General features: G+C 43.7%; 1 protein-coding gene across 3 annotated transcripts; it reads right to left on the bottom strand.

Moving 5' to 3' along the window:
- Positions 1-43,794: 43,794 nt before the first annotated feature.
- CNKSR1 (connector enhancer of kinase suppressor of Ras 1) lies at positions 43,795-124,831 on the bottom strand. Of its 3 annotated transcripts, XM_069756463.1 has the most exons (21): positions 124,711-124,811; positions 124,439-124,596; positions 115,741-115,943; positions 111,719-111,803; positions 106,126-106,167; positions 105,380-105,496; positions 99,289-99,348; positions 78,557-78,625; positions 77,886-78,476; positions 71,296-71,348; positions 68,949-69,064; positions 67,133-67,224; positions 66,182-66,212; positions 65,730-65,902; positions 63,259-63,338; positions 63,102-63,173; positions 61,730-61,803; positions 46,919-46,977; positions 46,595-46,808; positions 46,051-46,226; positions 43,795-45,456 (listed from the first exon to the last, which is right to left on the bottom strand). In XM_069756463.1, exons 1-21 carry the CDS (start codon positions 124,760-124,762, stop codon positions 45,256-45,258), a joined length of 2,718 nt encoding a protein of 905 aa, XP_069612564.1. In that variant the 5' UTR covers positions 124,763-124,811; the 3' UTR covers positions 43,795-45,255. The 3 variants fall into 3 exon arrangements, with proteins under 3 accessions (XP_069612564.1, XP_069612565.1, XP_069612566.1); XM_069756464.1 differs by lacking the exon at positions 115,741-115,943 and having other exon boundaries at positions 124,711-124,831; XM_069756465.1 differs by lacking the exons at positions 77,886-78,476; positions 78,557-78,625 and having other exon boundaries at positions 45,165-45,456.
- Positions 124,832-144,179: the final 19,348 nt, after the last annotated feature.

Here is a 144,179-nt window from a genome sequence, read left to right as displayed (position 1 = left end):
CAGATTATACGCACCACGAAGATCTATCTTAGTGAACCAACTAGCCCCCTTAATCCGAGCAAACAAGTCAGATAACAATGGCAAGGGATACTGAAATTTAACAGTGATCTTATTAAAAAGGCGGTAATCAATACACGGTCTCAGCGAACCATGTTTCTTAGCTACAAAGAAGAACCCTGCTCCCAGTGGTGATGACGATGGGCGAATATGTCCCTTCTCTAGGGATTCCTTCACATAACTGCGCATAGCGGCATGTTCGGGCACGGATAAATTAAATAATCGACCTTTAGGGAATTTACTACCAGGAATCAAATTGATAGCACAATCACAATCCCTATGCGGAGGTAGGGCATCGGACTTGGGCTCTTCAAATACATCCTGATAATCAGACAAGAACTCTGGGACCTCAGAAGGGGTGGATGACGAAATCGACAAAAATGGAACATCACCATGTACCCCCTGACAACCCCAGCTGGATACCGACATGGAATTCCAATCCAATACTGGATTATGGGTTTGTAGCCATGGCAACCCCAACACGACCACATCATGCAGATTATGCAACACCAGAAAGCGAATAACTTCCTGATGTGCAGGAGCCATGCACATGGTCAGCTGGGCCCAGTACTGAGGTTTATTCTTGGCCAAAGGTGTAGCATCAATTCCTCTCAATGGAATAGGACACCGCAAAGGCTCCAAGAAAAACCCACAACGTTTAGCATAATCCAAATCCATCAGATTTAGGGCAGCGCCTGAATCCACAAACGCCATGACAGAAAACGACGACAAAGAGCATATCAAGGTAATGGACAGAAGGAATTTGGACTGTACAGTACCAATGACGGCAGACCTAGCGGACCGCTTAGTGCGCTTAGGACAATCAGAAATAGCATGAGTGGAATCACCACAGTAGAAACATAGCCCATTCAGACGTCTGTATTCCTGCCGTTCCACTCTGGTCATAGTCCTATCGCACTGCATAGGCTCAGGTTTAACCTCAGGCAATACTGCCAAATGGTGCACAGATTTACGCTCGCGCAAGCGTCTACCGATCTGAATGGCTAAAGACAAAGACTCATTCAAACCAGCAGGCATAGGAAATCCCACCATGACATCCTTAAGAGCCTCAGAGAGACCCTTTCTGAACAAAGCTGCCAGCGCAGATTCATTCCACTGAGTGAGTACTGACCATTTCCTAAATTTCTGACAATATACTTCTATATCATCCTGACCCTGGCACAAAGCCAGCAAATTTTTCTCAGCCTGATCCACTGAATTAGGCTCATCGTACAGTAATCCGAGTGCCAGGAAAAACGCATCGACACTACTCAATGCAGGGTCTCCTGGCGCAAGAGAAAATGCCCGGTCTTGAGGGTCGCCGCGCAAAAAAGAAATAATAATCAAAACCTGTTGAATAGGATTACCAGAAGAATGAGGTTTCAAGGCCAGAAATAGCTTACAATTATTTTTGAAACTTGGAAACTTAGTTCTATCTCCAAAAAACAAATCAGGAATAGGAATTCTTGGTTCTAACATAGATTTCTGATCAATAGTATCTTGAATCTTTTGTACATTTATAACGAGATTATCCATTGAAGAGCACAGACCCTGAAAATCCATGTCCACACCTGTGTCCAGAAACACCCAAATGTCTAGGGGGAAAAAAAAAAAAAAAAGTGAACACAGAGCAGAGGAAAAAAAAAAAATGATGTCAGAACTTTTTCTTTCCCTCTATTGAGAATCATTAGTGGGCTCCTAGTACTGTTATGTCTGCTAATGAAAGGTGTAATGAAGGCAATCCAGAGACACAGTGTGCCTAGCGATCAGAGCGCACACAGTGATCTGACAAATACCCAAAAACAAAAGAACGAGCTCTGAGACGTGGAAACTCTGTAGACTGCACACCTGATCCTATCCTAAACACAACTAAAAGTGGCTGTGGATTGCGCCTAACCACTACCTATGCAACTCGGCACAGCCTAAGAAACTAGCTAGCCTGAAGATAGAAAAATAGGCCTGACTTGCCCCCAGAGAAATACCCCAAAGGAAAAGGCAGCCCCCCACATATAATGACTGTGAGTAAGATGAAAATACAAAACGTAGGGATGAAATAGATTCAGCAAAGTGGGGCCCGATATTCTTAGACAGAGCGAGGACAGTAAAGCGAACTTTGCAGTCTACAAAAAACCCTAAAGCAAAACCCACGCAAAGGGGGCAAAAAAGACCCACCGTGCCGGACTAACGGCACGGCGGTACACCCTTTGCGTCTCAGAGCTTCCAGCAAAACAAAAGACAAGCTGGACAGAAAAAAGGCAACAAAATAGCAAAAAAGCACTTAGCTATACAGAGCAGCAGGTCACAGGAACAATCAGGAGAAGCTCAGATCCAACACTGGAACATTGACTAGGAGCAAGGATAGCAGCATCAGGTGGAGTTAAGTAACGAAGCAGCTAATGAGCTCACCAGAACACCTGAGGAAGGAAGCTCAGAAGCTGCAGTACCACTTGTGACCACAGGAGTGAATTCAGCCACAGAATTCACAACACTTGTGTGCCACTCCTGAGCGTGCCATCTCTCTCACAAATAGTGGGCCATAGAAAGCCTATTTATTTTTTTTTTTTTGGTTTTATAAATTCTCCCTTACAAAAAAAAAGGGAGATTAATATTGGCCTTTGGGCTTGTGTGCCAGTCCTAAGCGTGCCATCTCTCTCTGTCTCTCAGATAGTGGGCCATAGAAAGCCTATTTATTATTTTTTTTATTGGGTTTATACATTTTCCCTGGAACAAAAAAAAAAAAGTGGGAGATAAATATTGGCCTCTGGGCTTGTGTGCCACTCCTGACTCCTGTGTGCGTCATCTCTCACTCAGTGGGCCATAGAAAGCCTTTTTTTGTTTTATTTGTTTTATAAATTCTCCCTGAAAAATCATTTTATTTTATTTGGTTTCTAAATTCTTCCTGAAAAAATCATTTTATTCTATTTTTTTTTTTTCCTAAAGTCTCCCTGAAAAAAAAAACAAAAAAAACAAATCAGTGGGAGATTAATATTGCCCTTTCTGCTTGTGTGCCAGTCTTGACTCCTGGGTGTGCCATCTCTCTCTCTCTCTCCAATTGTGGGCCATAGAAAGCCTATTATTTTTTTAGCTTGATTTGGGTTCCAAAATCTACCTGAAAAAATCACTACATCAATCAGTGGGAGATAAATATTGGCCTCTGGGCTTGTGTGCCACTCCTGACTCCTGTGTGCGTCATCTCTCACTCAGTGGGCCATAGAAAGCCTTTTTTTGTTTTATTTGTTTTCTAAATTCTCCCTGAAAAAATCATTTTATTTTATTTGGTTTCTAAATTCTTCCTGAAAAAATCATTTTATTCTATTTTTTTTTTTCCTAAAGTCTCCCTGAAAAAAAACAAAAAAAAACAAATCAGTGGGAGATTAATATTGCCCTTTCTGCTTGTGTGCCAGTCTTGACTCCTGGGTGTGCCATCTCTCTCTCTCGCTCCAATTGTGGGCCATAGAAAGCCTATTATTTTTTTAGCTTGATTTGGGTTCCAAAATCTACCTGAAAAAATCACTACATTAATCAGTGGGAGATAAATATTGGCCTCTGGGCTTGTGTGCCACTCCTGACTCCTGTGTGCGTCATCTCTCACTCAGTGGGCCATAGAAAGCCTTTTTTTGTTTTATTTGTTTTCTAAATTCTCCCTGAAAAAATCATTTTATTTTATTTGGTTTCTAAATTCTTCCTGAAAAAATCATTTTATTCAATTTTTTTTTTTCCTAAAGTCTCCCTGAAAAAAAAAAAAAAACAAAACAAATCAGTGGGAGATTAATATTGCCCTTTCTGCTTGTGTGCCAGTCTTGACTCCTGGGTGTGCCATCTCTCTCTCTCTCTCTCCAATTGTGGGCCATAGAAAGCCTATTATTTTTTTAGCTTGATTTGGGTTCCAAAATCTACCTGAAAAAATCACTACATCAATCAGTGGGAGATAAATATTGGCCTCTGGGCTTGTGTGCCACTCCTGACTCCTGTGTGCGTCATCTCTCACTCAGTGGGCCATAGAAAGCCTTTTTTTGTTTTATTTGTTTTCTAAATTCTCCCTGAAAAAATCATTTTATTTTATTTGGTTTCTAAATTCTTCCTGAAAAAATCATTTTATTCTATTTTTTTTTCCCTAAAGTCTCCCTGAAAAAAAAAACAAAAAAAAAACAAATCAGTGGGAGATTAATATTGCCCTTTCTGCTTGTGTGCCAGTCTTGACTCCTGGGTGTGCCATCTCTCTCTCTCTCTCTCTCTCCAATTGTGGGCCATAGAAAGCCTATTATTTTTTTTAGCTTGATTTGGGTTCCAAAATCTACCTGAAAAAATCACTACATCAATCAGTGGGAGATAAATATTGGCCTCTGGGCTTGTGTGCCACTCCTGACTCCTGTGTGCGTCATCTCTCACTCAGTGGGCCATAGAAAGCCTTTTTTTGTTTTATTTGTTTTCTAAATTCTCCCTGAAAAAATCATTTTATTTTCTTTGGTTTCTAAATTCTTCCTGAAAAAATCATTTTATTCTATTTTTTTTTTTCCTAAAGTCTCCCTGAAAAAAAAAAAAAAAATCAAATCAGTGGGAGATTAATATTTACATTTGTGCTTCAGTGACAGTCCTGCGTGTGTGGCATCTCTCTCATTTGTTGCCACCAACAACAGAGTGTGTAACATTGTGCCTGATTTTCGTTGTGGTCTCACTCACCTGTAAAGGGGTAGCTAAATCATACTGAAGTTATAGCTCACCGTGTAATTTGTGTGACAGCAACAAATACCGTTAGTTTGTTTACGTTTTTAAAACAATGAGGAAGTATGGTGGAAGAGGTCGTGGCCGGGGGCGTTCATTGTCAGCTGGTAATGAGGGTAGTGGTAGTGGTGGAGCATCAGCTGGTCGTGGGAAAAAAAATATTGCACCTAAGTCTGGAGCTGTGGAGCCAGGTTCGTCGTCTGGCTACACAAGGCCTCGAACGCTCCCTTTTCTGGGAGTAGGAAAACCGCTTTTAAAGCCGGAGCAGCAAGAGCAAGTTTTGGCTTATCTTGCTGACTCAGCCTCTAGCTCTTTTGCCTCCTCTCGTGAAACTGGTAAATGTCAAAGCAGCGCGTCGTTAGTGGATGTTCACGGTCAGGGACAAGTCGCTTCCTTGTCCTCTTCAGCAAAAACAACAACAGAGAAGAATGCAGCAGGCGACACAACGGGTTACTCCATGGAGCTCTTTACACATACCGTCCCTGGCTTAGAAAGTGAAGCAGTTAACAGTCCATGCCCATTACAAGTTGAATCTGACATGGAGTGCACTGATGCACAGCCAAAGCCAGACTACTATGCTGGTCCTTTGACTCAGACCACAACATTGCCCTCGCAGGGTGCTGATCAAGAATCAGACCCTGATGAGACTATGTTGCCCCATCACGAACGCTATACCACCGACCGACACGGTGACACAGACGAAGTTGCACACAAGCTACAAGAAGAGGTAATAGATGACCCAGTTCTTGACCCCGATTGGCAGCCATTGGGGGAACAGGGTGCAAGCGGCAGCAGTTCTGAAGCGGAGGAGGAGGGGCCGCAGCAGGCATCAACATCGCAACAGGTTCCATCTGCCGGGCCCGTATCTTGCCCAAAACGCGTGGCAAAGCTAAAACCTGTTGGAGGACAGCGTGGCCATCCGGTTAAAGCTCAGTCTGCAATGCCTGAAAAGGTATCCGATGCTAGAAAGAGTGCAGTCTGGCATTTTTTTAAACAACATCCAATTGATCAGCGCAAAGTCATCTGTCAAAAATGTTCAACTACCTTAAGCAGAGGACAGAATCTGAAAAGTCTCAATACAAGTTGCATGCATAGACATTTAACCACCATGCATTTGCAAGCCTGGACTAACTACCAAACGTCCCTTAAGGTTGTAGCACCCTCGGCCAATGAAGCTAGTCAGCAACGCAACATCCCTTCCGGCAGTGTAGGGCCACCATTTTCCGCACCACCTGCAGTATCTGTGCAGGTTTCTTTGCCAGGCCAAAGCCGTCAGGGTCAGGGAATCACCAGTTTCGTAGTAGGAAACACTGCATCTAGGGCACCGGTGGCAACAATACCATCTCCCACCGTCTCTCAGTCTGCCATGTCCACCGGCACCCCCACTAGTTCCACGATCTCCAGCTCTCCAGTCCAGCTCACCCTACATGAGACTATGGTTAGAAAAAGGAAGTACTTAGCCTCGCATCCGCGTACACAGGGTTTGAACGCACACATAGCTAGACTAATCTCGTTAGAGATGATGCCCTACCGGTTAGTTGAAAGCAAAGCTTTCAAAGCCCTGATGGACTACGCTGTACCACGCTACGAGCTACCCAGTCGACACTTTTTTTCCAGAAAAGCCATCCCAGCCCTCCACCAGCATGTTAAAGAGCGCATCGTCCATGCACTCAGGCAATCTGTGAGCACAAAGGTGCACCTGACAACAGATGCATGGACCAGTAGGCATGGCCAGGGACGTTACGTGTCCATCACGGCACACTGGGTAAATGTGGTGGATGCAGGGTCCACAGGGGACAGCAAGTTTGGGACAGTTCTGCCTAGCCCACGGTCTAGGAAACAATTGGCTGTAGCCGTTCGCACCCCCTCCTCCTCCTCTTCGTCCTCCTGCAGAAGCGAGAGCTCGTCCACAGACCGCAGTCGCACAACCACTCCATCCGCAGCTGCCACTGTTGCACACCAGGTCTCCCATTATGGGGCAGCTACTGGCAAACGTCAGCAGGCTGTATTGGCTATGAAGTGTTTGGGCGACAACAGACACACCGCGGAAGTTCTGTCCGAGTTCTTGCAGAAAGAAACGCAGTCGTGGCTGGGCACTGTAGATCTTGAGGCAGGCAAGGTAGTGAGTGATAACGGAAGGAATTTCATGGCTGCCATCTCCCTTTCCCAACTGAAACACATTCCTTGCCTGGCTCACACCTTAAACCTGGTGGTGCAGTGCTTCCTGAAAAGTTATCCGGGGTTATCCGACCTGCTCCTCAAAGTGCGTGGACTTTGCTCACATATCCGCCGTTCGCCCGTACACTCCAGCTGTATGCAGACCTATCAGCGTTCTTTGAACCTTCCCCAGCATCGCCTAATCATAGACGTTGCAACAAGGTGGAACTCAACACTGCACATGCTTCAGAGACTGTGTGAACAGAGGCGGGCTGTTATGTTTTTGTGGGAGGATACACATACACGGGCAGGCAGTAGGATGGCAGACATGGAGTTGTCAGGTGTGCAGTGGTCGAAGATTCAAGACATGTGTCAAGTCCTTCAGTGTTTTGAGGAATGCACACGGCTGGTTAGTGCAGACAACGCCATAATAAGCATGAGCATCCCCCTAATGCGTCTGCTGATGCAAAGTTTGACGCACATAAAGGATCAGGCGTCTGCAGCTGAGGAAGAGGAAAGCCTTGATGACAGTCAGCCATTGTCTGGCCAGGGCAGTGTACAGGACGAGGTAGCAGGCGAAGAGGAGGAGGAGGACGAGGAGGATGATGGGGATGATTATATTTTTAATGAGGAAGCTTTTCCGGGGCCACTGGAAATTGGTGGCGCGGCAAGGCCGGGTTCTGGTTTTTTGAGGGACACAAGTGACGTGGATTTGCCTGAAACTGCCCCTCAACCAAGCACAACCGCAGATTTGAGAACTGGAACTTTGGCCCACATGGCGGATTATGCCTTACGTATCCTCAAAAGGGACACACGCATAACTAAAATGATGAATGATGACGATTACTGGTTGGCCTGCCTCCTTGATCCTCGCTATAAAGGCAAATTGCAAAATATAATGCCACATGAGAACTTGGAACTAATATTAGCAACCAAACAATCAACTCTTGTTGACCGTTTGCTTCTGGCATTCCCTGCACACAGCGCCCGTGATCGTTCTCACACGAGCTGCAGGGGCCAGCAGACCAGAGGAGTTAGAGGGGCAGAAATCAGAAGTGGCGTTGGCCAGAGGGGTTTTCTGACCAGGTTGTGGAGTGATTTTGCTATGACCGCAGACAGGACAGGTACTGCAGCATCAATTCAAAGTGACAGGAGACAACATTTGTCCAGTATGGTTACAAACTATTTTTCATCCCTTATCGATGTTCTCCCTCAACCGTCATTCCCATTTGATTACTGGGCATCAAAATTAGACACCTGGCCAGAATTGGCAGAATATGCATTGCAGGAGCTTGCTTGCCCGGCAGCTAGTGTCCTATCAGAAAGAGTATTCAGTGCTGCAGGTTCAATACTAACAGAAAAAAGGACTCGTCTGGCTACCCAAAATGTAGATGATCTAACCTTCATTAAAATGAACCACAACTGGATTTCGAAATCTTTTGCCCCACCTTGCCCGGCTGACACCTAGCTTTCCTATGAAAAGGTCTTGCCTGTGGACTATTCTGAATGCCTTTTCCAATCTCGTAATTTTCTGCACCTGATTGTCCAGCATACGACATGTTTACACCTCACTAAATGCAGTTGTTCCATTTAACCACAATTTAATGAGAGCCTGAAGATCGAAGCTCAGGAAAGGCAACCTGGGGAACACCTTCGAGTGTAACAAACCCTCTCTCTACACCACGGAAGGGCTGATTCTTAGGAAGGAAGGCTGTCGGAAAGAAGCAGGGCGCGTCCGAGGGTGATTATATTCTTATTAGGTATATACTCACCCTCGGACGCGCCCTGCTTCTTTATTTGTAATGAATGTTTATTTGCAATGTGGTTTTGACTTACTCTATTTTTTTGGTAAATAATGATTTTATTATTTTCATTGTTTTGCATCTTCTTGGCAATAATATAAAGAAGACGCGACAGGACAACACTCGGTGGATGCCATATCTGTGTTTAAAATTGAAAAAACCTTTCAGTTAACTACTTGCAGGAGAAAGTTATTGTAGCTGGTGGCCATTTTTAGTACTGTACCAGATTTTTGTTGTATGTGTTTGTTTTTAATGTTAAAATGTCTGCATTTGATATCTCTCCAGTATTTTCTTTTTTATAAGCAAAATACTTATTTTTATATTTTCTGATGTTGGTTCCAGGGGTACACGGGCAGCAGTGGTGTGGTCAGTGGAGGCCTAGTGGAAGGAGTGACCGCAGACAGGCATCGAAGGCCTAAAATAATAACACATGGCTGTAGGCAATTTTAAACTGGTTCCAGGGGTACACGGGCAGCAGTGGTGTGGTCAGTGGAGGCCTAGTGGAAGGAGTGACCGCAGACAGGCATCGAAGGCCTAAAATAATAACACATGGCTGTAGGCAATTTTAAATTGGGCCTACAAATTGGGTATGGGGTGTAGAGAGATGGTGTGTTCCACTCCAAGGTGTTCCCCAGGTTGCCTTTCCTGAGCTTCGATCTTCCGGCTCTCGTTTAGTAGTTGTTGGAAACTACGCTGCATTAGGCCTACAAATTGGGTATGGGGTGTAGAGAGATGGTGTGTTCCACTGTAGAGAGATGGTGTGTTCCACTCCAAGGTGTTCCCCAGGTTTCCTCGCCAATGCTTCGATCATCATGCTCTCGTTTAGTAGTTGTTGGAAACTACGCTGCATTAGGCCTACAAATTGGGTATGGGGTGTAGAGAGATGGTGTGTTCCACTCCAAGGTGTTTTCCAGGTTGCCTTTCCTGAGCTTCGATCTTCCGGCTTTCGTTTAGTAGTTCTTGGAAACTACACTGCATTAGGCCTACAAATTGGGTATGGGGTGTAGAGAGATGGTGTGTTCCACTCCAAGGTGTTCCCCAGGTTTCCTCGCCAATGCTTCGATCTTCATGCTCTCGTTTAGTAGTTGTTGGAAACTACACTGCATTAGGCCTACAAATTGGGTATGGGGTGTAGAGAGATGGTGTGTTCCACTCCAAGGTGTTCTCCTGGTTGCCTTTCCTGAGCTTCGATCTTCCGGCTCTCGTTTAGTAGTTCTTGGAAACTACACTGCATTAGGCCTACAAATTGGGTATGGGGTGTAGAGAGATGGTGTGTTCCACTCCAAGGTGTTCCCCAGGTTTCCTCGCCAATGCTTCGATCTTCATGCTCTCGTTTAGTAGTTGTTGGAAACTACACTGCATTAGGCCTACAAATTGGGTATGGGGTGTAGAGAGATGGTGTGTTCCACTCCAAGGTGTTCTCCAGGTTGCCTTTCCTGAGCTTCGATCTTCCGGCTCTCGTTTAGTAGTTCTTGGAAACTACACTGCATTAGGCCTACAAATTGGGTATGGGGTGTAGAGAGATGGTGTGTTCCACTCCAAGGTGTTCCCCAGATTTCCTCGCCAATGCTTCGATCTTCATGCTCTCGTTTAGTAGTTGTTGGAAACTACACTGCATTAGGCCTACAAATTGGGTATGGGGTGTAGAGAGATGGTGTGTTCCACTCCAAGGTGTTCTCCAGGTTGCCTTTCCTGAGCTTCGATCTTCCGGCTCTCGTTTAGTAGTTCTTGGAAACTACACTGCATTAGGCCTACAAATTGGGTATGGGGTGTAGAGAGATGGTGTGTTCCACTCCAAGGTGTTCCCCAGGTTTCCTCGCCAATGCTTCGATCTTCATGCTCTTGTTTAGTAGTTGTTGGAAACTACACTGCATTAGGCCTACAAATTGGGTATGGGGTGTAGAGAGATGGTGTGTTCCACTCCAAGGTGTTCTCCAGGTTGCCTTTCCTGAGCTTCGATCTTCCGGCTCTCGTTTAGTAGTTCTTGGAAACTACACTGCATTAGGCCTACAAATTGGGTATGGGGTGTAGAGAGATGGTGTGTTCCACTCCAAGGTGTTCTCCAGGTTGCCTTTCCTGAACTTCTATCTTCAGGCTCTCATTAAATTGTGGTTAAACGGAACAACTGCATTTGGCGTACTAGTTGGTTTGGGGCCTACTATCGGTGTCTGCCACTCCTTGCTGTTCTCCTGGTTTCCTGTCCTGAAATTCCGTTTTCAGGCGCTCGTTAAGTAGTTGTTAATGTTAGACTGCATTTTGCCTACTAGTTGGGTTGGGGCCTACTATCGGTGTCTGCCACTCCTTGCTGTTCTCCTCCACTGAACAAAGCTGTGCCGCCTGTTTACTACGGTTGCCAATTTTGAACTGCATTTCGACTACTTACTGATTTGGGCCTACTCTCTGTGTCAGCCTCTCATTCCAGTTGTCATCCACTGCAATGCCCCCTGGTTATTCCTGTGTTACCAATTTTGAACTGCATTTAGCCAACTTTATTCTTTGGGCCTATATCTGTGTTTCCTCCTCATCCTGCCCATTGCCCAGCCAGTGATAGATGAGTCTGCTGGTACATTGACCCATAACGCAACATTCCCCGTGCACGCTACACAACAACATTGTGACCCTGCTGAAAGTCAGGTTGCTCTTCCCGCATACCATACCACCTTACACGGGGACAAAGAGGAAGGTGCAGATGAAAGTGCAGGTTCCTTCATCAGGTGGGGGGGAGGAATACTAGTTGGCGACGTCACTGGCACAGGGCCTCTCATAGTACGCAAAAGTGTTGCTGCCGGTGGGAGGCGCCCCCGCCGTGCAAACACACCGCTGTACTTTGAGGGGCCCTGTGCCAGTGCCAACGAGTGGGCCCCCCCTGCTTGCTCAGGTTCACAGCACTTGCAAAGTTGAAATACTTACCTCTCCCTGCTCCACTGCCGTGACGTGGTCCAGATTTCCTGGGCCCACTAATTACTTGAACCAGCCCTACCCACCACAACTTTAGCCAAATGACCCCCAATTTCAAATGCCTTCCAATTATTATAAGGTAAATTACGCTTGACAAGCTTCATTAAGAAGAATGGATGGTTTTGACATTAAAATGGGCACTCTAGGTGTTTTCCTGGCCCCCACTCACTGCCGACTATGCTGCCCCATTGACTTGCATTGGGTTTCGTGTTTCGGTCGATCCCGACTTTACGTCATAATCGGCCGATTTCACTCGACCCGACTTTTGAGATAGTCGGGTTTCACGAAACCCGGCTCGACTCTAAAAAGGTCAAGGTCGCTCAACTCTAGTGTGTACTCCTTTGGACTAGAACTCACTGCATGCAATCGTAACAAACAGCTTGTGGGCATCAGGTGCTCTGGCAGTAAAAGCGTGAAGCTGAATACATATCCAAGAACAAAGAAAACTGCGGCACTCACCCCGTTGTTGCTGTGTGAACGTGTTCTTTATTGAAACATGGCTTTCACCTGGACCCGTTGAAGCACACTCAGTGCAAAACGGCCGTCGTCCACGCTCCATCACCGCACCCTCCTGTAAAACCTGCTGCCTAGCTGGATGTATGATCTTCCGTAAAGCCATGTTTCAATAAAGAACACGTTCACACAGCAACAACGGGGTGAGTGCTGCAGTTTTCTTTGTTCTTGGATATGTATTCAGCTTCTTATAATAATGCCACTACCCATTTTGCCTCCTTTTTAATAATGACCCTCAGTGGCTCTTTATTTTAATAATGCATTGAGCAGGAATACACATAGATATCAAGGGCCCCCATAGCAAAAGTCCTATCATGGCACATAGGCAAAGTGACAGAAGGGCATGCCCCCAAACTTTTAAGAAACAGAGAGTTATATGAATTGTGGCACTTACACTGTTATTTTGACCCTACTGAAGCAGCTTGGTGCTCTTACCCACTAGTATACCCTTCTCATGACTCCTACACAGTATGATGTGCCCACACAAACTGATCTCCCCCATTCCTCCACCTACACAGTATGATGACCCTATAAACCTCCATAAAAAGCATGATGCCTCAAATAACTCAATTATATGGTCACCACAGCTTTCCAAATACAGTATGTGTTGCAGAGTGCGTCTTCTTGCAGTCACCGCTGTACTTAGGAAAGCTTCAATCAGCAAGATATCTTGAGTAAACAGTATTTACTTCATACTGGATAAACATGAGATACAATTCAGTGTCACACAGTCCGTGCACTGAAGACAACACATTCATGAAGAAAAGCAAAACCGAAAGTAAGAAAACAACCAACCACTGAGAGCTTCCCTCCCCACATTACAGCAAGTATATGACTTTACACACTATCGCCATCTGCTGTCAGGTTAGTATAAAGTCCTCCTTTCACTTATAAGTCCCAATCTGTTGCATATGCCAACACCCTTTCTCAACAGTAAGGAGTTATTCAATCAAACCCAACTTTTTTATTAGTCTCTGATGTTTATCAGCATTCAACGCCTTCGTGAAAATGTCTGCTGTCATTTCTTCAGTAGGACAGTACTCTAACTTCAAGACTCCTTGTTCCTGATGATCTCTCAAGAAATGATATTTCACATCAATATGCTTGGTTCTTGGATTGACTCTTTCCATCTGAGCAAGAACAAGACATCCTTGATTGTCCTCTTTCAGTTTTGTTGGTGCCAACTGTGGTTGTCCTAATTCTGTCAACAATTGTCTTAACCACAGTACTTCTTGACTCGCATGTGCTGCGGCAACATATTCTGCTTCTCTTGAAGATAGTGTCACAATTGACTGTTTCTTACTTGTCCAACTTATTGGTCCACCTGAGAGGAAAAAATATGTCCACTGGTAGATCTTCTGTCAGTTGGATCTCCAGCCCAATCTGCATCATCATATCCTGTTAAAATGCAATCATCGCTTGTGGGTAATTTCAGCTTAACATTGCTAGTTCCTTTCAAATAACGTATTACTCTCTTCACGGCATTCCAATCAGCTTTATTTGGTTTTGATACCTTTCTACTCAGGATTCCTACTGCTGCTGCGATGTCTGGTCTTGTAACGGTTGCTAGATACAGTAGTTTTCCTATTGCTGCTCTGTATTCTTCATTATTTGGTAGCATATTTTGTTCACTGTTCATCTCTTTGAGATAATTAGTTTCCATTGGAGACTTTACTGTTTTTGCATCTTTTAATCCAAATTTTTCTGTTATGTCTTGAATCATGTGATTTTGATTCAGTAGGAAACTTCCATCTTCTTCTCTTTCTACTTGTATTCCTAGATATTGTTTTACATTTCCCAAGTCTTTGATTTCGAAATGTCGCTTCAGGATTTTTAGAATGTTTTCATTATCCCTTTCTTGTTCAAAACAAATCAAAATGTCGTCTACATATATGAGTATGTAAATCCATCTATTAATCAGCCTTTTTGTGTATAAGCATGGATCAGCTTTGCTGCTTTGAAATTTTTCATTTGTAAGTACTTCTGTGATTTTGTCATTCCACGCTTTAGCTGCTTGCTTTAAACCATATATGCTTTTCTGTAGTTTACAAACTTTGTTTGGATTTCTTTCATCTTTGAATCCTGGAGGTTGTTCCATATAAATGTCTTCTGTTAAATCTCCATTCAGAAAAGCTGTCTTTACATCCAGTTGTCTCAGTTGCATCTGTTTCCTTGCTGCAACTGTAAGTAAAGTTCTTATTGTAGTGTGTTTGACAACTGGAGCAAATGTCTCATCATAGTCTTCTCCATATTTTTTAGAATACCCTTTAGCTACAAGTCTTGCTCGGTATCTTTCAGCTGTGCCATCTGTTTGGTATTTAACTTTAAAAATCCATTTACATCCTATGGTTTTTCTTCCTTCTGGTAAATCTGTTAGTGTCCATGTATTTGAATCTTGCATGGATTTAATTTCTGTTTCTGTTGCTTCTATCCATTTATTAGCTTCTTCCACTGGAAGTTTAGATATTTCCTCCCAAGAAGTAGGCTCATAGATTTTTCTTGTGCTTGTCTTGTATGAGAGACGTTTTGGTGGTTTTCCTTTGTTCTCTCTCATTGAACGTCTTGGTTCTGTGTCTGTTTGTAGTTGTGATTCTTCACTTTCAGTATTTTGTTCTTCATTAACTTCTACTTCTTTCTCATCAGATATTTCTTCAGTTGTGTCATTATTGGTTTTCTCATTTTTTGTTTCAACTGAAATCATAATGTCTTCATTTAAATCTTCAATGAATGTCACACTGTTACTCACCGTAACTCTGTCTGTTTTGGGATCTAGGATTCTGTATCCTTTGCAATTTTCACTATATCCAACAAATATTCCTTCCATGGATCTGTTTTGAAGTTTGGAACGTTTTTCTGTTGGAATGAATATGAAAACTTTACATCTAAAAACTTTTAAATGATTGACACTTGGTTTCATACCTTGCCACAGTTCATATGGAGTTTTCGTCAGTTTTCTGGAAAAAAGTTGGTTCTGTAGATAAGTAGCTGTCATTGCTGCCTCACCCCAATATTTCTCTGGTAGTTTGGAATCAGTCAGCATACATCTTATCATCTCTGTTAGAGTTCTGTTTTTCCTTTCTGCTACTCTATTTTGCTCAGGTGTGTATGGAACCGTTTTCTGGTGTTCTATCCCATTTTGTCTTAAGTAGTCTTCTATTCTGTGACTTGTAAATTCACCTCCATTATCACTTCTGATGACAATTGGCTTCCTTTGAAATTTGTTACTTGATCTTGTTACATAGTTTACAAGTTTATCAAAAACTTCACTTTTGTTTTTAATTAAGTATGTGACTGTGTATCTTGAGTAATTGTCTATAAAAGTCAACATGTATCTATTGCCTCCTGATGTAGTCACTTTCATGGGTCCACATACGTCAGTATGCACCAAATCAAGTGGTCTTTCGCTTTTCATCTCACTTTCTTTTGGAATAGATATCCTTGTGGCTTTGGATGTTATACAACAATCACATCTTATGGTAATTGAGCAATCTGATATCTTTAAATCTTTTGTCAATTCTTTTCTCTGTAGTTCCCTTATACTGTCAGGGTGTCTATGTCCTAGTCGTCTATGCCACATGTGAATACAGTTTTTGTGATCATGTGTACATACCTTCATCTGTTCCTTTGGTGTGTCAAAATAATATAATTGTTCATCTGCCTTGACTTTGGTTATCACCTTGTTTCCTGCAATAATTGCACACTCATTGTCTTTGAATTTCACTGTAAGTCCTTTTGCTGTTAAACGTTTCACAGATAATAATCCGCCTTCCAATTTTGGAACATACAACACATCTTGTACAAGTATCTTTGAATCTTGCCCGAACTTGTTTGAACAATTTAGCATACCTTGTCCGATACCTTCTGCGGTTATTTTGCTTCCATCTGCGAGATAAATGGCTTCTTTCTTATCTAAATCAAGATCAGTAAAGAAATTCTTGTCACTTGTCATATGACTCGTTGCTCCTGAATCAATAAACCAACCAAGTGATGATTTCTTGTCTGTTACTTTAAATGTGCCATTCCAATTATTCTCACATGAATCGGAAATTGTGTTTTTTACTTTCTCTGTATGCTTATTATGTTGTAATTTTTTGTTGTTCTGCTTTCCATATGGTACAGTCTTTCTTTAAATGACCTTTTTTTTTTACATCTGAAGCATTCTCTTGTCTCTTTATTATAGGGTTTTTGGAATTCTGTAGCTGTCCTTTTCAGTAGAAGAATCATTTCTTTGTTCTTTTCTTCTCTGATATTCATCTATTAGTCTTGTTTTCACAAAATCTAATGTAATGTCAGTTTCTGGTCTCGTCTCAAGGGCATTTATCAAGGCTATATATGAATCTGGTAAACTGCACAACAATATAGCTGCTACATGACTTTCTTTAATATCTTCACCAATAGATCTTAGCTGTGATATCACTTCCATCATTGAGAATATGTGCTTCTGCATATCGTCATTTGCACTCAATCTCATACTGTACAGCTTTCTTAATAAAAACAACTTGTGATTCAAGCTAGGTCTTTCATACAGTTTTCTTAATGCTTCCCACATTCCCTTAGCTGTTTCTTCATTTCTTATATGTATTAATTGAGCATCATCCACTAATAAGCTAATGGTGGCTCTAGCTTTTATATCCTTCTTATCCCATGTCTGATTATCTTGATCTGGTCTTGCTGTAACAATTACTTCCCATAGATCATCCTTAGATAACAACATCTCTACTTTGAATTTCCATAACTGATAATTTTCACTATTCAGTTTAGCTACTGTAAATTTCAGTTCTGTGTTACTCATCATCTTTATATAGTCTTACTTGTTTAGAGAGTTGTACTGAAGATATTCTCCTGTATGTCCTGTGAATTCTCTGCAATTATATCCAGCTCCTGGGATGCTGAATTCCTCTGTCACTCTGTATCTGGATTTATTTCCTTCTGTTTACAGAGCTTATCTGTGTGCTCCGTTATCTGGGCTATAAACCAGGATCCTTCTGCCCGAGCTTGTAGTGCAGACCTGTAGTGTCTGGGGTGCATGGAGTTATCTGGGGTGCCTGGGGTTATTTGGGGTGCCTGGGCCCATATCCTGTTGCAGAGTGCGTCTTCTTGCAGTCACCGCTGTACTTAGGAGAGCTTCAATCAGCAAGATATCTTGAGTAAACAGTATTTACTTCATACTGGATAAACATGAGATACAATTCAGTGTTACACAGTCCATGCACTGAAGACAACACATTCATGAAGAAAAGCAAAACCGAAAGTAAGAAAACCAACCACTGAGAGCTTCCCTCCCCACATTACAGCAAGTATATGACTTTACACACTATCGCCATCTGCTGTCTGGTTAGTATAAAGTCCTCCTTTCACTTATAAGTCCCAATCTGTTGCATATGCCAACAGTATGATGTCCACCACAGCCCCTCATAAAATGATGGACATCGTAGCCCAACACAATAAGATGGTCATCACAGCCCCCCCACCTACAGTATGTCCACCACAGTCATCCCACACAGTGAGATAGTCCCCCCCACAGCCACTCATATACTATAATGGTGGTCTCCCCACAGCCTCCCATGCAGTATAATGATCCACCACACCCCCTCCCCCACAAAAAAAACCTTTATACTCACTATATCCAGGCTCCATGTCTCAGTAACCTTCATTTTCTCATCTATTCTATAACAGAATGGGTGTGGGCTATGCAATGCAGTAACGTCATCATTGCACCACCCCTGTGTGGTGCTGTTTTCCAGCAGGACGCAGGTCGAATGTAGCTTTCATGCTGCTGGATTAAGTGATGGAGCAGGTCATCAGTGGCTCCGTGCTCCGCAACAGTTTTTAAACAGCACCAGTATCCCGAAGATCATCAATAAGGCTGGTTTCACACGTCTATTTATTTCCAGTATCGGAAAAACCGGTACCGGAGATATCCATGTCTGTGTAATACTTGCGGCACACGTGTGGAAAGCATGTGCCACCCGTGTGCTGCATCAGTACCATATGGATGGCTGCTGGGGAAGAAGTGCTACAGTAAACACTGTTCCCCGGCGGTTGCTGAAGACTGCTCTCCTCATTCTCCCCTGCTCTGCCGGCGATCGGCATGAGCAGAGGAAAATTTTAAGTTATATTAAAGTCAGAACAATGACAGCAGGTGGGGGCTTTTGGGATTCTCAACTCCAATCATCCGACACCTGCTGCCGCTAATAACAGTTACAGCAGGAGCAGATGATCGGGGTACTCCTCACTGACCACCTGCGATATAACAAAATAAATGAATGAAAAAGCTGGCGTGAGACCCCCCTATTTTCTTGAACCAAACAAGCAAAACTCACAGCTGGGGGCTGCAGCCGTCAGCAGTCAGCTTCAGCAAGGTTGGTTATCAAGAATAGAGGTGCTCCCCATGCTGTTTTTTAAATTAAATAATTTAAAAATGGCGTGGGGTCCCCCCATTTTTGACAACCATCCTTGCTGAAGCTCACAGCTGGGGGCAGGCTGGTAAGGGGCCATTGATAAATTCCCCCAAAACAGCAGCCCGCAGCTGCCCAGAAAAGGCACATCTATTAGATGTGCCAATTCTGGCGCTTTATCTTGCTCTTCCACTTGCCCTGTAGTGGTGGCAAGTGGGGTTCATATTTGGGGGGTTGATATCACCTTTGTATTGTCAGGTGACATCAAGCCCATGGCTTAGTAATGGAGAGGTGTCTACAAGACACCTCTCCATTACTAATCCTATAGTTATATGAAAATAAAGACACAGCCAGAATAAAGACCTTTAATTGAAAAAAATGACACGACTCCTTTATTAATCTCAATTAAATCATATTTACGACCTCGTCTAATTCCACCGAAGCCCTCGATCTCCTGTAATAAAAGTAAAATTAAAAAAAACAATATACCATACCTGTCGGTCATTCTGTCCCATGCTGTAATCCATGCCTGGGGGCTATACAAAGGATTTTTGTGGATATTGTCCACTCTGCTGAACAAATGGAAATCCGGACATAGTGATGAAAAGGAATTGTGGTTTTATTCAAAGCGTTTCGAAGTCTATACATGACTTCTTCCACATGTGTGTGGTATTTCCTGAGGAAGAAGTCATGCATCGATTTCAAAACGCGTTGAATAAAGTCACCTTTCCTTTTCATCAATACGTCCGGATTTCTATTTGTTCAGCAGCGCAGACAATATCCACAAAAATCCTTTGTATGGTTACTGATATGGTCAACCATTGACCTGTGGATCTGCGGCAGCTGACTTTTATATGCCCTATCAAAGGGGCACAAGGTGAGCAGTTTTCTGAGTAACAGATTCTGAAATTGTCAGATAAGACCCTATGTGCGCTTCTCTCCTATAGTTTCTATGTCTGGGGGCTAAATAGTTTTCAACCTGGACTGTGCCAAGATGCGACCGTCCAGGCTGAGAACCACTATATTCTGAAGAGACAAGTTGAGCATCACTCTACAGTCAGCATTCAGGCTGTAATAAGTTGATCCTGAAGAATGAATAAAAAAAAGTTGCAATGTGTTGCCACATTGTTCATTCCATGCCTAGACAACTCGGTGTGGAGCGCCCCCATGTCAGGGAAATGGAGTACTCAGCAGGGTTCTTGTCTTCTCTGCTCTTATCAGTACACATATGCTAGCCCAGACATGTTACCATTCAGTTTCTTTGGAGAGCAGCTGTGTGCTTCTACCCCCATGGCCTCTTCCGGCATCAAAAGAAAAAGATGCAGCTATTGCCCTTCTACTTGTGACAACAAGACGAGTATAACATGTTCTGGCTGTAAAACATTTCTATGCAAAATCATGTGTATTGTTTTTCATGCAAGAATCCGTAAATTTATATGATCATGTAAATATATTCACATTGTAATGTTTATTATCTTTAATTTTTTATCACAAAATGTTTGATTTGATTGTTTTGTTTTTTTTACAAAATATGTGTAGTTTTCTATTTTCGTTTTGCTCATTGGAGGGATCTGTTTTTTCAGAATAAAAAAAAAAAAAAAGATTTCTAGTTCATTTTTCTTTTTTTTTTTTTACTACCAAACATGTTCACTAACAGTCTAGTAAGCAAAAAGTATAAAAAAATGGAGTTTGTCTAAAATCAAGGTTTAATAAGCCGGGTCATAGTGACCCGGAACACTACAAGTGTTGAGCCTACCGCCTCAATGCATTAACCTAACGATCCCTGTGTGGCCTATTTATAAAAAAAAAAAAAAATCAGGTTCCTCGCATCATGTTCTCATACACTTTATGCAGTATTAGCCCTCTGTGTCTGTACTGTTACATACTTAGGCAATTAACTGGTTCATGCAGCTTTACATGAACACCCGAGCCTTACACTATGGCCGGACCGAATAACTAAAGCAATTGTTATCATCCACCTCTCGTGTCTCCCCTTTTCCTCATAGTTTGTAAGCTTGCGAGCAGGGCCCTCATTCCTCCTGGTATCTGTTTTGAACTGTATTTCTGTTATGCTGTAATGTCTATTGTCTGTACAAGTCCCCTCTATAATTTGTAAAGCGCTGCGGAATATGTTGGCGCTATATAAATAAAAATTATTATTATTATTATTATAGTAAATGCAAACAAAACAGCAGGGTTAATCCGATTATTTTGTCCCGCAGAAAACGTCATCATATCTTTATCTGTACAAGATGATCAGGCGCAAGTTTTTGTGAAACATCTAATGTTTTCATACCTTGTTCAAGGCAATGCACTATTAGAGAATTTTCATCAGCAGAGAGATCCTTTTTCTTTTCCGTATTGCTTGAAATCTGTGGCCTACTGAAAGGGACACTGTCACCTGAATTTGGAGGGAACAATCTTCAGCCATGGAGGCGGGGTTTTTGGGTGTTTGATTCACCCTTTCCTTACCCGCTGGCTGCATGCTGGCTGCAATATTGGATTGAAGTTCATTCTCTGCCTTGTGCAGGCATGTACTACAGAGGACAATCTTGCCTTGCGCAGGCGTGTACTATGGAGGACAGAGAATGAACTTTAATCCAATATTGCAGCCAGCATGCAGCCAGCGGGTAAGGAAAGGGGGAATCAAACACCCAAAAACCCCGCCTCCATGGCTGAAGATTGTTCCCTCCAAATTCAGGTGACAGTGTCCCTTTAAGAATGTAGAACATCCCTATTAATTAGTTTGCCAGGTAAGCCCTATTAAAGGAAAACTACCTATTATATTGAGATTGATTTCAATGATCCAAAGAGCTCTGAGACAATACCATCCATGAGTTTATTTGAATAACAAAAAAAAACCTTATATCTTTATACTTTTATTTCAATTTGCATAATAATTTGGAAACCAGTGTAGTTCAAATAATATTTTAAACCTTAATAAAAACTAGTAAAAAAGCAAATTATAAAATCCTATAAAACAACGAGTTGGTTCAAGTTTTTCAGTTCTGACCAGTGTCACTTTATGTGGCTATAACGTTGGAATAGTTTCATATTTCCCAGCAACTCAAACTTTTTTCAGGACGTGCTGTACTTTATGTTATTGGTAAGTTTAGATAGATAGATTTTAGATATTTTCATTAACTCAAATCCTGACAAAAATGTGAAAAATTTAAAATTTTCCAAACCGTCACATTTAGCGACGCTCCAGCGATATAGACAATGATCCGACCTAAACTAGATCGCTGCAGCGTCGCTGTTAGGTCGCTGTAGAGATGTCAAACACAGCAACTCCAGAACGATGCAGGAGCGATCCAGTGAAGTAATTATCGTTCTTGCTGGTTGTTAGCTCTGTGAAAAAACATTGCAGGCATCGTTGCTTTTGCTGTCAAACATGACAAATCACGCCGACCTGACGACCAAATAAAGTTCTGGACTTTCAGCTACGACCAGCGATGTCACAGCAGGATCCTGATCGCTGCTGCGTGTCAAACACAACGAGATCGCTATCCAGGACGCTGCAACCTCACGGATCGTTGTCGTTCTCGTTGTAAAGTTGCTCAGTGTGAAGGTACCTTTTACATTTTTTTCAGGATTTTCTGTGTAGCCTGTTAGAGCATACTGACAACACAGTTGCTTCACAGAACTTTATACCATTAGGTGGTAAAGAAAACAAAAACATTTTTACCACTAAAATGTTTTTAGCCCCTGATTTTACATTTTCACAAGTGTAAACAGGCAACAATGGCCCCAAAATATGTTATACAACTTTTCTTTAATGTGGCAATACCCCATATGTTGCTGTACAGTACGGTTTGGCCACCCAGTAAGGGTCAGTAGGAAAGGTGTAATATTTTACTTTTGTAGCGCAGATTTTCCCAAATTAGTTTGCAGAGCCCTCAAGTGGAAACAAAAAACAATAAAATATAACTTAATTGTTGGCATAAAAGCAACATCCAATAGCATATATCCTAAAAGGCGAGTTAGGTAGTCCAAGTCAAATATTCAAGTATTAATACCAGAGTACTATTTCAATACTCAGAAAAAAAACTAAGGGAGACAGAAACTTTGCCTCAGTATCCCTTCCTACCAGTAGAGGTTGGCACCCTAGGGGATTCATTATGGCGCCCCCTCCACCTAGGCTGTCCCTATAAATAGAGAACAATACAATAAAAGCATTTAGTAAAGATGACAGGTTGTCACTTATTTCAAGTGGAGTACCGCACCCGACACGTTTCCGCCCTTCCTGTTTTGCTAAGGAGTTCATCAGGGGATTAATAGATAAAGGGCAGAACTTCAAGCAGCTCCTGCCATGTGGACAGTATCTCTCCATTTAATATGGTTTACATCAATGTCTGATATTGATATGGCTGAGATTGCCCATTGATTGGCAATCCCCTATATGATTCTGCACCTATTAAGTGTAGCTATTTTTGGATTGATAATCTTGACAATTTTATATATGGCTCAGTGGAATACTCCCCATATATGGATGGGAGTGTCATATTAAGTATCTAACCTATTCCTGTTCCACTCATTGGGCTTAAGCTCTGAAGGTGTAATACTTAACACTCCACATAATATATATAGCTCATTCTATATATTGGCTTAGAGGAGAGTTCATCAAATATGGATACAATTGCTAATTCCATATAAGATATATTAGTGACCTCGCTGATTGCATTGCTTACATCTTCTTGATAGGATTCTCTCCATTGTGTAATGAGCACGTTTTCTCTCCAAAACTCTTATCTTTACACTCATACAATTCTCATTAAATGCCAATAGTGGCTTCTCCAGATATGGACATTGTAAGGCACTTAAAGGGACTCTGTCACCTGAATTTGGAGGGAACAATCTTCAGCCATAGAGGCGGGGTTTTCAGGTGTTTGATTCACCCTTTCCTTACCCGCCGGCTGCATGCTGGCTGCAATATTGGATTGAAGTTCATTCTCTGTCCATAGTACACGCCTGCTTTAAGCACTTTATTTGGGAGGTGGAGTTGGCTTTGGTGAGGCAAGCTCTTTTAGGGTCAGGTAGGGACAGCCTAACAAATCCCCTATTGTGCCAACCTCTACAGGTAGGAAGGGATACTGAGGCGAAGTTTCAGTCTCCCTTAGAATTTTTTCAGAGTATTGAAATAGTACTCTAGTATTAATACTAGAATATTTGAATTGGACTACCTTACTCGCCTTTTGGGATATCTATAATATAACGCTGGGAGCGTAACTCTGTCCGAAGCATTTATAGACTGCGCAAGCGCCGGCGCAGTCTGGGCCTCACAGAGTGATGCTCCCAGGAGATCGCGGTATGCGTAAACACTGAACGCACACCGCGATCTCCACCGGAGAGTCAGGGACCTCCAGGAGGGTAAGTATATTCACCTGTCCCCCGTTCCAGCGCTGCGTGCGGCTCAGTCTCCCGGGTCCTCTGCTGTGACGTTCCCAGTTCAGAGGGCGCGATGATGCGCTTAATGCGCGCAGCGCTGGAACGGGACAGACAGGTGAGTATAGCAAGTGCTGGGGGCCTGAGCTAGTGGTGACTCCAGCACCTGACCCCCACAGCGCACCGGTGTCCCCGCCTGCTCAGGCCCCCCAGCACTCGGCGCCCATGACAGAACAGGGGTGCAGGATGGGAGCAGCACATGACAGAACGGGCGCAGGATGGGAGCAGCACATGACAGAACGGGCGCAGGATGGTAGCAGCACATGACAGAACAGGGGCGCAGGATGGGAGCAGCACATGACAGAACAGGGGCGCAAGATGGGAGCATCACATGACAGAACGGGGGCGCAAGATGGGAGCATCACATGACAGAACGGGGGCACAGGATGGCAGCAGCACATGACAGAACGGGGGCGCAGGATGGCAGCAGCACATGACAGAACGGGCGCAGGATGGGAGCAGCACATGACAGAACGGGGGCGCAGGATGGGAGCAGCACATGACAGAACAGGGGCGCAAGATGGGAGCATCACATGACAGAACGGGGGCGCAAGATGGGAGCATCACATGACAGAACGGGGGTGCAGGATGGGAGCAGCACATGACAGAACGGGCGCAGGATGGGAGCAGCACATGACAGAACGGGCGCAGGATGGCAGCAGCACATGACAGAACAGGGGCGCAGGATGGGAGCAGCACATGACAGAACAGGGGCGCAAGATGGGAGCATCACATGACAGAACGGGGGCGCAAGATGGGAGCATCACATGACAGAACGGGGGCACAGGATGGCAGCAGCACATGACAGAACGGGGGCGCAGGATGGCAGCAGCACATGACAGAACGGGGGCGCACGATGGGAGCAGCACATGACAGAACAGGGGCGCAAGATGGGAGCATCACATGACAGAACGGGGGCGCAAGATGGGAGCATCACATGACAGAACGGGGGCACAGGATGGCAGCAGCACATGACAGAACGGGGGCGCAGGATGGCAGCAGCACATGACAGAACGGGGGCGCAAGATGGGAGCATCACATGACAGAACGGGGGTGCAGGATGGGAGCAGCACATGACAGAACGGGCGCAGGATGGGAGCAGCACATGACAGAACGGGCGCAGGATGGCAGCAGCACATGACAGAACAGGGGCGCAGGATGGGAGCAGCACATGACAGAACAGGGGCGCAAGATGGGAGCATCACATGACAGAACGGGGGCGCAAGATGGGAGCATCACATGACAGAACGGGGGCACAGGATGGCAGCAGCACATGACAGAACGGGGGCGCAGGATGGCAGCAGCACATGACAGAACGGGCGCAGGATGGGAGCAGCACATGACAGAACGGGGGCGCAGGATGGGAGCAGCACATGACAGAACAGGGGCGCAAGATGGGAGCATCACATGACAGAACGGGGGCGCAAGATGGGAGCATCACATGACAGAACGGGGGCACAGGATGGCAGCAGCACATGACAGAACGGGGGCGCAGGATGGCAGCAGCACATGACAGAACGGGCGCAGGATGGGAGCAGCACATGACAGAACGGGCGCAGGATGGGAGCAGCACATGACAGAATGGGGGCGCAGGATGGGAGCAGCACATGACAGAATGGGGGCGCAGGATGGGAGCAGCACATGACAGAATGGGGGTGCAAGATGGGTGCAGAACATGTCAGAATGGAGGCGCAGGATGGGTGCAACACATGACAGAATGGGGGCGCAAGATGGGTGCAGAACATGTCAGAATGGAGGCGCAGGATGGGTGCAGTACATGTCAGAATGGGGGCGCAGGATGGGAGCAGCACATGTCACAATGGGGGCGCAGGATGGGTGCAACACATGACAGAATGGGGGCGCAAGATGGGTGCAACACATGGCAGGATGGGGGTGCAGGATGGGTGCAGCACATGACAGGATGGGGATGCAGGATGGGAGCAGCAAATGTCAGAATGGGGGTGCAGGATGGGTGCAGCACGTGTCAGGATGGGGACGCAGGATGGAGCAGCTCATGACAGGATGGGGAAGCAGGATGGGAGCAGCACATACCAGGATGGAGACCATATACCAATATAGATGCTAGCCACCCGGGCGTAGAATGGGTTCAATAGCTAGTAACATATATAGATGTTAGATGCCAATAACTTTAAATTGTTGGCATAAAAGCAACATCCAATAACATATTGGATGTTGCTTTTATACCAACAATTTAAAGTTATATTTTAGGGTTTTTGTTTTCATTTGGGGGCTCTGCAAACTAATCTAGGAAAATCTGTGCTCTAAAAGTCAAATATTACTCCTTTCCTCCTGACTCTTACTGTTGGTACAGTGGGTAAAAAAGTATTTAGTCAGGCACCAATTGTGCAAGTTCTCCCACTTAAAAAGATGACAGATGCCTATAATTGACATCATAGGTAGACTACAACTATGAGAGTCAAAATTAGAAAACAAATCCAAAAAAAATCACCTTGTCTTACTTGGCAAGATTTATTTTGCAAATTATGGTGGAAAATAAGTATTTGATCACTTAAAAAAATGCAAGATTTCTGGCTCTCACAGACCTGTAACTTCTTCTTTAAGAGGCTCCTCTGTCCTCCACTCATTACTTGTAGTAATGGCACCTGTTTGAACTTATCAGTATAAAAGACACCTGTCCACAACCTCAAACAGTCACACTCCAAAAGACTGAATCTGCAATAGCCAAGCAGTTTGGTGTGATGAAATCAACTGTGGGAGCAATAATAAGAAAATGGAAGACCAACAAGACCACTGATAATCTCCCTCGATCTGGGGCTCCACGCAAGATCTCATTCCGTGGAGTCAAAATGATCACAAAAACAATGAGCAAAAACCCAGAACCACACAGGGGAACCCTAGTGAATGACCTGCCTGCATAGAGCTGGGACCACCATAACAAAGGCTACCATCAGTAACACACGACCAGTTGTGGTCTACCTATGATGTCAATTACAGGCATCGCTCATCTTTTTAAGTGGGAGAACTTGCACAATTAGTGGCTGGCTAAATACTTTTTTTACCCACTGTATATCCCCAATCTAGGCCCTCTATATCTTGTTTTTTCTCTGGAGCCCCCAAGTCACAGAACAACAGAAATTTCTGAGTGAAAGCACAAAAGCACACTATTCTGAGAATTCAACTGCAGGTGTAGTGATGATTTTGACTCCAGAAACAAGCAGCAATGGATGTTGCAGAGTGAAAATTGCAAATATGCAATATATTGCACCCAGCTGTGGATAAACGCCCCCCGTAAATTAAGTGGGCTCTCTCCACTACAGTACTGACAAACATGTGGAGAATAACTGCGGTTTATGCACACTGTGCGGCTCAGAAAGGAGGGAGTTATTTAGATTTGGGAGCGCAGATGTCAGTGAGTTTCTTTTTAGGGGATCCAGTTTGGCTTTTCCACAGCCTTTCTTACTAGTATCACAATCTCCCCTATATTTCCCATTATAAAATAACAGGCTGAGTGGGAGTTTGTTTTTAGGGGGTTGAGCTGAAGCTTTTATTGGTACACAATGGTTTTATTTGGGTTACATTTCGGCTAACAGCCAAGTGGGGGCTTGTTTTGAGGGTGAAAATATGTCATTTTCATGGATCCGATTACTAGGTTTACAGAAGACTTTTTGTTGGTGTTCTATTCAGCTGTATAATGAAAACCCATCATTTTTGCCTTATTTGAACTTATTCATTTTTTACAGTATTCACTGTAGGGGTTAGATATCGGGACAGTTTCATAGATCAAGTTGTTCCAGTCACAGAAATATTAAATATGCATATTTATTGGTGTAATATATTTGTGGGGTTTATATTTGTGTGTGGCTTTTTAACTTTTTTTTGTTAGATTTGTACACTTTTTTTTTTTTACTTAGTCTATTTGCACTGGCAGAACGCATGTTAGTCCCTGATTAATATTATTTGACGTTAAGTCCCCCTTACTATAATCGGCTTCATTTTTTCAATGCTGCACTCCTCCAACCAATTGTCTTTCCACTTGTCTTATATATGAGCAGCTAGAGTTCAGCATCCTTTTTGATTCCTACATTTCTTCCTGAATTTAATTCCTCTATGCTTTACTATAAGTTGCATGATACTTTAATACCGCATCACATGGTCTGCTAGAGCTATTACCATCTTTGCCTGCTGTAATGACACTGCGATTATTCTTCCCACTACATACTCTCCTATAAAATAACATACAATAAGTGTAAAGTACAGGGGCTGAACTGTGATACCCTACATTGCAGTAACAAAACAGACTTATTTTAAACACTAAAAGGTATGTAAAGCATACCCCAGTTTCAACTGAAAGTGAGCAGCATGTTTTGAATCTAATGTTTTCTGCTCCCCGGACACTGCGTCCATCATGACTGAAGTATATTTAATTATTATTCCTACATGCTTATCTAAGGCTGGGTTCACATTGCGTTAATGGCAATGCGCTGACAGCATCCGTTACACAGCACCACTAACGCTATGTAATGGATGCGTTAGCACACCCATTAACTGCCATTATGTAGCACATCGCTAATGCATGTCATAATCGGCATGCTTTAGTCTGTGACGGACCCTCGGACGCAGTCTGCAGCGTTTTCGGGTCCGTCACCGCTAGCACAGATAGAGCATCTGCGCTAGCGTGATCTTTTTCAGCTCTTGCGTTAACGCAGGTCGTTTAACGGATGCGTTGAACGGACTGCACGAACACAATGTGAACCTAGCCTAAGGCCGGCGTCACACTCGGCATAAGACAATACGATCCGTAAATTACGGCCGTAATACGCAAAAAGTCCCCAAAATAGTGGTCCGTATCTCCTCCGTAGGCAGGGTGTGTCAGCGTATTTTGCGCATGGCATCCTCCGTATGTAATCCGTATGGCATCCGTACTGCGAGATTTTCTCGCAGGCTTGCTAAACCGACATACGGACATACAATGGATCCATGTGCTCCCAAAAACATAAAAACATATGTACTATATACAGTTAGGTCCATATATATTTGGACAGAGACAACATTTTTCTAATTTTGGTTATAGACATTACCACAATGAATTTTAAATAAAACAATTCAGATGCAGTTGAAATTCAGACTTTCAGCTTTCATTTGAGGGTATCCACATTAAAATTGGATGAAGGGTTTAGGAGTTTTAGCTCCTTAACATGTGCAACCCTGTTGGTAAAGGGACCAAAAGTAATTGGACAGATTAAATAATTTTAAATAAAATGTTCATTTCTAGTACCTGGTTGAAAACCAATGACTGCCTGAAGTCTTGAACTCATGGACATCACCAGACGCTGTGTTTCCTCCTTTTTGATGCTCTTCCAGGCCTTCACTGTGGTGGTTTTCAGTTGCTGTATGTTTGTGGGCCTTTCTGTCTGAAGTTTAGTCTTTAACAAGTGAAATGCATGCTCAATTGGGTTGAGATCAGGTGACTGACTTGGCCATTCAAGAATATTCCACTTTTTTGCTTTAATAAACTCCTGGGTTGCTTTGGCTTCATCTTTTGGGTCATTGTCCATCTGTTGTATGAAATGACGACCAATCAGTTTGGCTGCATTTGGCTGGATCTGAGCACACAGTATGGCTCTGAATACCTCAGAATTCATTCGGCTGCTTCTGTCCTGTGTCACATCATCAATAAACACTAGTGACCCAGTGCCACTGGCAGCCATGCATGCCCAAGCCATCACACTGCCTCTGCCGTGTTTTACAGATGATGTGGTATGCTTTGGATCATGAGCTGTACCACACCTTCGCCATACTTTTCTCTTTCCATCATTCTGGTAGAGGTTGATCTTGGTTTCATCTGTCCAAAGAATGTTCTTCCAGAACTGTGCTGGCTTTTTTAGATGTTTTTTAGCAGAGTCCAGTCTAGCCTTTTTATTTTTGATGCTTATGAGTGGCTTACACCGTGCAGTGAACCCTCTGTATTTACTTTCATGCAGTCTTCCCTTTATGGTAGATTTGGATATTGATACGCCGACCTCCTGGAGTGTGTTGCTCACTTGGTTGGCTGTTGAGAAGGGGTTTCTCTTCACCATGGAGATTATTCTGTGACCATCCACCACTGTTGTCTTCCGTGGGCGCCCAGGTCTTTTTGCATTGATGAGTTCACCAGTGCTTTTTTTCTTTCTCAGGATGTACCAAACTGTAGATTTTGCCACTCCTAATATTGTAGCAATTTCTCGGATGGGTTTTTTCTGTTTTCGCAGCTTATGGATGGCTTCTTTCACCTGCATGGAGAGCTCCTTTGATTGCATGTTTACTTCACAGCAAAACCTTCCAAATGCAAGCACCACACCTCAAATCAACTCCAGGCCTTTTATCTGGTTAATTGGGATTGACATAACGAAGGGATTGCCCACACCTGTCCATGAAATAGCCTTGGAGTCAATTGTCCAATTACTTTTGGTCCCTTTAAAAACAGGGTGGCACATGTTAAGGAGCTGAAACTCCTAAACCCTTCATCCAATTTTAATGTGGATACCCACAAATGAAAGCTGAAAGTCTGATCTTCAACTGCATCTGAACTGTTTTGTTTAAAATTCATTTTGGTAATTTCTATAACCAAAATTAGAAAAATGTTGTCTCTGTCCAAATATATATGGACCTAACTGTATGTGTGTCATTGAGACATATATATATATATACAGTGGGGCAAAAAAGTATTTAGTCAGTCAGCAATAGTGCAAGTTCCACCACTTAAAAAGATGAGAGGCGTCTGTAATTTACATCATAGGTAGACCTCAACTATGGGAGACAAACTGAGAAAAAAAAATCCAGAAAATCACATTGTCTGTTTTTTTAACATTTTATTTGCATATTATGGTGGAAAATAAGTATTTGGTCAGAAACAAACAATCAAGATTTCTGGCTCTCACAGACCTGTAACTTCTTCTTTAAGAGTCTCCTCTTTCCTCCACTCATTACCTGTAGTAATGGCACCTGTTTAAACTTGTTATCAGTATAAAAAGACACCTGTGCACACCCTCAAACAGTCTGACTCCAAACTCCACTATGGTGAAGACCAAAGAGCTGTCAAAGGACACCAGAAACAAAATTGTAGCCCTGCACCAGGCAGGGAAGACTGAATCTGCAATAGCCAACCAGCTTGGAGTGAAGAAATCAACAGTGGGAGCAATAATTAGAAAATGGAAGACATACAAGACCACTGATAATCTCCCTCGATCTGGGGCTCCACGCAAAATCCCACCCCGTGGGGTCAGAATGATCACAAGAACGGTGAGCAAAAATCCCAGAACCACGCGGGGGGACCTAGTGAATGAACTGCAGAGAGCCGGGACCAATGTAACAAGGCCTACCATAAGTAACACACTACGCCACCATGGACTCAGATCCTGCAGTGCCAGACGTGTCCCACTGCTTAAGCCAGTACATGTCCGGGCCCATCTGAAATTTGCTATAGAGCATTTGGATGATCCAGAGGAGTTTTGGGAGAATGTCCTATGGTCTGATGAAACCAAACTGGAACTGTTTGGTAGAAACACAACTTGTCGTGTTTGGAGGAAAAAGAATACTGAGTTGCATCCATCAAACACCATACCTACTGTAAAGCATGGTGGTGGAAACATCATGCTTTGGGGCTGTTTCTCTGCAAAGGGGCCAGGACGACTGATCCGGGTACATGAAAGAATGAATGGGGCCATGTATCGTGAGATTTTGAGTGCAAACCTCCTTCCATCAGCAATGGCATTGAAGATGAAACGTGGCTGGGTCTTTCAACATGACAATGATCCAAAGCACACCGCCAGGGCAACGAAGGAGTGGCTTCGTAAGAAGCATTTCAAGGTCCTGGAGTGGCCTAGCCAGTCTCCAGATCTCAACCCTATAGAAAACCTTTGGAGGGAGTTGAAAGTCTGTGTTGCCAAGCGAAAAGCCAAAAACATCACTGCTCTAGAGGAGATCTGCATGGAGGAATGGGCCAACATACCAACAACAGTGTGTGGCAACCTTGTGAAGACTTACAGAAAACGTTTGACCTCTGTCATTGCCAACAAAGGATATATTACAAAGTATTGAGATGAAATTTTGTTTCTGACCAAATACTTATTTTCCACCATAATATGCAAATAAAATGTTAAAAAAACAATGTGATTTGCTGGATTTTTTTTTCTCAGTTTGTCTCCCATAGTTGAGGTCTACCAATGATGTAAATTACAGACGCCTCTCATCTTTTTAAGTGGTGGAACTTGCACTATTGCTGACTGACTAAATACTTTTTTGCCCCACTGTATATATATATATATATATATATATATATATATATACAGTGCCTACAAGTAGTATTCAACCCCCTGCAGATTTAGCAGGTTTACACATTTGGAATTAACTTGGCATTGTGACATTTGGACTGTAGATCAGCCTGGAAGTGTGAAATGCACTGCAGCAAAAAAGAATATTATGTCTTTATTTTTTTTTTTAATTGTGAAAAGTTTTTTCAGAGGGTCATTTATTATTCAACCCCTCAACCCACCAGAATTCTGTTTGGTTCCCCTAAAGTATTAAGAAGTAGTTCAGGCACAAAGAACAATGAGCTTCACATGTTTGGATTAATTATCTCTTTTTCCAGCCTTTTCTGACTATTTAAGACCCTCCCCAAACTTGTGAACAGCACTCATACATGGTCAACATGGGAAAGACAAAGGAGCATTCCAAGGCCATCACAGACAAGATCGTGGAGGGTCACAAGGCTGGCAAGGGGTACAAAACCTTTTCCAAGGAGTTGGGCCTACCTGTCTCCACTGTTGGGAGCATCATCCGGAAGTGGAAGGCTTAAGGAACTACTGTTAGCCTTCCACGGCCTGGACAGCCTTTGAAAGTTTCCTCCCGTGCCGAGGCCAGGCTTGTCCGAAGAGTCAAGGCTAACCCAAGGACAACAAGGAAGGAGCTCCGGGAAGATCTCATGGCAGTGGGGACATTGGTTTCAGTCAATACCATAAGTAACGTACTCCACCGCAATGGTCTCCGTTCCAGACGAGCCCGTAAGGTACCTTTACTTTCAAAGCGTCATGTCAAGGCTCGTCTACAGTTTGCTCATGATCACTTGGAGGACTCTGAGACTGACTGGTTCAAGGTTCTCTGGTCTGATGAGACCAAGATCAAGATCTTTGGTGCCAACCACACACGTGACGTTTGGAGACTGGATGGCACTGCATACGACCCCAAGAATACCATCCCTACAGTCAAGCATGGTGGTGGCAGCATCATGCTGTGGGGCTGTTTCTCAGCCAAGGGGCCTGGCCATCTGGTCCGCATCCATGGGAAGATGGATAGCACGGCCTACCTGGAGATTTTGGCCAAGAACATCCGCTCCTCCATCAAGGATCTTAAGATGGGTTGTCATTTCATCTGAAATTTCAACAAGACAACGACCCAAAGCACACAGCCAAGAAAACCAAGGCCTGGTTCAAGAGGCAAAAAATCAAGTGGTTGCAGTGGCCTAGTCAGTCTCCTGACCTTAACCCAATTGAAAACTTGTGGAAGGAGCTCAAGATTAAAGTCCACATGAGACACCCAAAGAACCTAGATAACTTGGAAAAGATCTGCATGGAGGAGTGGGCCAAGATAACTCCAGAGACCTGTGCTGGCCTGATCAGGTCTTATAAAAGACGATTATTAGCTGTAATTGCAAACAAAGGTTATTCCACAAAATATTAAACCTAGGGGTTGAATAATAATTGACCCACACTTTTATGTTTAAAATTTATAAAAATTTAACTGAGCAACAAAACTTTTTGGTTTGTAAGATTTATGCATCTGTTACTAAATCCTGCTCTTGTTTGAAGGCTCTAACTTATTTGCATCTTATTAAACCTGCTAAATCTGCAGGGGGTTGAATACTACTTGTAGGCACTGTATATATATATATATAATATGTGTGTATGTATGTGTGTGTGTATGTGTGTGTGTATATCTGTGTGTATGTGTATGTATGTATGTGTGTGTGTGTGAGTGTGTTTATATATATATATATATATATATATATACTAGCTATTGAACCCGTTCTACGCCCGGGTGGCGAGCATTTATATTGGTATATGGTCTCCATCCTGGTATGTGCTGCTCCATCCTGCGTCCCCATCCTGTCATGTGCTGCTCCGTCCTGCGTCCCCATCCTGTCATGCGCTGCTCCATCCTGCGTCCCCATCCTGTCATGCGCTGCTCCATCCTGCGTCCCCATCCTGTCATGCGCTGCTCCATCCTGCGTCACCATCCTGTCATGTGCTGCTCCATCCTGCGTCCCCATCCTGTCATGCGCTGCTCCCATCCTGCGTCCTCATCCTGTCATGCGCTGCTCCCATCCTGCGTCCCCATCCTGTGATGCGCTGCTCCCATCCTGTGATGCGCTGCTCCCATCCTGCGTCCCCATCCTGTCATGTGCTGCTCCATCCTGCGTCCCCATCCTGTCATGTGCTGCTCCATCCTGCGTCCCCATCCTGTCATGCGCTGCTCCATCCTGCGTCCCCATCCTGTCATGTGCTGCTCCATCCTGCGTCCCCATCCTTATGTGCTGCTCCATCCTGCGTCCCCATCCTTATGTGCTGCTCCATCCTGCCTCTGACCCGCTCGGCGCAGAGTGCTGGGGGGCCTGAGCAGGCGGGGACACCGGCGCGCTGTGGGGGTCAGGTGCCGGTATCGCCGCCAGCTCTGGCCCCCCACCACTTACTATATTCACCTGTCCTCCATTCCAGCGCTGGGCGCCGCCATCTTCCCGGTCTCCTGGCTGTGACTGTTCAGTCAGAGGGCGGCGCCTGCGCGCATTAAGCGCGTCATCGCGCCCTCTGAACTGAAGGTCACAGGCCGAAGACCGGGAAGATGGTGGCGCCCAGCACTGGAACGGAGGACAGGTGAATATAGCCGATACTCACCCTCCTGGCGGTCCCTGCTTCTCTGTTGGAGATCGCGGTGTGCGTTCAGTGTGAACGCATACCGCGATCTCCCGGGAGCGTCACTCTGTGAGGCCCAGACTGCGCCGGCGCTTGCGCCAGCGCAGTCTATAAAGGCTTCGGACAGAGTGACGCTCCCAGCGTTATATTATAGATATATATATATCTCTATATATCAATATTTCATCCAGCGCGAGACAGCTTAAAAGCCGGTAATTCAATTGCCGGCTTTTGCTATCTTCTTCCTAAACCCGACATGATATGAAACATGGTTTACATACAGTAAACCAGCTCATATCCCCAATTTTTTGCATATTCCACACTACTGTTAGTAGTGTGTATGTGCAAAATTTGGGCTGTCTAGCTATTAAAGGGTTAAATGGCAGAAAAAATTGGCGTGGGCTCCCGCGCAATTTTTTTCCGCCATAATGGTAAAGCCAGTGACTGAGGGCAGATATTAATAGCCTGGAGAGGGTCCATGGTTATTGGCCCCCGCCACCCCAGAAAAGGCACATCTGTAAGATGCGCCTATTTTGGCACTTGGCCACTCTCTTCCCATTCCCGTGTAGCGGTGGGATATGGGGTAATGAAGGGTTAATGTCACCTTGCTATTGTAAGGTGACATTAATCCAGATTAATAATGGAGAGGCGTCAATTATGACACCTATCCATTATTAATCCAATAGCATGAAATGGTTAAAAAAAAACACACAATATTGCAAAGTATTTTAATGAAATAAACACACAGGTTGTTGTAATATTTTATTCCACTCTCAATCCACCTGAAGACCCTCGACCTGTAACAATTAAAAAATAATAAACCAACAATATCTCATACCTTCCGTCGATATTTCTCCCGATGTAAATCCATCTGTAGGGGTTAAATTATTAGGCATTTCCCCACGTCTAGTGTGTGCAAGACTTTCTCTTCACAGAGAGGGAGATCTCCTGAGATCTGAGAAACCGTGATGCCACCTTTGGAAGTTAGGCCGTGTCAATCTTAAGAATAACCCTATCCTTTAAGCTTTGTGTGAAGCGAGGGCTGGCTTGACAATGCCTGAATGTCACTGACCCTACGAACTCTTATGAGAACTACAAGAAGTGATGTTTTAAAGGTACAGATCCCAGTGAAGCCTCTGACGGGTTCAAAAGGAGGTTTGGATAGGGCTGTAAGGTCCAAGTTTAAATCCCAAGGAGGAGTAAACCGAGAGAGGATGGGTCTAGACCTGGCCAACGCTTTGATGAACCTGGATATCCCCCGATTCCCAGCCGGGTCGAAATTGTACAGGGCCTCTAAAGCCAAGACTTGAACTTTTAAAGTATTTCTGGCTAGCCCCTGTTCCAACCCCTTGTGCAGAAACTCTAAGACGGCTGTTACTGGAAACCTATATGGTCTTCTCCAGTCCTGGGAACATTCACAATATTATGGTTAATATTCTGAGAAGTTGCACCAGTGAAGTCTGGGTGGCCAGACTTTTGACCATTGCCACATATTAAGCCTCAGAGTACTGGCCCCCGACCACCTGCACCATATTTCCACGAGGAGGGGACTTGGAGAAGCGTCGTGTGCCTGTTCAAACTAGATTACCCAGTCATGCACCGTGGCGTCTGCTTGCGTCATAGGGGCGCGCTCATCCCACGCATGCGCACTAGCCTCCGGTCCTGGACTGCGGGAAGATCAAACCAATAATAGTTAGTACATGGATAATGGCAGAGCATTGGGATGTACGCACATTATTCATCCAGGAGATCACGTCTATTCCGAATCCTTAGATGTCTAAACCCCAAGTAAGGGTTGGATATTATTGAAACTAAGGAATATGCAGTCTGGCAGGTAACATCTCCTGACTTTACCAGAGTTGTGCTTCTCATCAGAAGCGCTGAAAGGGAAACGTGGATCATCACTCCTATTTTACTGATATTACACACATATACATATCCAAAAGTCAATCTTGTCAGTGATATTTATACACCCAGACAGCCATGGAGGGATTAACTATACTCTATGGCTAGAGAAAAACCGGTTTCTTTCCATCACAGAGGTAGATTATCTACTGTGAGGTGGTGGAACTATGGGTTCTCAATTGTAAGGCCGGCGTCACACTCAGCGTATCAAAATACGGTCCGTAATTTACAGCCGTAATACGCAGAAAAGTCCCCAAAATAGTGGTCCGTATCTCCTCCGTAGGCAGGGTGTGTCAGCGTATTTTGCGCATGGCATCCTCCGTATGTAATCCGTATGGCATCCGTACTGCGAGATTTTCTCGCAGGCTTGCAAAACCGACATACGGACATACAATGGATCCATGTTCTCAAAAAAACATAAAAACATATATACTGTCTATAGCGTGGGAACTTTTCTGAATATTTTCCCAGCCTCGAGTTCATATGAGGACAACCAGCAGAGGGCGCATCACCGCGAATGAAGGTAACTACAGATCATTGACCTACTTTCCATTTATTCGCTGGGGTTTTACAGGCAGGAGCACAGCTGCATTATAGTAGAGCTCCTGCCTGTAAAAAAAATTAACCCCTTCAGATGGATTTACATCGTGGGACGTGACAGATCATCGGAAGGTATAAGATATTGTTTTTTTATTTTTCATTTGTTACAGAGCGAGGGTCTTCAAGTGGATTACCAGGATAATAAAATATTTCAACAACCTGTGTTTTTATTTCATTAGAAGACTTTGTAATAATGTGTGTGTGTTTTTTAACCGTTTCATACTATTGGATTAATAATGGATAGGTGTCATAATTGACGCCTCTCCATTATTAATCTGGCTTAATGTCACCTTACAATAGCAAGGTGACATTAACCCTTCATTACCCCATATCCCACCGCTACACGGGAATGGGAAGAGAGTGGCCAAGTGCCAGAATAGGCGCATCTTACAGATGTGCCTTTTCTTGGGTGGCGGGGGGCAGATGTTTTTAGCCAGGAGGGGGAGGCAATAACCATGGACCCTCTCCAGGCTATTAATATCTGCCCTCAGTCACTGGCTTTACTACTCTGGCGGAGAAAATAGCGCGGGAGCCCACGCCAATTTTTTCCACCATTTAACCCTTTAATTTAATAGCTAGACAGCCCAAATTTTGCATGCACATACACACTACTAACAGTAGTGTGGAATATGCAAAAAAAAAAAATGGTGATATGAGATGGTTTGCTGTATGTAAACCATGTCTCATATGTTGGGTTTAGGAAGGAGATTAAAGCTATCTAGCGCTGTATTAAATATTAATATATATACATATATGTGTCTCAAATATATATATATATATACAGTGGGGCAAAAAAGTATTTAGTCAGTCAGCAATAGTGCAAGTTCCACCACTTAAAAAGATGAGAGGCGTCTGTAATTTACATCATAGGTAGACCTCAACTATGGGAGACAAACTGAGAAAAAAAAATCCAGAAAATCACATTGTCTGTTTTTTTAACATTTTATTTGCATATTATGGTGGAAAATAAGTATTTGGTCAGAAACAAACAATCAAGATTTCTGGCTCTCACAGACCTGTAACTTCTTCTTTAAGAGTCTCCTCTTTCCTCCACTCATTACCTGTAGTAATGGCACCTGTTTAAACTTGTTATCAGTATAAAAAGACACCTGTGCACAGCCTCAAACAGTCTGACTCCAAACTCCACTATGGTGAAGACCAAAGAGCTGTCAAAGGACACCAGAAACAAAATTGTAGCCCTGCACCAGGCTGGGAAGACTGAATCTGCAATAGCCAACCAGCTTGGAGTGAAGAAATCAACAGTGGGAGCAATAACTAGAAAATGGAAGACATACAAGACCACTGATAATCTCCCTCGATCTGGGGCTCCACGCAAAATCCCACCCCGTGGGGTCAGAATGATCACAAGAACGGTGAGCAAAAATCCCAGAACCACGCGGGGGGACCTAGTGAATGAACTGCAGAGAGCTGGGACCAATGTAACAAGGCCTACCATAAGTAACACACTACGCCACCATGGACTCAGATCCTGCAGTGCCAGACGTGTCCCACTGCTTAAGCCAGTACATGTCCGGGCCCGTCTGAAGTTTGCTAGAGAGCATTTGGATGATCCAGAGGAGTTTTGGGAGAATGTCCTATGTTCTGATGAAACCAAACTGGAACTGTTTGGTAGAAACACAACTTGTCGTGTTTGGAGGAAAAAGAATACTGAGTTGCATCCATCAAACACCATACCTACTGTAAAGCATGGTGGTGGAAACATCATGCTTTGGGGCTGTTTCTCTGCAAAGGGGCCAGGATGACTGATCCGGGTACATGAAAGAATGAATGGGGCCATGTATCGTGAGATTTTGAGTGCAAACCTCCTTCCATCAGCAAGGGCATTGAAGATGAAACGTGGCTGGGTCTTTCAACATGACAATGATCCAAAGCACACCGCCAGGGCAACGAAGGAGTGGCTTCGTAAGAAGCATTTCAAGGTCCTGGAGTGGCCTAGCCAGTCTCCAGATCTCAACCCTATAGAAAACCTTTGGAGGGAGTTGAAAGTCCGTGTTGCCAAGCGAAAAGCCAAAAACATCACTGCTCTAGAGGAGATCTGCATGGAGGAATGGGCCAACATACCAACAACAGTGTGTGGCAACCTTGTGAAGACTTACAGAAAACGTTTGACCTCTGTCATTGCCAACAAAGGATATATTACAAAGTATTGAGATGAAATTTTGTTTCTGACCAAATACTTATTTTCCACCATAATATGCAAATAAAATGTTAAAAAAACAGACAATGTGATTTTCCGGATTTTGTTTTCTCAGTTTGTCTCCCATAGTTGAGGTCTACCTATGATGTAAATTACAGACGCCTCTCATCTTTTTAAGTGGTGGAACTTGCACTATTGCTGACTGACTAAATACTTTTTTGCCCCACTGTATATACCTATTCTATGTGTACACATTTATTCTACTGTAACCTGTCAGTGTGATTTTACTGTACACCGCACAGAATTGCCGGCTTTTCTCTCTAACACCGCTGCGTATTTCTCGCAAGTCACACTGCTGGTCTGTGTGTAATCCGTATTTTTCTGGCCCCCATAGACTTTCATTGGCGTATTTTTTGAGCAATACGGTGACAAACGCAGCATGCTGCGATTTTCTACAGACGTAGAAGACCGTATAATACGGATCAGTAAAATACGGCTGATAGGAGCTGGGGCATAGAGAATAATTGTACCGTATGCAATCCGTATTTTCAGCACCTCTCTTACGTCCGTAAAACATGGTAGTGTGACGCCGACCTTAGAGTCCTGGATAGTTTCATTTATCTTAGGAGCCCTAAGAGCAGACAGTATGGGATCCTCTGCCACCTGACAGTGCTGCTGATTCGCCACAAAGTACCAAAGGCAATGATGCTGTCCCTGTAACCATAACACAAAGGACTTGTGGGACAAGAATCTGTCTACTGGATGTTGATCAAGGAAACTAGCCTGATTGCCGTATGTGGAGTCAGGAAAGATTCTTTCCTTCCACCTCGTGGTATTTTCTGCTCCCAGGACAGCAGTATGTCCTTTTATAGGATGAACCAAAAGGTCGTATGTCACCTTTTAAAGCTAATTATGAAAGAGACCTGCCTTTAGCACTCAAGGTAGTAGCTCACTTAAGAGATCTGTTCTAAATGGAAGAACTGACAATTTACTAAGCCAATTCAAGCATAGCTGTTTGGCAAAACCCTGTTGTAAATAATGAAGCAAGAAAAGTTGGATATGGGTACAAAACCACTAGGACTCTATAACCAGAGTTGGGCCCAAGACAAAAATGTGAAGTGGTAGGCCGATAATACAATGTGCAGCCACGCAACAAGGCACAAGACAGAAGGTCTAAGCCAGAGGCGAAAAAAGGCACCAAGCCCAAAGTACTATGAAGCACAGAGGAACTATGACACACCAATGACACCCCCTGAGGCACAGGGGCACTGAAGCAATATGATGCAATAAGATGCGCTTAAGCACACATTTTGATGCATAGAGGCGCTATGAAGCTCTGATGCAATATGAAACAAAAAAGCACAATGAAGCACTATGATGCAATATGAAGCACTATGATGCAATATGATGCAACATGATCCATAAAGGCACTATTAAGCACTATGATGCAATACGATGCAATATGATGAATAGAGGCACTGTAAAGCACTATGATCCCATATGATGCAAGGAGGCACCATGATGCAATATGAAGCACTATAATACAACATGATGCACAGAGGCACTATGATGCAATATGATACAGAGGCACTCAATATGATGCATAGAGGCACTATGATACGATATGAAGCATAGAGGCACTTATAATGCAATATGATACATAGTGGAACTATGATGCCACATGATGCACAGAGGCACTCAATATGATGCAGAGGCACAATGTTGCAATATGAAGCACAGAGGCACCTAATATGATGCATAAAGGCACTATGATGCAACATGATGCACAGAGGCACTCAATATGATGCGTAGAGGCACAATGATGCAATTTGAAGCACCGAGGAACTGAATATGATGCATAGAGGCACTATGATGCAATATGACGCACAGAGGCACTCAATATGATGCATAGAGGCACTGTGTAGCAATAAAACACCAGAGGCACTCAATACGATGCATAGAGGCACTATGATGCACTCAATATAATGCATAGAGGTATTATGATGCAATATGATGCACAGCTGCACACAATATAAAGCATAGAGGCACTATGATGCAATATGATGCACAGAGGCACACAAGATCATGCATAGAGGCACTATGATGCAATATGATACACAGAGGCACGCAATGTAATGCATAGATGCAATATGATGCACAGAGGCACTCAATATAATGCATAGAGGTATTATGATGCAATATGATGCACAGCGGCACGCAATCTAATGCATAGAGGCACTATGATGCAATATAATGCACAGAGGCACCATATATAATGCAGAGGCACTATGATGAAATATGATGCAGAGAGGCACTCAATATAATGCATAAAGGCACTATGATGCAATATGAAACACAGAGCGCTCAATATGATGCCTAGAGCTACAGCCATGCTTGAAGATACCAAACAGGCCCACAGTTACAAGCAACAGAGCAATTTCTCAGAGATCCGGATAAGCCTCCACTCTGAATAGTATATCTCATTTGTCAGACTGACCCCACCTGAAGGAGCTAATTAATGAGCCACAGCTGAAGGGCAGTCTTCCTGGAGCTCCATTAACACCATGTGTCCTCCTAAGTCATAGAGTAGTTAAGTTGCAAAGAAAAGTGAAACATCTGTTTATCGAACCAAAAAGTCACTCTGAAGTCCAATCATAAGGGTCTGCGCAGATAAGACATGCAACTAACTGAAATCAAATAATGAGATGTAGCCTGGACTTATGGCCTTATTATAGCCTAGAGGTCCAAGGCCTAGCTGTGTATATGTGAAAACATTCATCGCACATGAGGCTCTAAGCACAGCTTTGGCACAAAGGCATGAGACCATCGACAGAACAATCCACCATGCACTTACCTGTGCTGGCTCCATATCTGCTAAAAAAACAGGGGGAGCTGGTAACGCCAAAAGCCCATCATAAAGGGAAGCGGCGTCCCATCAGGAATGCTGCATTGCTGTCAATGATTTTCTCTCTTGTGCACCACGAGATCCAGGAAACCAGCCTGTTGTCTGTTTCGTTCCGCACTTTCTACCGTGGAACGCAAGGCGACCTTATGCCCCAGTGTCGTCCTCTTCTCCATCGCCTCTCCTCGCACACCCTAAAAGCCCACTGACCCCAGCAGTGGCGCCTCAGGATACCGCGCCAGCCGAGACAGGGAACTCCCGCTGCCTGGATCGGTCTGGAAGCAGCGGTGGCTTGCCAGCTGGCGTCGGAGCCAAGTACCTCCACTTCGGGAGGAAGCGGCTCTACCCAGGAGCCTCGTCTGCTCACTGGTCTTTGCGTTCTCTGGAGAAGATTCTGGGAGAGGCAGCATGCGGCAATCCGCTTTTCTGCCACCTCTCCCCGCACACCCTAATGGCGCACTGACCCCTGCAGTGGCTCCTCAGGATACCACGCCAGCCGAGGCAGGGAACCCCCACTGCCTGGATCGGTCTGGCATCCCATGACTGTCCTCAGGTATGATGCTTGCATCGACTGTAGGTTCTCTATCAAGAACAGGAAACCAAGTGATGCGGGAGAGAGGTACAGCCTTTTTATCTGTAGGTTTCCTGTCCTTGATGGGTGGATCCCCTCTCTCTCCGTGGTGCCGTCATGGGGGACAGAGAAATAATTTTTAGTTTTTTTCATGCAATTGCTACGCTTGAACAAAAAAATATATTAAGATAAAAATATATATAAATTTTCTTTTAGTTAGCGAGTAGTGATGAGAGAGTGTACTCGTTGCTCGGGTTTCCCGAGGACACTCGGGTGACTTCCAAGTATTTGATAGTGCTCGGAGATTTAGTTTTCATCCTGACAGCTGAATGATTTACAGCTAGTAGCCAGGCTGAGTACATGTGGTTGCCTTGTTGCTAGGGAATCCCACACATGTAATCAAGCAGGCTAGTAGCTGTAAATCATTCAGCTGCCGTGATGAAAACTAAATCTCCGAGCAGTCATAAATACTCAGAGGTCACCCGAGTGTGCTCTGGAAAACCCAAGCAACGAGTACACTCGCTCATCACTATTAGCGAGTCAAAACCGGACACTCTGAATACTCCCGTAGATTATAGATGTATCGTATCTGCTATAATATTTGCAGTACACTACTTGTTGTAAAAAAGCCATTAGTATGCCCCCTTGTAAGTATTTTGGAACAAATGTAACATACAGATATAATGTGGCATAACATGCCCAAGTATTTATGGCTATTACACATATACCAATGTCTATTGAAAGAACAAAAATGCATATAAAACATGAATATATCCAAAATATCTATAATTACATGTTCAAACTTTCTTTGAAACTTTCCATTTCCCTGTACATCACCAGGCAATGCTGCTTTATGTAGAGGGAAGCACGATACTGGACAGCTCTGGACTCTCTAAAAGCTAAAATGACAAATTATTGTGCTATTTCTCTAATAAAAGTGGTCAAAGAATACAGAGGACACAGTTATGAGTCCAATGTCATTAAGGGAGTGTTCATTGTGTGTGCAGTTACACAGTAATCACCGCCGAGACTGGCAAGGAGAGAGAGACAGAGGCTATGCTCCCGTCATCAATACACCGGACTCACAAACCTACGTGCAAGCTTATTCTTTGATCACTCCCATTAGCCAAATTATAGCACAAAAAACTGTGCTTCGGAAATGGGAAACTGAAAATGTCCCCATTCTATACTGCCCTTACATAGGTGCTGCCCAGTCCAATGACAGATTAGCTATACTTTTGGCTACAATTAAAAATGTTAAAATATGTTCAAAATGAAAAACACTTGGCTTTACATTTACAGTAGATACAGCAGCTTGATATAATGTCATACTGTTATAAATAAAATTAGTTTGTGGTATATGCGTTATGCCTATGGCACGTCATTAGAGATAAAACTCCTGTAGTCCGGTGTATTCCAGTTATATCCATCCATCTTCTTTGGTAAAGTGCCTACTCTAGTAAAAGTGAATCATAAGATCTTTACATCTGAAAGAAGAGACGCAGTGCCAATATGGTCTGATGCACTGATTCATGGAGAGCAAATAAAGTCCGGACTGGTGGGCAGGATCTGCAAAAGCAAGATCCTGGTGGGCGGGATCTGCAAAGCAAGATCCTGGTAGTGCGGCATCTGCAAAGCAAGTTTCTGGTTGGGTGGCATCTGCAAAGCAAGATCCTGGTAGGGCGGCATCTGCAAAGCAAGATCCTGGTGGGCGGTGTCTGCAAAGCAAGATCCTGGTGGGAGGTATCTGCAAAGCAAGATCCTGGTGGGAGGTATCTGCAAAGCAAGATCCTGGTGGGCGGTATCTGCAAAGCAAGATCCTGGTGGGAGGTATCTGCAATGCAAGATCCTGGTGGGCGGTTTCTGCAAAGCAAGATCCTGGTGGGCGGTATCTGCAAAGCAAGATCCTGGTGGGCGGTATCTGCAAAGCAAGATCCTGGTGGGAGGTATCTGCAAAGCAAGATCCTGGTGGGCGGTATCTGCAAAGCAAGATCCTGGTGGCCAGAGCTGGATAAATGCAACAGTCCAACTAAAAATTATTATGGATAATCTTGATTAACAGAGAATGAATTTTAATATCACAAAAAAATGAACAGTCAAACATAGAGAATGTTTAGTATTGGTCGCTGTCGTACATAACGCTCAGTCACTTTCTTCACTTTCTCTGCCGTCCGGATTACTTTTATCACTCTTATTACCAGTAACCGCTCTCTGTGCCTGTGGACTCTGTCCAATTCTGCCATACAGATGTTCATGCTCAAACTTCCATTTCTGAAATGCAGCAGAGTTTAGGTCTGAATTCTCCAGGACTTGGTTAAGTGATTGTAACTCCAAAAGCTTTGCCTGCAAGACAGAAAATAATTAGAATGTAGAGTTCATTAGCAAATGTATAGTTTTAGGAGGCTGGCTAACCAGAGGCAGCTTTTTTTAAAGTGGATCCACAAGATGATTGTTATGAAGCAGCTCCTGCCACGCACAGCAAACAGTTGATCTTACCAGAATAACATGGTGGCCATTTACTATAGTTTTTCACATGAAGAAAAATTGGCATAGGAAATTTTACAGTTATTTTTTTATTACCATGTCAAATTTTTATTACAGACCCTCCAACTGGTACGTCACACAAGGACTAGATTACCAGTTGATGATGCTGGTGGCTGGTTAGCCAGGGACAGAATGTTCAGGTTATCCCTCCACTTATGTGGATCAGTTGCTGTAGTCATTTTTATCCAAGACTACTTGAAACTTTCAGGCACAAAATGTTGGTAGTACAATTGTTCTCTACTCCCTTTAGGCCAAAATTCTATTTTATTATTATTAACATTTTAATGTCATATACTTTGTATATTGGGGCATACTAGAAACAAACCTGTTCTCAGATATATATACATGAACCTCTTCTAGTGAATATAGCAGATCATAGTATTCCTAACTCACCTTCAGTGTGCTTTGGAGAACACGTAGAGCGTGTGCTTTATGGTTTATATCTGGATTTTTGTTGCGGCGTATGAAGGATTTCCTGTACTCATCCCGTGTCATTGCAGTCTTCTTACCAATAAGAGATACACCTCCTTGTTTTAGGCACGTCATCATCACATGAAGATCATCTTCAGCTACAGGAATAGAGAAAGGTCTGGTCATATTTCTTTTTTTTAAAAACATTTTTACCCTTTTTTGCAAAATGCGGATTTAAAAAAATGATATAAATATAGAAAAACAGAGGTCCTTATGATCTAATGTTCTATAACTGTTGTAAAAGTTAGACCTGACATTTTTTATATTCTAAGGGTGTTTCGTTTAAAAGGGGTTGTCCGCTACGATGGTGTCCTAAAGATAGTTTATCGATATAGTAGTGGACAACCCATTGAATGATTGGCTGTGGTGGTCACATGCCCATGTGGACCAATCCAGTACCCAACACCCATTGCAAATAATTCTGCAAAAGATTTAAGTAAAAGCACAAAATAACACAGGACTTTACTGGATTTTGCTGCTTGTCCGCCGCCTTCTGCCCCTCCTTCACAAGGAATTACTGGCATTGGCTCAGGTATATTTTTGACAGGTGACTGTTTCAATGGTTGGGTATTACTGGATTTTGGAGACTGTCCCCCTTCATCACCTCCATCTTCACGAGCAGATATTAGCTTTGGTGGTGGAATATTCTTTGATGGCGACTGTATTAAGGGCTTCTTTACCTGTATATCAAGGGAAAAGGAGAATTTACTCAGAATGCAGTCAGAGATAGATTGCAGGAATTTGTCTGCAAAACTAGTTGTATAAAATTGAAAACTGGATGAAGTCTCACTATATCATGTGATCGGACTTGATGCTCATCATCTTCAGCTTCTGTCTCACTGTAACAGTCTAAAGAGAAGGATAATAAGTCACTACATACAATTACAAAATTGAAAACCAGGCACTATACTTTTAGTACATTCATTATTATATATATTATTGTAGAGATCACTTTCTTAACCATTTTCTATTTGTTGTTCCTGGAATATATACTGTATGCAAGCAAAAGAAAAAAAAATATCACCTTCACTGAAATCATCCTGTTCAGAAATGCAACAGTGGCCTTAGATGTACGTAGCATTGTCTTTTTCATTATAGAGCAGTACATCTGTGAATTCATGAGATCAATGAAATGTAGCTCCTTGACACCAGCAGAACTCATACAGCCCTTCAAAGACACTGCCACCACCATGTTTCACTGTAGGCACAATGCATTTAGAAAAAGTACGCATCTACCAAGAGCCGGGATTGATGGTAGCATCTTCTCTTTCAATATAGAGCAGCACATCTTTGAATTCATAATACCATCAATGAAATGTAGCTCCTCAACACCAAAAACATTCATACGGCCCCACTTAAGGGCACTGTCATAACCATGTTACACTGCAGGCACCAGGCAATTTTCTAAATGCTTTATGCCTACGGTGAAACAGAGGTGGCAATGTCAATATATTGGGCTGCATAGTGAAAGTAATTCAGTGGCCAAGTAGGTTTTCTGATCAAAACCCAACTGAAACACCCATGGGGAATTCTGAAGAGACAAGTTGAGCATCAATCTCCATCCAGCATCCAGGCTCTAGATGAGGAAGAAGATGTTGCAATATGTCGCCCACTTTTCATTCCATGCTTAGAAGTTTTTGACATAGGGTGTATTCATTTTTGCATCAACTAAAGCTGAAGAAGAATTTGCAACGATATGTATATTAACCTTCCTCTCAGGTTATGGGTTAAAAAATGTTTTATGAAACTCAGTCTTGTCAAAATTTTGAAAATTGATCTTGTATTCTGGCAGATATTTAATAAAATCTTACTTTTTAAAGGGGAGTACTCATTTATGCCAAGCACTATAAGAATTAGCTTAATGATCTCTTTGCCAACAGCTATACCTGGCTGAAAGTGTTGTCACCCCTGAAATTGTTCCAGAAAATGAAGTATTTATCCCAGAAAATTACTGAAATGTCACGTGTTTTGTTATACACATTTATTACCTTTAATGTATATTGGAACACACAAAAAAGCACACACAAATTCAGCTTAATATTTGGTTGCACGCACTTTGGAATAAATAACTGCAATCAATCGCTTCTAATAGCCAGCAACAACCTTCTTACACCTCAACTGAAATTTTGGACCGTTCTTTTGCAAACAGATCCAGGTCTCTCATATTTGAAGGGTGCCTTTTCCCAACAGTAATTTGAGACTGCTCGTCAAGTTTTCAATGGTATTTAGATTCAGACTCAGTGCCGGCCACTTCAGAAGTCCCCAGTGCTTTGTTTCCAACCATTTCTGTGTGCGGTCATTGCCTTGCTGAAAGACCCATGACGCAAACTCGACTTTCTGACACTGTGCACTACACATGATGCCTTGCACAGTGTCAAGGCACCCAGTGACAAAGGCAGCAAAACCATCCCAAAACATCTTTGAGCCTCCATCATATTTGACTGTAGTTAGGGTGTTTTCTTTGTATGCCTCATTCCATTCTCGGTAAAACAGAAATCAATTACATTTGAATTAAATTAAACACGGATGGTTGGCGCTAACACTGATGCACCCTCAGCCTGCCGGACAGCTTGAATTTCTTTGGAACTTGATTGAGCCTGATTATCCACCATCAGGACTTTCCTGCGTTGCAGCCTTTCATCAATTTTTCTTTGCAGTCCACGTCCAGGGGGATTAGCTACATTGCCATGGTTGTAACGTTCTTGATTATGTTGAGGACCGTGGACAAAGGAACATCAAGATCTCTGGAGATGGACTTGTAACCGTAACATTGTTTATATTTTTCAACAATTTTGGTTCTCAGTAGTTCAGACAGTTCTCTTCTCTCTGTTCTCCATGCTTAGTGTGACACAAAATGCAAAAGGCAGAGTCAACTTCTCCCCTTTTTACCTGGTTTCAGGTGTAATTTTCATATTAGCCATACCTGTTATTTGCCACAGGTGAGTTTGAACAAGCATTACATTCTTGAAACAAAGTTGCTTACCCCCATGTTGGGGGTTGTGTGTGAAATTATGTCCAACTTTACTTTTTTCCTCTTTTGAGTATTGTTCAAATACACACAAGTGAAACACATGCATAACAAAACGTGTAATTGCAAGAATTCTTGGGGAGAAATACTTCATTTTCTGGAACAATTTCAAGGGTGCCATGACTATCTCCAAACCCTCTTTTACAGATGTATGCTCTAACAGCTGAGACTATACATATTCTCAATGGGTAGAAAAAGAAAAAAAAAACAAAAGGATTAAGTGTAACCATTGTTTTAATTTTTCTTACATGAAGATTTTGAATTTTCTTGTGTTCAGAATCATATTGATCAAAATCTTACTTTTCAAGAGGGGGTGTACCCTTATGATTAGACACACACACACACACACACTTAATCTCAGACAAAAAAAAACTTCCACCGACTGGAGAGAAGAGATTAATTAGCAGATCATTGGAATAAGTCAATTACCATATATATGCGAGTAGAGGCCGACCAGAGTATATGCCGACCCCCCTAATTTTGCAACAAAAAACTGGGAAAACTTATTGACTCAAGTATAAGCCTAGGTTGGAAAATGCAGCAGCTACCGGTAAATGTCAAAAATAAAAATAGATACCAATAAAAGTAAAATTAATTGAGACATCAGTAGGTCCATCCACCTCTCGTGTCTCCCCTTTTCCTCATAGTTTGTAAGCTTGCGAGCAGGGCCCTCATTCCTCTTGGTATCTATTTTGAACTGTGATTTCTGTTATGCTGTAATGTCTATTGTCTGTATAACTCCCCTTTATAATTTGTAAAGTGCTGCGGAATATGTTGGCGCTATATAAATAAAATTATTATTACTACCGTATATACTCTAGTATAAGCCGAGATTTTCAGCCCAAATTTTTGGGCTGAAAGTGCCCCACTCGGCTTATACTCGAGTCACGGTAGCGGTGGGGTCGGCGGGTGAGGGGGTGAGGGCGCTAAGGTATACTTACCTAGTCCCAGCGATCCTCGCGCTGTCCCTGCCGTCCCACGGGCTTCTGTGCTGCAGCTTCTTCCCCTCTTCAGCGGTCACGTGAGACCGCTCATTAGAAAAATGAATAGGCGGCTCCACCTCCCATAGGGGCGGAGCCGCCTATTCATTTCTCTAATCAGCGGTGCCGGTGACCGCTGATAGAGAAAGAATCTGCGGCACCGAAGACAGCTGTGACAGGCAGAGGGAGCGCCAGGATCGCTGGGACTAGGTAAGTATGTAATATTCACCTGTGCGCGTTCCAGCCGCCGGGCGCCGCTCCATCTTCCCGGCGTCGCTCCGCTCTGACTGTTCAGGTCAGAGGGCGCGATGACGCATATAGTGTGCGCGGCGCCCTCTGCCTGATCAGTCAGAGCGGGGAGACGCCGGGACCGGACGCTGGGAGCTGCAAGCAGCGAGGTGAGTATGGCATTTTTTTTTTTTATTGCAGCAGCAGCGGCCATGGCACAGATTTATGTGGAGCATCTATGGGGATATATGAACGGTGCAGAGCACTGTATGGGGCACAGCTATGGGGAGATATAAACGCTGCAGAGCACTATATGGCACAGCCAAGGGGGAATATGAACAGTGCAGAGCACTGTATGGGACACAGCCAAGGGGGAATATGAACGGTGCAGAGCACTGTATGGGGCACAGCCAAGGGGGAATATGAACGGTGCAGAGCACTGTATGGGGCACAGCCAAGGGGGAATATGAACGGTGCAGAGCACTGTATGGGGCACAGCCAAGGGGGAATATGAACAGTGCAGAGCACTGTATTGGACACAGCCAAGGGGGAATATGAACAGTGCAGAGCACTATATGGCACAGCCAAGGGGGAATATGAACAGTGCAGAGCACTATATGGCACAGCTATGGGGCAGTATGAACAGTGCAGAGCACTATATGGCACAGCTATGGGGAAATAATGATCTATTTTTGTTTTTGAAATTCACCGGTACATGCTGCATTTCCACCCTAGGCTTATACTCGAGTCAATAGGTTTTCCCAGTTTTTTGTGGCAAAATTAGTGGGGTCGGCTTATACTCGGGTCGGCTTATACTCTAGTATATACGGTATATTATTATTAAGTGTTTTTGAATATCCATATTGAATCAGGAGCCCAATATAATGCTCCATACTGTTCATTATGGCCCCATAAGATGCTCCATATACAAATATGCCCCGTATAATGCTCCATGCAGTTCTTTATGGCCCCATATAATGCTCCATGCAGTTCTTTATGGCCCCATAGATGCCCCATATAATGCTCCATGCAGTTCTTTACGGCCCCATATAATGCTCCATGCAGTTCTTTATGGCCCCATAGATTCCCCATATAATTCTGCTCCTCAGCGTCCCTTCTCTCCGCAGTAACTGTTCAGGCAGAGGGCGGCGCGCACACTAATATGTCATCGCGCCCTCTGACCTGAACAGTCAGTGCAGAGGACGCAGAAGACGGAGCGTCGGTGGAACGCGGAAAGGTGAATATGAAATACTCACCTGCTCCCGGCGCTCCTGACTCGGTCCCTGCATGTCCCACGGTCTCCGGGCACGGCATCTTTTTCCTGTAGTGAGCGATCACATAGTACCGCTCATTACAGTAATGAATATGCAGCTCCACCCCTATGGGAGTGGAGTTCATATTCATTACCTTAATGAGCGGTACCAGTGACCGCTGAACAGGGGAAGAAGCTGCCGCGCCCGAAGACCGTGAGACATGCAGGGACCGCGTCAGGAGCGCTGGGAGCAGGTGAGTGTTTGACAGTCATCGCTCCCCCTCACCCGCCGACCAGGACTCGAGTATAAGCTGAGAAGGGCACTTTCAGCTCATTTTTTGGGGCTGAAAATCTCGGCTTATACTCGAGTATATACGGTACTCAATTATACCCTCTACAAATATATTACCAAAGCTAGGGTGAGACTCACACACGATTTATTTACTGCTATACATCATTTGTCTCGCCTTCACTTTAAGGTATAATTGAGTAATTGTCTTAATTCTACTGAACTGCTCAATAATATAGCCATTCTATATGGGCAGTCGAAGTGTCATTAACCCTTTTGTGTGCTGCCTTAGGACTCAAGAAAACGAAAATGTCAGGTACAGTACAGACCAAAAGTTTGGACACACCTTTTCATTTAAAGGTTTTTCTGTATTTTCATGACTATGAAAATTGTAAATTCACACTGAAGGCATCAAAACTATGAATTAACACATGTGGAATTATATACTTAACAAAAAAGTGTGAAACAACTAAAAATGTCTTATATTATAGGTTCTTCAAAGTAGCCACTTTTCGCTTTGATGACTGCTTTGCACACTCTTGGCATTCTCTTGATGAGCTTCAAGGGGTAGTCACCGGGAATGGTCTTCCAACAATCTTGAAGGAGTTCCCAGAAATGCTTAGCACTTGTTGGCCTTTTGCCTTCACTCTGCAGTCCAGCTCACCCCAAACCATCTCGATTGGGTTCAGGTCCGGTGACTGTGGAGGCCAGGTCATCTGGCGTAGCACCCCATGACTCGCCTTCGTGGTCAAATAGCCCTTACACAGCCTGGAGGTGTGTTTGGGGTCATTGTCCTGTTGAAAAATAAATGATGGTCCAACTAAACACAAACCGGATGGAATAGCATGCCGATGCAAGATGCTGTGGTAGTCATGCTGGTTTAGTATGCTTTCAATTTTGAATAAATCCCCAACAGTGTCACCAGCAAAGCACCCCCACACATCTTCCTCCATGCTTCATGGTGGGAACAAGGCATGTAGATTCCATCCGTTCACCTTTTCTGTGTCGCACAAAGACACGGTGATTGGAACCAAAGATCTCAAATTTGGACTCATCAGACCAAAGCACAGATTTCCACTGGTCTAATGTCCGATCCTTGTGTTCTTTAGCCCAAACAAGTCTCTTCTGCTTGTTGCCTGTCCTTAGCAGTGGTTTCCTAGCAGCTATTTTACCATGAAGGCCTGCTGCACAAAGTCTCCTCTTAACAGTTGCAGTGGAGATGTGTCTGCTGCTAGAACTCTGTGTGGCATTGACCTGGTCTCTAATCTGAGCTGCTGTTAACCTGCGATTTCTGAGGCTGGTGACTCGGATAAACTTATCCTCAGAAGCAGAGGTGACTCTTGGTCTTCCTTTCCTGGGGCGGTCCTCATGTGAGCCAGTTTCTTTGTAGTGCTTGATGGTTTTTGTCACTGCACTTGGGGACACTTTCAAAGTTTTCCCAATTTTTCGGACTGACTGATCTTCATTTCTTAAAGTAATGATGGCCACTCGTTTTTCTTTACTTAGCTGCTTTTTTCTTGCCATAATAGAAATTCTAACAAGTCTATTCAGTAGGACTATCAGCTGTGTATCCACCAGACTTCTGCACAACACAACTGATGGTCCCAACCCCATTTATAAGGCAAGAAATCCCACTTATTAAACCTGACAGGGCACACCTGTGAAGTGAAAACCATTTCCGGTGACTACCTCTTGAAGCTCATCAAGAGAATGCCAAGAGTGTGCAAAGCAGTCGTCAAAGCAAAAGGTGACTACTTTGAAGAACCTAGAATATAAGACATATTTTCATTTGTTTCACACTTTTTTGTTAATTATATAATTTCACATGTGTTAATTCAGTTTTGATGCCTTCAGTGTGAATTTACAATTTTTATAGTCATGAAAATACAGAAAAATCTTTAAATGAAGTGTGTCCAAACTTTAGGTCTGTACTGTACATTTTCCAGGATTTACATATTAGTGTGTGCATGTGTATTTATATACAGCTATGTATCTACACACACATAGTGTGTGCATGTATATTATATGTACTGTCCATTAGTTTGTGTATATAAATGCACATGCACACACAGGGAGTGTGTGTGTTTTAAAAATATATATCTGAAGATTGTGAGGTACATTTGTATTCAAGTCAATAAGTTGTAGGACCACCTTTTGCTGCCATTACAGCAGCAAGTCTTTTGTGGTAGGTCTCTACCAGCTTTGCAAATATAGGGGCTGAAATTTTTGCCAATTCTTCTTTGCAAACTATAGCTAGAGGCTCAGTGAGATTGGATGGAGACCATTCATGAACAGCAATTTTCAAGTCTGGGCCATTCAAAACACATGAATATGCTTTGATCTGAAACACTCCTTTGTAGCTCTCTCTAGAAGGTGAACATACGCTCCAGTTTCACATCTTTTGCAGCCTCTAACAGGTTTTTCTCCAGGATTGCCCTTTATTTAGCTCCATCCACCTTCCATATCCCTGGTGAAGAAAAGCATCCCCACACCATGATGCTGCCACCACCAAGTTGGACGGTGGGGACGGTGTTTTCAGGGTGGTGTGCAGCGTTCATTTTCTGCCAGAGATTTCTATTTAGCCTAACAAGTTCTACTTTTATCTCATCTGACCACAGCACCTTCTTCCACAAGCTAGCTGTGTACCCTAAATGGCTTTTTGCAAACTGCAAACGGGACTACATGTGGCTTACTTTAAAAAAAAAATGGCTTTCTTCTTGCCACTGTTCCATAAATAACAGATTTATGGAATATAAGACTAATGGTTGTCGTGTGGACAGATTCTCCCACCTGATCTGTGGATCTCTGCAACTCCTCCAGAGTGACCATGGACCTCTGGGCTGCTTCTCCAATTAGTGCTCTCCTTGCTTGGGATATCAGTTTAGGTGGACTGACATGTCTTGGTAGGTTTGCAGTTGTGTCCTTCTCCTTCCATTTGTGGATGAGGGATTGAAAAGTGGTCTGTGTGATGTTCACAGCTTGGGAAATTTTTTATTTAATTTTTAAGATAGCCTTGCTTTACTCTTCTCAACAACTTTATCCCTGACCTGTCTGGCATGTCCATTGGGTTTTCATTATATTGTTTGATCTCTAATGCTCTCAAACAACCCTCTGAGGCCTTCACAGAACAGCTGTAGTTATATTGAGAATAAAGTAGACACAGGTGGGCTCAATTTACTAATTATGTGACTTCCAGAGGCAATTGATCAATTGATCACTAACAATTTTATTTAAGGGTATAAAACTACAGTGGGCTGAATAGAAAAATAACAATTTTCAGATTTATATTTTTTAAATAATCAGATAACCAAACCATGTATCATTTCATTTACACTTCACAAATACTTGCTACTGTTTGTTGATATAGCAGATAGAATCCCAATGAAATACACTTAGGTTTGTGGAAGAAAATATGGAAAAGTACACAGAGAGACTGATTCTTTGTCAAGACACTGCATATCTATCTACCTATCTGTCTATCCAAGAAGAGCTGCTCCATTTTACAATTCCTGGTACACTGTAATGGAAATTTACTAAGATTGGTATTTTTCTCTCACACAGACTGTTAGAGATTTTCCAATGGCAGTTTAGATAATATTCTCCTGAATAAGCAAAGATGTTACAACTTTAGAGTAAGTGAAAGAATGGTAAACACCCTGTCCTCCCTAGGAGAGCTGCCCTGAGGTATCACAGGATAGGAAGCATGTAGACCTGTGAACCCTTACCCGGTTTTGACCTTAATGACCAGGCCAAATTTATAAAATCTGACCAGTATCACTATGTGATAATAACACTGGAACGCGTCAATGGATCCCTGTCATTAGACTGCCGTTTTGTGATATGATGTACCTCATGATAGTGATAGAATTTGATCAATATGATTTGCATAAATTTATGAAAATATCGAAAATTTTGCAATTTTCAAACTTTAAATTTTTATGTCCTTAAATCAAGTAGTTATACTACACAAAAATAGTTAATAAATAACATTTCTCACATGTTCTCTTACATCTGCATCATTATTGAAACATAAAACAATAAGGAAGTTAGAAGGGTTCAAAGATCAGCAACTTTTCATTTTTCCAACAAAATATATATATATATCTATTTTTTTTTTATTATTATTTTAATTTTTTTTTAGGGACATCATATTTGAAGTGTCTTGGGTGGGGGCTACATGACAGAAAATACCCAGAAGTGACAATATTCTAAACTGCACACCTTTGGTAAGCCAAACCAACAACTCAGATTCCTTAATTTCCCTGACTTCCGGCTCAACTCCAGCTCCACAGCACTGCCTCACTACTGAGCATGTACATAAAGTGCACCACAGATTTATCTAAACTAAAAGCAGAGATCCTTAGATCAGGAAGACAACAGACATATTTTTAGGACAGTTCATACCTTTCGCAAATTATTATGAAAATATTCACAGCTTGTCCTGCACTGAACCACTGTACCGAATTTATTATATACCGTATATACTCGAGTATAAGCCGACCCCCCCTAATTTTGCCACAAAAAACTGGGAAAACTTAATGACTCGAGTATAAGCCTAGGGTAGGAAATGCAGCAGCTACCGGTAAATGTCAAAAGTAAAAATAGATACCAATAAAAGTAAAATTAATTGAGACATCAGTAGGTTAAGTGTTTTTGAATATCCATATTGAATCAGGAGCCCCATATAATGCTCCATAAAGTTTATGATGGCCCGATAAGATGCTCCATATTAAAATATGCCCCATACAATCCTGCATAAAGGTTAATAATGGCCCCATAAGATGATCCATAGACACATTTGCCCAATATAATGGTGCACAAATGCTGATTATGGCCCCATAAGATGCTCCATAAAGATATTTGCCCCATATAGTGGTGCACAAACCTTAATTATGGCCCCATAAGATGCGCCATACAGACACTTGCCCCATATACCGTAATGCTCCACAAACGTTATTTATGGCCCCATACAGACACTTGCCCCATATAGTGCTGCACAAACGTTATGGCCCCATACAGACACTTGCCCCATATAGTGCTCCACGCAGCCAAGGCATTTGATTCTCACGAACGGCCTTTCCTATCTGCATGTTTACAGAGATATCGATTTGGTCCTAAATTTCAAAAGTGGATTGGCGCAATATATATGAAACCAAAATTCCGAATAATTATTAATAGCTCTATTTCTGAATCATTCTTCTTGAAAAGGGGGACTCGTCAGGGATGTCCTCTTTCTCCGGCCCTTTTTGCCCTTGCGATAGAAGCACTGGCAATATGCATGAGGTCCACTCCAGCTATCAGGGGCATTACAATAGCAGATCGCACGGATACTATTGGTCTATATGCGGATGATATGGTAATATTTATGGATGAAGTGGAGGAGACCCTAACACATGTGATCACCATTATAGAGGGATTTGGTAGGCCTTCTGGACTATATATCAACTGGGATAAGTCCGCCTTAATGCCTCTTGCCCATGTCTCATCAGATCATCTTGACGTGTTTTCCCCATTACCGGTCATCTCTAAATTTAAATACCTAGGAAAAATTATACCAAAATGGAGTAGACTTGATCTACAGTTTAATATTCTCCCGTTATTGGATTTCGTGAAACGCAAATTTGTTATATGGAGTAAATTACCATTGTCTGTCTCTGGCCGCATAAACCTGATTAAAATGATATTGCTCCCGAAGCTTAATTACTCCCTCCAACATAGTGCAGTATCGGTCCCTAGATCCTTTTTTTCCAAGTTTAAATTCGCTAGCTACGTCCTTTATATGGGGACAGGCTAGACCTAAACTTCAAATGTCTACTTTACATAGGTCTAAGCAAATGGGAGGGGCGGCGTTAACAGATTCTTTTTTATATAATTTAGCTCGACAACTTAGAGCTCTGGGAAAATGGATGCCTGGGGGCTGTCTACCAAATTCAGAGAGCCATCTGGCTCATGCCGCAAAGACTGATTGCCCGTTTGGTTTCTTGGAAGTAAACAGACCTTATATCCCTAGACTATCACCACTACTTCGGTTGGCGAGGTGGCGATAATGATGGCATTATAGCCGAAATGCCCTTATGTAATAATGAATACTTCCTGGGGCTATTGAATAACCCATCTGCTCAATTCTGGATATCACATGGAGTTTTGTCACTTAATGATCTTTATGAACGGGGTGCCTTAATGTCCTTTGACCAACTGCAACTTAGGTATGATATACCAAGGCCTCAATTTTTTCGCTATCTCCAGCTTAGATCGACGATTCAGTCACATGCTTGTAGCATAAACATGACGCAAGCAATATCTTCCTTCCCACTGATTGGGATCCTTAAATCACAGGGACCCCGTGGTCTCATCTCCACATTATATACTTCTATGTTATCCGTAGGTGCTGATTCTGTTCTATTGCCAGTCAGAGAAAAGTGGAAGGTCCTGGTGAGTGATCTTCAAGGTGAGGACTGGGAGGTGGATCTTGAATCCCCAACTAAGGTATCCCCATCAGCTAACAATAAAATGATACAAATGCATATATTACATCAATCATATCTAGCTCCGTTACGACTATTCAAAATCGGATGGTCTCAATCCTCAGAATGCTTCAGATGCCGTGCAGGGGAGGCAGATTTTATACACATGATATGGGAATGTCCAATTCTATCTTATTGGAATGAGGTAACTTCATTGTTGATCTCTCTTGTACATATTCCCGTTCCTCTGACTCCGTTAGTATGTTTATTTGGGGTATTAGAGGAAGAGATGTGGGGGCACCACGTTCAAATCTTCTTAAGAGAGACACTTTTCCTGGCAAGCAAATTAATAGCCTTAGGCTGGATGGGCTCTACACATCCATCTCTCAGGGCCTGGATAGAGCTGGTAAATTCAATCATACCATGCGAACGAACCTTATATCAGAATAGAGGTTGTTTAGAGAAATTTAATAAGATTTGGGATTTATGGAACTCGTTGTACCTTACTATGTCATCACGCGGTTAACGGCCTAGATCCAATATGTTAGAGCTGAAGGTGAAATGTGCGTTTTCACGCTGCACTTCAGTATTACTTTATTAATGTGATGGGGATTGTTTTGGCAGTTTGCTTTAGGCCGGCGTCACACTTGCGAGTTTTATGGACGTAAGAGCGCAGAAACTACGTCCGTAAAACTCGCAAAAAATACGGCACAATTATTCTCTATGCCCCTGCTCCTATCTGCCGTATTTTACTGATCAGTATTATACGGCTTTCTACGGCCGTACAAAATCGCAGCATGCTGCGTTTGTCACCGTACTGCGCAAGAAATACGCCAATGAAAGTCTATGGAAGCGTGAAAAATACGGATTACACACGGACAAGCAGTGTGACTTGCGAGAAACACGCAGCGGTGTTAGCGAGAAAAGCCGGTAATTCTGTGCGCTGTACAGTAAAATCACACTGACAGCTTCCAGTCCAATAGGTAGAATAAATGAGTACACATAGAATAGAGATATATATTATATAATATATATATATATATATACACATACATATATATATCAGTGAGACACATACATATATATATATATATATATGTGTATGTGTCTCACTGATATATATATATATGTGTATGTGTATGTGTATGTGTATATATGTGTATGTGTATATATATATATATATATATATATATATATATATATATATATATATATATATATATATATATATATATATATATATATATATATATATATATATATATATATTCCAGTGCTATATAGCTTGAAAGCCGGTAATTCAATTACCGGCTTTTTCTTTCTCCTTCCTAAACCCGACATGATTTGAGACATGGTTTACATACAGTAAACCATGTCTTCTCTCCATTTTTTTGCAGATTCCACACTACTAATGTCAGTAGTGTGTATCTGCAAAATTTGGCCGTTCTATCTACTAAATTAAAGGGTTAAAAGGTGGAAAAAATTGGCGTGGGCTCCCGCACAATTTTCTCCGCCAGAGTAGTAAAGCCAGTGACTGAGGGCAGATATTAATAGCCTGGAGAGGGTCCACGATTATTGGCCCCCCCCTGACTAAAAACATCTGCCCCCAGCCACCCCAGAAAAGGCACATCTGGAAGATGCGCCTATTCTGGCACTTGGCCACTCTCTTCCCACTCCCGTGTAGCGGTGGGATATGGGGTAATGAAGGGTTAATGCCACCTTGCTATTGTAAGGTGACATTAAGCCAAATTAATAATGGAGAGGCGTCAATTATGACACCTATCCATTATTAATCCAATACTAGGAAAGGGTTAAATAAAACACAAACACATTATTTAAAATTATTTTAATGAAATAAAAACAATGGTTGTTGGAGTATTTTATTCTACGCCCAATCCAGTCACTGAAGACCCTCGTTCTGTAAGAAAAAAAACATAATAAACCAACAATATCCTTACCCTCCGCAGATCTGTAACGTCCAACGATGTAAATCCATCTGAAGGGGTTAAAATATTTTGCAGCCACGAGCTTTGCTAATGCAATGATGCTCATGGCTGCAAAAACCCCGGAAAATGAAGGTAAAGTAGGTCAATGACCTATATTTAGCTTCATTTGCGGTGAGGCGCCCTCTGCTGGCTGTTTCTAGATCGTGGGAACTTTCCTAGAAAGCTCCCAGGCTCGAGTTCATATGAGGACAACCAGCAGAGGGCGCCCTCTTATGAACTCGAAAATTAATCCTTCAGTTGCTACAAAAGGAATGAATGCAAAGTGGAATGAAAAAATAATAATTTTACCTCTAAAATCTTGCTTTAGCCCCAAATTTCTTACTTTTGCAAGAGAAACTACTAAAAAGTGGACCCCCACAGTTTGCTACCCACTTCACATGTGGGGTATTGCCGCATTCAGTCAAAAAGTTCTATTTTGACAAAATGAAGGGCTCGGAACGGATTGCAGGCGACATGTCACATTTGCAGGTCCCCCAAGGCACCCAAACAGCAGACCTCACCCCCCCCCCCATTAAGGACCCCATTTTGAAAACTACATCCCTAAAGGATTTTATCCATAGTGAGGATTTTGAACTTTAGGTAGTCATATTGAATATGTCTCGTTTGCATCTGGTATGCACCAAGTATCGCGGGTGCTAAAGCAACATGTTTGAGACCCACTTCACATGTTTCGTGGCTGTTGGACACCCAAAATAAAAAAGTTTTATTTTTGGTTGTTTAACAGCGGTGAAACATGCAAAGTGGAGACTAAATTACCCATGATACTCTGTGCATACCCGAGCATCCCGATGCAAACTCTACTAGCGTGCACTTGTAATCAACACTAGTTGTCATATCGACCTAATCCCAACCCCAGCAATAAGTCCGACCTCAACAATAAGGCCAAGCCCATGCCCGAACCCAAACAATAAAGCACTAACCCTACAGGCGTCAGCCCTAACACCAACCACAAAGAATGAGAAAAAAAAATAACAAAAAGCTAAAAAATTAATCGGACTAAGGTAGGCCTTGTGGACATGTATATCATGTCAGAAGAGAGTGAAATGATTAATAGCAGACACCTATAGCAGACGCTTTTTTCTTAAGTGATCAGGGACTGGAAAATCTGGCCCTGATCGTGTTCTTCCGGGTCTCAGACGCCCCTGGTAGCTCAAACCCCAAAGATTTCTGGACTCTGGGGGGAGACTATAACCTTAATCCCGATCACCGTTTTAAAACGGCAATGAAGGAATAAGGTCCCTCAGCGGACGCCGTTTTAATGTGCATCAGTGACATTAAGGGGTTAAACGAAGTTTTTGTAATATTGCACTTCCCCCATCAATTATACACCACGATGTATATCAGAAACAAATACCTTCCTCTCGTGAATGGCTTGAACTTTGTGGAGCTTTATATTTCTGCAGTGTTTTTAAGAGAGACGTTAACCACCTGCAAATGAGAGAAAAGGGAAACCATAGAGAAAGATACTGGCAAGGGAGATTATTTTGTGATTAACGCACTTTTAAAAACCCTTGCACAGTTTACAAATTGAATTTAAAAAAATTGAACATTTTCAGTTTTCCATAGTGGTTCTGTGGGAAGCATTTATGCTGCAGTTGTGCACATGGTGGCAAGATTATGATCTGTAGAGCAGTATTCAGCCCACTCACACTTTTCCTCCATATTTAAAATGGTATTTTTCGGCCTATAAAGGTGCACTTTTTCCCCAAAAAATGTTGTGGGAAAATGGGGGTGCGTCTTATAGTTGGAATATACTTACAAATACTGTGGCGGCAGCAAGAGTCGGGCGATTCTGCGGCGGTCCTGGTCAGACGCTGCCACGCAATGCTCGCACTCCCTTCCCAGGCTGGAGCAGCAGGTGCGGCAGACTTGGCTTTTGTGAAAGCCCACAGGCCCCGCACATCCATTTCTGCAATGCAGTGGCCTCCGGGAAAATGGCCACTGGGGTCGGTGAATGCTCAGATTGAGATCTTGGCAGAACCAGTGTCACCTGCCCGCACTTGCCCACACCAGCCTGGGATGGGATTTCGCAGAGGCCACCGCACCTGCCTGGGACCATGCTCCACCAGCGCTGCCGATACCCCCGGTAAGCTATCTCTATCTCATTTTCACCATCATCTTGTTCATACTTCTATTAGTATATACCCCCTAAAACATATGGAATACCAAAGCTATTATTTAATTGCAATGTATACTATAAAAACCTGTATGTTTAGCAGTTGCCACGATATCCAGTAGGTAACAAATGCCATAGCATAATCCGTGGCATACATCACTGTCCACTGATGAAGGTAGGCATCTGAAAGCTCTAGTGAAGTCACTGCCTGCATCTAGACAATGCTGGAGCTCCTTGCGTAACTAAAGAAGATGACTTTTTTTTTTTACTTTTAAATTATTAATATTGCATTGTGTACAGTGAAATGTTGTCTTTACTTTTTTATTTTAACTACTTTGACTGGTAAAATACTTAGGTGGTGTGGTCACACATTGACATAAAAAGGGGCAACAACAGTAAAATCCCTTACACATGGGGAGGTGAACATTACCTCCCAAGACAAAACAATTATTTGCTAAATTAAAGTACTTAGGAATTTTTTTTGTAATGCCTTTCTTTTTTATATTTCCAGAGAACCCCTTCAAAGGTATGGTTTTCATAGTCAATACCAAGCTCACAGAAAAGAGCTTTAAAAACCAGGAATTTACAAGATATTGGTTGATGCACTCACATTTCCATGTCAGTCAGCTTGTCTGCGGCAAATACAAATTGCTTGTAAGTTGGGTGGGAGAGCTGAAATTCACTGGAAGAAACAAGAATATAAACCCCCTAAATTGGCTTTCAGTTATATTTTAAAGATGGCTTTCTAAAATTACTTTAATACTTACTACTTTTTTTTGGATTTTGCCTCCGGAGGTTTTTCCAAACTATATACAGAAATATTTAGCAGTCCCAAAGCCTTTTCCTCCTAGAAGACAAAGACCCCAAATAAAAACGGTTTATGTTTATACAAGATTTCTTTAACCCCTTCCACCTTCCTGACAAGGTTAGATTTTTCGATACTTCGGTATCACTTTATATATGGTAATACGTCTGGAATGCCACTACATATTTCTGTGAGCGAGTCTTTTTCATGACACATTGTACTTTATGTCTGTGGTAAAATTGTATCACTACAATTTGCATACATTTTAATTTATTTTATTTTAACATTTATAAACTTGTCATTGCAAATAATAGTTAATCAGTGGCGGTGCCAGGCGACATACCCCCACTGATCTTATACTGATGACCTATAGGGTATGTTCACACGTTCCTGATTTCCATCCTTTTTTTTTTTCAGGACTGAAACCGCAGCTCTTGGCAGAAAACGCAGGTCCTTTTTTTGGTCCTTTTTTTGTGCATTTTTGGTGCGTTTTTTGATGCGTTTTTTGATCCTTTTTTTTATGCAGTTTTCTATGCAGAGTCTGTGTGTTTTCTAGGAAGTTTTTTTAGGGTTAAAATGGCTGAAAATACCCTAACCCTAACCCTACCCCTAACCCTACCCATAACCTTAGGGGAAAAAAAAAAAAATTCTTAATTTTTTTTATTGTCCCTACCTATGGGGGCGACAAAGGGGGGGGGTGTCATTTACTATTTTTTTATTTTGATCACTGAGATATAACCTATCTCAGTGATCAAAATGCACTTTGGAACGATCTGCCGGCCGGCAGATTCGGCGGGCGCACTGCGCATGCGCCCGCCATTTTGCAAGATGGCGGCGCCCAGGGAGAAGACGGCCGGACGGACACCGGGAGGCCGGGTAAGTATAAGGGGGGGGAGATTAGGGCACGGGGGGGGGGGGCATCGGAGCACGGGGGGGGGCATCGGAGTACGGGGGGGAGCATCGGAGCATGGGGGGGTGGGATCGGGGCAGCCACACTCCGCCCACACACTTCCGCCCGCTTCCCCGCACTTCCTGCTGCAGCGGTTCGGCACCACAAACCGCAATAAAACCCGCAGATATATTTTTGATCTGCGGGTTTTACTGCGGGTTTGACCTCACAATGAAGGTCTATGGGTGCAGAACCGCTGCGGCTCCGAAAAAAGAAGTGACATGGTACTTCTTTTTTACCGCGGCTATTCAGCGCGGCTTTTTTTCCCGATTCCCGCATCATGTGCACAGTGGTTCCTGTTTTCCATAGGGTACAGTGTACTGTACCCTGCATGGAAAACAGCTGCGGAACCGCAGCGGCAAAAACGCTGCGGTTCCGCAGAAAAAAACGCACTGTGTGAACATGGCCTTACATGGATAGGTCATCAATATGGTGTGACCAGACAACCCCATTAAAGCAAAGCAGTCCTTGCCTTGGAGTGTATATAGGATTTCTTAGAATAGGGACTAGGTCACTAACTCACCTCAGTTATTGGACTGGTCTAACATGGCTGGGAGTCAGAAGATAGATTTTCTACAAGATCAACTAACATGGGAATAAATTGCCAGATTCATTAAGCTGTTTTTGGAAGAATTCTGGCATAAAACTTGAAATGTCGCAACATTTTTGTGCAACTCAGATGAGCAAAAATTATGACTAAGTTCTTACAAAGTTCAGTGTCAGTCAGTCATGAATTTCGAGGACGATCAGGTTGCACAGCCTTCAGAAGTGTCTTCTGAATTTCAGGCTCCGTGCTTGTTTGTGTGGAATTTTGATCTGGATGGAGGATCGTGCCATGTTTGATATCTCCTCTTGTGCAGGTTGTGCTGCACTCTCAGCGGCCAGTGTGTTATCAGGCAATGGCGCAAAGAAATCAGAAACAGATTGAGATGTTGTCTGTTGCAGTGAAAAGGGCTTGGGTGAATTTTCTGGGGGGACTTTACCCATATGGAAGACTGCATTGATTTGATTATTGCTGTTAGGCGATCCCTGCATGTGTTGTAGCTGACGAACAGCCATGAGACATGCAGCTGGTGGGACCCGAAGATACTATTCAAGCACGCCGAAGACACTTCATTAGCACCCGAGCGTGCTCGATAACACCTTATCCAATCACGTTCAATCATCACTACTAATTACCAAACAGTCACTGCTTCTGTGAATCCACAATCTCCATGACTCACTATTACATTAATTTTTAGGAACAAACCTCTTCACCGTAGCTTGGTTATTTTATTATATTAACACCTTACTGTTCTTAGTAGAATTACAATATATAGTTGGCTGGTTGTTATTGTATGTGATCAGCACAAAGGGACAAAGACAGAAAACACACCTGCACATAAAGGGCTTTCAAAACATCAAAATATCAGTTCTTCGAAAGGTCAATGAGTGACTAAAGCTACATAATTACAAAGTATTCATCTACTTAGTGCCGTGTATACCTGTGGTGAGCTGTACCAGTACAATCGATCTTTCTTAAGAACACACCAGCAACGTTTCCACTTTTGGGACATGAAGCCAACATTTTCTTTTCTCTGCCACAGCCATCCATCACAATCAGGGCTACCCAAGTCCTTGCAGGACACCCGCCTACGACTAAGCTTGGTTATAGTACCTAGGTTTTAAGAGGCACACATTCAAATAGTAATTATAGACATAAAGTAAGTATTCGACAAAGCAGTATTACTAATTCTATTACTTGGTACTTTACAAGACAAGCATTCTTCGGTTAAACAATTGGTTTTTACATTTATCCACACATTTTAGGACATCTTAAATATTTAGCAAACCAATATTTATAAATGATGTTCTGAATGATATTCACAGCTATTAACACATATTAAATTATGAATTTCCAATATATAGTGAGTGCCAGTGATAGTAATATATTCACCTTTCTGACTTTGTGGTAGTCCTCCTGGAACCTATGAATGAATACAACAAATTAATTGCAATGGAAATTGAAGGCATGCCCTTCATTCCAGAAGAATTAATTAAAAAGCAGCTATGTATACTGATCAAGGTATGCCTGTAAGGACTTTTCATTAACACAAGGGATGAGCAAATAGCTTCAGATAACTCCTTATCCGAATAGCTGCATCGGGAACCCTGATACCTGGAGCGCTCCCAATGATCAGCTGTTCGGCTCCGCAGTTGCATGTGTGAGTCACAACACATGCAGGGATGGCCTGTGTGTTGGCTTCTCCATGCATGTGTTGTTACTGTCACACAACTGTGACACATGCAGCTGCGGCGCTGAACAGCTGATTATCGGGAGCGCTCCTGGTATCCGGGTTCCCGCGTCAGCCATTCGGTAAGCACTATAGCTATTCGGATAAGGACTTATCCAAAGCTATTCCCTCATCCCTAATCAACACCTTTCCCCCCAGATTCATCATAATTCTTTCAGGATCTCAGCCCCAGGAGTGGCAGACACCAGCTACTAAGACCCCACACTTACCCAACACTAAGCCAGGTCTCACATCCTAGCAGAGCAGCCCTCATTTTGTCATTATCAAATATCTACTCCTTTATAAGGCCTCAATAGCTGTGAGAAAATTTAGTTGGGGAACTGTAGGGAATTTTTAAAGCAAGCATATTGCCACAGGTGTATCACAGAATTTTATACCATTGCACAGTTAAGAAAAAATTATTACACTTTTACCAGCAAAAAATAATTTTTAGCCCCAGATTTTAAATTTCCTTTTCATACATAGAGATCCTTTTCTTTTTTGCTTTGGTTTACTTCACTAGCATAATAGGTCTGATTCTCTCGCATGAGAGAATATACGGCTGTGTGAGGAAACCCTAATACATCATCCAAAGGTTTTGCATAGCTTGTTACCCTTTTATCAATGCTTGGTGATTTCTGCTGCTTCTTATCTGCTTCTTGACTTTTAGGACTTATTAATGTGGTCTGCAAATTCTTAATTGAATCTTAAAAAAAGGAAAAAAATAAAAAATGATTAAAGTTTGTTACCATGCCTGTTAAAAGACTAATTACTGGCAGTTGCTTAAAGGGAATGTGCCTTCAGAAAATTACCTATTGTTTAACCCCTTAGTGACCGAGCCAAATTTTTGAAATCTGACCAGTGTCACTTTATGTGGTAATAACTCTGCAACGCTTCAACAAATCCCAGTTATTTTGAGATTGTTTTTTCGTGACACATTATACTTTATAATAATGGTAAATTTTGTTCAACATTTTTTGTGTTTATTTATAAAAAATATCAAAAATTTGAGAAAAATGTTAAAAAATTAGCAATTTTCTAAATTTGAATGATTATCCCTTTAATCCAGATCCACAGCAAACCATTAATAAATAACATTTCCCACATGTCTGCTTTACATCAGGACCATTTGTAAAATATTATTTTATTTTGTTAGCAGTTTAGGAGGTTTAAAAATGTAGCAGCAATTTTTCATTTTTTCTAAGAAATTTACAAAATTTATTTTTTTAGGGACTTATCCATGTTTGAAGTGACTTTAGGGGTCCCATATATTGGGAAACCCACAAACGTGATACCATTTTAAAAACAGCACCCCCTGACATATCAAAAACTGCGGTCAGGTAGTTTATTAACCCTTCAGGTGCTTTCCAGGAATTAATGCAAAGTGGTATGACAGAAATGAAAATGTGTATTTTTACCACCTAAATGTCTCTAACTTCTAAACAGATTACTACAGCCGTCAGACTCTAAGGCCGCTATTTGGCCATGAATTGCCACGGCAAACATCAGGACCACACAATCATGATATGAGGGTACCAATTGGGACAAAGAAGAAGCCCCCACGCTCTGTTAAGCATTTATAATGATGTAGTCACTATTGACAGCAGCATCTAAGGGGTTAAACAGATTTAGATGGTGCAAATACTGATCGTGGCTGGTACAGCAAGTTGTCAGCTATAGTGTACAACTGACAGATGCTGGATTGTCACCTGTATGGGGAGGCTATTCTCTTATATCTCAGGTCAGTTAAAAGACGTATTGGCGGTCATTAAGGGGTTAAATCACGATTTTGTGTTACAATTTTTTTTTTTAAATTATAACTTTTTTCCCCCTAAGGGGTTGTCTACTACTCGAACGACCCCTTCTTGATCTGAATGTTTGCCTTCGTGAAAATAAAAATCTTTTATACTCCTCTCCAGCGCTGGCACTCACCTTCCATTGGCTCATGTATGGTTTTTATGACACATGAGCCTTGCGCCCAATCAGTGTTGGTGTCACTGTCCCCTGCACCCAATCAGTGCTGGCGCTCACTTCCTCTTGTTTATGTATATGTTGGAAGGAGGGGACAGCGACGCCAGCGCTGATTGGGTGCAGGGCTCACGTGTCATAACCATACGAGTGCCCCAGAACTGCGAGTGCCGACTCCGCAGGAACAGCGTCAGCATGGGAGGCTAGTACAAGTGTTTTTATTTTCACAGGAGAAAACTTTTAGATCGAAAAGGGTTGTCCTAGTAGTGGACAGCCTCTTTCATTTTGGCCATTTTTTTCTTAAAACAATCTTTACGTAATAGAGAAATCGTAGTTTTGCAATTTTCTTCCTGACCGTTTTTAGAAGACACTCATCAAGCAGCGGTACAGGAAAAGTCTACATCTTTCAAGAAACCATGATTTTATTTAGGACAATGCTCCATTACAAATGTCAGATCTCACCTTCTTGTCCTTGGATTTCGTCTTTATTAGAAACAGCTACATTTGCTGTATTGGAGAGATTACTTTCAGACACCGAAGACCTCAGGACTCCAGTAGAAAAAGGAACGGACAAAAGGCTAAAATAAGACAAATGGTAAAACAGATCATTTCTACACAAAAGGATACAATTAACACCCACAACAAATATGTTCTATAGAAACATGATCTGAAAGAAGCAAATAACAGACATTTACTTGAATAAAATTTGGGAATCTGTCAACATAAAAGCATAGGAGGTCTAGATGGATTATTTTATCCGGCTCTAGTATAGCACAATTTGAGCACACGTTAAGCCTCCCATATATTTAGATAGTTGGCAGCCAAATGATGATTTGGCCAATTAATGGGCTGACGGCTATCTCGCTTGACTGTCTCATACACAGATGCGCTTGCTCTGTAACCCGAACTGGTGTTCTCTATATCAGAGACTCACTACCAGACTCCTCTGGTGGCGGCTTATCTCCTGAGGAGAAAAAAAGGATCAGTAGTCTGAAATGGACAAGCAGGGCCTTATCTTCCCTAACATCATCTGTCTGGTCCCCTGTACAAAATAGACTCAACTGAGCCAGTCAATATTGGTAGGTTTAGCGGACATTCATTTAACATGAATGGGGGCCTATGCCCCCAAAATAACCACAAATAGAGATGTCCCAATCCCTCACTTGTCTTAATGCAAACAATTGAGGGACGCAGAAATGTACTTGTCTTCTATTTCATTACACTATGCTCAACGTGATGGGTAAGCAGGAGATTTCTGGCCAAATAGGATGGATATAATATATGATAAAATAAATTATTTATTAAACATATGAATGTGGATGGCACACCATAACCACTAAAGCATATAGGATAAGTGTTTGACTCATATGGTCCGACTGCTGAGACCCACACCTATGCCCAGAACAGTGCTCTGGAGGAAAGTGGACCTTGTGTCTATGTGATAATTATGGTGGGCCAAACCTTTTAAAAATGAGTCCAGGGTTATCATTTCTTTTACAGATCCATATCCTCTACTTCGATTAATGCAGTAAAATTCTAGAGGCCTGAAAGCTCCACTATGGAGCGCTTTCTCCAGATTTATACTGCTCTGACTGAAGTTGGCCCATGTGGTTTGATGGTCAACTGGGAATATAGGCAGGTATGATTTCTGCACAAGTTGGAAGATGCACTTAAAATGTTTGGCCACGCCAAGGGTGCACCGGGCACCTGTACCTGGTCATTTTATGCTGAAAATTCCCTTATCTACATAACATGTAACGTTACGTCATATGTCAGGTCCCTGCCTATTGATGCAGGCTCACACACCGAGCACGATCATCATTACCTGCAAATGATGGCTGAATTTATCTGATTTTAACAGCCACGAACGGAGCAATGCTCCGCTCGCGGCTGTTAACCTGTTAAATCCTGCTGCGAATAGCATTTAAAAAGCGCTGACAGAAGGTTGCATTATTCAACTCTCTCATCAGAGCTCCCGTGAGCTGATGACCCCGTTCTGGTCATCAAGATCCTCCTGTGAAAGCCTGGCGTTCATAGGAGAGTGTGATTTTCTCTATACATAGCAGTGCTTTAGCCCCATTAAAAAAAAATAATACACATTTGGCATCGCTGCATTCATAAAAGACCAATCAAAATATAAAAGAAATTAATCAGATTAGTAAACTGCATAACGAACAAAAAAAAAAAACAAAAAAAAAATACCAGTATTAAATTTTTTTGGGCAACCACAGCATTGCTATAAAATGCAATGGGAGGCAATCCAAACATCTCAGCTAGCACATCGTCACGAATTTCGGAAAATGGTGACGAAAATAATGCTTTTTCACCACCTGGAGAATTATATTGCCATGCCAGTTTTACCTTATAGCGAACATAGTAAATTTAAAAAATGTGAAATTGCACTTTTATTGCAATTTCAGTGCACTTGCAATTTTTTTTACCCATTTGCCAGTACACTATGAGGAAGAATGTATGGCGCCATTCAAATGTACAACTCATTCCACTAAAAAGAAGCCCTCACATGGCTATATTAACGGGAAAATAAAGTCATGGCATGAAGGGGTTAAAGAAGCATGCCCACAATAAGGTATATGTGCGGTAATGTGAGAAAATGAACTGAGCGCTGCTGGAAACCAGGGAAGACTGTGATTGATGAACATACAAGCACACTAACACTACATTACATTCACAATAACACAGGTTTAGGGAACACTATTTAATGAGAGTGATTCTTAGGTGCTGTACACAGTAAAGGGAATCAGAAGGAAATTAACATCTGGCAAGTTGTCTTTATGTTCATTTATGTTACCTGACTGCAGATTTTGAGCTAGAGTAAGACCCACTCCTTGGACGAGAGACATCCTGGAAGAAAAAAAAAACATTGTAAAAAAAAATGTAAAAGCACAAATTTTAGTAAAAGAAAGTTCTAATTATGCCTGCTTCACATGATGAGTGTACTGTGGTATTGGTGACCTCAGGGAACACCATGTTATGGGGATTTATTTTGCCATTCTGCTGTATGTTCTCATCCCACCAAAAGAACCAGTGTTAAATGCCAGTGTCAACTTATGGCATGGATTCCTCAAGGGAGTTTTCACTGGAATTCTGGCATGTTAATAAGCAAATGATGGAAAATTGGGAACTAAATTTTCAAACACCTCAACTTATTCAGTATTGAAGCGCAGAAATACTCACACTCACACTTGCCATGATAACAATGAGGTTATTACTGACTAATGCCTTACAGATGTGATTGACGGGAGACAAGTCCGCAAACCCTACAGGCCACTGTAGTAAGTTGTGTCCACCCAGACTGATCACAGTAATACCAGCAACATGCAGCTTAGTGTTGTATTGAAAAACGGGTCCTCGGATATTTCGGAGAAATTGTCATACCACTGGTTCCACAATTGATACATTTTGTACTGTGAGGGTATGTGCACACGTCAGGTTTTTTTCCTGACAAAATCCTGAGAATTCTGTCAGAAATTCACGTTTTTTTTTTGCGCAGATTTCTCGCGGGATTTGCGCGTTTTTGCGCTGATTTTTTGCGGATTTTTTGCTTTTTTTTTTCCTGAATGTCATTTTTGCTATGGAATCCGCAAAAAATCAGCAAAAAGAATGAGCATGTCCGTTCTTTTTGCGGAATGCGTTTTTTTTTGCGGAAAAAAACGCTAACATATGCACAAAAAAATGCGGAATGCATTCTAAAAGATAGGATGCATAATGTTAGCATTTTTTTACCGGATTTATAGCGTTTTTATAGCGAAATTCCGCAAAAAAAAAACGCTAAAAATCCGGACGTGTGCACATACCCTGAGTGAAACCGAACATCACGTATGAAACCTAAGGCGTCTTTGTCTACACAAACCATGAGAAGGCATTGACATGACAACGGGCTACAAGCCATACGTTCAAGAACAGGTGCCTCATTGACCTCTCTGCACCACTCTGAAAAGACCATCATGGTGAAGCAAGACTGCAATGGAGGTCTATCCTCTTCAGTGAGGAGTCCCGCTTTTGACTTGGATGCAATGATAACCATAGCTTTGTCCTGAGATCATGTTGGCAACACCAGAAAAAGGCATTCACGAGCGAATGTCACATTGGGCAGCTTCTTAATATTATGGTGCAGCATGTGTGGTAGAACGGCCCCTTTAGTCTTCATTCCAAATACAGCTCAGCGTTACATGGATTTGGTGGGGAATAAGTGGTAAGACCATTTTAATGAAGTTTCAGGCTGCATATTGCATGTGCTAGCGTGAGCAGCTTTCTGGCCTAGATGTGCTACAATGGCCTGCAGTGCATCTGGACTGGTCTATCACAGAGCACATCTGGGATGTCATTGGTCAGCAATTGCAAAGGGAGATGCCACAGTCGATCTTGAGGATTTGGGTGCCGAAGTGCATTCAGCATGGCAGAACATTAGCCAACCATTACCACCCTACCGTAATTTCATGCCGTGGCGTGTAAATGCATATACCGTATATACTTGAGTATAAGCCGAGATTTTCAGCCCACTTTTTTGGTCTGAAAGTCCCCCTCTCGGCTTATACTCGAGTCATACCCAGGGGTCGGCAGGGGAGGGGGAGGGGGAGCGGGGGCTGTCTAATTATACTTACCTACTCCTGGCGCGGTCCCTGCTTCTTCCAGCGCTGCAGCTTCTTCCTGTATTGAGCGGTCACATGGTACCGCTCATTACACTAATGAATATGCGGCTCCACCTCCCATAGAGGTGGATCCGCATATTCATTACTGTAATGAGAGGTAACGGTGACCGCTCACTACAGGAAGAAAATGCGGTGCCGGGGAAGAGACCTGCAGCGACGGCGCCAGGAACAGGCAAGTATGATGGGGGGCAGTGTGCGATATTCACCTGCTCCCCGTGCCACCAGCGGCGCCGCTGTGTCTTCCACAGTGACGCTCAGGTCAGAGGGCGCGGTGACGCGATTAGTGCGCGCCGCCCTCTTCCTGAACGTCAGCGCAGAGGATGGGAAGACACAGCGGCGGTCAGCGGTGGAACGGGAAAGGCGAGTATAGCAAGTGCTGGGGGCCTGAGAGGTGAGTATGTAATTTTTTTATTTTCGCAGCAACAGCATATGGGGCAAATATCTGTATGGAGCATCTTATGTGGCCATGTGCAGCATGATATGGGGGCAAATATCTATATGGGGCATCTTATGTGGCCATGTGCAGCATTATATGGGGGCATATATCTGTATGGGGCATCTGTATGGGGCCATGTGCAGCATTATATGGGGGCAAGTATCTGTATGGGGCATCTGTATGGGGCCAAGTGCAGCATGATATGGGGGCAAATATCTGTATGGGCATCTTATGTGGCCATGTGCAGCATGATATGGGGGCAACTATCTGTATGGGGCATCTTATGTGGCCATGTGCAGCATGATATGGGGCAAATATCTGTATGGGACCATGTGCAGCATGATATGGGGGCAAATATCTGTATGGGGCCATGTGCAGCATGATATGGGGGCAAATATCTGTATGGGGCATCTTATGTGGCCATGTGCAGCATGATATGGGGCAGTTATCTGTATGGAGCATCTTATGGGTCCATGTGCAGCATTATATGGGGCAAATATCTGTATGGAGCATCTTATGGGGCCATGATCAACATTTGTGCAGCATTATATGGGGCATATTTTAATATTGAGCATCTTATGGAGCCCATCATAAACTGTATGGAGCATTATATGGGGCTCCTGATTCAATATGGATATTCAAAAACACTTACCCTACTGATGTCACAATTAATTTTACTTTTATTGGTATCTATTTTTATTTTTGAAATTTACCGGTAGCTGCTGCATTTTCCACCCTAGGCTTATACTCGAGTCATTAAGTTTTCCAGTTTTTTGTGGCAAAATTAGGGGGGTCGGCTTTTACTCGGGTATATACGGTATTTCTGCCCATGGTGTTCATACTCAATTCTATTAAATCGAGTTCCATAATTCCATATTTGCTTCTCAGTATTGCAATATCAATGTTGAGGAGAATGTAAATTGTCTCTTTAGAGAGGAGAGGACTGGAACTCTTGGGCCACCTATTGGCACTAAGAATCCTTAAAGGGAACCTGTCACCCCGTTTTTTCAGTACGAGATAAAAATACTAATAAATAGGGCCTGAGCTGTGCGTTACTATAGTGTATTTTGTGTACCCTGATTCCCCACCTATGCTGCCGAAATAACTTACTAAAGTCGCCGTTTTCGCCTGTCAATCAGGCTGGTCAGGTCATATGGGTGTGGCGACATCGCTGTTTCTTCCCCCAGATCTTGCATATCTTTCCGTTGGTGGTGTAGTGGTTTGCGCATGCCCATCTTCTGAATCCACTGGGCAGGAGAAGAAAAAACGCGCGATCTGCGCTATTTCCCTGGTGATCTGTGGGGGCGGCTGTTATGATCCGGTGACCTTGGAGCAGCATGAGAACTTTCATTGGAGAAGGTGGTCACTATACTGACCGCAATCCTGAACTTAACACCGCAACTAGAAGTAGCCGTGGAGTGTACCGAACAACCTAGACACCTCGTCACAGCCAGAGGACTAAATACCCCTAAAGATGGAAATAGGAATACTATCTTGCCTCAGAGCAGATCCCCAAAGGATAGACAGCCCTCCACAAATATTGGCGGTGAGTCGGAGAGGAAAAAACATACACAGGCAGAAAAACTGGATTTAGCACAGGAGGCCACTCTAGCTAAATAGGACAGGATAGGACAGAGTTCTGTGCGGTCAGTATTAAAACCCTTCAAAAATATCCACAGCAGAATATACAAAAACTTCCTACATCTAACTTAAGATGTAGGAGCGTATATCTGCAACTCCAGCGAATCCTACAATCAGAGCAGGAATACAAACAAAAACAAGCACACAGCAGTGTGCCACAGACACAAAAAACCAAACACTTATCTTTGCTGAATTTGGCAGCTAGCAGGAGAAGCCAGAAAGTGATCCAACACTTCACAAGGAACATTGACAACTGGCAAGGGCTAATGAATCCTGCACACTTAAATATCCCAGTCAGAACAGCAATTAGCAGATACACCTGGCCAGGACTGTGACTCAGAGACAACTACATTCCCACCTACAACCACTGGAGGGAACCCAAGAGCAGAATTCACAACAGGCGGCCATCTTCCTGAGGCCGCGCGTGCGCATATGGAGTCCTCTGCTGCCCGAGGCTTCAGGAAAATGGCCGCGGGATGCCGCGCGTGCGCAGATGGAGATCGCTGCGGCCATTTTCCTGAAGCCGAGTTCGCATCTCGGCTTCAGGAAAATGGCCGCCGCGATCTCCATCTGCGCACGGGCGGCATCCCGTGGCCATTTTCCTGAAGCCCCGGGCAGCAGAGGACTCCATGTGCGCACGCGCGGCCTCAGGAAGATGGCCGCCCCCACAGATCACCAGGGAAATAGCGCAGATTGCACGTTTTTTCTTCTCCTGCCCAGTGGATTCAGAAGATGGGCATGCGCAAACCACTACGCCACCAACGGAAAGATATGCAAGATCTGGGGGAAGAAACAGCGATGTCACCACGCCCATCTGACCTGACCAGCCTGATTGACAGGCGAAAACGGCGACTTTGGTAAGTTATTTCGGCAGCATAGGTGGGGAATCAGGGTACATAAAATACACTATAGTAACGCACAGCTCAGGCCCTGTTTAACAGTATTTTTATCTCGTACTGAAAAAACGGGGTAACAGGTTCCCTTTAAAGTCAATATGAACCCTTTAGCGAACCATGCCAAAATGTTGAGGGCAATTAAACACAACTAAAAAGTGTCATAAATTACAGCAGAAATTTAGGACAGCACTTTAAAGAATTTACTACAGCAGTGCCTTTATCAAGACGGGCATATAAAATACCAGTCTTATTGAAACAGGACATTTATGATTATTTTACCATGTTAGGCGCTTTGTAATCTATATCGTAACCTTTACGATCCTCCTCCTGCACAGCTTTGGTCCAAAATAAGTGTGCTGATGGCAAAAAATGTGACCCAACCTTACTTAACCCCTTAAAGACCGCCAATACGACTTTAACTGACCTGAGATATAAGAGAATAGCTTCCACATACAGGAGACAATTCAGCAGCTGTCGGCTGTACACTATAGCTGACAACTTGCTGTATCAGCCACGATCAGTGTTTGCACCATCCAAATCTGTTTAACCCCTTAGATGCTGCTGTCAATAGTGACTACATCATTATAAATGGTTAACAGAGCGTGGGGGCTCCCTCTTTATCCAAATTGGTGCCCTCAGATCATGATTTTGGGGTCCTGATGTTTGCCATTGCAATTCATGACCAAATAGCGGCCTTAGAGTCTGATGGCTGTTGTAACCTGTTCAGAAGTTAGAGGCGTTTAGGTGGTAAAAATACATATTTTCATTTGTCATGCCACTTTGCATTAATTCCTGAAAAGCATCTGTAGGGTTAATAAACTACCTGACTGCAGTTTTCAAAATGTCAGGGGATGCGGTTTTTAAAATGGTATAACTTTTGGGGTTTCCCAATATATGGGACCCCTAAAGTCACTTCAAACACGGATATGTCCCTAAGAAAGTAAATTTTGCAAGTTTCCTTCAAAAAATGAAAAACTACTGCTACATTTTTAAAACTCCTAAAATGCTAACAAAATAAAAGAACATTTTACAAATGGTGCTGATGTAAAGCAGGCATGTGGGAAATGTTATTTATTAACGGTTTGCTATGGTATGACTTTCTGGATTAAAGAGATAATCATTCAAAGTGTGAAAATTGCAAATTTTTTAACATTTGTCTCAAATTTCTGATATTTTTTATAAATAAACACAAAACATATCGACCTAAATTTACCATTATCATAAAGTATAATGTGCCACGAAAAAACAATCTCAAAATCACTGACTGGGATTTGTTGTGAAGTGTTCCAGAGTTAATACCACATAAAGTGACACTGGTCAGATTTAAAAAAGTGTGGCTCCGTCACTAAGGGGTTAAACATAAATACAATTTATGTGCCTAGAACCAGGTAATAAGTGTATTTGAATATTTTTCTGTTTAGTTGACACAAACAGGAATAATAATGAGAGAGCCAGGGAACATGGCTGCTAAAACAAGTCATCATATCTATGACCATCTCTGTAGTGGTTGTAAAAAACAGATTTATCAAATTCTGAAAACTGCATCATACGGAGAGCTTGAGAAGTTAAAATGGTTTATTCCAATAACCATTTTCTCAGATTTCTCAAGTTGTTGACATGTAACATGATGAAAATCATAGAAACGGAGAACCTCCAGCCCCTGCGAACAATTAAGTCAAAAGCAATAGTGAGGGGTTTTGAGAAAGTCGGGTTAGGACAAGATATAGCCTACAAACAAAGTCCTAAATATACCAACCCTTAAATCTTGAGGATTCAGCTCTGGAGAAATTTGTGAAATTGGAGTCAGAGTTTTGGCATATATAGTTGAAGACATTGTATTCGGGAGGCTTAGTTCTTCAGAAGGAGGTTGAGAAGGCGCTGAATGGAAAATAATGTTTACTGGAAGTTTGCCATGTGATGAAGTCCCAGCACTTGGCCAGGTATTATGGGTCGGTGAGAAAGACTCACTAGACAGTTGTTGATTTTCTTCAGAAAAGTGTATATTGGAGGGTGAGGTCGTTTCCAAGTGTTCCAGAGATGAAGAAAGTTTAGCCTCAGATTGTAAAGAAGGTAATGGATTCCTCAAATGAATAGTGGGCACACTGTATGCTGGCAGAAGGCTTTTGTGTGCCAACAATGAGGCTGTGTGTCGTTTAGTTGGAGAGGTAGGTATATCAGTCAAAAGTGAAGAAGAACGTGTTGATGACGTGAGTGTTTTATGTACTTTCTTTTTGCTTGGAGATATGGGAGATTCAGACTGGAAGACAGTGACTTTCTTTAAAACAATCGCCACATAGTTTGGTCTTTCCTGTAATTTCCGCACGAGGTTCTTCTGCGTCCATCCAACCTAGGCAAGAACTACAAGTTAAAATTTGATCAGTAGTCCAGTCTGCATTTTCAAAACAATTTGGAAAGATTCCTACTTACCACCACCTGATCATTCACTTTAATAATTTCATCTCCTGGAAAGATCTGGCCACAACGCTGTGCTGGAGTCTGAATACCAAACAGACTTCATTATTTCAAAAGATCAAATTAAAATGAAAAGGGGTTATCCAACTGTAAAAAAATCTACAAATTGCATAAAAATAAAAAAAATACATGTATACAAGATATGTGAATGAAAAACGGGAGCTGGAGATCTTCAGCTCCCTGACAGCTACAATTATAGTTTGGGTTCGAAATTTGAAAGAACTTACTGTGTTAGCAAGTTACCAGTTAAGAATATGAAGGGGGCTGGCCAAATGTCTCATTTCAATTGGTAAGTTAGCCCAGTTTATGACTGACTGACTGGAGCGCTAGCTTCCCTTTCGAAAGGAGTCAGCCAGCCCTCTTAACACCTTAATGACAGTTAGTCTTTTAACTGAACGGAGATAGAGACTAGCATTCCCATACCGGTGACAATCCAGCAGCTGTGGGCTGTACACTATAGATGACAACTTGCTGCATCAGCCACGGTCAGCAATAGCATCGTCCATATCTGTTTAACCCCTTAGATGCTGCTGTCAACAATGACTATATCATAGAAATGTTTAAAAGAGTGTGGCTTCTCCCTCTTTATCCCCATCGGCACCCTGAGATAATGATTGTGTGGTCCTGATGTTTGCCATGGCAATTCACGAGCAAATAGCGGCCTTAGAGTCTGACGGCTGTAGTAACCTGTTCAAAAGTCAGCGACATTTAGGTGGTAAAAATGCACTTTTTTTTATTCCGGTCATGTCACTTTGCATTAATTCCTTAAAATCACCTGAAGGTTTAATTAACTATGTGATGACAAATTTTAATATGTCCAGGGGTGCGGTTTTTAAAATAGTATCACTTTGGGGGGGTTTCAAATATATAGGGCCCCTAAAGTCACTTCAAACCTGGATAGGTCCCTAAAAAAATGAATGTTGTAAATTTACATGAACAAAAAGTAAAATTTACTGCTACATTTTTAAACTTCCTAAAATGCTAACAAAATAAAATAACATTTTACAAATGGTGCTAATGTAAAGCAGGCATGTGGGAAATGTTATTTATTAATGTTTTGCTATGGTAGGACCATGTGGATTAAAGGGATAATCATTTAATGTTTGAAGATTGCTAATTTTTTACATTTTTTTTCAAATTTCTGATTTTATTATAAATAAATACAAAACATATCAAACTAAATTTACCATTATCGTAAAGTATAATGTGTCACGAAAAAAAAATTTCAAAATCACTGGAAGCGATACATATCAATCTCAAATAAGAAGGTGTCAGGAAAGGAAAATCGGGGGAGCCTTTCTAAAAACGTATAATAACTTGCTTATAATGTTATATCAAAATATATTTAAAGATTTCATTTCCAAATGGTCAACTTGCAAAATAGGAATAAACTATTAACTATAGTGAACAGAGGGAAAGAAAAAGTAAAGCAGTGCAGAAACAAAGAAAAGGTTCCCCCCAGATTGGTAAATACATTATATTACCCATTTTCTACTGACCAGGAAATGTTTAATCCCTTAGTGACCAAGCCAATTGACCATAAAGACCGGGCCAAATTATTTTTTTCTTTTTAAATCTGACCAGTTTCACTTTGTGTGTCAACTCTGGAACGCTTCAACGTATCTCTGCGATTCAGAGACTGTTTTTTTCTTGACACATTGTACTTTACATGTTAGTGGTAAATTTAGAGCAATATTCATGTTTATTCACGTGTTTATTCACGATAATATCAACATTTGGGTAAGAATTTTGAAAAACTCACAATTTTCAAGCTTTCAGTTTTTATACCCTTAAACCAGTCATGTTGTACAAAAGAATTAATAAATAACATTCCCATATGTCCACTTTACATTTGCATTATTTTTCAAACTTCATTTAATTTTGTTAGGATGTTAAAAAGTTGAGCAGCAATTTCTCATTTGTTCAAGACATAAACAAAACCTTGTTCTTTAGGGAACTATAGAGATTTAAACTGACTGTGCGGTGCTTATATATTGGAAACTCCCCAGAAGTGATACCATTTTAAAAACCGCACCCCTCAAATACTTCAAAACTGCTTTCAGGAACACTTTTTTAACCCTACAGGTGCTACACAGGAAATAATGCAAAGTAAAATAAAATAAAAAAACACACACACACATATATATATATATATATATATATATATATATATATATATATGTATGTATGTATGTATGTATGTATGTATGTATGTATGTATGTATGTATGTATGTATGTATGTATGTATGTATATATATATATATATATATATATATATATATATATATATATATATATTCCCTTTTACAAGGAATAGCACAGGAAAATGGACCCCACAGTTTCTCCGGAGCACGCCGACAACCCCCCCTTCCCCCCCCCCCCCATGTGGTCAGAAACCTCTGTTTGGATAAAAGGCAGGGTTCGGAAAGGGAAGGAGCACCATTTAAATTTTGTAACACAAATTTGGCTGAAGTAGATTGTGGGCACCATGTCGTATTTGCTGGGCCCCATAAGTGCCTAAACAACAGAACACTCACCCACCCATGTGACCCCATGTTGGAAACTACACATCTCAAGGATTTTATCCAGGAATATAGCAAGGATTTTGAACTTGCAGGTATTAAACAGAATTAGGTTGTCATATTGGAAAAAAAAAATCACTTAAATGTTGCTTAAGCCCCAAATGTTTCACTTTCTCAAGAGTTAACAAGAAAGAGTGGATCAAAGTTGTTTACCCACTTTCTTCTCAGCGTAGCAATATCCCACATGTAGTCAAAAAGTTCTGTTTGGACACACAGCAGGGCTAGGAACGGAAGAAGTGATATTTGGCATTCTAAATGTAAAATTTGTCTGGAATAGGTTTCAGACACTATGTTTCATTAGCAGAACCAATGAGGTATCAAAACTAGAGATGGGTGAACCAGAACAGTAAAGTTCGTCATCTGTACAGCACACCTACTGTTCAGACACAGACTTCACAAGGAAGTCTGTCACTGTTTGGGTTCGGCCACCCAAACACCGGGTGTTTGTCGCACTCATCTATTAGATTCGCCAATTTTGGCCCTTTGCATGGTTCTTCCCACTCTCCCTGTAGCAGTGGCAAGTGGGGAGCTCATACTTGTGGGGTTGATGTCACCTTTGTATTGCCTGGTGACATCAAGCCCACGGTTTAATAATGGATAGGCGTTTATAGGACGACTATCCATTACTAATCCTATAGATATATGGTAAATAAACACACAGCAAGTATAAAGTCCTTTATTTGAAATAAAACAAAACACACTTTCATTTTTATGTAAAAATAACAAACACAGTTATACTCACCTAAAGCCCTGTTGTGAATTCTGTGGCTGAATTCACTCCTGTGGTCACAAGTGGTACTGCAGCTTCTGAGCTTCCTCCCTCAGGTGTTCTGGTGAGCTCGTTGGCTGCTTTGTTATTTAACTCCACCTGATTCTGTCTTCCTTGCTCCTTGTCAATGTTCCAGTGTTGGACCTGAGCTTCTGGATCTTTCCTGTGGCCTGCTGCTCTGCTTAGATAAGTGTTTCTTTGCTTTTGTTGCTACTTTTTCTGTCCAGCTTGTCTATTCTCTTTTGCTGGAAGCTCTGAGACGCAAAGGGTGCACCGCCGTGCCGTTAGTTCGGCACGGTGGGTCTTTTTGCCCCCTTTGCGTGGTTTTTTGCTTTAGGGTTTTTTGTAGACTGCAAAGTTCTCTTTGCTATCCTCGCTCTATCTAGAATATCGGGCCTCACTTTGCTGAATCTATTTCATCCCTACGTTTGTCTTTTCATCTTGCTAACAGTCATTATATGTGGGGGGCTGCCTTTTCCTTTGGGGTATTTCTCTGAGGCAAGTCAGGCTTGTTTTTCTATCTTCAGGCTAGTCAGCTCCTCAGGCTGTGCCGAGTTGCATAGGTAGTGACAGGCGCAATCCACAGCTGCCTTTAGTTGTGTTTAGGATAGGTTCAGGTATTGCGGTCTACAGAGATTCCACGTCTCAGAGCTCGTTCTATTGTTTTTGGGTTATTATCAAATCACTGTATGTGCTCTGATTGCTGGCACACTGTGTCACTGGATTGCCTACATAACAAAGCCCATTCCACCAAAGCAGTCATCTTCTGTAATAAAAAAAAAACAAAACAATATCCCTCACCTATCAGTTGTTCTGTCCCACGCCGTATTCCATGACTGTGGGATAAATAGTTTTCAACCTGGACGGTGCCAAGATGCGACAGCCCAAGCCGAGTACCCAAGCCGAGTCATTCTTTGTGACTGCAGACTTCTGACAGCGTGCAGTGCGCCCTGTTAGAATTCAGAATTCTCTCGTTCTGGCGAATTATATACATGCGGTCACGTGCTGACTAGACATGTGTGGCCTCCGTCAATGAAAATGAACTGAGCGAGGCCGGGCAGGTCTAGTCAGAATGTGGTCAGAAGTATACAAATCGCATGTTTGTGTTGACATGACTGTCCACCGGCAAGGGAGAATTCTAAAAGTGTGCAGTGCATTAGTTGTGAGAATTTAGAAGCCTGCAATTGTCCGGATTCAGCTCTGCAGGTTCCAGTAGTCATCACATGGACACTTCACTCATATGCAACTTTCATACATATGGTCCTGTGACAACGAGCTTCTCTTCTGCTTCTCTCTGTTTTTCACTGATCATTGAGAGCATTAGGGAGAGGAGCTCGTGGGTACATGACCAAGTGTGCAAATCGCCTCGGGAAGGGGGCGTGCCAAAATGAATTCTTGCCCCGGGTGCCAGAAAATCTAGATACACCTTTGCCGGTATGCTACTGCGAGCAGTGATTACCGGGTCCGGTGGAGGGAGGTCTGTGCACAATGCAGCACAGGCAGTGAGGCAGGGACTGAGGGTGTGCACAGAGAGAGAATGGAGACCCGGAGACTGCCCGTCCCAGTCTACGCCGTAGCCTGGAGCCCTCATTATCATAGGAATATGTCAGTTAATTGTTTTTCTAAAGCTTTACAGTGTAGTTTTAGCTCAGAGAGGGATGGTTAGGAATGAACTAGCAAGGTGCAAGGACAGGTAGTGATGGCTACTTGCGGACATGTGCGGCACTTGCGGTTTTGCACTTGCGGTGAGACAAAAAAAACACTGCTAGCAGCGTTTTTTTCCATTGCTGCAAGTATTGCATTGCATTTGCCGGATCGCGGCAAAACCGCAAGTGCTGCACATGTCCGCAAGTCCCATAGGCAATGAATGAGGCCGAACGCAGTGTTGTAAGTGATCCATTAAGCGGAGGATGCAGAAAAACTGCTGGATCTGCTGCAAAAGGCTACTTTCACATCAGTGATTTTTGCCAGTGTCACTGCCGATAGTGTCATACTCACAAATTGGGGAGGCAGCAGCAAAAGTGCCTAGGGCAGCATAAACTCTAAATATGACCCTGACACTAGTCACTGATGCTGCGCTCGCAGCAGGTCAGTCACCAGTGGTTCTAAGCCTGGACAATCTCATCTTGGCACCGTCCAGGTTGAAAACTATTTATCCCAGAGTCATGGATTATGGCGTGGGATAGAACGACTGACAGGTGAGGGAAATTGTTTTTTTCTTTTTGCTTTACTACAGAAAACGAGGGCTTCGGTGGAATGGGCGTTAGGGGAGTACAACTGTGTTTGTTATTTTTAAATAAAAAAGTAAAAGTGTGTTTCATTTTATTTCAAATAAAAAAACTTTATTCTGGCTGTGTGCTTATTTACAATATAACTATAGGATTAGTAAAGGACAGGAGTCTTATAGACGCCTCTCCATTATTAATCCGTCGGCTTGATGTTACCAGACAACACAAAAGTGACATCAACCCCACAAATATGAACCCCACTTGCCACCGCTACAGGACATGTGGGAAGAGCCGAGCAAAGTGCCAAAATTGGCGCATCACAAGCTTTTGGGTTTTTTTTACATTTATTTAAATAATTAAAAATTACGGCGTCGGGGCCCATCTATTCTTGATAACCAGCCATGCTGAAGCTTACAGCTGAGGGTTTCAGCTCCCAGCTGTGAGTTTTGCCTGATTGGTTACCAAAACTACAGGAGAACCCACGGCTTTTAAAAAAACAAGTAAATAATTTATTTACAGCGCAAGAGCTGACTTATGAATACTCATGAATGCTCCTGCTCTTACTGTTATTAGCGGCAGCAGGTGTCGGATGATGGAAGCAGTAATCCCATCAGCTGACACCAGTGACCAGAAGTAAACTTTATACCTCCGATCACAGCTGTGCACTCACGCTGTCCTTTGGGGACTGTGACTGTCTGACCAGCAGTGATGATTTTATCGTCAATCAGAAGTGATGTCTGCCGCACTGTCATACACATGACAGCATGGCAAACACTGGATGTCCGGGCCCCCCATTCAAGGGAATGGGGTCCGGGTACTGTTCTGGTACCCAAACTATTTTTAACTGTTCGGCCAAACCCGACAAACCCGAACATCCAGGTGTCCATCCACCTCTTATCAAAACAGCAGAAACCCTACACAAGTGTCCCCATTTTGGAAACTAGACCCATCAAGGAATTCATCTAGGGGTGTGTCAAGCTTGTTGAACCCGTAGGTGCTTTACAGAATTTTCTAAAATGTGGATAAGAAAACAAAAAATTACAATCATTTTCCACTAAAATGATGTATTAGCCTAAAACTTGTAATTTTCACAATGGATAATAGGAGAAAACAACCCCGTAATTTATTACAAAATCTATCCACGTTTTTATTGGTAACATTTTCGGGCACGTGACTTTTTTTATCGCTTTTTATTCCGATTTTTGTGAGGCAGAATGACCAAAAACCAGCTATTCATGAATTTCTTTTTTTTTTTTTTGGGGGGGGGGGGGGTTCATACCATTCCCTGTTTGGTAAAACTGATAAAACAGTTTTATTGTTCGGGTCAGTACGATTACAGCGATATATCATTTATATCATTTTTTTTATGTTTTGGCGCTTTTAAGCGATAACTATTTTATAGAAAAAATTATTATTTTTGCATCGCTTTATTCTGAGGACTATAACTTTTTTATTTTTTCGCTGATCATGCTGTATGCTCGTTTTTTGAAGGAAAAAGATGACGTTTTCAGCGGTACCATGGTTATTTATATCCATCTTTTTCATCGCATGTTATTCCACTTTTTGTTCGGCGGTATGATAATAAAGCGTTGTTTTGCCTCTTTTTTTTTAACCGCGTTTTCACTGAAGGGGTTAACTAGCAGGACAGTTTTATAGGTCGGGTCGTTACGGACACGGCAATACCAAATATGCATACTTTTATTGGTTTTTTTTTATTATTATTTAAAGAAATGTATTTATGGGATTCACATGTGAATATTTTTTTTTTTACTTTACAACATTGCCCCGGGGGGGGAGGGGTGGGGGCATCATGCTATAGGGTCAGATCGCTGATCTGACACTTTGCTGTGCACTGACGTGCAGGGCTCCAGGCTTACAGGCGCTTGCTCTGAGCAGGCGTTGGTAAGCCACCTCCCTGCAGGACCCGGATGCAGCCCCTTGGCCATTTTGGATCCGGGGCCTGCAGGGAGGAGACGCTCGGTACAAGGTGAGCACATAGCCTTGTACCGAGGGTCTCAGGGAAGCCCGCAGGGAGCCCCCTCCCTGCGCGATGCTTCCCTATGCCGCCGGAACACTGCGATGATGTTTGATCGCAGTGTGCCGGGGGTTATTGTGCCAGGGGCGATCCGTGACCGCTCCTGGCACATAGTGCCGGATGTCAGTGGCGATACCAGATCTATATATTTTTTTTGTCACTTTTACCACAGGGTGAATGTGCAAAAAATAAAAACAATGACTGAATCGCTGGGTTTTGTTCACTCTGCGTCTGAAAAATCTGATTAAAAAGCAATCAATAAAGGTTATTTACCTCAAAATGATACCAAAGCAACCTCCAGTTCTTCATGTGAAAAATAAGCCCCATTCAGCTTTGTTTGCTTTGCCCCCCCCCCCCCCCCCCAATGTCTGGCCATTCACTTCAGACCCACAGCTCCTTATCTTACTGAGGGATGAATCACAACTCCTGACAGCTCCAGCTCCCATAATGCTAATGGTACACTGTTCCTCCTTTGTCTGCTATTCTACCTGTACTTTTCTCCTGCATTTTACTCCCCTCAGCCTTCAATCTAGGATCTGTTCTGCTGGAAGTAGTACTGCTTATGTTACCAGATCTGAGGGCTCCATGAATATGGCAGCAGAACACTCCCACTACTGTGAATTATGCAGCCCACAGAGGCGTGCCCAGTTCACAGCAGTGACAGTTCTATTACAATAGATGGAGTCAAGTCAGTCTATTATCTCCTATGACCATTGGGTGCCCTATTATGACACTGAAAGTGTTGTGCTGCTACTGTGAAAATAAGATGTCAGCCCCCAGTACCTTCTTTAAACTCATAACACGAAATATGTTTCAAATGCATTCAAAACTTGGTTATAACAGCATGTTATGCTACATTACATTGATTAATGATCTACAAACGCGGTACCTTCCCTTTAAAAAATTAAATAGATACGCTTTCCTAGAATGAAGGTACACCATCACAGATTATACAATATATATGTGTAATATTATGTATATTTATTACGCACACCTCACAAAAAGTTAGGGATGTTTGGCTTTCTGGTGAAATTTCATCATGATCCTAAAATGCACTCTAACCTTGTCAGGAGACCTCAATGTGAAATCTCTAAACTATACATGTCCCCGTGTTCAATGTTTCAGTACTTTTTGCACAACTTGTGCTTTTCTAGCAAGAAGCTTAATGGCAAAATTCACAGGTATTTGATTTATGAATTGGAAAATAAATTTTGAGGGTTTAATTAGAATTGGTATTAAAAAACAGTCCTCATCATGCTGTTCACATTTGGATAACATGAGACAGATGATCATCAGTACCTCGCCGTTGCGAGGCTTCAAGCAGGATGTTCTCAGATGAAGTGACCACTGAGCTTAATATGTCAGATTCTGTCATCAACAGGTTGCAACAGAGACACAGACTGGAAGAGTTCCAGAAAGGCAGAGAAGTGAATGTCCTTTCGCCACATCCCACACAGATGACAGCTTCATTGTGAACAATGCCCTTCGGAACCGGATGATGAATGCCACACAACTCCAGGTACATTTAAGGGATGGGATAAACAGCCAAGTGTCATGTCAGACAATTCAAAGCAGTTTACATCAGCATGGTCTGCGTCCTAGATGACCTGCAAGGGTGCCTGACCACACCATCATCACTGATGAAAATCGATTCAAGCGGAGCAGAAATGATGGCCGCTAAAGACAAGCCTCTACTACTTACAAACGTCGTTAATCCAGTTATTGTGCCTCTGCATGAACAACACTGGCCTAATTTCAAATTCATAAACAACAATGCTCAAGCTCATTGAGGTCACATCATTAGGGAATGTCTGCTGGAGACTGGGGTACATCAAATGAAGCAGCTTGCACTTTCTCCAAACCTGAATACCATAGAAAACCTATGGGATCAGTTGAGTCACTGTGTAGAGGTTCATAACTCTGTACCCCAAAAACTCAATGACCTGACGGCCGCCCTTCAAGAAGAGTGAGATGCCATGCCTCAGCAGACAATAACTTCACTAGTGAACAGCATGAGACGTCTGTTATGCCCATGCCTGCACCCGTACCTCCCACTCTCTCTGCACCCCAAACCCTGCCGGAGTCTCTGGCCTTCCTCCTGCTTCCTGGCGCACAGCCAGCACTTTCCCGGATGGTGCTGAATGCGCCCCCCCCCCCCCCGGTCTCTTAAAGAGACAGCGAGCATTTTTTTAAATATGCTATTAACCAATCATGTTATGCGGTGTTATTTCTGGCCCCTCTGCCATTGGGAGGGCGCCGGAGCAAAAAGTGATTCCTGTTTCTAATTTCCGGTTTAAGGTTCTGTTTGCCCTGAGCTCTGCTGCGCCTTGCCTGAGTCCTAGTTGTATACGACTAATATGTTTGTCTCCTCAGACCACTGGTGACTCCTTATTCAGAACCTGGAACGATACCTGCACTGCCTCTACTACTGCTACGCGGTCCAGCCGTTCTAACCCGGACCAAGGACCACGACAGTATTGCTGAGCCAGCTCCATCCCTTGCTTACGCTACCATCCCTCCTGGGGCATATATTTGCTTCTGAACGGGCTAAGGTGGGCTTCATTATGTCTCACCTCGCTGAAGAAGTTCTCGCCTGCCTAAACCCCTTATGTGAGAGAGGGGATCCTCTGGTTTATAACCGTCAGTCCTTTCTAGAATCCTTCCACAGGACCTTCGATGAACCCGGCCAAACCTCCTCGACCACTTCCACGTTTCTCTGGCTACGCCAGGAGAGCCTCACAGTGGCTCAGTATGCAGTACATTTCCGCACTCTCTCCTCAGAGTTATCCTGGAATGATGAGGCCTTGGTGGCTACCTTCTGGGAGGGTTTATCCGAGAGGATAAAAGATGAGCTGGCGGGTTGGGATACTCCTGCTACTCTGTATGACCTGATATCCTTGGCAACCCAGATTGATCTGCACTTTCAAGAGCGGACAAAGGAGTCTAAGCGGGAGAAGAAACCTTTTTGAATGGATCCCAAGTCCCCGAGCCTGTCGATGTTCCCGACCCCAGCTTCTTTTCCCGAGCCTATGCAAGTGGATCAAGCGAGCTTGGCCAGGCAGCGCCAGGAGGCGCGTTGCATGGAAAGGAAAATGTTTCTACTGCGGCAGTTCTGAGCATCAGATCCGCTCCTGCCCACTGAGGCCAGAAAACTCCAGAGCCTAGGATTGGTAGGAGAGGCCACGCTAGGTAAGGTTCATCTCTTGCCATCTCTGCAGATGACTGTTTCGTTGTCTTTCGGCACTGTAAAATTTTCAGAACTTTGTTACTTTGATTCTGGATCCACCGGGAATTTTATCCAACAAGAGGTTGTGAATCGCTATCAGAATCCAGTTCACCTTCTCCCTAATCCGCTACGAGTGACTTCCGTGGATGGCAAACCCTTGACCAAGCCCGTTCAGTTCCAGACTGTGCCAGTGGAACTCCGGGTAGGTCTAACGCATTCTGAAAGAATCTGCTTTTTTGGTTTTGTCCGGTTTGTCCCATCCTTTGCTTCTAGGTTTACCCTGGTCCATGAACCCGTTCTGAATTGGAGAACTGGAGAGGTCCTGCGCTACTGTTCTGATCATTGCATCACCTCCATTTGTCCAGTTGCTCCTTCTGTTCAACCAGCCGCCCTACCTGGGTTAACATCCGCTTACTAGGCCTTCGCTGATGTCTTCGGAAAAAAGGAGGCGGAGAGACTACCTCCGCACAGGTTGTATGAATGTTACATAGATCTGCTTCCCGGAACATCTGCCCCTCCTCGGCGAATCTATCCTCTTTCCCATGCAGAGACCCAGGCCATGTCAGAATATATCCAGGAGAATCTGACTAGAGGTTTTATCTGAAAATCATCTTCTCCAGAAGGGGTAGGATTTTTCTTCGTTAAGAAAAAGGATGGATCCTTATGGCCCTGCATCGTTTACAGGGAATTGAACCAGATCAAGGTAAAGAATAGATAACAGTTACCGCTTATTTCAGAGCTGTTTGATCGTCTCCAAGGGGCCAAGAGCTTCTCAAAACTTGATCTCAAAGGGGTCTTCAACATGATTCATATACGTGCAGGAGACGAGTTGAAAAACAGCCTTCAATACCCGAGATGGACACTATGAATACTTAGTAATGCCATTTGGTCTCAGTGATGCACCCGCGGTCTTTCAGTAGTTTGTGAACAACATTTTTAGAGATCGCATCTATTCATGTGTTGTTGTCTACCTGGATGACATCTTGATTTACTCTGAAGACATAACTACCCATCGGAAGCATGGCCGCCAGGTCCTATAAAGGCTCAGGGAGAACAGACTGTATGCTAAATTTGAAAAATGTGTGTTTGAGCAGTCCTCCCTACCTTTTTTCGGTTACATAGTTTTGTCTACTGGTCTAAAGATGGATCCTGAGAAACGATCTGCCATCCTCAAATAGCCTTGTCCGTCTGGTCTTAAAGCAATACAACAGTTCCTGGGATTTGCTAATTATTATAGTCAATTTATTCCACATTTTTCCACCCGGGTGGCTCCCATCTCAACCTTAACCCGGAAAGCCGTGAATCCCAGAAGATGGACCCCGAAGGCGAAGGATGCCTTTACTTCTTTGAAAGAAGCCTTCTGTTCCACTCCAGTTCTCCATCGACCAGACTCTGATACAATTTTTTCTCAAGGTAGATGCCTCCTCCATAGGGGCTGAAGCGGTACTCTCTCAGAAATCATCTACCGGTCGTATGGTTTCATGTGAATTTTTTCTCTAAGGTTTTTTCCACTTTCGAAAGAAATTATTCAGTTGGAGATCGGGAGTTGTTGGCGATCAAGTTGGCCTTGCAAGAATGGCGACATCTTCTCGAGGCAGCAGTTCACCAGGTTGTCATTTTCATTGATCATAAAAACCTTGCTTATCTCCAGCCTGCACAGAGGTTCAATCCCCACCAGGCCAGGTGGTCCTTGTTTTTTGGCTCAATTTAATTTTGTTCGTCAATTCCGTGCAGCAGACAAGAATGTCCAGGTCGATGCCCTTTCCAGAGCCTTCCTGCCACCCGACTTCAAGGAAGAACCTCAACATACCATTGAACCGTCCAGGTTTGTGCCAGTAGCCTCTGTCAATCTCACCCGGCCTCCTCCAGGTAAAAAAACTCTGGTGTCCACCTTGAACAGAAATCGTGTCCTTCGGTGGGGTCATTCTTCCAAATTGGGCGGTCATGCTGGTCATAAAAAGACTTTACAATTAATCTCCCGTTATTACTGGTGGTCATCCATGGGCAAAGATATCCTGGAGTAGGTTGCAGCCTGTCCATGTGCCCGTAACAAAACTGCTCCCTGGCAACACGTCGCGATGGACTTTATTACGGATCTCCCTATCTCTTCTAGCTGTACTACTATCTGGGTTGTGGTGGATCGTTTTTCAAAGATGGCTCACTTCGTTCCTCTGCCTGGGCTTCCGTCTGCTCCTGAGCTTGCTGAACACTTCATACAGACTCATTTTCTGCACGGCCAGGACTTCCACGGGTATGGTGCTGAGGGCGCGCACACTTCCAGTCTCTTAAAGAGACAGCGCGCATTTTTTAAAATATGTTGTTATTAACCAATCATGTTATGCTGTGTTATTTCTGGCCCCTCTGCCATTGGGAAGGCGCCGAAGCAACAAGTGATTCCTGTTGCTAATTTCCGGTTTAGTGTTCCGTTTGCTCTGAGCTCTGCTATGCCTTGCCTGAGTCTTCCTTGTATACGGCTAATACTGTTTGTCTCCTCAGACTACTGGTGACTCCTTATTCGGAACCTGGAACGACACCTGCACTGCCTCTACTACTGCTACCCGGTCCAGCTGTTCTACTAACCCAGAACTAGGACCACGACAGTATTGCCCGAGCCAGCTCAGTCCCTTGCTTACGCTACCAGTAATCCGACGACTATTACTCTATGTTATCCCTATGACTATTACTCTATGTTAACTTACACCTCCTCAATCACTAGAAAAGAAATCTAAAGCTAATCCAACTTTGGAGGTAATTAATCTCTCCAAGCATGTTCTGTCAGGACCACAAAAATAAGTGCTTAGCTTAGGTCTGACTTTTGTGCCAACTAACAGTTTTAATTATTTTACAGCTATGAAGGATGTGCAATTATTCCTACGTAAGGTGGTTCTGCGTAGGCTTCACAGTAGACCCATGGAACTTGATGATCTTAATGCAACAAGAGACCAAGAAGTTTTGTCCATACTCGAGGAGCTCGAGCGGGAAAGTATTCCCACTACTTCAGGTACATTCCCTACCTCTGTCGTTCCCAGGTCCACCGCTTTCCCCCCCTTGTCTTTGTACCCACAAGTGGAAATCTTTAACAAACTTGTTCTGGAAGATTTTAGAACTATCTCCGAAAAAAAGAAAAGAGATAATCTTACTTGGGTACAACGTAAGGCCCTTAAGGAATTAAAAGCTATGAGGGATATTGTGATTAAATCAGCAGACAAGGGGGGGAATGTGGTGCTCTGGCCGACAGATGTATGAGAGGGAATCGTTCCGACAATTGAAGGATAAGGAAGCGTATAGTATACTTCCTCAAAATCCTACCGTGAAATACACAACAATTTTGGAGGAAATCCTGGATAGGGCCTTTACACAGGGTATTATCCCAAAGAAAATCCGTGATGGTCTCAGCACAAGGAATCCGGTGGTCCCTACCTTCTATCTGTTGCCGAAGATCCACAAGGACCCTCTGGTTCCCCCGGGGCGTCCCATTGTCTCTGGCATTGGAGGGTTGTGTGATGCGACTTGTAAATTCATTGAATATTATCTTCACCCACTTGTGGAGACTCTGCCCTCCTATGTCAGAGACACAACGGACGTCCTGGGGAAAATAAATGGCCTCTCCCTCGAACCAGATATGCTGATGGCGGCGATCGATGTGGAATCGCTTTACACAAGTATAGGTCACGCTGATGGCCTGAGGGCTGTATCTTTCTTTCTGCACAGTAGCAATTTGGATGGTGATCTGTGTTCCCTGGTCCTGGAGCTCCTGGAATTTATACTGACGCACAATTATTTTACTTTTAAAGACCGTTTTTTTCTTCAACAGCGTGGCACTGCGATGGGCGCGGCCTGTGCGACCTCGTACGCTAATCTCTTTCTCGGCCTTTGGGAGAGGGAGATTTTCGGGGAGGGCGTACGGGCCGCCTCCCATGCGCAGTGCTGGTATCGTTATATAGACGATATTTTTGTTGTAAGGCAGGGCACCGAGCTTGGTTTTCGAGATCTCATCCAGGAGCTGAATTCAAATCCCTACAACATCAAACTAACGTATAAGACTGATGCAAAAGAAATTGACTTTTTGGATATTAAAATTCTGGTGGACAGTGTGGGCAATATTCAGAGTGATGTTTTCCGGAAGGTTACTTCGGTAAACTCACTCTTACATGCCACCTCAGCACACCTGTCCTCAACCATAAAAGCAGTTCCAATTGGTCAATTTCTAAGGATGAAAAGAATCTACTCCTCGGATGTTTTGTTTGAAGACCAGGCTCGGGACCTGTCCAGGAGATTCAGGGACCGGGGATACAGCAATAGGAGCATCAAAAACGGATACTCTCGTGCAAAAAGGGAACCACGAGATGGGCTACTGTGTAGAGTTCCACATAAGCCCAAGAGGGATCCACCCTTAAGGTTTATATCAACATACAATAACCAGTGGGATACCATGAGACAAGTGCTGCAGAAGCACTGGGCAGTACTTAGAACAGATCCCAGCCTAAAGCGTATTATTCCAGAACGACCGCTGCTGACGGCCAGACGAGGGAGAAATCTGAAAGATATACTTGTGAGAAGCCATTATGTAGCCACCCCCCAAATATTTTTGGGACATCAAAACAGAGGTGGGGTTGTTACCCTTGTGGATCTTGTTTGGCCTGCCGCAACATCGATTGGGCAGCATCTTTTACTTCAGCAGATGGGGGTAGGGACTACCGGATTGTGAACTACATATCCTGTAGCACCACATATGTGGTTTACTACGCTGTGTGCCCCTGCAAGCTCATTTACGTGGGACTTACCTCACGCGAGCTACGGATACGGACAAGGGAACATGTGAGGGACATCCAGGCTGCAAAAAATTGCACTGATCCATCTAACCTCAAGACTATCCCTGGACACTTCAGGCTGCGCCACAACTGTGACCCCACCGGTTTAAGGGTACGTGGCATAGATCGGGTACATTGTGGTACCCGTGATGGTGATCTCAAACGGGTTCTGGCGCGGCTTGAATGTCGATGGATAGTCTCTTTGGGTACCATGTTCCCCCATGGTCTGAATGAAAAGCTGTCTTTTGCCCCATTTCTGTAACTTCTTTCTTTGACACCCTCCCTGCTCTCTGCCTTCCTTTTTGGTTTTAATATAGTATGTTTTCAGTATATGTGTTTTATTCTTTTATTACCTATTTCACTTAGTGTCCTGTTTATCTGGTTGTCCTTGTTCTTGCCTGCATTAATCCAGTACTACAGCTGGCAACTACCGCATGGATACACTTGGATCCACCTTGGAGTTGATCCTGGAAAGATGAGGCCATAATCATATATGGAGGATGCGGGAATAACCACAAGCCCTTCTCTTACAACAAAGAACTGTTGATAACTAAGTTTTGTCTAAACAACTGATATTTGACACCTCCAGAACATGTGGATTCCCAGTGTATATGGTTGTTAATCAGGCTTCTGTATTGTTTGTATATTCGTTTATTATTTCTTACTTTTTATTTATTTCTTTTGGACCTTAAGTATGCATACACACTGTATTAAGCTTTCTACACCATGACTTGATGTCCATCCTCTGCCCTGGAATTATCTTCCTTTTGGTCATACTGTGCCGCTGAGCGCTCCCAGATACGCATGCGCCGTGTGATCCCGGCTCTGCCTGCGTCTCCAAAGTCATCCTTATGGCTGCGGTCCGGGCCAGTGACGTCACAGGAAGCATTTCCTTTGACCCGCACCGCAGACCGGATGTACGGACGTGTCGCACGGCGGCCTGGGTCCCGCCCCGCATGCGTTCGTGTGGGCTGACGCTCAGGGCACACATATAAGGCAGTGACATGTCTGGTGTATCCACACGGCCCCCCGAAGAAGCCCGCAATGCGAAACGCGCGTCGGGGCAGTGCGGATCCACGGCTGATAGCGGTATCATCTCCCCACATGGGTAAGCTCTAATCTGAACCGATTGCTGCTATATTTTTTTGCACTTCCTGCACTGGCACTTTTGTCTATAGTAAATAGATGGTATGCAATATGCAATTTTGGTTTGTGGTCAGCAGGTATCCGGAGTGTTTTTCTTCGGCCTGTTATATTAATGTGACCCCTGCCTTTTTGGTTCAATGTAACAGGTTTTCTGAGCCTATGCATTATAGTGGCTAGGTACTTTCTCAGACCTGTTTTTTAAGGGATGTTCCGCCTTATGTCACCGTGGATTCGGTCTTTTTTGCTCTTCCCTTTGGTATACTCGTCCAATTGTTCTGTGTATATTTAGTGTTTCTGAGTGTTGTACAGTATCTAATAAAATGAGTTTTTGATTGAAAAATGTTTTTTGCCATTTGTGGTTACTAGATCTCAGATTGTGTATGGTTCTGGTGTCCCTTTTTCTCATGTAGGATTTATATTTACTCTATGTTATCCCTGCCTGAATATCTGCACCGCTGGGCCAGCTTCCACATAACCGGGCTCTATCTGTATGTAGCACCTGCGTCCCCTGGGCATTCCATTCTGACCCTGTTCGAGAGGTTTTAGTACGGGTGTCTGGGGCTGGCATAGTTACGCCCCCTGCAGTTATCTCGGTTCGTGATCCTGTGGTTCCACAAAATTGCAATTAACGAATGTGCACTGCAAAACCTGTGCCTCCGCTTTCATTCGTTACAACATCATTGTCAAGCTTTAAGTGATGTTCAAGGTCACATAAGTTTTTGACATTGACATTTTTTGGGGGGGTATTCGCTCCACTGTTTGCTTTTGTTTCAATAAATAGTTTGAGATGAGGAAATAACCATTGCACATTTCTACTTAAGTGCCTTACTTTCATGTTCAAATGGTCTCTGCAAATTGAGATTCTGGTTTGGCTTTTATCCCAAGTCATGTGACAAGGCTCGTTAAAGGGTCGACATTGACTTTTAGAATTGCTAACGCCAATAGGTGGCTCTAGAGTTCTAGTGCTCTTCCTCTCTGAAGAGACAATTTGCGTATTTCCCGGAGGAGCATTGCGGCTTTAAGTCTCCTCATCGTGGCATGCTTAGCATGTCAATCTCCACAAGGAGAAATTATATTTCTTGGATACCACTTTCATGTTAAAAAAATATTCCTAACTTTTTGTGAGTAGTGTATATTACATATATTATAATACATATTTTACCCACACATATTTATATTATACAGTACTTACAGTAGATATTAGGGTGCCAAGGAAATGTGAACTTTTCAAATTGGTAAGTCTTACCCCTCAGATTTGTTCCTTTTGGCATAAGGATTCACCATCTATATATATATAATTGCCTAAGGGTTTTTCTGTCTGTCTGTCTGTCTGTCCTGGAAATCCCGCGTCTCTGATTGGTCGAGGCCGCCAGGCCTTCAGCAATCAGCGACGGTCACAGCGACGATGATGTCATAAAGGACGTAGACATCCCGCGTCTCTGATTGGTCGAGGCCGCCAGATCTCGACCAATCAGTAACGGGCACAGCGACGATGATGTCATAAAGGACGTAGAAATCCCACGTTTCTGATTCAGCGACGGGCACAGTATCGACGTAGATGTCACAATGGTTGCCATGGTGACGATGTCATAAAGGTTGCCTCGACCAATCAGCGACGGGCACAGTCTGCCACGAATTCTGGAATCATCATTGTCCATATACTACGGGGACATGCATATTCTAGAATACCCGATGCGTTAGAATCGGGCCACAATCTGGTATGTATGTATGTATGTATGTATGTATGTATGTATGTATGTATGTATGTATGTATGTATGTATATATATATATATATATATATATATATATATATATACACACACACGTATATATGGAGATAGGTATATCTATCGTTTATACTAGAGTATAAGCTGACCTCCCTAATTTTGCCACAAAAAACTGGGAAAACTTAATGACTCGAGTATAAGACTAGGGTGGAAAATGCAGCAGCTACTGGTAAGTGTCAAGAATAAAAATAGATACCAATACAAGTAAAATTAATTGAGACATCAGTAGAAGTGTTTTTGAATATCCATATTGAATCAGGAGCCCCATATAATGCTCCATACAGTTCATATAATGCTGCACAAAGGTTAATAATGGCCCCATAAAATGCTCCATAGACACATTTTGCCCCATACAGTACTGGATAAAGGTTAATAAGGGTCCCATAAGATGCTTCATAGATACATTTGCCCAATATAATACTGCACAAACGTGGCCCCATAAGATGCTCCATACAGACATTTGCCCCATACAATGCTGCACAAATGCTGATTATGGCCCCATAAGATGCTCCATAGAGATATTTGCCCCATATAATGCTGCACAAACGTTGATTATGGCCCCATAAGATACTCCATAAAGATATTTAACCCATATAGTGCTCCACAAATAATAATAATAATAATAATCTTTATTTTTATATAGCGCTAACATATTCCGCAGCGCTTTACATTTTTTCACACATTATCATCACTGTCCCCGATGGGGCTCACAATCTAAATTCCCTATCAGTATGTCTTTGGAATGTGGGAGGAAACCGGAGTGCCCGGAGGAAACCCACGCAAACACGGAGAGAACATACAAACTCTTTGCAGATGTTGTCCTTGGTGGGATTCGAACCCAGGACTCCAGCGCTGCAAGGCTGCAGTGCTAACCACTAAGCCACCGTGCCGCCCATGGTGATTATGGCCCCCATAAGATGCTCCATAAAGATATTTGCCCCATATAGTGCTCCACAAATGACGATTATGGCCCCATAAGATGCTCCATAAAGGTATTTGCCCCATATAGTGCTGCACAAATGGTGATTATGGCCCAATAAGATGCTCCATAAAGATATTTGCCCCATATAGTGCTCCACAAATGGTGATTATGGCCACATTAGATGCGCCATAGACACATTTGCCCCATATGCTATTGCTGCGATAAAAAAAAAAATGACATTCACCTCTCGTTGCTCAGGCCCCCGGAACTTGCAATATTCACCTCTCCTCGTGCCAACGCCGCTGTGTCTTCCGCGTCCTCTGCACTTACTGTTCAGGCAGAGGGCGGCGCGCACTAACCACGTCATCGCGCCCTCTGACCTGAGTGTCACTGCAGAGGATGCAGAAGATGGAGTGGCGACCGGAATGAGGACAGGTGATTATTGCGCAGTGCTCCCCCTCCCCATTGTACTCACCTGCTCTTGGCACGGTCCCTGCACATCCCTGGTTCTCCGGGCGCTGACCGCTTCTTCAAGGGTTGAGCAGTCACCGTTACCGCTCATTACAGTAATGAATATGCAGCTCCACCCTTATGGGGTGGTGACCGCTCAACGCTGGAAGAAGCTGTCCGAGAACCAGGGACTTGCAGGGACCGCGCCGGGAGCAATTGAGTATGTCACAGCCGCCGCTCCCCCGCTGACTCCCTGGGACAATGACTCGAGTATAAGCTGAGAGGGGCAATTTCAGCCTAAAAAAATGGGCTGAAAATCTCGGCTTATACTCGAGTATATATGGTATACATAGACACACACGCTGTGTATTGCAGTTGGAGTGCAATGCAATCTAACTGCTGCGGAAATACTTTTGATCCCTCTATTTTATTTTATTTACACATCCTGTTGCAATTAAAAACGTATCTTGTATGGGGTATCACATGTACCTTTATAGAAGTAAAAGAATAAAAGATAGTATTCAGCAAGGGAAGCTTTTGTCGTTAAAGATATTTTGTTATAAACCATGACATATTACTGTATGCTAATTAATGAAAAATATATGGCGGTAAAATATACAGAAAAAGCAAAGACAAACAAGTTGGCAGCAGACAACATTTAAAAAAATTTGAGAGCCTCTTAAAACGCAGTATAAAAAATAAGCATGCATAATTGAGGCATATACTGACCTCAGGTGCAATCCGGCAGACAAAATGCTGTCCAGAAGAAGTAGACTTAAATTCAATACCCTAAAAAATAAACATTACATGCCAGTAATTTAATAATTCAACTGAAAAAGGAGAAAGTTGCAAAATATGTAACATCCCATAACAAAACAAACATAAAAGAGGCCGCTCACACTGCTGTTCCCCTGATGTAATACTAAAGATAGGAGAGGTGCTTTGGTAAGAAGTGGCACTTATACAATTGTACACCCTGCTTTCCTGAATCACAAGGTATAGTAATCTCCAGGTCATAGCAGTGGACATGCCTACCATATACATACCACATGACCGTACAGATAAGCGAGGGGGTGGGGTGTGTCCATATGTAAAATCATCCTTAACCCCTTAATGACCCTGGGATTTTTCATTTTTCCGTGTTCGTTTTTCACTCCCCTCCTACCCAGAGCCATAACTTTTTTTATTTTTCCGTCAATTTGGCCATGTGAGGGCTTATTTTGTACTTTTGAACGACATCATTGATTTTAGCATGTCGTGTACTAGAAAACGGGAAAAAAATTCCAAGTGCGGTGAAATTGCAAAAAAAGTGCAATCCCACACTTGTTTTTTGTTTGGCTTTTTTGCTAAATGCTAAAACTGACCTGACATTGTGATTCTCCAGGTCAGTACGAGTTCATAGACACCTAACATGACTAGGTTATTTTTTTATGTAAGTGGTGAAAAAAAATTCCAAACTTTGCTAAAAAAAAATAAATAAAATAAATTGCGCCATTTTCCAATACTCGTAGCGTCTCCATTTTTCGTGATCTGGGGTCGGTTGAGGGCTTATTTTTTCCGTGCCAAGATGACTTTTTAATGATACCATTTTGGTGCAGATACGTTCTTTTGATCGCCCGGTATTGCATTTTAATGCAATGTCGCGGCGACCTAAAAAACGTAATTCTGGCGTTTCGAATTTTTTTCTCACTACGCCGTTTAGCGATCAGGTTAATGCTTTTTTTTAATTGATAGATCGGGCGATTCTGAGCGCGGCGATACCAAATATGTGTAGATTTGATTTTTTTTTTTTATTGATTTATTTTGATTGGGGCGAAAGGGGGGCGATTTAAACTTTTATATTTTTTTTATTTTTTTCACATTTTTTTTTAACTTTTTTTTTTTTTCTTTTGCCATGCTTCAATAGCCTCCATGGGAGGCTAGAAGCAGGCACAACTCGATCGCCTCTGCTACATAGCAGCGATCTGCTGATCGCTGCTATGTAGCAGAAATGGAGGTGTGCTGTGAGCGCCGACCACAGGGTGGCGCTCACAGCCACCGGTGATCAGTAACCATAGAGGTATCTAGGACCTCTATGGTTACCATCCTGATGCATCGCCGACCCCCGATCATGTGACGGGGGTCGGCGATGACGTCATTTCCGGCCGCCCGGCCGGAAGCGGTAGTTAAATGCCGCTGTCTGCGTTTGACAGCGGCATTTAACTAGGTAATAGGTGCGGGCAGATCGCGATTCTGCCCGCGCCTATTACGGGCACATGTCAGCTGTTCAAAACAGCTGACATGTCCCGGCTTTGATGGGGGCTCACCGCGGAGCCCTGCATCAAAGCAGGGGATCTGACCTCGGACGTACTATCCCGTCCGAGGTCAGAAAGGGGTTGAAACCCATCCTGCGTGATAATATAGGTGAATTTAATGAAAATGTATAATCCCTGTGGGTGGAGATAAGGGGAGGGGGAAAAAATAATAAATTACTGAAAGGGGTTTGTTATAAATCTCCAAAAATAATGGAAGCAATGGAGAATATTCTCGTAAAGCAAATAGATGAAGCTGCGACTCAAGCAGAAGTCATTATTATGGGGGACTTCAACTACCCTGAAATAGATTCAGGAACAGAAACCTGCAGTTCCAGCAAAGGTAATCGGTTTTTGACATCTATGAGAGACAATTACCTTTCACAACTGGTTCAGGACCCAACAAGAAGGGGGGCACTGCTAGACCTAATATTAAAGGGAACCTGTCACCCCGTTTTTTCAGTAGGAGATAAAAATACCGTTAAATAGGGCCTGAGCTGTGCTTTACAATAGGGTATTTTTTGTCCCCTGATTCCCTACCTATGCTGCCGAAATACCTTACAAAAGTGGCCTTTTTCGCCTGTCAATCAGGCTGGTCAGGTCGGATGGGCGTGGTCACAGCGTTGTTTCTCCCCCACATCTTGCTTATGTTCCCGTTGGTGGCGTAGTGCTTCTCGCATGCGCAAGTGCCGAATGCACTGCGCAGCTGTAGAAAAAGAGCGCGCTCGCCGCTATTCAGCGGTTTCTCGGTGGGCGCGGCCATCTTCCTGAGGCCGCGCGTGCGCAGATGGAGTCTCCTGCTTCCCGGGGCTTCAGGAAAATGGCCGCGGGATGCCGCGCGTGCGCAGATGGACATTGCGGCGGCCATTTTCCTGAAGCCGAGTTCGAATCTCGGCTTCAGGAAAATGGCCGCCGCGATGTCCATCTGCGCACGCGCGGCATCCCGCGGCCATTTTCCTGAAGCCCCAACGATTTTTGGAGCTGGTAAACAAAGGAGGGGATTCTACCCATGTGGTGATTGCTTGGCTTGTCGCAATCATATTAGGGCAACATCGTTCACCTCGGCCGATGAGAATTTAAAATCACGGATTACATCAGTTGTAGTACCACATTTGTGGTGTACATGGCCAAATGCTCATGTGGCCTGTCCTATGTGGGTCTTACCTCACGTGAACTAAGGGTCAGGACACATGAGCATATAAGAGACATTATGGGGGCCGGGAAGGTGGACGATGTTGCTACTCGAAAAACTATACCCCGCCATTTTAGGCTGCACCATGAATGTAACCCAAAAGACCTAAAGATCTTTGGTATTGATCACGTGAGAGGTGGGATTAGAGGGGGAGACTTGAAGCGCGCATTAGCGCAACTGGAATGTCGCTGGATAACAACTCTAGGCACTATGTCCCCACTAGGTTTAAATGAACAACTTAGTTTTGCATCTTTCCTGTAGCTGTATCTGGGTCAGATGTAGGTTCTCTGATCTTTCACGATTTTAATTGTGTGTTTTTATTTTTCCTTCTTTAGTATTGTCGTTTTATTGTTGCACCTTATCTATATATTCCTTGAGTGGTTATGGATCGCTTCGGTATCATGAAGTATCGTCAGTGGGACTTCGTATGGGAACCCTTTTATACGCAAGATTGGAAGGAAGCTGGGCATTCATCGATATGTTCACTAATCTCTTTATTGAGACATATTGGTTTTATATGTTTTATATGTTTATGTTTATTATGCTATCTTATCTTTTGGTGTTTATGTCTCCTTCTAGGTGTTTGATTGCTGTGGTCTTTTCTTGTTTTAGATTTTTATATTAATAATGAGTCACTGTTAAAGGAGAGTGTCTCCTCTATACTATCTTATATTGGTTATTATATTTCCCTGACCTTCAATCTGTCTGTGCTATATAGTTTTTTTCTGTGTAGCCAGATATGTAGGTCCGCCCCCTTTTTGGGCTCTATTATAGTGCACATTATCACTTTAGTCACGTCACTTCATCACATGACGCCCTCTAGTGAGCGTACTTATATGTAGCCGACACCTTACTTATACACTATTTTAGTTATACACATTATACATACTATTGGCTGCCCTGCCCTTTTCCAAAATGGCGGCCGCGGCGCGCGCGCATGCGCGGTGCGGCAGACTCCGGTACGCATCTCCTCCTGCCTCCAGGATGTGACGCGACGGGCTAGTGACGTCATGAGGGATTTCCCTCCGCCCGTCGCGTCGCAGGAAGAGCAGGATCTGATGCGGTATGCACGGGCCTGCATGTTACTGCGCATGCGCCGACGATGGCGCTGATTATTACACACAGGTGGTCCCCCTACATAAATAACCGCTCTAGCACACACATCTTCACAGCCCCCCGAGGAAGCCCAACGCGAAACGCGCGTCGGGGCTGCTGGCGACACACACTGGCACATGAATATGGGTAAGACTAGCGGTGTACCTTCCCTATTTGTTTACCGTTTAACCCTATATGGGATAGTAAGCATATGTAGATGATTATACAGATAGGGTTATAGTTACATATACCTTGGCACCTTATACTGCACTTAGCACTTTTTTGGTATATGCCACATTACGCCTAGCCTTAGGTTATCCGCTTGTTATACCCCTAGTGTTACCACAGTGTTAGTGTTTTCTGTACACGCATCATTTTCCGGACTTTGTACTGTTAGTCTGTATGTACTTTACATGTTTAATAAAATTACCATTCGTTGTTTTATACTTGTGTATGGGACTTTTTACTCCTTGGTTGTTGTAGGATTAGTATGAACCAGTTAACTGCCTAAGTATGTAGCAGTACAGACAGAGGGCTATTAACTGCATAAAGTGTATGAGAACATGATGCAAGGAACCTGATTATGGGTTGTTTTTTTTTTGAATGGGCCACAGGGATAGTTAGGTTAATGCGTTGAGGCGGTAGGCCAATCTGAACAAATGAGTTTTTAGGGCACGCTTAAAACTGTGAGGATTGGGGATTAATCGTATTAACCTAGGAAGTGCATTCCAAAGAAACGGCGCAGCACATGTAAAGTCTTGGAGACGGGAATGGGAGGTTCTGATTATTGAGGATGCTAACCTGAGGTCATTAGCGGAGCGGAGGGCATGGGTAGGGTGGTAGACTGAGACCAGGGAGGAGATGTAGGGTGGTGCTGAGCCATGGAGTGCTTTGTGGATGAGGGTAGTAGTTTTGTACTGGATTCTTGAGTGGATGGGTAACCAGTGTAATGACTGGCACAAGGTAGAGGCATCGGTGTAACGGTTGGTGAGGAATATAATCCTGGCAGCAGCATTCAGGACAGATTGGAGCGGGGAGAGTTTGGTAAGAGGGAGGCCGATTAGTAGAGAGTTACAATAGTCCAGACGAGAATGAATAAGTGAAACAGAAGAGTTTTTGCAGAGTCGAAAGTAAGAAAAGGGCGAATTCTAGAAATGCTTTTGAGATGCAGATAAGAAGAGCGAGCCAGTGATCGGATGTGGGGGGTGAATGAAAGCTCAGAATCAAGTATGACCCCAAGGCAGCGGGCATGTTGCTTTGGAGTAATGGTGGAAAAGCACACGGAGATGGCAATGTCAGGCAAAGGTAGGTTAATAGAGGGAGAAAACACGAGGAGTTCAGTTTTTGACAGGTTCAGTTTCAGATAGAGGGACAACATGATGTTAGAGATAGCGGTAACAATCACTGGTGTTTTCTAAAAAGATCGGCGTGATAACAGGAGAAGTGTATAATTGCGTGTCGTCAGCATAGAGATGGTACTGGAAACCAAATCTACTGATTGTTTGTCCAATAGGGGTAGTATACAAAGAGAAGAGGAGGGGGCCTAGGAATGATCCTTGAGGAACCCCAACAGTAAGGGGAAGGTGAGAGGAGGAGGAACCAGCAAAAGATACAGTGAAGGAGCGGTCGGAGAGATAGGAGGAGAACCAGGAGAGATTGGTGTCCTTGAGGCAGATGAGATGGATTTCAGCAATCAAGGTATCATTTTGTTCAGTATAACGGCGCCGACCTGACACTGTGTGTAGGTTACTGTGCACAATCCTGCTGACAAGTTCCCTTTAACAAAGTTCCTTTACTGTAGCTGTGCCTAAAATTGTAGCCATTCAAACACTATTACGGCCTCATTCAGGCATCGGTGCCTGTTCACGCAAGAGAAAAAGTAGTAGAAATAAATCAGTCCCTGGATAAAATTTTCATCAGTGTTTGGTCAGTGTCAGTTTTCACCACCATTGTTTATCAGTGATATGTATGTATGTATGTATGTATGTATGCATGCGTGCCAGTACATACGGCACAACTTGTTGGTGCTGCTAAGATAATGGATTGCTGCTGGATACATTTCAAATGGATGATTACTGGGCATGTGAACTCAGCCCAAGATCTCGTGACCAAAGCCTCTATCATGAGTGCAGAGTGAGCCAAGATAGGGACAGATACATGTAACCATTAGCAATAGAGAGGAGAAAAAAAGTAGAGTAATACAAATCTGGATTCAGCACATGTTATAAAACACTCCTCTCACCAGACTGCTAGAAGACTCGGGATAAATCTGCACCAGCTCTAGTGTTGCGGTCTGTCCAAGGAGGCTCTCTGGGCTGCAGTGTAGAATACTCCTACATATTCCACAGATATTGCCACACTGAAAAAGAATAGATCTATTAGAAATAACCAAACACAAAGGTGATGGGAGAGGGATCAGGACAGGAGATGCAGGGGAGGACAGACAGAAGAGGGCCCATGCTGTGCAAGAACAGTATGTGGGCAAATAATTCATCTTATTGCCCCCCTTTTTAGTGCTGCTTTGGAGGTAAAAAATAGGCCCCTTACCTCTTGGGCTCAGATGCAGTTGCACCAATGGTGTTGTCTCCTCTTTGAAGATGGGATGAGGAGTCTTGCAGAAACAGTGTGAAAGGTTTACAGACAGAAAGAGGCCATAAGGAATAACATGCAGCAGGGAAGTAGGCAAAGGGTACAGTATAAGTACCATAGAGGAAAGTTTACATACATGACAGTTTAAAAAACAGACTATTAATGGAGAGTGAGATCACTGGTAAACATTACTGTGAAACAGACAGGCACAGCTTGTGATGACAGCACATTATGCAATGGCAAGAGATCTCACATACTAAAATAAAGAGTCACCTCATGCAGCAGAGCTTTCATCTAGACATACGGGAAAGTAAGCTATACCCAATGTCAGATATCAGCAGACATCAGGATGTGTCCGCTCGAATAGTCAACAGCAAGGGGATCATGGTAGTCACTTACAATAGCTAGAACTCTGTTCTCCACCGGCAAATCTGACCAGTCCTGAAATAAAAGTAGTAAACTGGGTTATAAAGCAGCTCTCCCCCATCTTCCCCCTATTATCACACATGAGGTGAAATAAAAATCACTGGAATTACTGAAATATTAGATACATTATTTGGAGTTTAATTACTTCAAAAGGTGTTGGCTACTTTAAGGTGGTGTTAAGAACTGGGTTTTAAGAAATCAGCCATCCTTTCCTACTGGCACTCCTGTCCATAAGGTGGTCACAGATGGAAGGGTATGTGACCAGACTCCTCATTCAGCCCTTTAACCTGCGGTGGTACCAGACTTGTATAGTCCCATGTGCCCCCATCTACAGCCTTCTCATGGACAGGAGCGCTATCAGGTCCAGGCAGGTCCAAAGGCTAATAGAACAAAAAAGCAGCCTCAAAAATAAAATGGGACAAACCGTCAAACTGTACTGCATCTTAAAAACCTATTTCTTAACATGAGCAACATGAGCCATAAAAGGGGGCCAGCCCTAACTAAACTTTTAGCTTCAATTGTATAAATGAACCGTGAATATTTGTATATTGTTACATGAAATCAATGATGAGCCAAACATTAGCATCACAGTAAGCTCTTCATGTGACCACTAAGTCATTCTAAGACCCTCAATACCCAGTGGAGAACACACTTTACCTAGAGGTGTCCTGTCTCACCTGAATGTAAAGCACGGGGAGTATGGCCTCTGCTTCCAGCAGGCTGCTTCAGCTCCAAGATTATTTTTGCTGATGTTGTTTTGTGAAATTGGACACAGTTATAAAAATAAACTGCCCTCTCATGGCACTCAGGAGAGAGCATGCACGCATTGCTGGACCACGCAGGAAGGAGTGGGAGGAAATTCTTACAGAGAGCCCAAATGACACGTTACAATGGTTAATGAGGCATTTAGTACTATATGTAATCCCATCCATTATGTATATATGAACCATGAGATTAGGTACTCTACCCACCATACTCATTGTTTACACCTCGCCTATGGATATTGTTGTATTTGGTCAATTATGGTGACTAAATACCTACAATATTGGCCAAAGCCCAAGAGACCTGTGTGGAATGAGTGTAGGGAGGTGATCATAAATCAAAACTACTAACCCTACAATAATTACTACTTACATCACATCTCCATACATCAAGTACAGAAGTATAGCTTTATTAAAAAGCGGAGCAAAATCATATAAATACCATTAAAAAGGGGTGGAATTATAGTTTGAATGTGAAATTCAAAGTGTATATGTATATAAAATGTACAAGGCACTTGACAAAGCGACGGCGAAACGTGTGGCAAACAACCTGCTCTTGCCTATGTCCCGTACGTTTATTTACATATAATCCTATTGCATATACTTGAGACAATCAACCACAGGACTAGTGTGAAGGGGTCTCATTAATTCTTTACCTTTTCTGCTTGTAGATATGCATTATAAAGGTTTTCAACTACTTATTCATGCACTAAGCAGCATTCATACACTAAGCACCTTTTTGTCTCAACTATATAAGCTTTCATTCTATACTTTTGAGAGATACACACCTTATAGCATTTATCTGCATCATATTTCTGTAGAGGCGCAAGTCTCTCTAATATTTATATTAACATTTAATCCATTTTGAGAGGTAATCTATGCACTTTACACCCAGATTTTAGGTATTGATTTATCTCCTGCACCTTTTTTGATGTTGCTAGCAATTTTGTAAACCCAAGTACACGTAAGCATTTTTAGAACATTTTATATGTACACATGATTTCGGAAGTCATGTCTAGACTGATGCCATTCCATATTTACAGGTATTTATATGATCAGCTCCGCTTTTTAATTATATATTATATTGTGCATATTGTAGTTAATAAAGCTATACTTTTTTGACTTGATATATGGTGTATGTAGTCATTGTTATAGGTTCATAAATTACTGTGACTGTAAAATAAGTTTGTCTTTTCATTGTGCAAACATGGCTACATTCAATAGTGAAAACCAAAGTGTTCCAGGTTCAGTAATTGATAACTGGGTAACCATTACGCTGACCTTTTGTTTGGTCATAGAGGACCAGAGCAGGAACTATAACCACCAATTAGGCCGCTTGCAAAAAGATGAGAGCTGGGATCTGATTGGTCACTGTGAGCTTGCTCCAATAAACCTCCACACTGCAGAGGTCATCAGATTTCCACGAATGCGACAGCTCAGTATTGCTATTCCCCATTCAAATAATACAACCTTACACTAAGGGTCCATTTAAATGGAGAGTGGCAGTAAATGTCCACCGATGTGTAAATATGTAAAGATCAGCAGTCGTTTGTCGGTTTACACAGGCAGACGGTGCTAAACAATGTGCACTGAACAATTTCCAATAGATTGTTTTCGGGTTTACACAAGAATATGTGCTGCCAAGAACAATGATATTTAAGTCTGTATAAAAATCATTTCACCCGATGAATGAGCATTCATCGAGTGAGCGGCAGCCTGATGACACAAAGATTATAGTCAAATGAGCGTTTCTAGGAAGATTTGTTTCCAATAATCTTGCAGTGTAAATGCATCTTCATAATTTGTCTAAACAGCAAAAGTACAAAAAGAGGATTCAGAGATCCTCCAAAAATTAGAAAAAACAGCAAAACACGGCAGAGGTTCTTACCTGCCTAGGCCTTCAAACAAATGCACTAACAGGATGCAGTGGACCCATGTGGTAAAATAGAAACACAGGTGCAGCATAACCGATGACGCAGCCACTCACCAGCTACCAAACTAATGGAGGGGGCGGCTGCTTGGCACATAGCTGCACATAAAAACTTGTAAGTGGCGCTGTTCACACAATGGAGATGCACAGCATCCAGGCAGGCCTAGTAGTAACACCCTTCTATTAGATCAGGCGGGCTGTTTTTTCTAATCTTCATAATTTGGTAGTCTTGTATGGAAATCTGGTGTCTGGTGTTATATTAAGACGGCAAAATGATAATTCTAAACTGGAAAATAAAAGTTCTCTGGATATACTGTAAAAAACACCTTTCGATAACACTTATGGGAAAATGTTGCTTTGCTCGTTTGCCATTTTTACTCACATCAAGTGAAATGACTATGGAGGCAATAGCCGCTGTGAGATATGACCTCGGTATATACAAAAACGTCACATCGGCAGATACATGCCCACATAATCATGAAAAAAATGCCACACTGTGGAAACTTCTGGGGTATAATCAGTAGCGTAGCTACCGGGGGGATGGGGAGAGGCAGAGGGGGTGGTTGCCCAGGGCCCTGCGCTCTGGGGGGACCACCCGGCGCTACACTACTGTAACTATCGGCGTGCACAGGGTGCCCATACAGTTACACTCTGTGGCAGAGCAAGGACACACGACCTCCCTGCAATACCACCAGTGCCAGCAGTGGCCCCCACCTCCCCAGTTATCGCAAGTGTAACTGTGTCGGCTAGATGCCGATACAGCTGACCGCATTGATGAGAGAGGGAGCGTTACGCTCCTTCTCCCATCATTCCCCGTCAGTGTCTGACCTCACCGAAGCAGACACTGACAGCGGGCGCGATGATGTCACTACCCGGCGCCCGCGGTCTAGAGATGTGCATACACTCAGAACAGCAGAGGAACCAGGAGGAAAGGCGAGCACTTATTTATTGTTCTTATGGGGTGCATTATACTCTAGAGTCTGCATATGGGTGGGGGGGTGCATTATAATATAGACTGCCTACGTGGGGGGGTACATTATAATATAGACTGCCTACGTGGGGGGTGCATTATACTACAGAGTCTGCGTGTGTGCATGTTTGGGGGTGCATTATACAATATAGAGCCTGCCTATGGGGGGTACATTATACTAAATAGAGTCTGCCTATGGGAGGGGTGCATAATACAATAGAGAGTCTGCCTATGGGGAGTGCATTATACAGTATAAAGTCTGCCTATGGGGGTGGATTATACAATATAGAGTCTGCCTATGGGGGGGTGCATTTTACTATATAGAGTGCGTCCATGAAGAATGTATTATACTATAGAGGCCTATGAGGAGGCCTATGAGGAGTTCAGTAAACTATATGTAGGCATATGGGGAGTGCATTATACTATATTGAGAACTATCTGGTGTATTATACTATATGGAGGCTACCTAGGGGGCCATCATACAGTGTTGGAGACATTAAACAGTTTGGAGGCTACTAAGTGGTCAGTATACTGTGTGGGTGGTGGTACTATACAGCGAGGAGTCATACTGTGTAGAGGGGGGCTGTGCAGTGGGGAGACTCGGGACATTATTAAATGTAAAGTGGGCACTTATTGTTCTAGGGGAACTCAGGATACTGTGACTGTCAAAGGGGCACACAAAGGGCATTATTACTTTCTAGGTTTCTAGGGGGCAAAATGTGGGCACTGTTTTCTAAGGCACTTGCATACAACATTATTACAGGTATTATCTCACAAGATTAGAATATCATCAAAAAGTTAATTTTTTTCAGCTCTTCAATACAAAAAGTGAAACTCATTATATAGAGTCATTACAAACAGTGATCTATTTCACGTGTTTATCTCTGTTAACGTTGATGTTATGGCTTACAGCCAATGAAAAATCAAAAGTCATTATCACAGTAAATTAGAATAATTAAAGGGAACGTGTCACCTGAATTTGGCGGGACCAGTTTTTGGTCATATGGGCGGAGTTTTCGGGTGTTTGATTCACCCTTTCCTTACCTGCTGGCTGCATGCTGGCCGCAGTATTGGATTGAAGTGCATTCTTGCGCAGGCGTGTACTACGGAGGACATAGAATGAACTTCAATCCCATATTGCGGCCAGCATGCAGCCAGCGGGTAAGGAAAGGGTGAATCAAACACCCGAAAACTCCGCCCATATGACCAAAAACTGGTCCTACCAAATTCAGGTGACACGTTCCCTCTAACAAAAAACACCTGCAAAGGTTTCCTAAGTGTTTAAAAAGGTCCCTTAGTATTTCAGTAGGCTCCACAATCATGGGGTCATTACAACTCTATGTAATATAGGAGTTTCACTTTTTGTATTATAGAACTGAAATAAATTAACTTTTTGATGATATTCTAATTTTGTGAGAAGCACCTGTATCTTCTAGAGGTTTGTTTCACCATCTAGAGGGCACAGAGAACCACACAGCAGGTGCAGTAATAGGGTCACATAGAGCAGCAGCGGCTCAATATTGGGATATTAGCAGGATGAGGAGTTTGTGCAGGTTGGGAATAGATGGTGATGGGGCTTGAATATGAGAAGTGAAATGTGTCTTTGTTGTATTCTCTGCAGCAGAGTCCTAGCTGGAAGAAGTTGTCATGTCAGTCTGGGCCAGATGGAAAAGACAGGAAAAGTGAACGATTCCATCAGAAAGAACGTCAGGGGTAAAAAGTATTACATTTACAGATACATCTGTTCTTACTCTGGAAAGACCCTGGTGAAAGAATCGGCTCCTGCAAAGGTCACATCTTCAGGCTGATAACGGGACTATAGAAGTGATTTATTTGTGTCTCCTTAATAGGTGATCAAACATTGACTGAAAGGTGAAATATACAGAAAGTCTGCGCTGTACGTACCTTATGTAGCAGCTCTGCCAGCTCTACACACAGAGCAATAACGTCCCGACTAGCGGAGTAATCATTCAGGCGTGTGAACAGATACCTGGAGATGGAATTTATACAATTATACACAAAATATACAATACACTGTGTGCACAATTATTGGGCAATTGACCATATCATTTTTATACATATTTTCCAAAGCCACGTAGTATAAACCTGAATGCTTATTGGATGAAGCAGACCAGCTGATATGTTGTGTAATAAGGGAGGATGAGACCTAATGATATCACCACCCTTTATCAAGGTGTGCAGAATTATTAGGCAGCTTCTTTTCCTCAGCCAAAATGGCTCAAATAAGAAATGTAATTGAAAAAAAATAAAAAAAATTGTGACAAGTCTTAAGGTACCGTCACACATAGCAACGCTGCAGCGTTACCGACAACGATCCGGATCGCTGCAGCGTCGCTGTTTGGTCGCTGGAGAGCTGTCACACAGACAGCTCTCCAGCGACCAACGATCCCGAGGTCCCCGGTAACCAGGGTAAACATCGGGTAACTAAGCGCAGGGCCGCGCTTAGTAACCCGATGTTTACCCTGGTTACCATCCTAAAAGTAAAAAAACAAACGCTACATACTTACCTACCGCTGTCTGTCCTCGGCGCTCTGCTTCTCTGGTCTGGCTGTGAGCGCGGGGCAGCCGGAAAGCAGAGCGGTGACGTCACCGCTCTGCTTTCCGGCCGCTGTGCTCACAGCCAGACCAGAGAAGCAGAGCGCCGAGGACAGACAGCGGTAGGTAAGTATGTAGCGTTTGTTTTTTTACTTTTAGGATGGTAACCAGGGTAAACATCGGGTTACTAAGCGCGGCCCTGCGCTTAGTTACCCGATGTTTACCCTGGTTACCAGCGAAGACATCGCTGAATCGGTGTCACACACGCCGATTCAGCGATGTCTGCGGGGAGTCCAGCGACGAAACAAAGTTCTGGACTTTCTTCCCCGACCAGCGACAGCACAGCAGGGGCCTGATCGCTGCTGCCTGTCACACTGGACGATATCGCTAGCGAGGACGCTGCAACGTCACGGATCGCTAGCGATATCGTCTAGTGTGACGGTACCTTTATAGAGGGATGAAACACGCCTGAAATTGCGAAGATATTGGAGTGAGATAACAGTACAATCACAAGTTTTGTTGCAAATAGTCAGTGTCAGAAAAAACGCGATGAGAAAAAAAAAAAGACACATGAACTGCCAAAGATTTGAGAAGATTCAAACCTGAAGCAACAAGGAACCTGGTAACCTCCCGTGCTGTCATATTCCAGAACTGCAACCTCCCTGGAGTGCTCAGAAGTACAATATCGGACGTTATCTATCGATCTATCTGTACTTGTACACAAGATTGCTTTATTACTTCGAAAACTAGCTTTAAATTACATAGAGATTCCTGTACGTAACAGCTGATGTTAAAAAAGGATTGCATACTTAAGCTAACTGAGCAAACTAGGCAGACACTCGCCCTACTTTTCAGGGTCAACATCAAAATGATTCTTTTGCGTATAAAAATGTCTATGGCAACAGATACAAAACAAAAGTTACAGATCTTGGAAGAAAGAACAGAGGAAACGAAACGGTAAAACTAAAAATTGGCCTGGGCAAGAATGGGTTAAAAATGTTCTCAAATCTGTTTAAGGGCAATATTTTTAACCCACTCCTGCCCAAGCCAACTCCGGCGGACAGATAACTAGGCCCTGACCTAGCTGTTGGCTGTAGAATACAGCCATAACAACAATTAGTGGTAAGGGCGTAGCTCCTGTGCCCACAGTATTAGGGCAGTCTCACACGTCCAGATAATTCCGGTACCGGAATTATCCGTGTCCGTGTGCCGGTGCGTTTCTGTGGCACATCAGTGTGGCACGTGTGCCCACTGGGTACCACACACACCGTGCAGGAGACACCGCTAAAGTTTAGCGCTGTCCCCTGCATCTGGTGCTGAAGCCGCGATTCATATCTTCCCTGCAGCAGCGTTTTCTGTAGAGAAGATATGAATAATCGTGTTTAAAATAAAGATCCATGACCCCACCCCCCTCCTGTGCGCCTCCCCGCTGTTATTAAAATACTCACCCGGCTCCCTCGCTGGCTGGCCGCACCTTCTACTGTATGAGCGGTCACGTGGGGCCGCTCATTTACAGTAATGAATATGCGGCTCCACCCCTATGGGAGGTGGAGCCGCATATTCATGATTGTAATGGGCGGCCCCACGTGACCGCTCATACAGTAGAAGGTGCGGCCAGGACAGGAAGCAGCGCCAGCCAGCGAGGGAGCCGGGTGAGTATTAACAACAGCGGGGGGGGGAGGGGGCGCGGATCTTTATTTTAAACACGATTATTCATATCTTCTCTACAGCAAACGCTGCTGCAGGGAAGATATGAATCGCGGCTTCAGCACCAGTGGGGGGGGGGGGGGACAGCGCTTACAGTAGCGCTGTCTCCTGCAAGGCACACGGACTGCACATGGACAACGTCCATGTGCGGTACGTGTTTTGCACGGACCCATTGACTTTAATGGGTCCGTGTAATCCGTGCGCTCCCACGAACACTGACATGTCTCCGTGTTTGGTACACGGAGACACGGTCCACAAAAAAAATCAATGACATCTGCACAGATGCATTGATTTCACTGTGTCTACGTGTGTCAGTGACTCTGGTACGTGAGGAAACTGTCACCTCACGTACCGGAGCCACTGACGTGTGAAACCGGCCTTAGTGTGTAGTAAGAATTGAGTGGTTTACTCGAACACTACCACCGCAAAAGGAAGAATTATTAAGAAAATAAAAGAAGCTTCATAAGCAACAATAAAGAATAAAAAGCACTAGACTGTATACTTGTCCTGGATGTGCACAAAAAAAGGGGGGGAAAATCTAACTCACCAAGGCACTAGGTTTTTAGATTAAATTTAAAAAGTTTGTATCAATATAGGGCTATGTTCAGAGGAATTGAGTTCTGGTCCATATGTGCAACCAATGAAAACTGAAACTAATATAAATAAAGCACAAGGCGATAAAGAGTTAGTAGGTTGTCAATATCAAGCTGTGCTATAAATTTCTAGAGGAGAGGCCTAGTAAATCCTGGAAAGAATGCAGCGGAGCATTACAATCTGGCAGGTCATTTCAGTGACCTCTAGGACACAAGCCTGCTGGGCTCCATCGGTCTGGTAAAGTAGCTGGAGTTAGAATAAAATATTTTCAATTTGTAGAATTTCCACAATAAAAGTAACATTTCTTGTTACTCTAAAAAAGTAACCTACCTTTCAGTATGACAGAACACTACACAATAAAAAGGGGTTATCAGTGGTGAGAAAAAGTTTCAGATTTTGATATATGCCATTTCTGAACTTGTTTTTTCCCCATTTTATGCCACGCTCACCGTTAATCCAAAAATAAATGATTCCTAGAAGGTGGAGCGACGTCAACCAATGCCTCGTAGACTTCATAAAAGTTACGCCAGAAACTGGAGAAGTTATACTGGAGCTAGTAGAGACAGCTCAAGGTGACAAATCAATTAGTGTGCACTTAAAGGGAACCTGTCACCCCCCAGGGCCTATTAGGGTATGTGTCCACGTTCAGGAAATGCTGCGTGTTTGACGCTGCATAGAGACGCAGCGTCAAACACGCAGCGTCCAGATGTTACAGCATAGTGGAGGGGATTTAATGAAATCCTGTCTCCACTATGCGTGGTAACACGCACCCGGCGGCCCTGCGACTCCGGACATGCGGCGCATCTCAGCATGTCCGTATACCTTGCGGCAACGCTGCGCCGCCGCAAGGTATAACACAGTGCCCTATGTGTGGGGTGCGATGATTAAACTGAGGCGATGAAAACTATATCTACGAGCAATAACAAATACTCGGAGGTCACCCGAGCAACGAGTACACTCGCTCTTCACTAGTTAGCACGTCACATCACTTTCTAGTAGGTGGTAGACTGGATTCCCGGCTAAGCAGTGTTGCAGCCGATCATTCCTAGGATTCCTTAGATCCCAAATACCTGTTAAGCCAGGAGAAGAGGCCGCGTGCTGCAGATACAATGTCTATGATGCAGGCCAGCTGCTTCTGGGTGGGAGACCGCACCAGGGACTGGGAGACTGGGGAGGCCTTCCTGAGGCTGAGGATGTGCGAGCATAGCGACTGGGAGACGCGATACAGTTTATCGGTGAGAGACCTCAGAGTTTCACTGTGCAACTCATAGTGCTACAAAAGAAAGAAAAAAATAAGAACACTAAAGGGTGAAATTACAAATAAAAAAATATATAAAAATCACAGGCAACAGGAATAAATAAAATACACTAGTGTAGAATAATATATATTTATACATATATACATATACACACACACACACGAATGTTAAAATGGCCTTTTTCCTTTTAAAGAAAACACAGAAAAACCTTTCCAAAGCCACAATTTGTTTAAAACAAACAGCATTACTCCCCCTCCCTGGGTCTAGCACAGAGTGTCCTCCACTGCTCCTGGGGTCTGTTACCGAATAGCACTGCAGACAATCCGTGAGCTCAGCGGCTCTGCACGAGTTGATGTACGAGACACCAAAAGCTGCTGCACACACTGATTGGCTGCAGGGCTGCTGACATGTTGTCAGCGCTGCAGACAATAACAGACACTGGGCGTAGTGGAGACTCCGCGTCGGACCTGGGGACAATGAGTAAAACTCTTGGTTTAGAAAAAGAACTGTGACTTTGGAAATGGGATTTATGAAAGTGCAAAACCCCTGGAAATGTGAGTGCAGTCCTCGGTTTTCTGAGTTCAGATGAACGGCATTTCGGTGCACGTGTACAACCAATGCAAGTCTATGCGAGTGCAATAAGAAACAGGTTCAACCATTGCAAGAACCAAAAAACCAATCCCGGCCTGCACTAGTGTTGGCCATTATGAAAATGATAGGAAAAAAATCTGCATTTATTGTCAGGACGATGATCACCCTAATAATGAGATAATATTGGGAATCTGCGGCCGACACAACAGCTTATAAAGGGGCATGTACAGGAATATCAGGGGGCTGAAAACCTGCAGATGTGTCCCAGAGCAGAGGGTTTGTTACAGTGTTCTCCAGTCTGATACCTGCATTTATTGACACGAGTGAGTTTGGTGCTCTTGAAGGGTCAATCTCACATATGGAAGTTTTTTTACAATCAGATCTTGAAAATGATACAGAATAAAGAACAATGAAAATGTGGTTTCACTAAAGGGATTTTCCACTTTCAGGAATACAACGTACACTACCATTCAAAAGTTTAGGGTCCCCCCTTCCCCCCCCCCCCTACCTTCCTCACCTTTCCCTCCCCCCCCCTCAACTCCCCTCCCCTCCCCTCCCCTCCTTTTCTCCCTATTAAAGTTGAAAACCCAATAAAATATTTTGAAAGCAAAAGTTTAGGGTCACCCAGACAATGTTGTGTTTTCCATGAAAGCTCATACTTTTATTAATCAAACGAGTTGCCGAATGAATTTAAAATCTAGTCCAGACATTGACAAGGTTCAAAAAAAAGATTTTTATTTCAAATAATAATTTTCTCCTTTGCGTTAATCAAAGAATGCTCCCTTTGCAGCAATTACAGCATTGCAGACCTTTGGCATTCTAGCAGTTAATTTGCTGGGGTAATCTGGAGAAATTTCACCCCATGCTTCCAGAAGCCCCTCCCACAAGTTGGTTTGGCTTGATGGGCACTTCTTGCGTACCATACGGTCAAGCTGCTCCCACAACAACTCAATGGGGTTGAGATCTGGTGAATGCGCTGGCCACTCCATTACAGATAGAATACCAGCTGCCTGCTTCTTCGGCTAGGTTCACATTGCGTTAAAGCAGCCGGTTCAACACATACGTTAAACGGGCTGCGTTAACACAAGTGCCGACATGCCAGCGCAGATAGAGCTAGCAGATGCTCTCTGCGCTAGCGGTGACGGATCCGGAAACGCTGCAGCCCAGGTCCCAGGGTCCATCACTCAATGACGGCACATCGCTACTGCACGCCCATTTTGGGTGTGCGCTAGCGATGCACCCGAAATAGTGCTTAACCCCTTTAACTCCATTGCACGTTAATGACCAGGCCAATTTTTACAATTCTGACCACTGTCCCTTTATGAGGTTATAACTCTGGAACATTTCAACGGATCCCAGTGATTCTGACATTGTTTTCTCGTGACATATTGTACTTCATGATAGTGGTAAAATTTCTTTGATATTACCTGCGTTTATTTGTGAAAAAAACGGAAACTTGGCGAAAATTTTGACAATTTCACAATTTTCCAACTTTGAATTTTTATGCAATTAAATCACAGAGATATGTCACACAAAATACTTAATAAGTAACATTTCCCACATGTTTACTTTACATCAGCACAATTTTGGAACCAAAATATTTTTTTTGTTAGGGGGTTATAAGGGTTAAAACTTGACCAGCAATTTCTCATTTTTACAACACCATTTTTTTTTTAGGGACCACATCTCATTTGAAGTCATTTTGAGAGGTCTACATGATCGAAAATGCCCAAGTGTGACACCATTCTAAAAACTGCACCCCTCAAGGTGCTCAAAACCACATTCAGGAAGTTTATTAACCCTTCAGGCGTTTCACAGGAATTTTTGGAATGTTTAAATAAAAATGAACATTTAACTTTTTCACAAAAAATTTACTTCAGCTCCAATTTATTTTATTTTACCAAGGGTAACATGAGAAAATGGACCCCAAAAGTTGTTGTACAATTTGTCCTGTGTACGCAGATACCCCACATGTGGGGGTAAACCACTGTTTGGGCGCATGGGAGAGCTCGGAAGGGAAGGAGTGCCATTTGACTTTTCAATGCAAAATTGACTGGAATTGAGATGGGACACCATGTTACGTTTGGAGAGCCACTGATGTGCCTAAACATTGAAACCCCCCACAAATGACACCATTTTGGAAAGTAGACCCCCTAAGGAACTTATCTAGAGGTGTGGTGAGCACTTTGACCCACTAAAGGCTTCACAGAAGTTTATAATGCAGAACCGTAAAAATAAAAAATCATATTTTTTCACACAAATTATCTTTTCGCCCTCAATTTTTTATTTTCCCAAGGGTAAGAGAAGAAATTGGACCCAAAAAGTTGTTGTACAATTTGTCCTGAGTACGCTGATACCCCATATGTGGGGGTAAACCACTGTTTGGGCGCATGGGAGAGCTCGGAAGAGAAGGAGCGCCGTTTGACTTTTCAAGGCAAAATTGACAGGAATTGAGATGGGACGCCATGTTGCATTTGGAGAGCCACTGATGTGCCTAAACATTGAAACCCCCCACAAGTGACACCATTTTGGAAAGTAGACCCCCTAAGGAACTTATCTAGATGTGTGGTGAGCACTTTGACCCACTAAAGGCTTCACAGAAGTTTATAATGAAGAGCCGTAAAAATTAAAAAAAAAATTTTCCCACAAAAATTATTTTTTAGCCCCCAGTTTTGTATTTTCCTGAGGATAACAGGAGAAATTGGACCCTAAATATTGTTGTCCAATTTGTCCTGAGTACGCTGATACCCGATATGTGGGGGGAACCACCGTTTGAGCACATGGCAGAGCTCGGAAGGGAAGGAGCATCATTTGGAATGCAGACTTAGATGGATTGGTCTGCAGGCATCACATTGCGTTTGCAGAGCCCCTAATGTACCTAAACAGTAGAAACCCCCCACAAGTGACCCCATATTGGAAACTAGACCGCCCAAGGAACTTATCTAGATGTGTTGTGAGAACTTTGAGCCCCCAAGTGTTTCAGTACAGTTTATAACGCAGAGCCGTGCAAATAAAAAAATTTTTTTTTTTCCACAAAAATTATTTTTTGGCCCCCAGTTTTGTATTTTTCCAAGGGTAACAGGAGAAATTGGACGCTAAATATTGTTGTCCCATTTGTCCTGAGTACGCTGATACCACATATGTTGGGGTAAACCCCTGTTTGGGCACACGGGAGAGCTCGGAAGAGAAGGAGCACTGTTTTACTTTTTCAATGCAGAATTGGCTGGCATTGAGATTGGACGCCATGTCGCGTTTGGAGAGCCCCTGATGTGCCTGAACAGTGGAAACCCCCCAATTATAACTGAAACCCTAATCCAAACACACCCCTAACCCTAATCCCAACCCTATTCCGAACCATAAATGTAATCCAAACCCTAACCCTAACTTTAGCGCCAACCCTAACTGTAGCCTTAACCCTAGCCCCAAGCCTAACCCTAACGGGAAAATGGAAATGAATACATTTTTTTTTTTTCCCCCTAACTAAGGGGGTGATGAAGGGGGGTTTGATTTACTTTTATAGCGGGTTTTTTAGCGGATTTTTATGATAGGCAGCCGTCACACACTGAAAGACGCTTTTTATTGCAAAAAATATTTTTTGTGTTACCACATTTTGAGAGCTATAATTTTTCCATATTTGAGTCCACAATGTCATGTGAGGTCTTGTTTTTTTGCGGGACGAGTTGACGTTTTTATTGGTAACATTTTTGGTCACGTGACATTTTTTGATCGCTTTTTATTCCGATTTTTGTGAGGCAGAATGACCAAAAACCAGCTATTCATGAATTTCTTTTAGGGGAGGCGTTTATACCGTTCCGCGTTTGGTAAAATGGATAAAGCAGTTTTATTCTTCGGGTCAGTACGATTACAGCGATACCTCATTTATATCATTTTTTTTTTATGTTTTGGCGCTTTTATACGATGAAAACTATTTTATAGAAAAAATAATTATTTTTGCAGCGCTTTATTCTGAGGACTATAACTTTTTATTTTTTTGCTGATGATGCTGTATGGCGGCTTGTTTTTTGCGGGACAAGATGACGTTTTCAGCTGTACCATGGTTATTTATATCTGTCTTTTTGATCGCGTTATTCCACTTTTTGTTCGGCGGTATGATAATAAAGCGTTGTTTTTTGCCTTTTTTTTTTTCTTACGGTGTTTACTGAAGGGGTTAACTAGTGGGACAGTTTTATAGGTTGGGTCGTTACGGACGCAGCGATACTAAATATGTATACTTTTATTGTTTTTTTTATTTAGATAAAGAAATGTATTTATGGGAATAATATTTTTCTTTATTTAGGACTTTTTTATTTTTTTTTGTTAACACATGTGGAATTTTTTTTTTTACTATTTTACTTTGTCCCGGGGGGGGGGGGGGGGGGGGGGGAACATCACAGATTGCTGATCTGACAGTTTGCACAGCACTCTGTCAGATCAGCGATCTGACATACAGCAGTGCAGGCTTACCAAGCGCCTGCTCTGAGCAGGCACTTGGTAAGCCACCTCCCTCCCTGCAGGACCCGGATGCCGCGGCCATTTTGGATCCGGGCCTTGCTGCAGGGAGGAAGGTAAGAGACCCTTGCAGCAACACAATCACATCGCGTTGCTGCGGGGGTCTCAGGGAAGCCCGCCAGGGAGCCCCCTCCCTGCGCGATGCTTCCCTGCACCGCCGGCACACCGCGATCATGTTTGATCGCGGTGTGCCGGAGGTTAATGTGTCGGGAGCGGTCCGTGACCGCTCCTGGTACATAGTGCCGGATGTCAGCTGCGATAGGCACGGGGGGAGCGCGGCCGATCGCGCTGGACGTACTATTCTGTCCGTGGGAATTAAGGCCCACCCCACATAGATGGAATAGTACGTCCAATGACCGAAAGGGGTTAATGGCAGCGTTAACGGACTGCATTACACTGCGTTATGCCACAGTGTAACACAGTCCGTCTAACAGACTGCTTAAACGTAATGTGAACCCAGCCTTCCCTAAATAGCTCTTGCATAATTTGGAAGTGTGCTTTGGGTCCTTGTCCTGTTGTAGGATGAAATTGGCTCCAATCAAGCGCTGTCCACAGGGTATGGCATGGTGTTGCAAAATGGAGTGATAGCCTTCCTTATTCAAAATTCCTTTTACCTTGTACAAATTTCCCACTTTACCAGCCCCTATGCAACCCCAGACCATCACATTATCTCCACCATGCTTGGCAGATGGCGTCAGGCACTCTTCCAGCATCTTTTCCATTGTTCTGCGTCTCACAACTGTTCTTCTGTGTGATCCAAACACCTCAAACTTGGATTCGTCTGTCCATAACACTTTTTTCCAATCTTCCCCTATCCAATGTGTGTTCTTTTGCCCATATTAAGAAGACTCCTTTTATTAGCCAGTCTCAGATACGGCTTTTTCTTTGCCACTCTGCCCTGAAGGCCAGCATCCTGGAGTCGCCTCTTCACTGTAGACGTTGACAATGGTGTTTTGCGTGTACTATTTAATGAAGCTGCCAGTTGAGGACCTCTGAGGCGTTGATTTCTCAAACTAAAGACTCTAATGTACTTGTCTTGTTGCTCAGTTGTGCAGCGGGGCCTCCCACTTCTCTTTCTACTCTGGTTAGAGCCTGTATGTGCTCTCCTCTGAAGGGAGTAGTACACACCGTTGTAGGAAATCTTCAGTTTTTTGGCAATTTCTCGCAGGGAATAGCCTTCATTTCTAAGAACAAGAATATACTGTCGAGTTTCACATGAAAGTTCTTTTTTTCTGGCCATCTTGAGAGTTTAATGGAACCAACAAATGTAATGCTCCAGATTCTCAACTAGCTCAAAGGAAGGTCAGGTGTATAGGTTCTCTAATCAGCCAAACTGTTTTCAGCTGTGCTAACATACTGGCACAAGAGTTTTCAATGGTATTCTAACCATCCATTAGCCTTCTTACAGAGTTAGCAAACACAGAGTACCATAAGAACACTGGAGTGATGGTTGTTGGAAATGGGCCTGCAACGCCCCAGAGACCTGGTCGTTGCAGTATGGCACTCTGCCGCTAAGGGCGATACGTCTGATGGCACTAAGGAGTTCTCCTGACCAGGTATCACCAGAACACATTACACTTCACACTCCGGCCACTAGGGGGAGAAAAAGGCTTTATTTATTGGGCCACTCCTCACACTGGTAAGACTAGGGGCTGGGGAGGAAGTTAGTCAGAATCTGACTGGGTTGGAACCAGGCAACATCCCGTGGCAGGGGGTGTTGCAGGGAGAAGGCACAGGGGGGTCCCTGTCAGGCGTGGGAACCTGGCAGGTGCCTAGCGAACAGAACGGAACGGAACCGCGCCTGCACACCCTGCGGCGGTATCCAGGAGAGAGACACGAAGGGAAGGATATTGTGGAACAGTGTAAACGAGATCAAGCACAAAGGAGAGCCAGTAAGAGTCGTGCCGAGAGAGAGGCAACATCTTACTGAGGCGAGTAGTCAGTGGCCGGATCACCGTAGGAGTAACTGACTTCAGGCCTTACTTCAAATTCCACCGGACAGTTAATTATAGGTTGGCTGTCTACCTTACTACACCTACGAAGACATAGGGGGCAACGCGTGGAGAGGGGCGTCTCTAGGGTCCCGGAAGAGCTCCGAGCCCTCCCGTCAAACGGGTGGCGTCATAGCCATATCATACCTGGGGGAAGTTAGAAACTAGTAACATCTGGAACCAAAGAACGAGAGAGAGAGAGAGAAAGCTGTAGAGAACGAACGAACGAGAACAGCAGTTGTGAGGACTATTCCGAATGCTCAGCAGGGTAGGACTACAACACACAGGTGCTAGTGGTAGGCAACGATTTCCATCTGTGAAGGAAACCCTGGATGTGCCCATCGGACCGGCCGGTCTCTGATAGCCCTGTTAAACGTACTCTGGATAGAGGATCCTGAAGTCTTCAGTAAAGAGGTAAAGAGACTGCAACCCTGTGTCCTCGTTATTGCCTGCACCTCACACCATCACCATCCACCTTACTGGGAAGCCCTGGGGACATTCTTCACCTGTGGGAAGGTATACCATCCAGCTGCCATTCCATCACCCCAGCGGACCCCACAGCAGCGTCGGTCACCCTGACCGAACACCACAGGTGGCGTCACGAACCCCTGACTGCACCACCTTTATTGGACAGCACCACCTTCATTGGACGCCCCTTAGCAGGGTCGCGGACCGGGTCTAGCCACCGTGACAACCTCAGAGCTGAGGTAGAGAGGACCGGTACCGAGTAACCTGTGGCCCTGTGTCTGGGGGCGATCCAGGCCTCTATACACCTATGAAGATATTGCATTACAAACCAGACGTTTGCACCTAGAATAGTCACTTACCACATTAACAATGTATAGAGTGTATTTCTGAATCGTTTAATGTTGGCTTCATTGGAAAAAACTGCTTTTCTTTAAAAAATAAGGACATTTCTAAGTGACCCTAAACTTTTGAACGGTAGTGTCTATAACAATGTTTCCACCCCCACCTCCCACTGCTGTGCTGTGATTGGCTGCAGCGGTGACATCACATCGATAGCCCACATCACCACTGCAGCCAATAACGGAGCTCAGTATCTCCCGGCTGCATTCCCTGGACCTGGGGATGGGGGGGGGGAACACCTGGTTTTTATTTAAGGGCAGAGAGCGAAAATCCCCTTTAATTATTTCCATAGAGCAAGGAAAAAGAGCCGCCTGTGAATGTCATAGGCTCCCCGCGCTGTGATCCTGGGGGTCCCGTATAAGGAGGGCTAGACGACTTTGGGAACGGTGGGCTTCGAGTTTTAGCTGGAGACTAATGGCACTGCACCCCTCCATACAGAACGGCGCCCTCCCCCCACAATACTGCGTCTCCTGGAGAAGATCCCCCACAGCTGTCACCCCGATCTGCTGGCGGATATGTCCGCGGACCCTCGAGCATTATTACTGCCTTACCAGGGCGCACAGCTGCTCCACAGCTTCCAGAAATATCTCCTGGTGTCCAATGCTCCGGACTCCGAGGGCATCCAGGTGCTGAGGGGACAGGACCAGCAGGTTCTGCCCAGAGATACTCCAGCCCTGGAAGCAGTAATGCTGCACTGAGGGGTCCAGACCTGCGGATAGTACACATACTGCAGTGATCAGTCACCTCCCGCCCACCAGGGCTTTACCAGCCTCCAACACAAGCCATACCCTGTATACCCAGCGCCGCCACCTGCCGCACTCACCCTCCAAATAGCCACTGACGGTGTCCGGAGACCACGAAGAAATCAGTTCCATGCTATCGCCCCAACTTCCTGGCGGAGCTCCCTGCTGACGTCATGCAGGTGAGGTGGAGGCGGTGACCACGCCCCTTGGCTCTGACTGGAGCTGGCCCGGGACTATTTTCTGTTGTGGGACTAGTACAGTCCTGCTGCATTCCTGCGCAGCGGCAGCACATGCGGGAGCCCGTAGTGATGCTCTAGCTCCGATCTTTCATTCATTCCCTCTGTGTCCTGGGAAGATTGGAATAATAAACTGCTGTTTTATTTAAAATGTCTCATTTTACTGTTCATTTCTACCCACCAACCTCACCAATAAAGTAATGCAGAAAAAAATTATATAGAACAAAGTTACAAGGCACAGTCATGGGGCCACTGTGTGACTGACACGGTTATGGGGGCACTGAGTGGCATGGTTATGGGGGAACTGACTGGCTGACACGGTTATGGGGGCACTGAGTGACTGACACGGTTATGGGGGAACTGAGTGGCTGACACGGTTATGGGGGCACTGTGTGACTGACACGGTTATGGGGGCACTGAGTGGCTGACACGGTTATGGGGGTACTGTGTGACTGACACGGTTATGGGGGAACTGAGTGGCTGACACGGTTATGGGGGCACTGTGTGACTGACACGGTTATGGGGGCACTGAGTGGCTGAAACAGTTATGGGTCACTTAATGGCTGGCACAGGTATAGGGGTGCTGCGTGTCTGGCATGGTTATGGGGCACTGTGTGGCTGGAGTGGTTATAGGGGCACTCTGTGGCTGGCACGGTTATGGGGGACCTGTGTGGCTGGAACGGCTATGGCGGCACTGCATGGCTGGCACGGTTATGGGGGGGCACAGTGGCTGGCATGGTTATGGGGCACTGTGTGACTGGCACGGTTATGGGGGAACTGTTTGGCTGGCACAGATATGGGGTACTGTGTTGCTGGCAAAGATACTGGGACACTGGCTGCACAGATATGGGGCCAATATGTGGCTGGAACGATTATGGCGACAATGCATGACTGGCATGGTTATGGGACACTGTGTGGCTAGCATGGTTTTGGGGTACTTTGTGGCTGGAACGGTTATTGGGCACTGTGGCTGGCATGGTTATGGGGCACTGTGTGGCTGGCACAGATATGGGGAACTGTGCCTGGCACAGATATGGGGGCACTGCATGATTGGCATGGTTATGAGACACTGTGGTTGGAATGGTTATGGGACATTGTGTGGCTGGAACAGTTGCGGGGCATTGTGAGGCTGGCATGGTTATGAGGCACTGTGTGGCTGGCACAGATATGGGGGCACTGCATGACTGGCATGGTTATGGGAAATTGTGTGGATGGAACAGTTATAGGGTACTGTGTGGCTGACATGGTTATGGGGTACTGTGTGGCTGGCACGGTTATGGGGGACCTGTGTGGCTGGAACGGCTATGGCGGCACTGCATGGCTGGCACGGTTATGGGGGGCACAGTGGCTGGCATGGTTATGGGGCACTGTGTGACTGGCATAGATATGGGGTCACTGTGTAACTGGCACGGTTATGGGGGAACTGTTTGGCTGGCACAGATATGGGGTACTGTGTTGCTGGCAAAGATACTGGGACACTGGCTACACAGATATGGGGCCAATATGTGGCTGGAACGATTATGGCGACAATGTATGACTGGCATGGTTATGGGACACTGTGTGGCTAGCATGGTTTTGGGGTACTTTGTGGCTGGAACGGTTATTAGGCACTGTGGCTGGCATGGTTATGGGGCACTGTGTGGTTGGCACAGATATGGGGAACTGTGCCTGGCACAGATATGGGGGCACTGCATGATTGGCATGGTTATGAGACACTGTGGTTGGAATGGTTATGGGACATTGTGTGGCTGGAACAGTTGCGGGGCATTGTGAGGCTGGCATGGTTATGGGGCACTGTGTGGCTGGCACAGATATGGGGGCACTGCATGACTGGCATGGTTATGGGAAATTGTGTGGCTAGAACAGTTATAGGGTACTGTGTGGCTGACATGGTTATGGGGTACTGTGTGGCTGACATGGTTATGGGGTACTGTGTGGCTGGAACAGTTATGGGGTACTGTGTGGCTGACATGGTTATGGAGTACTGTGTGGCTGGAACGGTTATGGGGTACTGTGTGGCTGACATGGTTATGGGGTACTGTGCTGCTGGAACGGTTATGGGGTACTGTGTGGCTGACATGGTTATGGGGCACTGTGTGGCTGGAACAGTTATGGGGTACTGTGTGGCTGACATGGTTATGGGGTACTGTGTGGCTGGAACAGTCATGGGGCACTGTGTGACTGACATGGTTATGGGGCACTGTGTGGCTGGAACAGTTATGGGGTACTGTGTGGCTGACATGGTTATGGGGCATTGTGTGGCTGGAACAGTTATGGGGTACTGTGTGTTATGATCTGGTGGTTTTGGAACAACATGAGACAAGCTCTGAAGGAGGTGGTATCTGTACTGACCGCAAACCCTGAACCTAGCAGCGCAACTAAAAATAGCCGTGGGGGGTACCTGACGCTCCCTAGACCCCTCGGCACAGCCTAAGATCTAACTTCCCCTAAAGATGGAAACAGGAAACCTATCTTGCCTCAGAGAAAATCCCCAAAGGAAAGATAGCCCCCCACAAATATTGACGGTGACAAGAGGGGAAAATAACATACGCAGAAATGAAATCAGATTTTAGCATAGGAGGCCAGTCTAGCTTGATAGATAGGAGAGGAAAGGATACTGTGCAGTCAGTATAAAAACTACAAAACAATCCACACAGAGTTTACAAAATTTCCACACCTGACTAAAGGTGTGGAGGGTAAATCTGCTTCCCAGAGCTTCCAGCTAACAGAAATAATCCATACTGACAAGCTGGACAAATATAGAATGCACAGAACAATAGGTCCACAGCATGTAGACTGAAATGAGCAAAACCAGAACTTATCTTTGCAGAACTGGTCAGGAAACCAGGAGAATCCAAGCAGAGATGTGAATCCAGCCAGGAAACATTGACAAGTGGCACAGGCTGAAGAAATAGCCAGACTTAAATAGCTGAGCAGAAGAGACGATAAGTGGAGGCAGCTGATGACAGCTAACTCCAAGGAGCAGCCATACCACTAGAAATCACAAACCCAAGAGCAGAACTCACAAAAGTGCCACTTACAACCACAGGAGGGAGCCCAAGAGCGGAATTCACAACATTACCCCCCCCCCTTGAGGAGGGCTCGCCGAACCCTCACCAGAGCCCCCAGGCCGATCAGGACGAGCCAAGTGAAAAGCACAAACCAAATCGGTAGCATGGACGTCGGAGGCAACAACCCAAGAATTATCCTCCTGGCCATAACCCTTCCACTTGACAAGATACTAAAGCCTCCGCCTCGAAAAACGAGAATCCAAAATCTTCTCAACCTCATATTCCAATTCTCCCTCAACCAACACCGGGGCAGGAGGGTCAACCGAGGGAACAACGGACACCACATATCTCCGCAACAAAGATCTATGGAAAACATTATGAATGGCAAAAGAGGCAGGAAGAGCCAAACGAAAAGACACCGGATTAATAATTTCAGAAATTTTATGAGGACCAATAAACCGAGGCTTAAACTTAGGAGAAGAAACCTTCATAGGAACATGGCGAGAAGACAACCAAACCAAATCCCCCACACGAAGCCGGGGACCAACACGCCGACGGCGGTTAGCAAAACGTTGAGCCCTTTCCTGAGACAACGTCAAATTGTCCACCACATGAGTCCAAATCTGCTGCAGCCTGTCCACCACAGAATTAACACCAGGACAATCAGAAGGCTCAACCTGCCCAGAAGAAAAACGAGGATGAAAACCAAAATTACAAAAGAAAGGTGAAACCAAAGTAGCCGAACTAGCCCGATTATTAAGGGCAAACTCGGCCAACGGCAAGAAAGACACCCAATCATCCTGATCAGCAGACACAAAGCATCTCAAATAGGTCTCCAAGGTCTGATTAGTTCGCTCAGTTTGGCCATTAGTCTGAGGATGAAACGCCGAAGAAAAAGATAAATCAATGCCCATCCTAGCACAAAAGGCCTGCCAAAATCTAGAGACAAACTGAGAACCTCTGTCAGACACAATATTCTCCGGAATGCCATGCAAACAAACCACATGCTGAAAAAACAATGGAACCAGATCTGAGGAGGAAGGCAACTTAGGCAAAGGTACCAGATGGACCATTTTAGAGAACCGGTCACAAACAACCCAGATAACAGACATCTTCTGGGAAACAGAAAGATCCGAAATAAAATCCATGGAAATATGCGTCCAGGGCCTCTCAGGGACCGGCAAAGGCAAAAGCAACCCACTAGCGCGGGAACAGCAAGGCTTGGCCCGGGCGCAAGTCCCACAGGACTGCACAAAAGCACGCACATCACGAGACAAGGAAGGCCACCAAAAGGACCTAGCAACCAAATCTCTGGTACCAAAAATCCCAGGATGACCAGCCAACACTGAACAATGAACCTCAGAAATTACCTTACTTGTCCATCTATCAGGAACAAACAGCTTCCCCACTGGACAGCGGTCAGGCCTATCAGCCTGAAATTCCTGAAGCACCCGCCGCAAATCTGGGGAGATAGCAGAAAGAATCACCCCCTCCTTAAGAATGCCAACCAGCCCCAGGACTCCAGGAGAATCAGGCGAAAAACTCCTAGAGAGGGCATCAGCCTTAACATTCTTAGATCCCGGAAGATACGAGACCACAAAATCAAAATGGGAGAAAAACAGGGACCATCGAGCCTGTCTAGGATTCAGCCGCTTGGCTGACTCGAGGTAAATCAGATTCTTATGATCGGTCAGGACCACAACACGGTGTTTAGCTCCCTCAAGCCAATGTCGCCACTCCTCAAACGCCCACTTCATAGCCAACAACTCCCGATTGCCGACACCATAATTGCGTTCCACAGTCGAAAACTTTCTGGAAAAAAAAGCACACGGTTTCATCAAAGAACCATCAGACTCCCTCTGAGACAAAACGGCCCCTGCCCCAATCTCAGAAGCGTCGACCTCAACCTGAAAAGGAAGAGAAACATCCGGTTGACGCAACAAAGGGGCAAAAGTAAATCGGCGTTTAAGCTCCTGAAAGGCCTCAATAGCCTCAGAGGACCAATTCGTCACATCAGCGCCTTTCTTCGTCAAATCAGTAAGGGGCTTAACCACACTGGAAATGTTGGCAATGAAACGGTGATAGAAATTAGCAAAGCCCAAAAATTTTTGAAGACCCTTCACAGATGTGAGTTGGATCCAGTCATGAATAGCTTGGACCTTAACAGGATCCATTTCTTTAGACGAGGGAGAAAAAATAAAACCCAAAAAAGAAACCTTCTGAACTCCGAATAGGCACTTAGACCCATTCACAAATAAAGCATTATCACGAAGGATCTGGAACACCATCCTGACCTGCTTCACATGAGACTCCCAATCATTGGAAAAAATCAAAATATCATCCAAATATACGACCATGAATTTATCAAGATAATTGCGGAAAATATCATGCATGAAAGACTGGAACACAGATGGAGCATTAGAGAGCCCAAATGGCATCACAAGTTATTCAAAATGCCCTTCGGGCGTATTTTATGCAGTTTTCCATTCGTCACCCTGTTTAATACAAACAAGATTATATGCCCCTCGGAGGTCAATCTTAGTAAACCAACTAGCCCCCTTAATCTGAGCAAACAAATCAGTAAGCAAAGGCAAGGGGTATTGGAATTTGACCGTGATCTTATTAAGAAGACGATAATCAATACAGGGTCTCAAGGAGCCATCCTTCTTAGCAACAAAAAAGAAACCCGCTCCCAATGGTGACGAAGAGGGCCGAATATGCCCTTTCTCCAAAGACTCCTTAACATAGCTCCGCATGGCGGCATGCTCTGGCACAGACAGATTGAAAAGTCGGCCCTTAGGGAACTTACAACCAGGAATCAAGTTAATAGCACAATCACAGTCCCTATGTGGAGGAAGGGAACTGGACTTGGGCAAATCAAATACATCCTGGAAATCCGACAAAAACTCAGGAACCTCAGAAGAGGGGGAAGAGGAAATTGACATCAAAGGAACGTCACTATGTACTCCTCGACAACCCCAACTCGTCACCGACATAGTTTTCCAATCCAGCACCGGATTATGTTCCTGTAACCATGGAAATCCCAGTACAACAACATCATGCAGGTTATGCAACACCAGAAAACAGCAATCTTCCTGATGTGCAGGAGCCATGTACATAGTCATCTGTGTCCAGTACTGAGGTTTATCCTTGGCCAAGGGTGTAGCATCAATGCCCCTCAAAGGAATAGGGCTCTGCAAAGGCTGCAAGGAAAAACCACAGCGCCTGGCGAATTCTAAGTCCATTAAGTTCAGGGCAGCGCCTGAATCCACAAATGCCATGACAGAAAAGGACGACAATGAGCAAATCAGGGTCACAGATAAGAGAAATTTAGGCTGTATAGTACTAATGGTAACAGACCTAGCGACTCTCTTAGTACGCTTAGGGCAATCAGAGATAACATGAGCCGAATCACCACAGAAAAAACACAGCCTATTCTGACGTCTGAATTCCTGCCGTTCTATTCTAGTCAAAATCCTATCACTTTGCATAGGTTCAGGACTATGCTCAGAGGATACTGCCATATGGTGCACAGCTTTACGCTCGCGCAGAGGCCGATCAATCTGAATGGCTAGAGACATAGATTCACTCAAACCGGCAGGCGTAGGAAAGCCCACCATAACATCTTTAAGGGTTCCAGAAAGACCTTTTCTGAAAATAGCAGCCAGAGCCTCTTCATTCCATTTAGTGAGCACAGACCATTTTCTAAATTTCTGGCAGTATAACTCTGCCGCTTCCTGACCTTGACACAAGGCCAACAGGGTTTTTTCTGCATGATCCACAGAATTAGGTTCGGCATACAATAATCCGAGCGCTTGAAAAAATGCATCTACATTCAATAATGCTGGATCCCATGTTTCAAGAGAAAAAGCCGAGTCTTGAGGGTCACCACGCAGCAAGGATATGATGATTTTCACCTGCTGAATGGGATCACCAGAAGAACGGGGTTTCACAGCAAAAAACAATTTGCAGTTATTTTTAAAGTTCAAAAACTTGGATCTGTCCCCAAAAAACAAATCAGGAGTAGGAATTCTGAGCTCTAAAGCCGGAGTCTGGACAACATAGTCCTGGATACTCTGTACTCTTGCAGCAAGTTGATCCACACGAGAAAACAAACCCTGAACATCCATGCCAAAACATATATCCTGAACCACCCAGATATCAAGAGGAAAAAAAAAGACAAACCAAAGCACAGAAAAAAAAATAGTTCAGAACTTTCTTTTCCTTCTTTTGAGATACATTTAATTCATTTTGGGCCACTTGTACTGTTATGATCTGGTGTTTTTGGAACAACATGAGACAAGCTCTGAAGGAGGTGGTATCTGTACTGACCACAAACCCTGAACCTAGCAGAGCAACTAAAAATAGCCGTGGGGGGTACCTGACGCTCCCTAGACCCCTCGGCACAGCCTAAGATCTAACTTCCCCTAAAGATGGCTTGATAGATAGGACAGGAAAGGATACTGTGTGGTCAGTATAAAAACTACAAAACAATCCACACAGAGTTTACAAAATCTCCACACCTGTCTAAAGGTGTGGAGGGTAAATCTGCTTCCCAGATCTTCCAGCTAACAGAAATAATCCATACTGACAAGCTGGACAAATATAGAATGCACAGAACAATAAGTCCACAACATGTGGACTGAAATGAGCAAAGCCAGAACTTATCTTTGCAGAACTGGTCAGGAAACCAGGAGAATCCAAGCAGAGATGTGAATCCAGCCAGGAAACATTGACAAGTGGCACAGGCTGAAGAAATAGCCAGACTTAAATAGCTGAATAGAAGAGACGATAAGTGGAAGCAGCTGATGACAGCTAACTCCAAGGAGCAGCCATACCACTAGAAACCACAAGAGGGAGCCCAAGAGCAGAACTCACAAAAGTGCCACTTACAACCACCGGAGGGAGCCCAAGAGCGGAATTCACAACAACTGTGTGGCTGACATGGTTATGGGTACTTTGTGGCTGACATGGTTATGGGTACTGTATGGCTGGAACGGTTATGGGGTACTGTGTGGCTGGAACGGTTATGGGGTACTGTGTGGCTGACATGGTTATGGGGTACTGTGCTGCTGGACCGGTTATGGGGTACTGTGTGGCTGACATAGTTATGGGTTACTGTGTGGCTTGAACTGTTATGGGGCACTGTGGCTGGAATGATTATGGGGTACTGTGGCTGGAACGATTATGGGGCACTGTGTGGCTGGAACGGTTATGGGGCACTGCATGGCTGGCATGGTTATGAGACACTGTGTGGTTGGAGCGGTTATGGGGCACTGTGAGGCTGGAACGGTTATGGGGTACTGTGTGGCTGACATGGTTATGGGGTACTGTGCGGCTGACATGGTTACGGGGTACTGTGCAGCTAACATGGTTATGGGGTACTGTGAGGCTGGAACGGTTATGGGGTACTGTGAGGCTGGAACGGTTATGGGGCACTGTGTGGCTGGAACGGTTATGGGGCACTGTGGCTGGAACGATTATGGGGCACCGTGTGGCTGGAACGGTTATGGGGCACTGTGAGGCTGGAACAGTTATGGGGCACTGTGTGGCTGGAATGTTTATGGGGCACTGTGTGGCTGGCATGAAATGAGAGCAATGCATGGTTTGAGCTCAGGTTTGCCAAGTTTACGTTTTATTTTTTTCCCTAAAGCTTTTTCATAAATTCACAGAGAGCGAACTTTTTTATAGATATGTTAGAAAACTATACTAAACGCAGGGCCGGTTTTAGGCCAAGTGGGGCCCTAGGCAAAGTTTAAAATGGGGCCCCAAATGCTAACATATTGCACCATCACACAGAAGCATTTCAGTTGTATTTACATGCGCTAATCTCAGGCCGCTAAATGACTATGATCGAAAATATTGAAATCGTTCAACGCTTGTTTCCCGGCCTCTTTCCACCGTCTGAGAAAGAATGATTGGGACAGAATGATCACTAATAGATCACTAACAGATCACCATACAGTATCATGTAATCAGCAGCATATCTACAGATTACACTGGCGATGTGCTGCTGAGAACAATGATTTTTGTTCCTGCATAAAAAATCCAATCACTTGATGAATATGCAGCATTTTGCTTGTTTAGTATAATACACCCCATAGTCCTCCACATAGTATAATATGCACCACAGTCCTCCATATTGTAAAATGCACACCCCATAGTCCTCCATATAATATAATATGCCCCATAGTCCTCCATATAGTATAAAACACTCCTCATAGTCCTCCATATATTAAAATACACTCCTCAGTCCTCCACATAGTATAAATCCAAAGAAGAAGGGAAGTACAGGACCAAAAAGTAAAATTAGAAATATTTTATTCACAATAGATTAAAATCAAAGTTCAACAACATATATAAGGGGATCAAACAAGGCAGAGTGAGCTCCAGGCAACCCAGAATGTAATAAATAGTAACAATGTATTGCAAGATTCTAATGGTAAAGAAACCAAATAGTTTCAGTATATATTACATATAGATGAATCAGCAGGCGCTGGATTTGTAAAGAATAAGTTACACAATAATTACAAAAAATGCCTATAAAGTCAGGAAATGCCAATTACTAAAGTGCAAGTGCATAGACTCATTATATCAATACATAATTAAAGGAGATCAAGAAAAAGGCCAAAAATGACTTACAATAAAGTGCAAGTGCATTATAGCAATGTAAATGAAGGTACAAAAAAAGCTGTTGATTAGTGCCAGTGTAAATAGTAGAAAGGCAGTAGCACCATATAAAATACCTGCGTTGTGTAAGGGTTGCAAGGAGAAGAATGACCCCGACGCGCGTTTCGCACGTAGCTTCTTCCTGGGGGTCGTGGTAGTGATAGGGACAGGGTGCCAGCTTTTTAAATGTAGCGGTGGATATGGCGCTGGCGTCCATCAGACACAGAACAGGAAGTGGCGGGTCCAGCGTCCCACGTCATCAACTCCCGCCCACCTCCGACGCATCAGAGGAAGGGAGGGAGAAAACGACGCTGAGGGATGCGTTACCACGGCAACCCGGTCAGGTCGACAGGCGCAAGCGCACTCCGCTGAAGATACGGCAAGAAGACCGGTATGAATGCACAAGAATACTAGAAGGTAAAATAGCACTACGTAGAGCCAATGAGCGAATGTATGGTATGAAGGACAAGGGAATGTTGGACAAAAGGAATAAACAATAAGTGGAAAATAAGAAGGTATATGGAGAAAAGTAAATAGGGATAATATAAAATACATAGAAAATAAACAAACACTGTTTAAACCCGGTGATGAAATGTATTGTAGGGGACACAAGATGTGGGGAAAAATAAAGAAAATAATGGACAACTAAAAAGAAGGTATATAGAGAAGAGGAGACTCGGAGTGAAAAAGTATGTGTAAAAAAAGTTATATGAGGGAATGAAATTATAACTACCAAAGGTTAAACATGAATGGTCTCAATAATAAAGAAAGGAAAAAATATATATATTAATAAAATAAAAATATAAATATATATGTGAGGTGATATAAATATAAAATATCCAAGACAGCTAAAATAGTGTAAATACAAACATGTAATTTCAACATCTATATACATAATTGTCTAAGGGGTACTTCCGTCTGTCTGTCTGTCCTTCTGTCACGGTTATTCGTTCGCTGATTGGTCTCGGCAGCTGCCTGTCATGGCTGCCGCGACCAATCAGCGACGCGCACAGTCCGGAAGAAAATGGCCGCTCCTTACTCCCCGCACTGACTACCCGGCGCCCGCATACACCCCTCCGCTCGCCGCTCACACAGGGTTAATGGCCGCGGTAACGGACCGCGTTATGCCGCGGGTAACGCACTCCGTTATCGCTGCTATTAACCCTGTGTGACCAAGTTTTTTACTATTGACGCGGCCTATGCAGCGCCAATAGTAAAAACATCTAATGTTAAAAATAATTAAAAAAATAAAAAAGGATTATATACTCACCTACGCCGCCTTTCCCGCTCCTCGCGATACAACTGCCACGTTCCGTTGCCACAGATCGTCTGGCAGAAGGACCTGCCGTGACGTCACGGTCATGGTGACAGAACTACAAGGGGCCCTCGGATCGGAAGGTGAGTATGTTTATTTTTTATTTTTTCACCGGTGACATACGTGGCTAGGCAATATACTACGTCGCTCTGGGCAATATACTATGTGGCTCTGGGCAATATACTACGTGGCTGGGCAATATACTACGTGGCTGGGCAATATACTACATCACTGGGCAATATACTACGTGGCTGGGCAATATACTATGTGGCTGGGCAATATACTACGTGGCTGGGCAATATACTACGTCGCTGGGCAATATAATACGTCGCTGGGCAATATACTACGTCGCTGGGCAATATACTACGTGGCTGGGCAATATACTACGTGGCTGCGTGGACATGCATATTCTAGAATACCCGATGCGTCAGAATCGGGCCACCATCTAGTAATATAATATTTATAAAACATATACTGTATATATATAAATATATAGAGGAGTCCTCTTCTTCATGGTGAGTGAAATATAGATGTGCAACAACGCGGATAAAGTGTAGAAATACAGCGACCAATCACCAAACGTCAGAGCTGCATACCACATATTAAAGCTGAAAAAAGATGAAAGAAAATTATATACGGTACATACAGTTAAAAAACATGAAATTGTAAAAATACTGGGAAATGAAACCTACACACAAACTATAGGATAAATTAAATATATATATATATATATATATATATATATATATATATATAAGGATGATACTTGGGAGACAGTATCTCAAAGAAGCACCATCTAGTCCCAAAATATATCTAAAGAAAGGGAGCAAAACTCATGACTTCATTTAGTCCAATAGGTTGGAGCGAACCTATCCTAGAGATCCATTTGGTCTTGAGTCTTTGATAATACGGTCGATGCCAATTACTTTCAATAGGCTGGAGTCACAGTTATGAGCAGACTAAAATGGCGGGGTATTGGTTTAAGTGATGTCAAATCCTTGACGGACATGTTCTCTGGTACGTATCCTGAGTTGTCTAGTGGTCATGCCAATGTATGTCAAAGGGCAAGGACACAGGGCATAGTATATGACATGATCTGTTCCACACGTGATATTATGAGTGATTTGAAAAACCTTATTACCTTGTAAATTTTTGAAGTCTTTAGCCCTATCCATATTTGCACACGCCAGGCAGTTTTTGCAGGGAAAAAATCCCCATTTTAGTACATTGGATCCAAAGTGGTTGCCCGTGGTAATACCCCTATATTGACTGTGAACTAACATGTCCATCAAGCTCCGAGATCTCCTATATGTAATGGTTGGTGTTGTGGGCCAAGACTAGATCATTCATAATGATAGGCCAAAATTTTGAGAGAGCCTGTCTCATGGGTTTCCACTTTTCATTATACGTTGATGTAAATCTCACTGTGGTTGATGTTGATGAACGAGTTTTTGGTTTCAATAGGTCAGACTTCTGTTTATTACATGCTTTGGACCATTCTTGTAGGATTACCCGATTAGAGTATCCTCTCTGCACGAAGCGTTACACCAGTTCAGAAGATTGTGTTAGGAAAGATGATTTAGTTGAGCAAATTCTCCTTGTTCTCAGGAACTGACCAAATGGAATACTATCTTTTAGAGGCCTAGAATGTGACGAGGCAGCATGTAACACTCAGTTAACTGCTGTTTGTTTCCTGAACACTTCTGTATGCACAAATCCATCACCACCCATGTAAATTTTAGTATCCAGAAAATCAATACAAGTTTGGCTGTACTTACATGTCAATTTCATATTCAACATATTATTATTAAGGAGTTGGATGAATGAAATCAGATCGGTCTCAGAACCCTGCCAGATGACAAAAATGTCATCAATCAACCGCATCCATGTGCACACTTTCTCAATCAAAGGAATGGTATTGGTCAAAAAGATGGCGCATTCCCATGCACCCAGAAACAAATTCGCATACGAGGGCGCAAATGCAGCACCCATAGTAGTCCCCTGTAATTGGAGGTAAAGAGTTTCCTTGAAGATAAAAAAAATTGTGTGTGAGGGCATATTCTAACAATGTAAGGAGAAACTCAACTAAGTCATTATCATTAGTAGACACATGGAGGAAACTTCTGATTGCTTCAATACCGTCATTATGCCGGATTGATGTGTATAATGACTCGACGTCAAAGGTTACCAGCCACATGTCAATCTCAAGGGGTATATCTGTCAGTTTCCGAAGTACATCACTGGTGTCCTGAATCAACTAAATCTCTTAATTGATTTTGATAAGTTGCAGTGGGGTTAAATGATAGACGTTTATAGCAGTTGGAATCCCTCAACTGCCTTAGTGCTTCCTTCTCATACAATGAAGTAGGCCATAAAACAACATTTCCCCCTTTGTCAGCCGGTTTGATTACTATACTCTTAAGCGATTTCAATTCTTTGAGGGCTATTCTCTGTCGCCTTGTCAAATTATCATGAAGTATCCCAGTGGGGATACGGCGAAATTCATCAGCAACCAGCCGAACAAACAACTCAATCTCGGGATACAAACTGAGGGGTGGAAATTTTTTGGATTTAAAGACCACAAACTTACTCGTAGTAGAAGATGTCGAAGTCATATTGTCCAATTCATAATACACTCCTCATAGTGCTTAATATAGTATAATGCACCGCCATAGTCATCATCATCCATGTAGTACAATTCACTTCCCATAGTATAACGCACCCCATAGTTCTTCATATAATATAATGTATTCCCCATAGTCCTTGATACAGTATAATGCAGCCCACATATAGTATAATGCAGCCACCCCATAGAATGTAATGCAGCCCCCCTCATACATGTACAGTATAATATAGCCCCCTCACAGAGTATGATGCAATGACCCCTCATAGAATATAAATATAATATAGCCCCAAATAGAATATAATACAGCCCACCTCCCCATAGAATATAATGTAGCCACATCAAAGAGTATTGTAACAACTCTGCTGGCATCACGGCATGGCCTCTCATTTCTCACACTATCTTACCCACTGCTCCAGGTCATGTTGTGGTTTCTGTTTCTTGCCAGCTCCATATTCTGGGCCTCTGCTCTCTGCATGCATCCTGGCTGTGTGCATAGGGGGCGGCGCCTGAACTCTCTGGATCTTATAGGAATCAAGTGCACCTGTCTAATCAGTTCCTGACCAATTACCAAGAGGCCTCCTGTTGTGGGTTCTGTGGCAGGGCTCCCTCCTGTGGTCACGAGTGGTACTGCGGCTTCTGAGTTTCCTTCCTCAGGTGATGTGGTGAAGTCGTTAGGTGCTGCTCTATTTAACTCCACCTAGTGCTTTGATCCTGGCCTCCAGTCAATGTTCTAGTATAGGACTTGCTTCCTCCTGGATCGTTCCTGTGGCCTGCTGCTCTGCATAGCTAAGTTCCGCTTTTGTCATTTTTGTTTGCTGTTTTTTTCTGTCCAGCTTGCTTGTTTGTTTTTTTTCTTGCTTGCTGGTAGCTCTGGGACGCAGAGGGTGTACCTCCGTGCCGTTAGTTGGTACGGAGGGTCTTTTTGCCCCCTTTGCGTGGTTATTTGTAGGGTTTTGTGTTGACAGCAAAGTTACCTTTCCTATCCTCGCTCTTTTCAGAAAGTCGGGCCTCACTTTGCTGAATCTATTTCATCTCTACGTTTGTCTTTTCATCTTATCTCACAGTCATTATATGTGGGGGCTGCCTTTTCCTTTGGGGTATTTCTCTGAGGCAAGGTAGGCTTATTTTCTATCTTCAGGCTAGTTAGTTTTTCAGGCTGTGCCGAGTTGCATAGGGAGCGTTAGGCGCAATCCACGGCTGCTTCTAGTGTGGTTGGAGAGGATTTTGGATTGCGGTCAGCAGAGTTCCCACGTCTCAGAGCTAGTTAGGTGCTGCTCTATTTAACTCCACCTAGTGCTTTGATCCTGGCCTCCAGTCAATGTTCTAGTATTGGTCTTGCTTCCTCCTGGATCGTTCCTGTGGCCATCTGCTCTGCATAAGCTAAGTTTTGCTTGTGTTATTTTTGTTTTGCTATTTTTTCTGTCCAGCTTGCTTAATTGGTTTTTCTTGCTTGCTGGAAGCTCTGAGACGCAGAGGGAGCACCTCCGTACCGTTAGTCGGTGCGGAGGGTCTTTTTGCCCCTCTGCGTGGTTGTTTGTAGGGTTTTGTGTTGACCGCAAAGTTATCTTTCCTATCTTCGGTCTGTTCAGTAAGTTGGGCCTCACTTTGCTAAATTTATTTCATCTCTGCGTTTGTATTTTCATCTCTACTCACAGTCACTATATGTGGGGGGCTGCCTTTTCCTTTGGGGTATTTCTCTGAGGCAAGGTAGGCTTGTTTTTCTATCTTAGGCCTAGCTAGTTTCTCAGGCTGTGCCGAGTTGCATAGGGAGGGTTAGGCGCAATCCACGGCTGCTTCTAGTGTGGTTGGAGAGGATTTTGGATTGCGGTCAGCAGAGTTCCCACGTCTCAGAGCTAGTTAGGTGCTGCTCTATTTAACTCCACCTAGTGCTTTGATCCTGGCCTCCAGTCAATGTTCTAGTATTGGTCTTGCTTCCTCCTGGATCGTTCCTGTGGCCGTCTGCTCTGCATAAGCTAAGTTTTGCTTGTGTTATTTTTGTTTCGCTATTTTTTCTGTCCAGCTTGCTTAATTGGTTTTTCTTGCTTGCTGGAAGCTCTGAGACGCAGAGGGAGCACCTCCGTACCGTTAGTCGGTGCGGAGGGTCTTTTTGCCCCTCTGCGTGGTTGTTTGTAGTGTTTTGTGTTGACCGCAAAGTTATCTTTCCTATCTTCGGTCTGTTCAGTAAGTTGGGCCTCACTTTGCTAAATCTATTTCATCTCTGCGTTTGTATTTTCATCTCTACTCACAGTCATTATATGTGGGGGGCTGCCTTTTCCTTTGGGGTATTTCTCTGAGGCAAGGTAGGCTTGTTTTTCTATCTTAGGCCTAGCTAGTTTCTCAGGCTGTGCCGAGTTGCATAGGGAGCGTTAGGCGCAATCCACGGCTGCCTCTAGTGTGGTTGGATAGGATTAGGGATTGCGGTCAGCAGAGTTCCCACGTCTCAGAGCTCGTCCTATGTCTTTTGGTTATTGTCAGGTCACTTTCTGTGCTCTGAACTTCAAGGTCCATTGTGGTTCTGAATTACCTAATCATAACAGTACTGGAGGCCCAAAGTACTAATGCTTCTCAATAGAGGGAAAAAAGAAGTTCTGAGACCATTTTTTTTTCTTTGCACTGTGTTTTGCCTTTTTTTTCCCCTAGACATTTGGGTGGTTCAGGACACAGGTGTAGTGATGGACATTAAAGGTCTGTCTTCATGTGTGGATCATCTCACTGCAAGAGTACAAAATATTCAAGACTTTGTGGTTCAGAATTCTATGTTAGAACCAAGAATTCCTATTCCTGATTTGTTTTCTGGAGATAGAGCAAAATTTCTGAGTTTCAAAAATAATTGTAAACTGTTTCTGGCTTTGAAACCTCGCTCCTCTGGTGACCCAGTTCAACAAGTTAGGATCATTATTTCTTTATTACGTGGCGACCCTCAAGACTGGGCATTTTCCCTTGCGCCAGGAGATCCTGCATTATGTAATATTGATGCGTTTTTCCTGGCGCTCGGATTGCTGTACGATGAACCTAATTCGGTGGATCAGGCAGAGAAAAATTTGCTGGCTCTGTGTCAGGGTCAGGATGAGATAGAGATTTATTGTCAGAAGTTTAGAAAGTGGTCCGTGCTCACTCAATGGAATGAAGGTGCGCTGGCAGCTATTTTCAGAAAGGGTCTCTCTGAAGCCCTTAAGGATGTCATGGTGGGATTTCCCATGCCTGCTGGTCTGAATGAGTCTATGTCTTTGGCCATTCAGATCGGTCGACGCTTGCGTGAGCGTAAATCTGTGCACCATTTGGCGGTATTATCCGAGCATAAACCTGAGCCTATGCAGTGCGATAGGACTTTGACCAGAGTTGAACGGCAAGAACACAGACGTCAGAATGGGCTGTGTTTCTACTGTGGTGATTCCACTCATGCTATCTCCGATTGTCCTAAGTGCACTAAGCGGTTCGCTAGGTCTGCCACCATTGGTACGGTACAGTCTAAATTTCTTTTGTCCGTTACTTTGATCTGCTCTTTGTCATCTTATTCTGTCATGGCATTTGTGGATTCAGGCGCTGCCCTGAATTTGATGGACTTGGAGTTTGCCAGGCGTTGTGGGTTTTTCTTGGAGCCCTTGCAGTGTCCTATTCCATTGAGAGGAATTGATGCTACGCCTTTGGCCAAGAATAAGCCTCAGTACTGGACCCAGCTGACCATGTGCATGGCTCCTGCACATCAGGAGGATATTCGCTTTCTGGTGTTGCATAATCTGCATGATGTGGTCGTGTTGGGGTTGCCATGGCTACAAGTCCATAACCAAGTATTAGATTGGAAATCAATGTCTGTGTCCAGCTGGGGTTGTCAGGGGGTACATGGTGATGTCCCATTTCTGTCTATTTCGTCATCCACCCCTTCTGAGGTCCCAGAGTTCTTGTCTGATTACCGGGATGTATTTGATGAGCCCAAGTCCAATGCCCTACCTCCGCATAGGGATTGTGATTGTGCTATCGATTTGATTCCTGGTAGTAAGTTTCCTAAAGGTCGACTGTTTAATTTATCTGTACCTGAGCACGCCGCTTTGCGGAGTTACGTGAAGGAGTCCTTGGAGAAGGGTCATATTCGCCCGTCATCGTCGCCATTGGGAGCGGGGTTCTTTTTTGTGGCCAAGAAGGATGGTTCGCTGAGACCTTGTATAGATTACCGCCTTCTAAATAAAATCACGGTCAAATTTCAGTACCCCTTGCCGCTGCTATCTGATTTGTTTGCTCGGATCAAGGTGGCTAGTTGGTTCACCAAGATAGATCTTCGTGGTGTGTATAATCTTGTGCGTATTAAGCGGGGCGATGAATGGAAAACTGCATTTAATACGCCCGAGGGCCATTTTGAGTACCTAGTTATGCTATTCGGACTTGCCAATGCTCCATCGGTGTTTCAGTCCTTTATGCATGACATCTTCCGAGAGTACCTGGATAAATTCCTGATTGTATACTTGGATGATATTTTGGTCTTCTCGGATGATTGGGAGTCTCATGTGAAGCAGGTCAGAATGGTGTTCCAGGTCCTGCGTGCTAATTCTTTGTTTGTGAAGGGATTAAAGTGTCTCTTTGGTGTTCAGAAGGTTTCATTTTTGGGGTTCATTTTTTCCCCTTCTACTATCGAGATGGACCCTGTTAAGGTCCAGGCCATCTATGATTGGACTCAGCCGACATCTCTGAAGAGTCTGCAAAAGTTCCTGGGCTTTGCTAATTTTTATCGTCGCTTCATCTGTAATTTTTCTAGTATTCCTAAACCATTGACCGATTTGACCAAGAAGGGTGCTGATGTGGTCAATTGGTCTTCTGCTGCTGTGGAAGCTTTTCAAGAGTTAAAGCGTCGTTTTTCTTCTGCCCCTGTGTTGTGTCAGCCGGATGTTTCGCTTCCGTTCCAGGTCGAGGTTGATGCTTCTGAAATTGGAGCGGGGGCTGTTTTGTCGCAGAGAGGTTCTGATTGCTCGGTGATGAAACCATGCGCCTTCTTTTCCAGGAAGTTTTCGCCTGCTGAGCGAAATTATGATGTTGGCAATCGAGAGTTGCTGGCCATGAAGTGGGCATTCGAGGAGTGGCGTCATTGGCTTGAAGGAGCTAAGCATCGCGTGGTGGTCTTGACTGATCACAAGAACTTGACTTATCTCGAGTCTGCCAAATGGTTGAATCCTAGACAGGCTCGTTGGTCGCTGTTTTTCTCCCGTTTTGACTTTGTGGTTTCGTACCTTCCGGGCTCTAAAAATGTGAAGGCGGATGCCCTGTCTAGGAGTTTTGTGCCCGACTCTCCGGGTTTGTCTGAGCCGGCGGGTATTCTCAAAGAGGGAGTAATTTTGTCTGCCATCTCCCCTGATTTGCGGCGTGTGCTGCAAAAATTTCAGGCTAATAAACCTGATCGTTGCCCAGCGGAGAAACTGTTTGTCCCTGATAGGTGGACGAATAAAGTTATCTCTGAGGTTCATTGTTCGGTGTTGGCTGGTCATCCTGGAATCTTTGATACCAGAGATTTAGTGGCTAGATCCTTTTGGTGGCCGTCTCTGTCGCGGGATGTGCGTTCTTTTGTGCAGTCCTGTGGGATTTGTGCTCGGGCTAAGCCCTGCTGTTCTCGTGCCAGTGGGTTGCTTTTGCCCTTGCCGGTCCCGAAGAGGCCTTGGACACATATCTCTATGGATTTTATTTCGGATCTCCCCGTCTCTCAAAAAAT

Source organism: Ranitomeya imitator, chromosome 3 (assembly GCF_032444005.1).
Source record: "Ranitomeya imitator isolate aRanImi1 chromosome 3, aRanImi1.pri, whole genome shotgun sequence".
Lineage (NCBI taxonomy): Eukaryota > Metazoa > Chordata > Amphibia > Anura > Dendrobatidae > Ranitomeya > Ranitomeya imitator.
Note: the sequence above shows the minus strand (reverse complement) of the source record. Positions and strands in the feature narration are given on the sequence as shown.

Coding starts and splice junctions, on each gene's coding strand:
- CNKSR1 (XM_069756463.1), bottom strand. CDS start 124,762: ATGGAACTGATTTCTTCGTGGTCTCCGGACACCGTCAGTGGCTATTTG. Junction 78,477..78,556: donor AAGTGAATGATCAGGTGGTG/GTAAGTAGGAAT, acceptor GTTCTTGCCTAG/GTTGGATGGACGCAGAAGAA. Junction 69,065..71,295: donor AGCTCAAAATCTGCAGTCAG/GTAACATAAATG, acceptor GTCTTATTTTAG/CCTTTTGTCCGTTCCTTTTT.